Genomic DNA, 144,179 nt, shown 5'->3' with positions numbered 1-144,179 from the left:
TACTACCTGTTCTGTTGAGTGAACCCAGCTCACTGCATATATCTACTACCTGTTGTGTTGAGTGAACCCAGCTCACTGCATATACCTACTACCTGTTGTGTTTACTTAACCCACCTCATCACTGCACATAACTACCTGTTGTGTTAAGTGAGCCCAGCTCACTGCAGATACCTACTACCTGTTGTGTTGAGTGAACCCAGCTCACTGCATATACCTACTACCTGTTGTGTTGAGTGAACCCAGCTCACTGCATATACCTACTACCTGTTGTTTTTACTTAACCCACCTCATCACTGCACATAACTACCTATTGTGTTGAGTGAACCCAGCTCACTGCATATACCTACTACCTGTTGTGTTGAGTGAACCCAGCTCACTGCATATACCTACTACCTGTTGTTTTTACTTAAACCACCTCATCACTGCACATAACTACCTGTTGTGTTGAGTAAACCCAGCTCACTGCATATACCTACTACCTGTTGTGTTTACTTAACCCACCTCATCACTGCACATAACTACCTGTTGTGTTGAGTGAACCCAGCTCACTGCATATACCTACTACCTGTTGTGTTGAGTGAACCCAGCTCACTGCATATACCTACTACCTGTTGTGTTGAGTGAACCCAGCTCACTGCATATACCTACTACCTGTTGTGTTTACATAACCCACCTCATTACTGCACATAACTACCTGTTGTGTTGAGTGAACCCAGCTCACTGCATATACCTACTACCTGTTGTGTTGAGTGAACCCACCTCATCACTGCACATAACTACCTGTTGTGTTGCGTGAACCCAGCTCAATGCATATACCTACTACCTGTTTTGTTGAGTGAACCCAGCTTACTGCATATACCTACTACCTGTTGTGTTTACTTACCCACCTCATCACTGCACATAACTACCTGTTGTGTTGAGTGAACCCAGCTCACTGCATATACCTACTACCTGTTGTGTTGAGTGAACCCACCTCATCACTGCACATAACTACCTGTTGTGTTGAGTGAACCCAGCTCACTGCATATACCTACTACCTGTTGTGTTGAGTGAACCCAGCTCACTGCATATACCTACTACCTGTTGTTTTTACTTAACCCACCTCCTCACTGCACATAACTACCTGTTGTGTTGAGTAAACCCAGCTCACTGCATATACCTACTACCTGCTGTGTTAAGTGAACCCAGCTCACTGCATTTACCTACTACCTGTTGTGTTTACTTAACCCACCTCATCACTGCACATAACTACCTGTTGTGTTAAGTGAGCCCAGCTCACTGCATATACCTACTACCTGTTGTGTTGAGTGAACCCAGCTCACTGCATATACCTACTACCTGTTGTGTTGAGTGAACCCAGCTCACTGCATATACCTACTACCTGTTGTTTTTACTTATCCCACCTCATCACTGCACATAACTACCTATTGTGTTGAGTGAACCCAGCTCACTGCATATACCTACTACCTGTTGTGTTGAGTGAACCCAGCTCACTGCATATACCTACTACCTGTTGTTTTTACTTAAACCACCTCATCACTGCACATAACTACCTGTTGTGTTGAGTAAACCCAGCTCACTGCATATACCTACTACCTGTTGTGTTGAGTGAACCCACCTCATCACTGCACATAACTACCTGTTGTGTTGCGTGAACCCAGCTCAATACATATACCTACTACCTGTTGTGTTGAGTGAACCCAGCTCACTGCATATACCTACTACCTGTTGTGTTTACTTAACCCACCTCATCACTGCACATACCTACCTGTTGTGTTGAGTAAACCCAGCTCACTTCATATACGTACTACCTGTTGTGTTTACTTAACCCACCTCATCACTGCACATAACTACCTGTTGTGTTGAGTGAACCCAGCTCACTGCATATACCTACTACCTGTTGTGTTGAGTGAACCCAGCTCACTGCATATACCTACTACCTGTTGTGTTGAGTGAACCCAGCTCACTGCATATACCTACTACCTGTTGTGTTTACTTAACCCACCTCATCACTGCACATAACTACCTGTTGTGTTGAGTGAACCCAGCTCACTGCATATACCTACTACCTGTTGTGTTGAGTGAACCCAGCTCACTGCATATACCTACTACCTGTTGTGTTGAGTGAACCCAGCTCACTGCATATACCTACTACCTGTTGTTTTTACTTAACCCACCTCATCACTGTACATAACTAACTATTGTGTTGAGTAAACTCAGCTCACTGCATATACCTACTACCTGTTGTGTTGAGTGAACCCAGCTCACTGCATATACCTACTACCTGTTGTTTTTACTTAACCCACCTCATCACTGCACATAACTACCTGTTGTGTTGAGTAAACCCAGCTCACAGCAGATACCTACTACCTGCTGTGTTGAGTGAACCCAGCTCACTGCATATACCTACTACCTGTTGTGTTTACTTAACCCACCTAATCACTGCACATACCTACCTCTTGTGTTGAGTAAACCCAGCTCACTTCATATACCTACTACCTGTTGTGTTTACTTAACCCACCTCATCACTGCACATAACTACCTGTTGTGTTGAGTGAAGCCAGCTCACTGCATACACCTACTACCTGTTCTGTTGAGTGAACCCAGCTCACTGCATATACCTACTACCTGTTGTGTTGAGTTAACCCAGCTCACTGCATATACCTACTACCTGTTGTGTTTACATAACCCACCTCATCACTGCACATAACTACCTGTTGTGTTCAGTGAACCCAGCTCACTGCATATACCTACTACCTGTTGTGTTGAGTGAACCCAGCTCACTGCATATACCTACTACCTGTTGTGTTGAGTGAACCCAGCTCACTGCATATACCTACTACCTCTTGTTTTTACCTAACCCACCTCATCACTGTACATAACTAACTATTGTGTTGAGTGAACCCAGCTCACTGCATATACCTCCTACCTGTTGTTTTTATTTAACCCACCTCATCACTGTACATAACTAACTATTGTGTTGAGTGAACCCAGCTCACTGCATATACCTACTACCTGTTGTGTTGAGTGAACCCAGCTCACTGCGTATACCTACTACCTATTGTTTGTTTTTAACCCACCTCATCACTGCACATAACTACCTGTTGTGTTTGGTAAACCCAGCTCACTGCAGATACCTACTACCTGCTGTGTTGAGTGAACCCAGCTCACTGCATATACCTACTACCTGTTGTGTTTACTTAACCCACCTCATCACTGCACATACCTACCTCTTGTGTTGAGTAAACCCAGCTCACTTCATATACCTACTACCTGTTGTGTTTACTTAACCCACCTCATCACTGCACATAACTACCTGTTGTGTTGAGTGAACCCAGCTCACTGCATATACCTACTACCTGTTCTGTTGAGTGAACCCAGCTCACTGCATATACCTACTACCTGTTGTGTTGAGTGAACCCAGCTCACTGCATATACCTACTACCTGTTGTGTTTACTTAACCCACCTCATCACTGCACATAACTACCTGTTGTGTTAAGTGAGCCCAGCTCACTGCAGATACCTACTACCTGTTGTGTTGAGTGAACCCAGCTCACTGCATATACCTACTACCTGTTGTGTTGAGTGAACCCAGCTCACTGCATATACCTACTACCTGTTGTTTTTACTTAACCCACCTCATCACTGCACATAACTACCTATTGTGTTGAGTGAACCCAGCTCACTGCATATACCTACTACCTGTTGTGTTGAGTGAACCCAGCTCACTGCATATACCTACTACCTGTTGTTTTTACTTAAACCACCTCATCACTGCACATAACTACCTGTTGTGTTGAGTAAACCCAGCTCACTGCATATACCTACTACCTGTTGTGTTTACTTAACCCACCTCATCACTGCACATAACTACCTGTTGTGTTGAGTGAACCCAGCTCACTGCACATAACTACCTATTGTGTTGAGTGAACCCAGCTCACTGCATATACCTACTACCTGTTGTGTTGAGTGAACCCAGCTCACTGCATATACCTACTACCTGTTGTTTTTACTTAAACCACCTCATCACTGCACATAACTACCTGTTGTGTTGAGTAAACCCAGCTCACTGCATATACCTACTACCTGTTGTGTTTACTTAACCCACCTCATCACTGCACATAACTACCTGTTGTGTTGAGTGAACCCAGCTCACTGCATATACCTACTACCTGTTGTGTTGAGTGAACCCAGCTCACTGCATATACCTACTACCTGTTGTGTTGAGTGAACCCAGCTCACTGCATATACCTACTACCTGTTGTGTTTACATAACCCACCTCATCACTGCACATAACTACCTGTTGTGTTGAGTAAACCCAGCTCACTGCATATACCTACTACCTGTTGTGTTGAGTGAACCCACCTCATCACTGCACATAACTACCTGTTGTGTTGCGTGAACCCAGCTCAATGCATATACCTACTACCTGTTTTGTTGAGTGAACCCAGCTCACTGCATATACCTACTACCTGTTGTGTTTACTTACCCACCTCATCACTGCACATAACTACCTGTTGTGTTGAGTGAACCCAGCTCACTGCATATACCTACTACCTGTTGTGATGAGTGAACCCACCTCATCACTGCACATAACTACCTGTTGTGTTGAGTGAACCCAGCTCACTGCATATACCTACTACCTGTTGTGTTGAGTGAACCCAGCTCACTGCATATACCTACTACCTGTTGTTTTTACTTATCCCACCTCATCACTGCACATAACTACCTATTGTGTTGAGTGAACCCAGCTCACTGCATATACCTACTACCTGTTGTGTTGAGTGAACCCAGCTCACTGCATATACCTACTACCTGTTGTTTTTACTTAAACCACCTCATCACTGCACATAACTACCTGTTGTGTTGAGTAAACCCAGCTCACTGCATATACCTACTACCTGTTGTGTTGAGTGAACCCACCTCATCACTGCACATAACTACCTGTTGTGTTGCGTGAACCCAGCTCAATACATATACCTACTACCTGTTGTGTTGAGTGAACCCAGCTCACTGCATATACCTACTACCTGTTGTGTTTACTTAACCCACCTCATCACTGCACATACCTACCTGTTGTGTTGAGTAAACCCAGCTCACTTCATATACGTACTACCTGTTGTGTTTACTTAACCCACCTCATCACTGCACATAACTACCTGTTGTGTTGAGTGAACCCAGCTCACTGCATATACCTACTACCTGTTGTGTTGAGTGAACCCAGCTCACTGCATATACCTACTACCTGTTGTGTTGAGTGAACCCAGCTCACTGCATATACCTACTACCTGTTGTGTTTACTTAACCCACCTCATCACTGCACATAACTACCTGTTGTGTTGAGTGAACCCAGCTCACTGCATATACCTACTACCTGTTGTGTTGAGTGAACCCAGCTCACTGCATATACCTACTACCTGTTGTGTTGAGTGAACCCAGCTCACTGCATATACCTACTACCTGTTGTTTTTACTTAACCCACCTCATCACTGTACATAACTAACTATTGTGTTGAGTAAACTCAGCTCACTGCATATACCTACTACCTGTTGTGTTGAGTGAACCCAGCTCACTGCATATACCTACTACCTGTTGTTTTTACTTAACCCACCTCATCACTGCACATAACTACCTGTTGTGTTGAGTAAACCCAGCTCACAGCAGATACCTACTACCTGCTGTGTTGAGTGAACCCAGCTCACTGCATATACCTACTACCTGTTGTGTTTACTTAACCCACCTAATCACTGCACATACCTACCTCTTGTGTTGAGTAAACCCAGCTCACTTCATATACCTACTACCTGTTGTGTTTACTTAACCCACCTCATCACTGCACATAACTACCTGTTGTGTTGAGTGAAGCCAGCTCACTGCATACACCTACTACCTGTTCTGTTGAGTGAACCCAGCTCACTGCATATACCTACTACCTGTTGTGTTGAGTGAACCCAGCTCACTGCATATACCTACTACCTGTTGTGTTTACTAAACCTACCTCATCACTGCACATAACTACCTGTTGTGTTGAGTGAACCCAGCTCACTGCATATACCTACTACCTGTTGTGTTGAGTGAACCCAGCTCACTGCATATACCTACTACCTGTTGTTTTTACTTAACCCACCTCATCACTGCACATAACTACCTGTTGTGTTGAGTAAACCCAGCTCACTGCAGATACCTACTACCTGCTGTGTTGAGTGAACCCAGCTCACTGCATATACCTAGTACCTGTTGTGTTTACTTAACCCACCTCATCACTGCACATACCTACCTCTTGTGTTGAGTAAACCCAGCTCACTTCATATACCTACTACCTGTTGTGTTTACTTAACCCACCTCATCACTGCACATAACTACCTGTTGTGTTGAGTGAACCCAGCTCACTGCATATACCTACTACCTGTTCTGTTGAGTGAACCCAGCTCACTGCATATACCTACCTCCTGTTGTGTTGAGTGAACCCAGCTCACTGCATATACCTACTACCTGTTGTGTTTACTTAACCCACCTCATCACTGCACATAACTACCTGTTGTGTTAAGTGAGCCCAGCTAACTGCATATACCTACTACCTGTTGTGTTGAGTGAACCCAGCTCACTGCATATACCTACTACCTGTTGTGTTGAGTGAACCCAGCTCACTGCATATACCTACTACCTGTTGTTTTTACTTAACCCACCTCATCACTGCACATAACTACCTATTGTGTTGAGTGAACCCTTCTCACTGCATATACCTACTACCTGTTGTGTTGAGTGAACCCAGCTCACTGCATATACCTACTACCTGTTGTTTTTACTTAAACCACCTCTTCACTGCACATAACTACCTGTTGTGTTGAGTAAACCCAGCTCACTGCATATACTTACTACCTGTTGTGTTTACTTAACCCACCTCATCACTGCACATAACTACCTGTTGTGTTGAGTGAACCCAGCTCACTGCATATACCTACTACCTGTTGTGTTGAGTGAACCCAGCTCACTGCATATACCTACTACCTGTTGTGTTTACATAACCCACCTCATCAAGGCACATAACTACCTGTTGTGTTGAGTGAACCCAGCTCACTGCATATACCTACTACCTGTTGTGTTGAGTGAACCCACCTCATCACTGCACATAACTACCTGTTGTGTTGCGTGAACCCAGCTCAATGCATATACCTACTACCTGTTGTGTTGAGTGAACCCAGCTCACTGCATATACCTACTACCTGTTGTGTTTACTTAACCCACCTTATCACTGCACATAACTACCTGTTGTGTTGAGTGAACCCAGCTCACTGCATATACCTACTACCTGTTGTGTTGAGTGAACCCAGCTCACTGCATATACCTACTACCTGTTGTGTTTACATAACCCACCTCATCACTGCACATAACTACCTGTTGTGTTGAGTGAACCCAGCTCACTGCATATACCTACTACCTGTTGTGTTGAGTGAACCCAGCTCACTGCATATACCTACTACCTGTTGTGTTGAGTGAACCCAGCTCACTGCATATACCTACTACCTCTTGTTTTTACTTAACCCACCTCATCACTGTACATAACTAACTATTGTGTTGAGTGAACCCAGCTCACTGCATATACCTACTACCTGTTGTTTTTACTTAACCCACCTCATCACTGCACATAACTACCTGTTGTGTTGAGTAAACCCAGCTCACAGCAGATACCTACTACCTGCTGTGTTGAGTGAACCCAGCTCACTGCATATACCTACTACCTGTTGTGTTTACTTAACCCACCTAATCACTGCACATACCTACCTCTTGTGTTGAGTAAACCCAGCTCACTTCATATACCCACTACCTGTTGTGTTTACTTAACCCACCTCATCACTGCACATAACTACCTGTTGTGTTGAGTGAAGCCAGCTCACTGCATATACCTACTACCTGTTCTGTTGAGTGAACCCAGCTCACTGCATATACCTACTACCTGTTGTGTTGAGTGAACCTAGCTCACTGCATATACCTACTACCTGTTGTGTTTACTAAACCTACCTCATCACTGCACATAACTACCTGTTGTGTTGAGTGAACCCAGCTCACTGCATATACCTACTACCTGTTGTGTTGAGTGAACCCAGCTCACTGCATATACCTACTACCTGTTGTTTTTACTTAACCTACCTCATCACTGCACATAACTACCTGCTGTGTTGAGTAAACCCAGCTCACTGCAGATACCTACTACCTGCTGTGTTGAGTGAACCCAGCTCACTGCATATACCTACTACCTGTTGTGTTTACTTAACCCACCTCATCACTGCACAAACCTACCTCTTGTGTTGAGTAAACCCAGCTCACTTCATATACCTACTACCTGTTGTGTTTACTTAACCCACCTCATCACTGCACATAACTACCTGTTGTGTTGAGTGAACCCAGCTCACTGCATATACCTACTACCTGTTCTGTTGAGTGAACCCAGCTCACTGCATATACCTACTACCTGTTGTGTTGAGTGAACCCAGCTCACTGCATATACCTACTACCTGTTGTGTTTACTTAACCCACCTCATCACTGCACATAACTACCTGTTGTGTTAAGTGAGCCCAGCTAACTGCATATACCTACTACCTGTTGTGTTGAGTGAACCCAGCTCACTGCATATACCTACTACCTGTTGTGTTGAGTGAACCCAGCTCACTGCATATACCTACTGCCTGTTGTTTTTACTTAACCCACCTCATCACTGCACATAACTACCTATTGTGTTGAGTGAACCCAGCTCACTGCATATACCTACTACCTGTTGTGTTGAGTGAACCCAGCTCACTGCATATACCTACTACCTGTTGTTTTTACTTAAACCACCTCATCACTGCACATAACTACCTGTTGTGTTGAGTAAACCCAGCTCACTGCATATACTTACTACCTGTTGTGTTGAGTGAACCCAGCTCACTGCATATACCTACTACCTGTTGTGTTTACATAACCCACCTCATCAAGGCACATAACTACCTGTTGTGTTGAGTGAACCCAGCTCACTGCATATACCTACTACCTGTTGTGTTGAGTGAACCCACCTCATCACTGCACATAACTACCTGTTGTGTTGCGTGAACCCAGCTCAATGCATATACCTACTACCTGTTGTGTTGAGTGAACCCAGCTCACTGCATATACCTACTACCTGTTGTGTTTACTTAACCCACCTTATCACTGCACATAACTACCTGTTGTGTTGAGTGAACCCAGCTCACTGCATATACCTACTACCTGTTGTGTTGAGTGAACCCAGCTCACTGCATATACCTACTACCTGTTGTGTTGAGTGAACCCAGCTCACTGCATATACCTACTACCTGTTGTGTTTACATAACCCACCTCATCACTGCACATAACTACCTGTTGTGTTGAGTGAACCCAGCTCACTGCATATACCTACTACCTGTTGTGTTGAGTGAACCCAGCTCACTGCCTATACCTACTACCTGTTGTGTTGAGTGAACCCAGCTCACTGCATATACCTACTACCTCTTGTTTTTACTTAACCCACCTCATCACTGTACATAACTAACTATTGTGTTGAGTGAACCCAGCTCACTGCATATACCTCCTACCTGTTGTTTTTATTTAACCCACCTCATCACTGTACATAACTAACTATTGTGTTGAGTGAACCCAGCTCACTGCATATACCTACTACCTGTTGTGTTGAGTGAACCCAGCTCACTGTGTATACCTACTACCTATTGTTTGTTTTTAACCCACCTCATCACTGCACATAACTACCTGTTGTGTTTAGTAAACCCAGCTCACTGCAGATACCTACTACCTGCTGTGTTGAGTGAACCCAGCTCACTGCATATACCTACTACCTGTTGTGTTTACTTAACCCACCTCATCACTGCACATACCTACCTCTTGTGTTGAGTAAACCCAGCTCACTTCATATACCTACTACCTGTTGTGTTTACTTAACCCACCTCATCACTGCACATAACTACCTGTTGTGTTGAGTGAACCCAGCTCACTGCATATACCTACTACCTGTTCTGTTGAGTGAACCCAGCTCACTGCATATACCTACTACCTGTTGTGTTGAGTGAACCCAGCTCACTGCATATACCTACTACCTGTTGTGTTTACTTAACCCACCTCATCACTGCACATAACTACCTGTTGTGTTAAGTGAGCCCAGCTCACTGCAGATACCTACTACCTGTTGTGTTGAGTGAACCCAGCTCACTGCATATACCTACTACCTGTTGTGTTGAGTGAACCCAGCTCACTGCATATACCTACTACCTGTTGTTTTTACTTAACCCACCTCATCACTGCACATAACTACCTATTGTGTTGAGTGAACCCAGCTCACTGCATATACCTACTACCTGTTGTGTTGAGTGAACCCAGCTCACTGCATATACCTACTACCTGTTGTGTTGAGTGAACCCAGCTCACTGCATATACCTACTACCTCTTGTTTTTACTTAACCCACCTCATCACTGTACATAACTAACTATTGTGTTGAGTGAACCCAGCTCACTGCATATACCTACTACCTGTTGTTTTTACTTAACCCACCTCATCACTGCACATAACTACCTGTTGTGTTGAGTAAACCCAGCTCACAGCAGATACCTACTACCTGCTGTGTTGAGTGAACCCAGCTCACTGCATATACCTACTACCTGTTGTGTTTACTTAACCCACCTAATCACTGCACATACCTACCTCTTGTGTTGAGTAAACCCAGCTCACTTCATATACCCACTACCTGTTGTGTTTACTTAACCCACCTCATCACTGCACATAACTACCTGTTGTGTTGAGTGAAGCCAGCTCACTGCATATACCTACTACCTGTTCTGTTGAGTGAACCCAGCTCACTGCATATACCTACTACCTGTTGTGTTGAGTGAACCCAGCTCACTGCATATACCTACTACCTGTTGTGTTTACTAAACCTACCTCATCACTGCACATAACTACCTGTTGTGTTGAGTGAACCCAGCTCACTGCATATACCTACTACCTGTTGTGTTGAGTGAACCCAGCTCACTGCATATACCTACTACCTGTTGTTTTTACTTAACCTACCTCATCACTGCACATAACTACCTGCTGTGTTGAGTAAACCCAGCTCACTGCAGATACCTACTACCTGCTGTGTTGAGTGAACCCAGCTCACTGCATATACCTACTACCTGTTGTGTTTACTTAACCCACCTCATCACTGCACAAACCTACCGCTTGTGTTGAGTAAACCCAGCTCACTTCATATACCTACTACCTGTTGTGTTTACTTAACCCACCTCATCACTGCACATAACTACCTGTTGTGTTGAGTGAACCCAGCTCACTGCATATACCTACTACCTGTTCTGTTGAGTGAACCCAGCTCACTGCATATACCTACTACCTGTTGTGTTGAGTGAACCCAGCTCACTGCATATACCTACTACCTGTTGTGTTTACTTAACCCACCTCATCACTGCACATAACTACCTGTTGTGTTAAGTGAGCCCAGCTAACTGCATATACCTACTACCTGTTGTGTTGAGTGAACCCAGCTCACTGCATATACCTACTACCTGTTGTGTTGAGTGAACCCAGCTCACTGCATATACCTACTGCCTGTTGTTTTTACTTAACCCACCTCATCACTGCACATAACTACCTATTGTGTTGAGTGAACCCAGCTCACTGCATATACCTACTACCTGTTGTGTTGAGTGAACCCAGCTCACTGCATATACCTACTACCTGTTGTTTTTACTTAAACCACCTCATCACTGCACATAACTACCTGTTGTGTTGAGTAAACCCAGCTCACTGCATATACTTACTACCTGTTGTGTTGAGTGAACCCAGCTCACTGCATATACCTACTACCTGTTGTGTTTACATAACCCACCTCATCAAGGCACATAACTACCTGTTGTGTTGAGTGAACCCAGCTCACTGCATATACCTACTACCTGTTGTGTTGAGTGAACCCACCTCATCACTGCACATAACTACCTGTTGTGTTGCGTGAACCCAGCTCAATGCATATACCTACTACCTGTTGTGTTGAGTGAACCCAGCTCACTGCATATACCTACTACCTGTTGTGTTTACTTAACCCACCTTATCACTGCACATAACTACCTGTTGTGTTGAGTGAACCCAGCTCACTGCATATACCTACTACCTGTTGTGTTGAGTGAACCCAGCTCACTGCATATACCTACTACCTGTTGTGTTGAGTGAACCCAGCTCACTGCATATACCTACTACCTGTTGTGTTTACATAACCCACCTCATCACTGCACATAACTACCTGTTGTGTTGAGTGAACCCAGCTCACTGCATATACCTACTACCTGTTGTGTTGAGTGAACCCAGCTCACTGCCTATACCTACTACCTGTTGTGTTGAGTGAACCCAGCTCACTGCATATACCTACTACCTCTTGTTTTTACTTAACCCACCTCATCACTGTACATAACTAACTATTGTGTTGAGTGAACCCAGCTCACTGCATATACCTCCTACCTGTTGTTTTTATTTAACCCACCTCATCACTGTACATAACTAACTATTGTGTTGAGTGAACCCAGCTCACTGCATATACCTACTACCTGTTGTGTTGAGTGAACCCAGCTCACTGTGTATACCTACTACCTATTGTTTGTTTTTAACCCACCTCATCACTGCACATAACTACCTGTTGTGTTTAGTAAACCCAGCTCACTGCAGATACCTACTACCTGCTGTGTTGAGTGAACCCAGCTCACTGCATATACCTACTACCTGTTGTGTTTACTTAACCCACCTCATCACTGCACATACCTACCTCTTGTGTTGAGTAAACCCAGCTCACTTCATATACCTACTACCTGTTGTGTTTACTTAACCCACCTCATCACTGCACATAACTACCTGTTGTGTTGAGTGAACCCAGCTCACTGCATATACCTACTACCTGTTCTGTTGAGTGAACCCAGCTCACTGCATATACCTACTACCTGTTGTGTTGAGTGAACCCAGCTCACTGCATATACCTACTACCTGTTGTGTTTACTTAACCCACCTCATCACTGCACATAACTACCTGTTGTGTTAAGTGAGCCCAGCTCACTGCAGATACCTACTACCTGTTGTGTTGAGTGAACCCAGCTCACTGCATATACCTACTACCTGTTGTGTTGAGTGAACCCAGCTCACTGCATATACCTACTACCTGTTGTTTTTACTTAACCCACCTCATCACTGCACATAACTACCTATTGTGTTGAGTGAACCCAGCTCACTGCATATACCTACTACCTGTTGTGTTGAGTGAACCCAGCTCACTGCATATACCTACTACCTGTTGTTTTTACTTAAACCACCTCATCACTGCACATAACTACCTGTTGTGTTGAGTAAACCCAGCTCACTGCATATACCTACTACCTGTTGTGTTTACTTAACCCACCTCATCACTGCACATAACTACCTGTTGTGTTGAGTGAACTTAGCTCACTGCATATACCTACTACCTGTTATGTTGAGTGAACCCAGCTCACTGCATATACCTACTACCTGTTGTGTTTACATAACCCACCTCATCACTGCACATAACTACCTGTTGTGTTGATTGAACCCAGCTCACTGCATATACCTACTACCTGTTGTGTTGAGTGAACCCACCTCATCACTGCACATAACTACCTGTTGTGTTGCGTGAACCCAGCTCAATGCATATACCTACTACCTGTTTTGTTGAGTGAACCCAGCTCACTGCATATACCTACTACCTGTTGTGTTTATTTAACCCACCTCATCACTGCACATAACTACCTGTTGTGTTGAGTGAACCCAGCTCACTGCATATACCTACTACCTGTTGTGTTGAGTGAACCCAGCTCACTGCATATACCTACTACCTGTTGTTTTTACTTAACCCACCTCCTCACTGCACATAACTACCTGTTGTGTTAAGTGAGCCCAGCTAACTGCATATACCTACTACCTGTTGTGTTGAGTGAACCCAGCTCACTGCATATACCTACTACCTGTTGTGTTGAGTGAACCCAGCTCACTGCATATACCTACTGCCTGTTGTTTTTACTTAACCCACCCCATCACTGCACATAACTCCCTGTTGTGTTGAGTGAACCCAGCTCACTGCATATACCTACTACCTGTTGTGTTGAGTGAACCCAGCTCACTGCATATACCTACTACCTGTTGTTTTTACTTAAACCACCTCATCACTGCACATAACTACCTGTTGTGTTGAGTAAACCCAGCTCACTGCATATACTTACTACCTGTTGTGTTGAGTGAACCCAGCTCACTGCATATACCTACTACCTGTTGTGTTTACATAACCCACCTCATCAAGGCACATAACTACCTGTTGTGTTGAGTGAACCCACCTCATCACTGCACATAACTACCTGTTGTGTTGCGTGAACCCAGCTCAATGCATATACCTACTACCTGTTGTGTTGAGTGAACCCAGCTCACTGCATATACCTACTACCTGTTGTGTTTACTTAACCCACCTTATCACTGCACATAACTACCTGTTGTGTTGAGTGAACCCAGCTCACTGCATATACCTACTACCTGTTGTGTTGAGTGAACCCAGCTCACTGCATATACCTACTACCTGTTGTGTTGAGTGAACCCAGCTCACTGCATATGCCTACTACCTGTTGTGTTTACATAACCCACCTCATCACTGCACATAACTACCTGTTGTGTTGAGTGAACCCAGCTCACTGCATATACCTACTACCTGTTGTGTTGAGTGAACCCAGCTCACTGCCTATACCTACTACCTGTTGTGTTGAGTGAACCCAGCTCACTGCATATACCTACTACCTCTTGTTTTTACTTAACCCACCTCATCACTGTACATAACTAACTATTGTGTTGAGTGAACCCAGCTCACTGCATATACCTCCTACCTGTTGTTTTTATTTAACCCACCTCATCACTGTACATAACTAACTATTGTGTTGAGTGAACCCAGCTCACTGCATATACCTACTACCTGTTGTGTTGAGTGAACCCAGCTCACTGTGTATACCTACTACCTATTGTTTGTTTTTAACCCACCTCATCACTGCACATAACTACCTGTTGTGTTTAGTAAACCCAGCTCACTGCAGATACCTACTACCTGCTGTGTTGAGTGAACCCAGCTCACTGCATATACCTACTACCTGTTGTGTTTACTTAACCCACCTCATCACTGCACATACCTACCTCTTGTGTTGAGTAAACCCAGCTCACTTCATATACCTACTACCTGTTGTGTTTACTTAACCCACCTCATCACTGCACATAACTACCTGTTGTGTTGAGTGAACCCAGCTCACTGCATATACCTACTACCTGTTCTGTTGAGTGAACCCAGCTCACTGCATATACCTACTACCTGTTGTGTTGAGTGAACCCAGCTCACTGCATATACCTACTACCTGTTGTGTTTACTTAACCCACCTCATCACTGCACATAACTACCTGTTGTGTTAAGTGAGCCCAGCTCACTGCAGATACCTACTACCTGTTGTGTTGAGTGAACCCAGCTCACTGCATATACCTACTACCTGTTGTGTTGAGTGAACCCAGCTCACTGCATATACCTACTACCTGTTGTTTTTACTTAACCCACCTCATCACTGCACATAACTACCTATTGTGTTGAGTGAACCCAGCTCACTGCATATACCTACTACCTGTTGTGTTGAGTGAACCCAGCTCACTGCATATACCTACTACCTGTTGTTTTTACTTAAACCACCTCATCACTGCACATAACTACCTGTTGTGTTGAGTAAACCCAGCTCACTGCATATACCTACTACCTGTTGTGTTTACTTAACCCACCTCATCACTGCACATAACTACCTGTTGTGTTGAGTGAACTTAGCTCACTGCATATACCTACTACCTGTTGTGTTGAGTGAACCCAGCTCACTGCATATACCTACTACCTGTTGTGTTGAGTGAACCCAGCTCACTGCATATACCTACTACCTGTTGTGTTTACATAACCCACCTCATCACTGCACATAACTACCTGTTGTGTTGAGTGAACCCAGCTCACTGCATATACCTACTACCTGTTGTGTTGAGTGAACCCACCTCATCACTGCACATAACTACCTGTTGTGTTGCGTGAACCCAGCTCAATGCATATACCTACTACCTGTTGTGTTTACTTAACCCACCTCATCACTGCACATAACTACCTGTTGTGTTGAGTGAACCCAGCTCACTGCATATACCTACTACCTGTTGTGTTGAGTGAACCCAGCTCACTGCATATACCTACTACCTATTGTTTTTACTTAAGCCACCTCCTCACTGCACATAACTACCTGTTGTGTTGAGTAAACCCAGCTCACTGCATATACCTACTACCTGTTGTGTTGAGTGAACCCAGCTCACTGCATATACCTACTACCTGTTGTGTTGAGTGAACCCAGCTCACTGCATATACCTACTACCTGTTGTTTTTACTTAACCCACCTCCTCACTGCACATAACTACCTGTTGTGTTGAGTAAACCCAGCTCACTGCATATACCTACTACCTGCTGTGCTAAGTGAACCCAGCTCACTGCATTTACCTACTACCTGTTGTGTTTACTTAACCCACCTCATCACTGCACATAACTAGCTGTTGTGTTAAGTGAGCCCAGCTCACTGCATATACCTACTACCTGTTGTGTTGAGTAAACCCAGCTCACTGCATATACCTACTACCTGCTGTGCTAAGTGAACCCAGCTCACTGCATTTACCTACTACCTGTTGTGTTTACTTAACCCACCTCATCACTGCACATAACTAGCTGTTGTGTTAAGTGAGCCCAGCTCACTGCATATACCTACTACCTGTTGTGTTAAGTGAACCCAGCTCACTGCATTTACCTACTACCTGTTGCGTTTACTTAACCCACCTCATCACTGCACATAACTACCTGTTGTGTTAAGTGAGCCCAGCTCACTGCATATACCTACTACCTGTTGTGTTGAGTGAACCCAGCTCACTGCATATACCTACTACCTGTTGTGTTGAGTGAACCCAGCTCACTGCATATACCTACTACCTGTTGTTTTTACTTATCCCACCTCATCACTGCACATAACTACCTATTGTGTTGAGTGAACCCAGCTCACTGCATATACCTACTACCTGTTGTGTTGAGTGAACCCAGCTCACTGCATATACCTACTACCTGTTGTGTTGAGTGAACCCAGCTCACTGCATATACCTACTACCTGTTGTTTTTACTTAACCCACCTCCTCACTGCACATAACTACCTGTTGTGTTGAGTAAACCCAGCTCACTGCATATACCTACTACCTGCTGTGCTAAGTGAACCCAGCTCACTGCATTTACCTACTACCTGTTGTGTTTACTTAACCCACCTCATCACTGCACATAACTAGCTGTTGTGTTAAGTGAGCCCAGCTCACTGCATATACCTACTACCTGTTGTGTTGAGTGAACCCAGCTCACTGCATATACCTACTACCTGTTGTGTTGAGTGAACCCAGCTCACTGCATATACCTACTACCTGTTGTTTTTACTTATCCCACCTCATCACTGCACATAACTACCTATTGTGTTGAGTGAACCCAGCTCACTGCATATACCTACTACCTGTTGTGTTGAGTGAACCCAGCTCACTGCATATACCTACTACCTGTTGTGTTGAGTGAACCCAGCTCACTGCATATACCTACTACCTGTTGTTTTTACTTAACCCACCTCATCACTGTACATAACTAACTATTGTGTTGAGTAAACTCAGCTCACTGCATATACCTACTACCTGTTGTGTTGAGTGAACATGGATAGGGAACTGGCTAATGGACAGAAAACAAAGAGTTGTGGTCAATGGATCATACTCAAAATGGGAGACTGTTAGCAGTGGGGTCCCACAGGGGTCTGTTCTGGGTCCAGTGCTCTTCAATTTATTTATTAATGACCTAGTAGATGCAGTAGTGAGCAATGTTGCTATTTTTGCAGATGATACAAAATTGTGCAGAATCGTTAACTCTCAGGAAGATAGTGTCATATTGCAACAGGATCTGGATAGGATGGCTATATGGGCACATACATGGCAGATGAAATTCAATGTTGACAAATATAAGGTCATGCATTTTGGACGTACTAATGGTCTAGCACCATACAAAATAAATGGGATACAGTTGGGGACATCAAACTTGGAGAAGGACTTAGGAGTACTCATTGACAACAAGTTAAATAATCGTACTCAATGCCAAGCAGCTGCAGCTAAAGCTAACAAAATTTTGGGATGCATTAAAAGGGAAATAAAAACTCGAGATGCTAGCATAATATTGCCCCTGTTTAACTCTCTAGTAAGGCCACATCTGGAATATGGAATTCAGTTCTGGGCACCACATTACAAAAAAGATATTGCAGTTTTAGAGCAGGTGCAGAGACGAGCAACAAAATTGATGCGTGGGATGGAAGGTCTCACTTATCGAGAAAGGTTAGATAAACTGGATTTATTTAGTCTAGAGAAAAGACGCCTTAGAGGGGATCTAATTAACATGTATAAATACATCAGAGGGCAATATAATACCTTGGCGGATGAGCTTTTTGTCCCTAGGCCTTCTCAAAGGACTAGAGGACATGATCTGCGCATGGAGGAAAAATGTTTTAGCCATTTATTTAGGAAAGGGTTCTTTACAGTAAGAGTGATTAAGATGTGGAATGCATTGCCACAGGAAGTCGTTATGGCAAACTCTATACCTGCATTTAAAGGGGGCTTAGATGCTTTCCTTGCGTTGAAAGACATCCATGGCTACAATTACTAGGTAATGCCTAATGATGTTGATCCAGGGATTTTATCTGATTGCCATCTGGAGTCGGGAAGGAATTTTTCCCTTTAGGGGCTAATTGGACCATGCCTTGTAAGGGTTTTTTCGCCTTCCTCTGGATCAACAGGGATATGTGAGGGAGCAGGCTGGTGTTGTACTTTATACTGGTTGAACTCGATGGACGTATGTCTTTTTTCAACCAAAATAACTATGTAACTATGTAACTATGTAACTATGTAACCCAGCTCACTGCATATACCTACTACCTGTTGTTTTTACTTAACCCACCTCATCACTGCACATAACTACCTGTTGTGTTGAGTAAACCCAGCTCACAGCAGATACCTACTACCTGCTGTGTTGAGTGAACCCAGCTCACTGCATATACCTACTACATGTTGTGTTTACTTAACCCACCTAATCACTGCACATACCTACCTCTTGTGTTGAGTAAACCCAGCTCACTTCATATACCTACTACCTGTTGCGTTTACTTAACCCACCTCATCACTGCACATAACTACCTGTTGTGTTGAGTGAACCCAGCTCACTGCATATACCTACTACCTGTTCTGTTGAGTGAACCCAGCTCACTGCATATACCTACTACCTGTTGTGTTGAGTGAACCCAGCTCACTGCATATACCTACTACCTGTTGTGTTGAGTGAACCCAGCTCACTGCATATTCCTACTACCTGTTGTGTTTACTTAACCCACCTTATCATTACATATACCTACTACCTGTTGTGTTGAGTGAACCCAGCTCACTGCACATACCTACTATCTGTTGTGTTTACTTAACCCACCTCATCACTGCACATAACTACCTGTTGTGTTGAGTGAACCCAGCTCACTGCATATACCTACTACCTGTTGTGTTGAGTGAACCCAGCTCACTGCATATACCTACTACCTGTTGTGTTGAGTGAACCCAGCTCACTGCATATTCCTACTACCTGTTGTGTTTACTTAACCCACCTTATCACTGCATATACCTACTACCTGCTGTGTTGAGTGAACCCAGCTCACTGCATATACCAACTACCTGTTGTTTTTACTTAACCCACCTCATCACTGTACACAACTAACTATTGTGTTGAGTAAACCCAGCTCACTGCATATACCAACTACCTGTTGTGTTGAGTGAACCCAGCTCACTGCATATACCTACTACCTGTTGTGTTTACTTAACCCACCTCATCACTACACATACCTACCTGTTGTGTTGAGTAAGCCCAGCTCACTTCATATACCTACTACCTGTTGTGTTTACTTAACCCACCTCATCACTGCACATAACTACCTGTTGTGTTGAGTGAACCCAGCTCACTACATATACCTACTACCTGTTGTGTTGAGTGAACCCAGCTCACTGCATATACCTACTACCTGTTGTGTTCAGTGAACCCAGCTCACTGCATATACCTACTACCTGTTGTGTTTACTTAACCCACCTCATCACTGCACATAACTACCTGTTGTGTTAAGTGAACCCAGCTCACTGCATATACCTACTACCTGTTGTGTTGAGTGAACCCAGCTCACTGCATATACCTACTATCTGTTCTGTTGAGTGAACCCAGCTCACTGCATATACCTACTACCTGTTGTTCTTACTTAACCCACCTCATCACTGCACATAACTACCTATTGTGTTGAGTGAACCCAGCTCACTGCATATACCTACTACCTGTTGTGTTGAGTGAACCCAGCTCACTGCATATACCTACTACCTGTTGTTTTTACTTAAACCACCTCATCACTGCACATAACTACCTGTTGTGTTGAGTGAACCCAGCTCACTGCATATACCTACTACCTGTTGTGTTGAGTGAACCCAGCTCACTGCATATACCTACTACCTGTTGTGTTTACTTAACACACCTCATCACTGCACATAACTACCTGTTGTGTTGAGTGAACCCAGTTCACTGCACATACCTACTACCTGTTGTGTTGAGTGAACCCAGCTCACTGCATATACCTACTACCTGTTGTGTTGAGTGAACCTAGCTCACTGCTTATACCTACTACCTGTTGTGTTTACATAACCCACCTCATCACTGCACATAACTACCTGTTGTGTTGAGTGAACCCAGCTCACTGCATATACCTACTACCTGTTGTGTTGAGTGAACCCAGCTCACTGCATATACCTACTACCTGTTGTTTTTACTTAACCCACCTCATCACTGCACATAACTACCTGTTGTGTTGAGTGAACCCAGCTCACTGCATATACCTACTACCTGTTGTGTTGAGTGAACCCAGCTCACTGCATATACCTACTACCTGTTGTGTTGAGTGAACCCACCTCATCACTGCACATAACTACCTGTTGTGTTGAGTGAACCCAGCTCACTGCATATACCTACTACCTGTTGTGTTGAGTGAACCCAGCTCACTGCATATACCTAGTACCTGTTGTTTTTACTTAACCCACCTCCTCACTGCACATAACTACCTGTTGTGTTGAGTAAACCCAGCTCACTGCATATACCTACTACCTGTTGTGTTGAGTGAACCCAGCTCACTGCATATACCTACTACCTGTTGTGTTGAGTGAACCCAGCTCACTGCATATACCTACTACCTGTTGTGTTTACTTAACCCACCTCATCACTGCACATAACTACCTGTTGTGTTGAGTGAACCCAGCTCACTGCATATACCTACTACCTGTTTTGTTGAGTGAACCCAGCTCACTGCATATACATACTACCTGTTGTGTTGAGTGAACCCAGCTCACTGCATATACCTACTACCTGTTGTTTTTACTTAACCCACCTCATCACTGTACATAACTAACTATTGTGTTGAGTGAACCCAGCTCACTGCATATACCTACTACCTGTTGTGTTGAGTGAACCCAGCTCACTGCATATACCTACTACCTTTTTTTTTTTTTTCTTAACCCACCTTATCACTGCACATAACTACCTGTTGTGTTGAGTAAACCCAGCTCACTGCAGATACCTACTACCTGCTGTGTTGAGTGAACCCAGCTCACTGCATATACCTACTACCTGTTGTGTTTACTTAACCCACCTCATCACTGCACATACCTACCTCTTGTGTTGAGTGAACCCAGCTCACTTCATATACCTACTACCTGTTGTGTTTACTTAACCCACCTCATCACAGCACATAACTACCTGTTGTGCTGAGTGAACCCAGCTCACTGCATATACCTACTACCTGTTCTGTTGAGTGAACCCAGCTCACTGCATATACCTACTACCTGTTGTGTTGAGTGAACCCAGCTCACTGCATATACCTACTACCTGTTGTGTTTACTTAACCCACCTCATCACTGCACATAACTACCTGTTGTGTTAAGTGAGCCCAGCTCACTGCATATACCTACTACCTGTTGTGTTGAGTGAACCCAGCTCACTGCATATACCTACTACCTGTTGTGTTGAGTGAACCCAGCTCACTGCATATACCTACTACCTGTTGTTTTTACTTAACCCACCTCATCACTGCACATAACTACCTATTGTGCTGAGTGAAACCAACTCACTGCATATACCTACTACCTGTTGTGTTGAGTGAACCCAGCTCACTGCATATACCTACTACCTGTTGTGTTGAGTGAACCTAGCTCACTGCTTATACCTACTACCTGTTGTGTTTACATAACCCACCTCATCACTGCACATAACTACCTGTTGTGTTGAGTGAACCCAGCTCACTGCATATACCTACTACCTGTTGTGTTGAGTGAACCCAGCTCACTGCATATACCTACTACCTGTTGTTTTTACTTAACCCACCTCATCACTGCACATAACTACCTGTTGTGTTGAGTGAACCCAGCTCACTGCATATACCTACTACCTGTTGTGTTGAGTGAACCCAGCTCACTGCATATACCTACTACCTGTTGTGTTGAGTGAACCCACCTCATCACTGCACATAACTACCTGTTGTGTTGAGTGAACCCAGCTCACTGCATATACCTACTACCTGTTGTGTTGAGTGAACCCAGCTCACTGCATATACCTAGTACCTGTTGTTTTTACTTAACCCACCTCCTCACTGCACATAACTACCTGTTGTGTTGAGTAAACCCAGCTCACTGCATATACCTACTACCTGTTGTGTTGAGTGAACCCAGCTCACTGCATATACCTACTACCTGTTGTGTTGAGTGAACCCAGCTCACTGCATATACCTACTACCTGTTGTGTTTACTTAACCCACCTCATCACTGCACATAACTACCTGTTGTGTTGAGTGAACCCAGCTCACTGCATATACCTACTACCTGTTTTGTTGAGTGAACCCAGCTCACTGCATATACATACTACCTGTTGTGTTGAGTGAACCCAGCTCACTGCATATACCTACTACCTGTTGTTTTTACTTAACCCACCTCATCACTGTACATAACTAACTATTGTGTTGAGTGAACCCAGCTCACTGCATATACCTACTACCTGTTGTGTTGAGTAAACCCAGCTCACTGCAGATACCTACTACCTGCTGTGTTGAGTGAACCCAGCTCACTGCATATACCTACTACCTGTTGTGTTTACTTAACCCACCTCATCACTGCACATACCTACCTCTTGTGTTGAGTGAACCCAGCTCACTTCATATACCTAATACCTGTTGTGTTTACTTAACCCACCTCATCACAGCACATAACTACCTGTTGTGCTGAGTGAACCCAGCTCACTGCATATACCTACTACCTGTTCTGTTGAGTGAACCCAGCTCACTGCATATACCTACTACCTGTTGTGTTGAGTGAACCCAGCTCACTGCATATACCTACTACCTGTTGTGTTTACTTAACCCACCTCATCAGTGCACATAACTACCTGTTGTGTTAAGTGAGCCCAGCTCACTGCATATACCTACTACCTGTTGTGTTGAGTGAACCCAGCTCACTGCATATACCTACTACCTGTTGTGTTGAGTGAACCCAGCTCACTGCATATACCTACTACCTGTTGTTTTTACTTAACCCACCTCATCACTGCACATAACTACCTATTGTGCTGAGTGAAACCAACTCACTGCATATACCTACTACCTGTTGTGTTGAGTGAACCCAGCTCACTGCATATACCTACTACCTGTTGTTTTTACTTAAACCACCTCATCACTGCACATAACTACCTGTTGTGTTGAGTAAACCCAGCTCACTGCATATACCTACTACCTGTTGTGTTTACTTAACCCACCTCATCACTGCACATAACTACCTGTTGTGTTGAGTGAACCCAGCTCACTGCATATACCTACTACCTGTTGTGTTGAGTGAACCCAGCTCACTGCATATACCTACTACCTGTTGTTTTTACTTAAACCACCTCATCACTGCACATAACTACCTGTTGTGTTGAGTAAACCCTGCTCACTGCATATACCTACTACCTGTTGTGTTTACTTAACCCACCTCATCACTGCACATAACTACCTGTTGTGTTGAGTGAACCCAGCTCACTGCATATACCTACTACCTGTTGTGTTGAGTGAACCCAGCTCACTGCATATACCTACTACCTGTTGTGTTCAGTGAACCCAGCTCACTGCATATACCTACTACCTGTTGTGTTTACTTAACCCACCTCATCACTGCACATAACTACCTGTTGTGTTAAGTGAACCCAGCTCACTGCATATACCTACTACCTGTTGTGTTGAGTGAACCCAGCTCACTGCATATACCTACTACCTGTTCTGTTGAGTGAACCCAGCTCACTGCATATACCTACTACCTGTTGTTCTTACTTAACCCACCTCATCACTGCACATAACTACCTATTGTGTTGAGTGAACCCAGCTCACTGCATATACCTACTACCTGTTGTGTTGAGTGAACCCAGCTCACTGCATATACCTACTACCTGTTGTTTTTACTTAAACCACCTCATCACTGCACATAACTACCTGTTGTGTTGAGTGAACCCAGCTCACTGCATATACCTACTACCTGTTGTGTTGAGTGAACCCAGCTCACTGCATATACCTACTACCTGTTGTGTCGAGTGAACCCAGCTCACTGCATATACCTACTACCTGTTGTGTTGAGTGAACCCACCTCATCACTGCACATAACTACCTGTTGTGTTGAGTGAACCCAGCTCACTGCATATACCTACTACCTGTTGTGTTGAGTGAACCCAGCTCACTGCATATACCTAGTACCTGTTGTTTTTACTTAACCCACCTCCTCACTGCACATAACTACCTGTTGTGTTGAGTAAACCCAGCTCACTGCATATACCTACTACCTGTTGTGTTGAGTGAACCCAGCTCACTGCATATACCTACTACCTGTTGTGTTGAGTGAACCCAGCTCACTGCATATACCTACTACCTGTTGTGTTTACTTAACCCACCTCATCACTGCACATAACTACCTGTTGTGTTGAGTGAACCCAGCTCACTGCATATACCTACTACCTGTTGTGTTGAGTGAACCCAGCTCACTGCATATACATACTACCTGTTGTGTTGAGTGAACCCAGCTCACTGCATATACCTACTACCTGTTGTTTTTACTTAACCCACCTCATCACTGTACATAACTAACTATTGTGTTGAGTGAACCCAGCTCACTGCATATACCTACTACCTGTTGTGTTGAGTGAACCCAGCTCACTGCATATACCTACTACCTTTTTTTTTTTTCTTAACCAACCTTATCACTGCACATAACTACCTGTTGTGTTGAGTAAACCCAGCTCACTGCAGATACCTACTACCTGCTGTGTTGAGTGAACCCAGCTCACTGCATATACCTACTACCTGTTGTGTTTACTTAACCCACCTCATCACTGCACATACCTACCTCTTGTGTTGAGTGAACCCAGCTCACTTCATATACCTACTACCTGTTGTGTTTACTTAACCCACCTCATCACAGCACATAACTACCTGTTGTGCTGAGTGAACCCAGCTCACTGCATATACCTACTACCTGTTCTGTTGAGTGAACCCAGCTCACTGCATATACCTACTACCTGTTGTGTTGAGTGAACCCAGCTCACTGCATATACCTACTACCTGTTGTGTTTACTTAACCCACCTCATCACTGCACATAACTACCTGTTGTGTTAAGTGAGCCCAGCTCACTGCATATACCTACTACCTGTTGTGTTGAGTGAACCCAGCTCACTGCATATACCTACTACCTGTTGTGTTGAGTGAACCCAGCTCACTGCATATACCTACTACCTGTTGTTTTTACTTAACCCACCTCATCACTGCACATAACTACCTATTGTGCTGAGTGAACCCAACTCACTGCACATACCTACTACCTGTTGTGTTGAGTGAACCCAGCTCACTGCATATACCTACTACCTGTTGTTTTTACTTAAACCACCTCATCACTGCACATAACTACCTGTTGTGTTGAGTTAACCCAGCTTACTGCATATACCTACTACCTGTTGTGTTTACTTAACCCACCTCATCACTGCACATAACTACCTGTTGTGTTGAGTGAACCCAGCTCACTGCATATACCTACTACCTGTTGTGTTGAGTGAACCCAGTTCACTGCATATACCTACTACCTGTTGTTTTTACTTAACCCACCTCATCACTGCACATAACTACCTGTTGTGTTGAGTGAACCCAGCTCACTGCATATACCTACTACCTGTTGTGTTGAGTGAACCCAGCTCACTGCATATACCTACTACCTGTTGTGTTTACTTAACCCACCTCATCACTGCACATAACTACCTGTTGTGTTGAGTGAACCCAGCTCACTGCATATACCTACTACCTGTTGTGTTGAGTGAACCCACCTCATCACTGCACATAACTACCTGTTGTGTTGAGTGAACCCAGCTCACTGCATATACCTACTACCTGTTGTGTTGAGTGAACCCAGCTCACTGCATATACCTACTACCTGTTGTTTTTACTTAACCCACCTCCTCACTGATCATAACTACCTGTTGTGTTGAGTAAACCCAGCTCACTGCATATACCTACTACCTGCTGTGTTAAGTGAACCCAGCTCACTGCATATACCTACTACCTGTTGTGTTTACTTAACCCACCTCATCACTGCACATACCTACCTGTTGTGTTAAGTAAACCCAGCTCACTTCATATACGTACTACCTGTTGTGTTTACTTAACCCACCTCATCACTGCACATAACTACCTGTTGTGTTGAGTGAACCCATCTCACTGCATATACCTACTACCTGTTGTGTTAAGTGAACCCAGCTCACTGCATATACCTACTACCTGTTGTGTTGAGTGAACCCAGCTCACTGCATATACCTACTACCTGTTGTGTTGAGTGAACTCACCTCATCACTGCACATAACTACCTGTTGTGTTAAGTGAACCCAGCTCACTGCATATACCTACTACCTGTTGTGTTGAGTGAACTCAGCTCACTGCATATACCTACTACCTGTTGTGTTGAGTGATCCCAGCTCACTGCATATACCTACTACCTGTTGTTTTTACTTAACCCACCTCATCACTGCACATAACTACCTGTTGTGTTGAGTAAACCCAGCTCACTGCATATACCTACTACCTGTTGTGTTTACTTAACCCACCTCATCACTGCACATAACTTCCTGTTGTGTTGAGTGAACCCAGCTCACTGCATATACCTACTACCTGTTGTGTTGAGTGAACCCAGCTCACTGCATATACCTACTACCTGTTGTGTTTACATAACCCACCTTATCACTGCACATAACTACCTGTTGTGTTGAGTGAACCCAGCTCACTGCATATACCTACTACCTGTTGTGTTGAGTGAACCCACCTCATCACTGCACATAACTACCTGTTGTGTTGAGTGAACCCAGCTCAATGCATATACCTACTACCTGTTGTGTTGAGTGAACCCAGCTCACTGCATATACCTACTACCTGTTGTGTTTACTTAACCCACCTCATCACTGCACATAACTACCTGTTGTGTTGAGTGAACCCAGCTCACTGCATATACCTACTACCTGTTGTGTTGAGTGAACCCACCTCATCACTGCACATAACTACCTGTTGTGTTGAGTGAACCCAGCTCACTGCATATACCTACTACCTGTTGTGTTGAGTGAACCCAGCTCACTGCATATACCTACTACCTGTTGTTTTTACTTAACCCACCTCCTCACTGATCATAACTACCTGTTGTGTTGAGTAAACCCAGCTCACTGCATATACCTACTACCTGCTGTGTTAAGTGAACCCAGCTCACTGCATATACCTACTACCTGTTGTGTTTACTTAACCCACCTCATCACTGCACATACCTACCTGTTGTGTTAAGTAAACCCAGCTCACTTCATATACGTACTACCTGTTGTGTTTACTTAACCCACCTCATCACTGCACATAACTACCTGTTGTGTTGAGTGAACCCATCTCACTGCATATACCTACTACCTGTTGTGTTAAGTGAACCCAGCTCACTGCATATACCTACTACCTGTTGTGTTGAGTGAACCCAGCTCACTGCATATACCTACTACCTGTTGTGTTGAGTGAACCCACCTCATCACTGCACATAACTACCTGTTGTGTTAAGTGAACCCAGCTCACTGCATATACCTACTACCTGTTGTGTTGAGTGAACTCAGCTCACTGCATATACCTACTACCTGTTGTGTTGAGTGAACTCAGCTCACTGCATATACCTACTACCTGTTGTTTTTAGTTAACCCACCTCATCACTGTACATAACTAACTATTGTGTTGAGTAAACCCAGCTCACTGCATATACCTACTACCTGTTGTGTTGAGTGAACCCAGCTCACTGCATATACCTACTACCTGTTGTGTTTACTTAACCCACCTCATCACTGCACATCCCTACCTGTTGTGTTGAGTAAGCCCAGCTCACTTCATATACCTACTACCTGTTGTGTTTACTTAACCCACCTCATCACTGCACATAACTACCTGTTGTGTTGAGTGAACCCAGCTCACTGCATATACCTACTACCTGTTGTGTTGAGTGAACCCAGTTCACTGCATATACCTACTACCTGTTGTGTTCAGTGAACCCAGCTCACTGCATATACCTACTACCTGTTGTGTTTACTTAACCCCCCTCATCACTGCACATAACTACCTGTTGTGTTAAGTGAACCCAGCTCACTGCATATACCTACTACCTGTTGTGTTGAGTGAACCCAGCTCACTGCATATACCTACTACCTGTTCTGTTGAGTAAACCCAGCTCACTGCATATACCTACTACCTGTTGTTCTTACTCAACCCACCTCATCACTGCACATAACTACCTATTGTGTTGAGTGAACCCAGCTCACTGCATATACCTACTACCTGTTGTGTTGAGTGAACCCAGCTCACTGCATATACCTACTACCTGTTGTTTTTACTTAAACCACCTCATCACTGCACATAACTACCTGTTGTGTTGAGTGAACCAGCTCACTGCATATACCTACTACCTGTTGTGTTGAGTGAACCCAGCTCACTGCATATACCTACTACCTGTTGTGTTTACTTAACCCACCTCATCACTGCACATAACTACCTGTTGTGTTGAGTGAACCCAGCTCACTGCATATACCTACTACCTGTTGTGTTGAGTGAACCTAGCTCACTGCATATACCTACTACCTGTTGTGTTGAGTGAACCCAGCTCACTGCATATACCTACTACCTGTTGTTTTTACATAACCCACCTCATCACTGCACATAACTACCTGTTGTGTTGAGTGAACCCAGCTCACTGCATATACCTACTACCTGTTGTGTTGAGTGAACCCAGCTCACTGCATATACCTACTACCTGTTGTGTTTACTTAACCCACCTCATGACTGCACATAACTACCTGTTGTGTTGAGTGAACCCAGCTCACTGCATATACCTACTACCTGTTGTGTTGAGTGAACCCAGCTCACTGCATATACCTACTACCTGTTGTGTTGAGTGAACCCACCTCATCACTGCACATAACTACCTGTTGTGTTGAGTGAACCCAGCTCACTGCATATACCTACTACCTGTTGTGTTGAGTGAACCCAGCTCACTGCATATACCTAGTACCTGTTGTTTTTACTTAACCCACCTCCTCACTGCACATAACTACCCGTTGTGTTGAGTAAACCCAGCTCACTGCATATACCTACTACCTGTTGTGTTGAGTGAACCCAGCTCACTGCATATACCTACTACCTGTTGTGTTGAGTGAACCCAGCTCACTGCATATACCTACTACCTGTTGTGTTTACTTAACCCACCTCATCACTGCACATAACTACCTGTTGTGTTGAGTGAACCCAGCTCACTGCATATACCTACTACCTGTTGTGTTGAGTGAACCCAGCTCACTGCATATACATACTACCTGTTGTGTTGAGTGAACCCAGCTCACTGCATATACCTACTACCTGTTGTTTTTACTTAACCCACCTCATCACTGTACATAACTAACTATTGTGTTGAGTGAACCCAGCTCACTGCATACACCTACTACCTGTTGTGTTGAGTGAACCCAGCTCACTGCATATACCTACTACCTTTTTTTTTTCTTCACCCACTTTATCACTGCACATAACTACCTATTGTGTTGAGTAAACCCAGCTCACTGCAGATACCTACTACCTGCTGTGTTGAGTGAACCCAGCTCACTGCATATACCTACTACCTGTTGTGTTTACTTAACCCACCTCATCACTGCACATGCCTACCTCTTGTGTTGAGTGAACCCAGCTCACTTCATATACCTACTACCTGTTCTGTTGAGTGAACCCAGCTCACTGCATATACCTACTACCTGTTGTGTTGAGTGAACCCAGCTCACTGCATATACCTACTACCTGTTGTGTTTACTTAACCCACCTCATCACTGCACATAACTACCTGTTGTGTTAAGTGAGCCCAGCTCACTGCATATACCTACTACCTGTTGTGTTGAGTGAACCCAGCTCACTGCATATACCTACTACCTGTTGTGTTGAGTGAACCCAGCTCACTGCATATACCTACTACCTGTTGTTTTTACTTAACCCACCTCATCACTGCACATAACTACCTATTGTGTTGAGTGAACCCAACTCACTGCATATACCTACTACCTGTTGTGTTGAGTGAACCCAGCTCACTGCATATACCTACTACCTGTTGTGTTGAGTGAACCCAGCTCACTGCGTATACCTACTACCTATTGTTTGTTTTTAACCCACCTCATCACTGCACATAACTACCTGTTGTGTTTAGTAAACCCAGCTCACTGCAGATACCTACTACCTGCTGTGTTGAGTGAACCCAGCTCACTGCATATACCTACTACCTGTTGTGTTTACTTAACCCACCTCATCACTGCACATACCTACCTCTTGTGTTGAGTAAACCCAGCTCACTTCATATACCTACTACCTGTTGTGTTTACTTAACCCACCTCATCACTGCACATAACTACCTGTTGTGTTGAGTGAACCCAGCTCACTGCATATACCTACTACCTGTTCTGTTGAGTGAACCCAGCTCACTGCATATACCTACTACCTGTTGTGTTGAGTGAACCCAGCTCACTGCATATACCTACTACCTGTTATGTTTACTTAACCCACCTCATCACTGCACATAACTACCTGCTGTGTTAAGTGAGCCCAGCTCACTGCAGATACCTACTACCTGTTGTGTTGAGTGAACCCAGCTCACTGCATATACCTACTACCTGTTGTGTTGAGTGAACCCAGCTCACTGCATATACCTACTACCTGTTGTGTTGAGTGAACCCAGCTCACTGCATATACCTACTACCTGTTGTGTTTACATAACCCACCTCATCACTGCACATAACTACCTGTTGTGTTGAGTGAACCCAGCTCACTGCATATACCTACTACCTGTTGTGTTGAGTGAACCCAGCTCACTGCATATACCTACTACCTGTTGTGTTGAGTGAACCCAGCTCACTGCATATACCTACTACCGCTTGTTTTTACTTAACCCACCTCATCACTGTACATAACTAACTATTGTGTTCAGTGAACCCAGCTCACTGCATATACCTCCTACCTGTTGTTTTTATTTAACCCACCTCATCACTGTACATAACTAACTATTGTGTTGAGTGAACCCAGCTCACTGCATATACCTACTACCTGTTGTGTTGAGTGAACCCAGCTCACTGCATATACCTACTACCTGTTGTGTTGAGTGAACCCAGCTCACTGCATATACCTACTGCCTGTTGTTTTTACTTATCCCACATCATCACTGCACATAACTACCTATTGTGTTGAGTGAACCCAGCTCACTGCATATACCTACTACCTGTTGTGTTGAGTGAACCCAGCTCACTGCATATACCTACTACCTGTTGTTTTTACTTAAACCACCTCATCACTGCACATAACTACCTGTTGTGTTGAGTAAACCCAGCTCACTGCATACACCTACTACCTGTTGTGTTTACTTAACCCACCTCATCACTGCACATTACTACCTGTTGTGTTGAGTGAACCCAGCTCACTGCATATACCTACTACCTGTTGTGTTGAGTGAACCCAGCTCACTGCATATACCTACTACCTGTTGTGTTGAGTGAACCCAGCTCACTGCATATACCTACTACCTGTTGTGTTTACATAACCCACCTCATCACTGCACATAACTACCTGTTGTGTTGAGTGAACCCAGCTCACTGCATATACCTACTACCTGTTGTGTTGAGTGAACCCACCTCATCACTGCACATAACTACCTGTTATGTTGCGTGAACCCAGCTCAATACATATACCTACTACCTGTTGTGTTGAGTGAACCCAGCTCACTGCATATACCTACTACCTGTTGTGTTTACTTAACCCACCTCATCACTGCACATACCTACCTGTTGTGTTGAGTAAACCCAGCTCACTTCATATACGTACTACCTGTTGTGTTTACTTAACCCACCTCATCACTGCACATAACTACCTGTTGTGTTGAGTGAACCCAGCTCACTGCATATACCTACTACCTGTTGTGTTGAGTGAAACCAGCTCACTGCATATACCTACTACCTGTTGTGTTGAGTGAACCCAGCTCACTGCATATACCTACTACCTGTTGTGTTTACTTAACTCACCTCATCACTGCACATAACTACCTGTTGTGTTAAGTAAACCCAGCTCACTGCATATACCTACTACCTGTTGTGTTGAGTGAACTCAGCTAACTGCATATACCTACTACCTGTTGTGTTGAGTGAACCCAGCTCACTGCATATACCTACTACCTGTTGTTTTTACTTAACGCACCTCATCACTGCACATTACTACCTATTGTGTTGAGTGAACCCAGCTCACTGCATATACCTACTACCTGTTGTGTTGAGTAAACCCAGCTCACTGCATATACCTACTACCTGTTGTTTTTACTTAACCCACCTCATCACTGCACATAACTACCTGTTGTGTTGAGTGAACCCAGCACACTGCATATACCTACTACCTGTTGTGTTGAGTGAACCCAGCTCACTGCATATACCTACTACCTGTTGTGTTGAGTGAACCCAGCTCACTGCATATACCTACTACCTGTTGTGTTGAGTGAACCCAGCTCACTGCATATTCCTACTACCTGTTGTGTTTACCTAACCCACCTTATCACTGCATATACCTACTACCTGTTGTGTTGAGTGAACCCAGCTCACTGCACATACCTACTATCTGTTGTGTTTACTTAACCCACCTCATCACTGCACATAACTACCTGTTGTGTTGAGTGAACCCAGCTCACTGCATATACCTACTACCTGTTGTGTTGAGTGAACCCAGCTCACTGCATATACCTACTACCTGTTGTGTTTACTTAACCCACCTCATCACTGCACATACCTACCTGTTGTGTTGAGTGAACCCAGCTCACTTCATATGCCTACTACCTGTTGTGTGGAGTGAACCCAGCTTACTGCATATACCTACTACCTGTTGTTGTGAGTGAACCCAGCTCACTGCATATACCTACTACCTGTTGTGTTTACTTAACCCACCTCATCACTGCATATACCTACTACCTGTTGTGTTGAGTGAACCCAGCTCACTGCACATACCTACTATCTGTTGTGTTTACTTAACCCACCTCATCACTGCACATAACTACCTGTTGTGTTGAGTGAACCCAGCTCACTGCATATACCTACTACCTGTTGTGTTGAGTGATCCCAGCTCACTGCATATACCTACTACCTGTTGTGTTGAGTGAACCTAGCTCACTGCATATACCTACTACCTGTTGTTTTTACTTAACCCACTTCATCACTGCACATAACTACCTGTTGTGTTGAGTAAACCCAGCTCACTGCATATACCTACTACCTGTTGTGTTGAGTGAACCCAGCTCACTGCATATACCTACTACCTGTTGTGTTTACTTAACCCACCTCATCACTGCACATAACTACCTGTTGTGTTGAGTGAACCCAGCTCACTGCATATACCTACTACCTGTTGTGTTGAGTGAACCCAGCTCACTGCATATACCTACTACCTGTTGTGTTGAGTGAACCCAGCTCACTGCATATACCTACTACCTGTTGTTTTTACTTAACCCACCTCATCACTGCACATAACTACCTGTTGTGTTGAGTGAACCCAGCTCACTGCATATACCTACTACCTGTTGTGTTGAGTGAACCCAGCTCACTGCATATACCTACTACCTGTTGTGTTGAGTGAACCCAGCTCACTGCATATACCTACTACCTGTTGTGTTTACTTAACCCACCTCATCACTGCACATACCTACCTTTTGTGTTGAGTAAACCCAGCTCACTTCATATACCTACTACCTGTTGTGTTTACTTAACCCACCTCATCACTGCACATAACTACCTGTTGTGTTGAGTGAACCCAGCTCACTGCATATACCTACTACCTGTTGTGTTTACTTAACCCACCTCATCACTGCACATAACTACCTGTTGTGTTAAGTAAACCCAGCTCACTGCATATACCTACTACCTGTTGTGTTGAGTGAACTCAGCTCACTGCATATACCTACCACCTGTTGTGTTGAGTGAACCCAGCTCACTGCATATACCTACTACCTGTTGTTTTTACTTAACGCACCTCATCACTGCACATAACTACCTATTGTGTTGAGTGAACCCAGCTCACTGCATATACCTACTACCTGTTGTGTTGAGTGAACCCAGCTCACTGCATATACCTACTACCTGTTGTTTTTACTTAACCCACCTCATCACTGCACATAACTACCTGTTGTGTTGAGTACACCCAGCTCACTGCATATACCTACTACCTGTTGTGTTTACTTAACCCACCTCATCACTGCACATAACTACCTGTTGTGTTGAGTGAACCCAGCTCACTGCATATACCTACTACCTGTTGTGTTGAGTGAACCCAGCTGGCCAAATTTTTGGACAAGTTATTGCAACCGTTTGTTGTATTATTAGATTCATATCTCAAGGATACAACCATGTTCCTTGATAAGTTGAAGTTGTTGAATGTCGGATCTTCTGATTTTTATTTGGTAACTCTTGATGTAGAAAGCCTCTACACCTCCATCCCACACGATGGGGGTGTAGAGGCTGTGGATTGGTTCTTACTTACCCAATCGGATCTCTCTGAGGGGCAAAGAAAATTTGCTATTTCTCTACTTAAGATTATATTGGAGGAAAACTATTTTGTCTTTGAGGGCGTATACTATCAACAGTGCAGGGGGACCGCCATGGGATCAAATGTGGCCCCCTCCTACGCAAACCTTTATATGGGCCTCTTTGAGGAGGCATTTGTCTACACTCATGAATATTATCGTAGGCATGTTGTGTGCTGGTTACGATATATCGATGATATATTTTGCGTATGGAGGGGGCCCCAGGAGGCCCTGGCGGTCTTCCTTAATGATCTTCATGAGAGCTGTCCGAGTATTCGGTTGACGGCGCATGTGCACCCCGATCGTGTTGCCTTCTTGGACACTATGGTAATCCGTTCTGGAATGACATTCCAAACTGATCTATTTGTCAAACCAACTGACCGAAATTCTTTGCTGGAATTTACCAGCTTTCATCCTAAGTCTACCCGTGAACATATTCCGGGTGGCCAGTTGGGTAGAGTCAGGAGGATTGTCTCTAATCCTGCCGTCAGGGAGACCCGTATTGTGGAAATGAGGGATAAGTTTAGGCGTAGAGGTTATCCTGAATATACCTTAGATGAATTGCCTTCATGTAGGAAACGTTCTTCTGGGCCAAGACTCCCCTTTGTTTCCCGTTACAATACCTGCAGCAATCAGCTGGGGTCTATTGTGAGGAAACATTGGGGCCTCTTGAAAGAATCCTTTCCTCATATTGAGGAGTTCCGCTATCCGCCCCTTTTTTCATTTAAGCGGGCCCCTACAGTAAGAGATAAAATTAAATCTAGGCCTGTTATCCCTGCGGTGACCTCTAGAAGGGGCACTTTCCCGTGTTTAGGCTGCCATTTATGCAGCCATATTGTGAGGGGAGATACGTTCGCGCATCCATCCAGGTGTGAGAGGTTCTCTATACGGGGCCTCTACACCTGTGATTCTTCATATGTTGTATATTTGCTTAGATGCCCTTGTGGGTTGGTGTACGTGGGTGAAACCACACAACGGCTGCGCGAACGTATCTCCTCTCACAAATCTGCTATTAGAACACTTAATATGGAACAAGCTGTTTCTCAGCATTTTACTGTATGCCGCCACACGGTCTCGCAACTGAGAGTTCAAGTCATAGATGGGGTTCCCAGCGACTTTAGGGGGGATAGAGCGAAGGATCTTCTCAGGAGGGAAGCTTTCTGGATTAAACGCCTGGGAGCACTGGGTAATAGTGGACTTAACAGGGACTATGATCTCTCTTTTTGTATCTAACTCCGTTGTCTTCGATACTTGGTCTAGCTTGGTTATGGGTGGAGGTTGGGGGGTGGCATGCTTGTGATATATTGTGATCCACAATCTCTTTCTTTTTTTAGTGTAAGAGGTTGTTGGTTTATATCTATGGCTCTAATATTTGTAATGTGTGTCTCTTTTATGTGGTCGGGATGCAGATAGGATATGGGGGAACCTGTATTTTGACTTTTGATATTCACAGATAGGCCCACTTTTCATCCATTAATTTTTTATGGGTGAACATACTTTGGCTAATGTAGGTTAGCATGGTTTTTGATATCCCCTATTGTCATGCCATCATCACTTTGCATATTGTACGCTCTATATTTGTGTACATATTTATTGTGCCTTTTTGCATTTTTTCTATTTCCCACTTTTGGGATTCATGCGGACATTTTTACGCATGCGCAGACACTTGTACGCATGTAAACATGCGGATTTTTTGACGCGTATATTTACGTTTACGCATGCGTCAATGCGTACGTCATGATGTCACCATGACGTTCCAGGAAGTGTTTTGGCATGGCACACGGGGAGTGAGCTGCAGTTCCCCATCAGGTCCTCTACATTTTTGTCAGTTGGAAGGAGGAGGTAAGGGAATATTTGAATTTTTGGGTCTGACAGCGATTGGCTCTTTATCTTAGTGGGTGTAGCTTACTTGGCTTTCTTGCAGTTCCCCATCAGGTCCTCCATATACCCTGCATCCTGATTGGTTATGTCGTTTTGACAGCTAGTATATATAGGAGTAGCAATTGGATTGTATTTCAGAGAGAGCCTGATACAGCTTGAGGAAGGACTTTGTCCGAAACAGCGTCTGTCGCTGCTATGGCTATCTCTTTGTATTTCTTTTAATAAAAGAGCTATACATTACTGACGTGGTGCTGTGGACTTCTCGTGTTGGACTTTGCTGACCCTCTGAGGGCTATTGGGTCTTTCCACTCTAGCACACGTCTGTCCCCATTCGGGTGCTGGTCTATCCAGTTTCTATGAACCCAGCTCACTGCATATTCCTACTACCTGTTGTGTTTACCTAACCCACCTTATCACTGCATATACCTACTACCTGTTGTGTTGAGTGAACCCAGCTCACTGCACATACCTACTATCTGTTGTGTTTACTTAACCCACCTCATCACTGCACATAACTACCTGTTGTGTTGAGTGAACCCAGCTCACTGCATATACCTACTACCTGTTGTGTTGAGTGAACCCAGCTCACTGCATATACCTACTACCTGTTGTGTTTACTTAACCCACCTCATCACTGCACATAACTACCTGTTGTGTTGAGTGAACGCAGCTCACTGCATATACCTACTACCTGTTGTGTTGAGTGAACCCAGCTCACTGCATATACCTACTACCTGTTGTGTTGAGTGAACCCAGCTCACTGCATATACCTACTACCTGTTGTGTTTACATAACCCACCTCATCACTGCACATAACTACCTGTTGTGTTGAGTGAACCCAGCTCACTGCATATACCTACTACCTGTTGTGTTGAGTGAACCCAGCTCACTGCATATACCTACTACCTGTTGTGTTTACTTAACCCACCTCATCACTGCACATAACTACCTGTTGTGTTAAGTGAACCCAGCTCACTGCATATACCTACTACCTGTTGTGTTGAGTGAACCCAGCTCACTGCATATACCTACTACCTGTTGTGTTGAGTGAACCCACCTTATCACTGCACATAACTACCTGTTGTGTTGAGTGAACCCAGCTCACTGCATATACCTACTACCTGTTGTGTTGAGTGAACCCAGCTCACTGCATATACCTAGTACCTGTTGTTTTTACTTAACCCACCTCCTCACTGCACATAACTACCTGTTGTGTTGAGTAAACCCAGCTCACTGCATATACCTACTACCTGTTGTGTTGAGTGAACCCAGCTCACTGCATATACATACTACCTGTTGTGTTTACTTAACCCACCTCATCACTGCACATAACTACCTGTTGTGTTGAGTGAACCCAGCTCACTGCATATACATACAACCTGTTGTGTTGAGTGAACCCAGCTCACTGCATATACCTACTACCTGTTGTTTTTACTTAACCCACCTCATCACTGTACATAACTAACTATTGTGTTGAGTGAACCCAGCTCACTGCATATACCTACTACCTGTTGTGTTGAGTGAACCCAGCTCACTGCATATACCTACTACCTTTTTTTTCTTAACCCACCTTATCACTGCACATAACTACCTGTTGTGTTGAGTAAACCCAGCTCACTGCAGATACCTACTACCTGCTGTGTTGAGTGAACCCAGCTCACTGCATATACCTACTACCTGTTGTGTTTACTTAACCCACCTCATCACTGCACATACCTACCTCTTGTGTTGAGTGAACCCAGCTCACTTCATATACCTACTACCTGTTGTGTTTACTTAACCCACCTTATCACAGCACATAACTACCTGTTGTGCTGAGTGAACCCAGCTCACTGCATATACCTACTACCTGTTCTGTTGAGTGAACCCAGCTCACTGCATATACCTACTACCTGTTGTGTTTACTTAACCCACCTCATCACTGCACATAACTACCTATTGTGTTGAGTGAACCCAACTCACTGCATATACCTACTACCTGTTGTGTTGAGTGAACCAAGCTCACTGCATATACCTACTACCTGTTGTTTTTACTTAAACCACCTCATCACTGCACATAACTACCTGTTGTGTTGAGTAAACCCAGCTCACTGCATATACCTACTACCTGTTGTGTTTACTTAACCCACCTCATCACTGCACATAACTACCTGTTGTGTTGAGTGAACCCAGCTCACTGCATATACCTACTACCTGTTGTGTTGAGTGAACCCAGCTCACTGCATATACCTACTACCTGTTGTGTTTACTTAACCCACCTTATCACTGCACATAACTACCTGTTGTGTTGAGTGAACCCAGCTCACTGCATATACCTACTACCTGTTGTGTTGAGTGAACCCAGCTCACTGCATATACCTACTACCTGTTGTGTTGAGTGAACCCAGCTCACTGCATATACCTACTACCTGTTGTGTTTACATAACCCACCTCATCACTGCACATAACTACTTGTTGTGTTGAGTGAACCCAGCTCACTGCATATACCTACTACCTGTTGTGTTGAGTGAACCCAGCTCACTGCATATACCTACTACCTGTTGTGCTGAGTGAACCCAGCTCACTGCATATACCTACTACCTCTTGTTTTTACTTAACCCACCTCATCACTGTACATAACTAACTATTGTGTTGAGTGAACCCAGCTCACTGCATATACCTCCTACCTGTTGTTTTTATTTAACCCACCTCATCACTGTACATAACTAACTATTGTGTTGAGTGAACCCAGCTCACTGCATATACCTACTACCTGTTGTGTTGAGTGAACCCAGCTCACTGCGTATACCTACTACCTATTGTTTGTTTTTAACCCACCTCATCACTGCACATAACTACCTGTTGTGTTTGGTAAACCCAGCTCACTGCAGATACCTACTACCTGCTGTGTTGAGTGAACCCAGCTCACTGCATATACCTACTACCTGTTGTGTTTACTTAAACCCACCTCATCACTGCACATACCTACCTCTTGTGTTGAGTAAACCCAGCTCACTTCATATACCTACTACCTGTTGTGTTTACTTAACCCACCTCATCACTGCACATAACTACCTGTTGTGTTGAGTGAACCCAGCTCACTGCATATACCTACTACCTGTTCTGTTGAGTGAACCCAGCTCACTGCATATACCTACTACCTGTTGTGTTGAGTGAACCCAGCTCACTGCATATACCTACTACCTGTTGTGTTTACTTAACCCACCTCATCACTGCACATAACTACCTGTTGTGTTAAGTGAGCCCAGCTCACTGCAGATACCTACTACCTGTTGTGTTGAGTGAACCCAGCTCACTGCATATACCTACTACCTGTTGTGTTGAGTGAACCCAGCTCACTGCATATACCTACTACCTGTTGTTTTTACTTAACCCACCTCATCACTGCACATAACTACCTATTGTGTTGAGTGAACCCAGCTCACTGCATATACCTACTACCTGTTGTGTTGAGTGAACCCAGCTCACTGCATATACCTACTACCTGTTGTTTTTACATAAACCACCTCATCACTGCACATAACTACCTGTTGTGTTGAGTAAACCCAGCTCACTGCATATACCTACTACCTGTTGTGTTTACTTAACCCACCTCATCACTGCACATAACTACCTGTTGTGTTGAGTGAACGCAGCTCACTGCATATACCTACTACCTGTTGTGTTGAGTGAACCCAGCTCACTGCATATACCTACTACCTGTTGTGTTGAGTGAACCCAGCTCACTGCATATACCTACTACCTGTTGTGTTTACATAACCCACCTCATCACTGCACATAACTACCTGTTGTGTTGAGTGAACCCAGCTCACTGCATATACCTACTACCTGTTGTGTTGAGTGAACCCACCTCATCACTGCACATAACTACCTGTTGTGTTGCGTGAACCCAGCTCAATGCATATACCTACTACCTGTTTTGTTGAGTGAACCCAGCTCACTGCATATACCTACTACCTGTTGTGTTTACTTACCCACCTCATCACTGCACATAACTACCTGTTGTGTTGAGTGAACCCAGCTCACTGCATATACCTACTACCTGTTGTGTTGAGTGAACCCACCTCATCACTGCACATAACTACCTGTTGTGTTGAGTGAACCCAGCTCACTGCATATACCTACTACCTGTTGTGTTGAGTGAACCCAGCTCACTGCATATACCTACTACCTGTTGTTTTTACTTAACCCACCTCCTCACTGCACATAACTACCTGTTGTGTTGAGTAAACCCAGCTCACTGCATATACCTACTACCTGCTGTGTTAAGTGAACCCAGCTCACTGCATTTACCTACTACTTGTTGTGTTTACTTAACCCACCTCATCACTGCACATAACTACCTGTTGTGTTAAGTGAGCCCAGCTCACTGCATATACCTACTACCTGTTGTGTTGAGTGAACCCAGCTCACTGCATATACCTACTACCTGTTGTGTTGAGTGAACCCAGCTCACTGCATATACCTACTACCTGTTGTTTTTACTTATCCCACCTCATCACTGCACATAAGTACCTATTGTGTTGAGTGAACCCAGCTCACTGCATATACCTACTACCTGTTGTGTTGAGTGAACCCAGCTCACTGCATATACCTACTACCTGTTGTTTTTACTTAAACCACCTCATCACTGCACATAACTACCTGTTGTGTTGAGTAAACCCAGCTCACTGCATATACCTACTACCTGTTGTGTTGAGTGAACCCACCTCATCACTGCACATAACTACCTGTTGTGTTGCGTGAACCCAGCTCAATACATATACCTACTACCTGTTGTGTTGAGTGAACCCAGCTCACTGCATATACCTACTACCTGTTGTGTTTACTTAACCCACCTCATCACTGCACATACCTACCTGTTGTGTTGAGTAAACCCAGCTCACTTCATATACGTACTACCTGTTGTGTTTACTTAACCCACCTCATCACTGCACATAACTACCTGTTGTGTTGAGTGAACCCAGCTCACTGCATATACCTACTACCTGTTGTGTTGAGTGAACCCAGCTCACTGCATATACCTACTACCTGTTGTGTTGAGTGAACCCAGCTCACTGCATATACCTACTACCTGTTGTGTTTACTTAACCCACCTCATCACTGCACATAACTACCTGTTGTGTTGAGTGAACCCAGCTCACTGCATATACCTACTACCTGTTGTGTTGAGTGAACCCAGCTCGCTGCATATACCTACTACCTGTTGTGTTGAGTGAACCCAGCTCACTGCATATACCTACTACCTGTTGTTTTTACTTAACCCACCTCATCACTGTACATAACTAACTATTGTGTTGAGTAAACTCAGCTCACTGCATATACCTACTACCTGTTGTGTTGAGTGAACCCAGCTCACTGCATATACCTACTACCTGTTGTTTTTACTTAACCCACCTCATCACTGCACATAACTACCTGTTGTGTTGAGTAAACCCAGCTCACAGCAGATACCTACTACCTGCTGTGTTGAGTGAACCCAGCTCACTGCATATACCTACTACCTGTTGTGTTTACTTAACCCACCTAATCACTGCACATACCTACCTCTTGTGTTGAGTAAACCCAGCTCACTTCATATACCTACTACCTGTTGTGTTTACTTAACCCACCTCATCACTGCACATAACTACCTGTTGTGTTGAGTGAAGCCAGCTCACTGCATACACCTACTACCTGTTCTGTTGAGTGAACCCAGCTCACTGCATATACCTACTACCTGTTGTGTTGAGTGAACCCAGCTCACTGCATATACCTACTACCTGTTGTGTTTACTAAACCTACCTCATCACTGCACATAACTACCTGTTGTGTTGAGTGAACCCAGCTCACTGCATATACCTACTACCTGTTGTGTTGAGTGAACCCAGCTCACTGCATATACCTACTACCTGTTGTTTTTACTTAACCCACCTCATCACTGCACATACAGTGGAGGAAATAATTATTTGACCCCTCACTGATTTTGTAAGTTTGTCCAATGACAAAGAAATGAAAAGTCTCAGAACAGTATCATTTCAATGGTAGGTTTATTTTAACAGGGGGAGATAGCACATCAAAAGGAAAGTCGAAAAAATAACCTTAAATAAAAGATAGCAACTGATTTGCATTTCATTGAGTGAAATAAGTTTTTGAACCCTCTAACAATAAAAGACTTAATACTTAGTGGAAAAACCCTTGTTTGCGAGCACAGACGTCAAACGTTTCTTGTAATTGATGACCAAGTTTGCACACATTTTAGGAGGAATGTTGGTCCACTCCTCTTTGCAGATCATCTCTAAATCCCTAAGATTTCGAGGCTGTCTCTGTGCAACTCTGAGCTTGAGCTCCCTCCATAGGTTTTCTATTGGATTAAGGTCCGGAGACTGACTCCATGACCTTAATGTGCTTCTTCTTGAGCCACTCCTTTGTTGCCTTTGCTGTATGTTTTGGGTCATTGTCGTGCTGGAACACCCATCCACGACCCATTTTCAGTTTCCTGGCAGAGGGAAGGAGGTTGTCGTTCAGGATTTCACGATACATGGCTCCGTCCATTTTCCCGTTAATGTGATTAAGTTGTCCTGTGCCCTTAGCAGAAAAACACCCCCTAAGCAAAATGTTTCCACCCCCATGCTTGACGGTGGGGACGGTGTTTTGGGGGTCATAGGCAGCATTTTTCTTCCTCCAAACACAGCGAGTTGAGTTAATGCCAAAGAGCTCTGTTTTGGTCTCATCAGACCACAGCACCTTCTCCCAGTCACTCACAGAATCATTCAGGTGTTCATTGGCAAACTTCAGACGGGCCTGCACATGTGCCTTCTTGAGCAGGGGGACCTTGCGAGCCCTGCAGGATTTTAATTCATTGCGGTGTAATGTGTTTCCAATGGTTTTCTTGGTGACTGTGGTCCCTGCTAATTTGAGGTCATTCACTAACTCCTCCTGTGTAGTTCTAGGATGCTTTTTCACCTTTCTCAGAACCATTGACACCCCACGAGGTGAGATCTTGCGTGGAGCCCCAGAGCGAGGTCGATTGATGGTCATTTTGTGCTCCTTCCATTTTCGAACAATCGCACCAACAGTTGTCACCTTCTCTCCCAGCTTCTTGCTAATGGTTTTGTAGCCCATTCCAGCCTTGTGCAGGTCTACAATTTTGTCTCTGACATCCTTGGACAGCTCTTGGGTCTTTCCCATGTTGGAGAGTTTGCAGTCTGCTTGATTGATTGATTCTGTGGACAGGTGTCTTTTATACAGGTGACTAGTTAAGACAGGTGTCCTTAATGAGGGTGACTAATTGAGTAGAAGTGTCTAACCACTCTGTGGGAGCCAGAACTCTTAATGGTTGGTAGGGGTTCAAAAACTTATTTCCCTCAATGAGATGCAAATCAGTTGCTATCTTTTATTTAAGGTTATTTTTTCCGATTTTCCTTTTGATGTGCTATCTGCCACTGTTAAAATAAACCTACCATTGAAATGATACTGTTCTGAGACTTTTCATTTCTTTGTCATTGGACAAACTTACAAAATAAGTGAGGGGTCAAATAATTATTTCCTCCACTGTAACTACCTGTTGTGTTGAGTAAACCCAGCTCACTGCAGATACCTACTACCTGCTGTGTTGAGTGAACCCAGCTCACTGCATATACCTAGTACCTGTTGTGTTTACTTAACCCACCTCATCACTGCACATACCTACCTCTTGTGTTGAGTAAACCCAGCTCACTTCATATACCTACTACCTGTTGTGTTTACTTAACCCACCTCATCACTGCACATAACTACCTGTTGTGTTGAGTGAACCCAGCTCACTGCATATACCTACTACCTGTTCTGTTGAGTGAACCCAGCTCACTGCATATACCTACCTCCTGTTGTGTTGAGTGAACCCAGCTCACTGCATATACCTACTACCTGTTGTGTTGAGTGAACCCAGCTCACTGCATATACCTACTACCTGTTGTGTTGAGTGAACCCAGCTCACTGCATATACCTACTACCTGTTGTGTTTACATAACCCACCTCATCACTGCACATAACTACCTGTTGTGTTGAGTGAACCCAGCTCACTGCATATACCTACTACCTGTTGTGTTGAGTGAACCCACCTCATCACTGCACATAACTACCTGTTGTGTTGCGTGAACCCAGCTCAATGCATATACCTACTACCTGTTTTGTTGAGTGAACCCAGCTCACTGCATATACCTACTACCTGTTGTGTTTACTTACCCACCTCATCACTGCACATAACTACCTGTTGTGTTGAGTGAACCCAGCTCACTGCATATACCTACTACCTGTTGTGTTGAGTGAACCCACCTCATCACTGCACATAACTACCTGTTGTGTTGAGTGAACCCAGCTCACTTCATATACCTACTACCTGTTGTGTTGAGTGAACCCAGCTCACTGCATATACCTACTACCTGTTGTTTTTACTTAACCCACCTCCTCACTGCACATAACTACCTGTTGTGTTGAGTAAACCCAGCTCGCTGCATATACCTACTACCTGCTGTGTTAAGTGAACCCAGCTCACTGCATTTACCTACTACCTGTTGTGTTTACTTAACCCACCTCATCACTGCACATAACTACCTGTTGTGTTAAGTGAGCCCAGCTCACTGCATATACCTACTACCTGTTGTGTTGAGTGAACCCAGCTCACTGCATATACCTACTACCTGTTGTGTTGAGTGAACCCAGCTCACTGCATATACCTACTACCTGTTGTTTTTACTTATCCCACCTCATCACTGCACATAACTACCTATTGTGTTGAGTGAACCCAGCTCACTGCATATACCTACTACCTGTTGTGTTGAGTGAACCCAGCTCACTGCATATACCTACTACCTGTTGTTTTTACTTAAACCACCTCATCACTGCACATAACTACCTGTTGTGTTGAGTAAACCCAGCTCACTGCATATACCTACTACCTGTTGTGTTGAGTGAACCCACCTCATCACTGCACATAACTACCTGTTGTGTTGCGTGAACCCAGCTCAATACATATACCTACTACCTGTTGTGTTGAGTGAACCCAGCTCACTGCATATACCTACTACCTGTTGTGTTTACTTAACCCACCTCATCACTGCACATAACTACCTGTTGTGTTGAGTGAACCCAGCTCACTGCATATACCTACTACCTGTTGTGTTGAGTGAACCCAGCTCACTGCATATACCTACTACCTGTTGTGTTGAGTGAACCCAGCTCACTGCATATACCTACTACCTGTTGTGTTGAGTGAACCCAGCTCACTGCATATACCTACTACCTGTTGTGTTTACTTAACCCACCTCATCACTGCACATAACTACCTGTTGTGTTGAGTGAACCCAGCTCACTGCATATACCTACTACCTGTTGTGTTGAGTGAACCCAGCTCGCTGCATATACCTACTACCTGTTGTGTTGAGTGAACCCAGCTCACTGCATATACCTACTACCTGTTGTTTTTACTTAACCCACCTCATCACTGTACATAACTAACTATTGTGTTGAGTAAACTCAGCTCACTGCATATACCTACTACCTGTTGTGTTGAGTGAACCCAGCTCACTGCATATACCTACTACCTGTTGTGTTGAGTGAACCCAGCTCACTGCATATACCTACTACCTGTTGTGTTGAGTGAACCCAGCTCACTGCATATACCTACTACCTGTTGTGTTTACTAAACCTACCTCATCACTGCACATAACTACCTGTTGTGTTGAGTGAACCCTGGATCAACGGGGATATGTGAGGGAGCAGGCTGGAGTTGTACTTTGTACTGGTTGAACTCGATGGACGTATGTCTTTTTTCAACCAAAGTAACTATGTAACTATGTAACTATGTAACTATGAACCCAGCTCACTGCATATACCTACTACCTGTTGTGTTGAGTGAACCCAGCTCGCTGCATATACCTACTACCTGTTGTGTTGAGTGAACCCAGCTCACTGCATATACCTACTACCTGTTGTTTTTACTTAACCCACCTAATCACTGCACATACCTACCTCTTGTGTTGAGTAAACCCAGCTCACTTCATATACCTACTACCTGTTGTGTTTACTTAACCCACCTCATCACTGCACATAACTACCTGTTGTGTTGAGTGAAGCCAGCTCACTGCATACACCTACTACCTGTTCTGTTGAGTGAACCCAGCTCACTGCATATACCTACTACCTGTTGTGTTGAGTGAACCCAGCTCACTGCATATACCTACTACCTGTTGTGTTTACTAAACCTACCTCATCACTGCACATAACTACCTGTTGTGTTGAGTGAGCCCAGCTCACTGCATATACCTACTACCTGTTGTGTTGAGTGAACCCAGCTCACTGCATATACCTACTACCTGTTGTTTTTACTTAACCCACCTCATCACTGCACATAACTACCTGTTGTGTTGAGTAAACCCAGCTCACTGCAGATACCTACTACCTGCTGTGTTGAGTGAACCCAGCTCACTGCATATACCTAGTACCTGTTGTGTTTACTTAACCCACCTCATCACTGCACATACCTACCTCTTGTGTTGAGTAAACCCAGCTCACTTCATATACCTACTACCTGTTGTGTTTACTTAACCCACCTCATCACTGCACATAACTACCTGTTGTGTTGAGTGAACCCAGCTCACTGCATATACCTACTACCTGTTCTGTTGAGTGAACCCAGCTCACTGCATATACCTACCTCCTGTTGTGTTGAGTGAACCCAGCTCACTGCATATACCTACTACCTGTTGTGTTTACTTAACCCACCTCATCACTGCACATAACTACCTGTTGTGTTAAGTGAGCCCAGCTAACTGCATATACCTACTACCTGTTGTGTTGAGTGAACCCAGCTCACTGCATATACCTACTACCTGTTGTGTTGAGTGAACCCAGCTCACTGCATATACCTAGTACCTGTTGTTTTTACTTAACCCACCTCATCACTGCACATAACTACCTATTGTGTTGAGTGAACCCTTCTCACTGCATATACCTACTACCTGTTGTGTTGAGTGAACCCAGCTCACTGCATATACCTACTACCTGTTGTTTTTACTTAAACCACCTCTTCACTGCACATAACTACCTGTTGTGTTGAGTAAACCCAGCTCACTGCATATACTTACTACCTGTTGTGTTTACTTAACCCACCTCATCACTGCACATAACTACCTGTTGTGTTGAGTGAACCCAGCTCACTGCATATACCTACTACCTGTTGTGTTGTGTGAACCCAGCTCACTGCATATACCTACTACCTGTTGTGTTTACATAACCCACCTCATCAAGGCACATAACTACCTGTTGTGTTGAGTGAACCCAGCTCACTGCATATACCTACTACCTGTTGTGTTGAGTGAACCCACCTCATCACTGCACATAACTACCTGTTGTGTTGCGTGAACCCAGCTCAATGCATATACCTACTACCTGTTGTGTTGAGTGAACCCAGCTCACTGCATATACCTACTACCTGTTGTGTTTACTTAACCCACCTTATCACTGCACATAACTACCTGTTGTGTTGAGTGAACCCAGCTCACTGCATATACCTACTACCTGTTGTGTTGAGTGAACCCAGCTCACTGCATATACCTACTACCTGTTGTGTTTACATAACCCACCTCATCACTGCACATAACTACCTGTTGTGTTGAGTGAACCCAGCTCACTGCATATACCTACTACCTGTTGTGTTGAGTGAACCCAGCTCACTGCATGTACCTACTACCTGTTGTGTTGAGTGAACCCAGCTCACTGCATATACCTACTACCTGTTGTGTTTACTTAACCCACCTAATCACTGCACATACCTACCTCTTGTGTTGAGTAAACCCAGCTCACTTCATATACCCACTACCTGTTGTGTTTACTTAACCCACCTCATCACTGCACATAACTACCTGTTGTGTTGAGTGAAGCCAGCTCACTGCATATACCTACTACCTGTTCTGTTGAGTGAACCCAGCTCACTGCATATACCTACTACCTGTTGTGTTTACTAAACCTACCTCATCACTGCACATAACTACCTGTTGTGTTGAGTGAACCCAGCTCACTGCATATACCTACTACCTGTTGTGTTGAGTGAACCCAGCTCACTGCATATACCTACTACCTGTTGTTTTTACTTAACCCACCTCATCACTGCACATAACTACCTGTTGTGTTGAGTAAACCCAGCTCACTGCAGATACCTACTACCTGCTGTGTTGAGTGAACCCAGCTCACTGCATATACCTACTACCTGTTGTGTTTACTTAACCCACCTCATCACTGCACAAACCTACCTCTTGTGTTGAGTAAACCCAGCTCACTTCATATACCTACTACCTGTTGTGTTTACTTAACCCACCTCATCACTGCACATAACTACCTGTTGTGTTGAGTGAACCCAGCTCACTGCATATACCTACTACCTGTTCTGTTGAGTGAACCCAGCTCACTGCATATACCTACTACCTGTTGTGTTTACTTAACCCACCTCATCACTGCACATAACTACCTGTTGTGTTAAGTGAGCCCAGCTAACTGCATATACCTACTACCTGTTGTGTTGAGTGAACCCAGCTCACTGCATATACCTACTACCTGTTGTGTTGAGTGAACCCAGCTCACTGCATATACCTACTACCTGTTGTTTTTACTTAACCCACCTCATCACTGCACATAACTACCTATTGTGTTGAGTGAACCCAGCTCACTGCATATACCTACTACCTGTTGTGTTGAGTGAACCCAGCTCACTGCATATACCTACTACCTGTTGTTTTTACTTAAACCACCTCATCACTGCACATAACTACCTGTTGTGTTGAGTAAACCCAGCTCACTGCATATACTTACTACCTGTTGTGTTGAGTGAACCCAGCTCACTGCGTATATACCTACTACCTGTTGTGTTTACATAACCCACCTCATCAAGGCACATAACTACCTGTTGTGTTGAGTGAACCCAGCTCACTGCATATACCTACTACCTGTTGTGTTGAGTGAACCCACCTCATCACTGCACATAACTACCTGTTGTGTTGCGTGAACCCAGCTCAATGCATATACCTACTACCTGTTGTGTTGAGTGAACCCAGCTCACTGCATATACCTACTACCTGTTGTGTTTACTTAACCCACCTTATCACTGCACATAACTACCTGTTGTGTTGAGTGAACCCAGCTCACTGCATATACCTACTACCTGTTGTGTTGAGTGAACCCAGCTCACTGCATATACCTACTACCTGTTGTGTTGAGTGAACCCAGCTCACTGCATATACCTACTACCTGTTGTGTTTACATAACCCACCTCATCACTGCACATAACTACCTGTTGTGTTGAGTGAACCCAGCTCACTGCATATACCTACTACCTGTTGTGTTGAGTGAACCCAGCTCACTGCCTATACCTACTACCTGTTGTGTTGAGTGAACCCAGCTCACTGCATATACCTACTACCTCTTGTTTTTACTTAACCCACCTCATCACTGTACATAACTAACTATTGTGTTGAGTGAACCCAGCTCACTGCATATACCTCCTACCTGTTGTTTTTATTTAACCCACCTCATCACTGTACATAACTAACTATTGTGTTGAGTGAACCCAGCTCACTGCATATACCTACTACCTGTTGTGTTGAGTGAACCCAGCTCACTGCGTATACCTACTACCTATTGTTTGTTTTTAACCCACCTCATCACTGCACATAACTACCTGTTGTGTTTAGTAAACCCAGCTCACTGCAGATACCTACTACCTGCTGTGTTGAGTGAACTCAGCTCACTGCATATACCTACTACCTGTTGTGTTTACTTAACCCACCTCATCACTGCACATACCTACCTCTTGTGTTGAGTAAACCCAGCTCACTTCATATACCTACTACCTGTTGTGTTTACTTAACCCACCTCATCACTGCACATAACTACCTGTTGTGTTGAGTGAACCCAGCTCACTGCATATACCTACTACCTGTTCTGTTGAGTGAACCCAGCTCACTGCATATACCTACTACCTGTTGTGTTGAGTGAACCCAGCTCACTGCATATACCTACTACCTGTTGTGTTTACTTAACCCACCTCATCACTGCACATAACTACCTGTTGTGTTAAGTGAGCCCAGCTCACTGCAGATACCTACTACCTGTTGTGTTGAGTGAACCCAGCTCACTGCATATACCTACTACCTGTTGTGTTGAGTGAACCCAGCTCACTGCATATACCTACTACCTGTTGTTTTTACTTAACCCACCTCATCACTGCACATAACTACCTATTGTGTTGAGTGAACCCAGCTCACTGCATATACCTACTACCTGTTGTGTTGAGTGAACCCAGCTCACTGCATATACCTACTACCTGTTGTTTTTACTTAAACCACCTCATCACTGCACATAACTACCTGTTGTGTTGAGTAAACCCAGCTCACTGCATATACCTACTACCTGTTGTGTTTACTTAACCCACCTCATCACTGCACATAACTACCTGTTGTGTTGAGTGAACTTAGCTCACTGCATATACCTACTACCTGTTGTGTTGAGTGAACCCAGCTCACTGCATATACCTACTACCTGTTGTGTTGAGTGAACCCAGCTCACTGCATATACCTACTACCTGTTGTGTTGAGTGAACCCACCTCATCACTGCACATAACTACCTGTTGTGTTGCGTGAACCCAGCTCAATGCATATACCTACTACCTGTTTTGTTGAGTGAACCCAGCTCACTGCATATACCTACTACCTGTTGTGTTTACTTAACCCACCTCATCACTGCACATAACTACCTGTTGTGTTGAGTGAACCCAGCTCACTGCATATACCTACTACCTGTTGTGTTGAGTGAACCCACCTCCTCACTGCACATAACTACCTGTTGTGTTGAGTGAACCCAGCTCACTGCATATACCTACTACCTGTTGTGTTGAGTGAACCCAGCTCACTGCATATACCTACTACCTGTTGTGTTGAGTGAACCCAGCTCACTGCATATACCTACTACCTGTTGTTTTTACTTAACCCACCTCCTCACTGCACATAACTACCTGTTGTGTTGAGTAAACCCAGCTCACTGCATATACCTACTACCTGCTGTGCTAAGTGAACCCAGCTCACTGCATTTACCTACTACCTGTTGTGTTTACTTAACCCACCTTATCACTGCACATAACTAGCTGTTGTGTTAAGTGAGCCCAGCTCACTGCATATACCTACTACCTGTTGTGTTGAGTAAACCCAGCTCACTGCATATACCTACTACCTGCTGTGCTAAGTGAACCCAGCTCACTGCATTTACCTACTACCTGTTGTGTTTACTTAACCCACCTCATCACTGCACATAACTAGCTGTTGTGTTAAGTGAGCCCAGCTCACTGCATATACCTACTACCTGTTGTGTTAAGTGAACCCAGCTCACTGCATTTACCTACTACCTGTTGTGTTTACTTAACCCACCTCATCACTGCACATAACTACCTGTTGTGTTAAGTGAGCCCAGCTCACTGCATATACCTACTACCTGTTGTGTTGAGTGAACCCAGCTCACTGCATATACCTACTACCTGTTGTGTTGAGTGAACCCAGCTCACTGCATATACCTACTACCTGTTGTTTTTACTCATCCCACCTCATCACTGCACATAACTACCTATTGTGTTGAGTGAACCCAGCTCACTGCATATACCTACTACCTGTTGTGTTGAGTGAACCCAGCTCACTGCATATACCTACTACCTGTTGTGTTGAGTGAACCCAGCTCACTGCATATACCTACTACCTGTTGTTTTTACTTAACCCACCTCCTCACTGCACATAACTACCTGTTGTGTTGAGTAAACCCAGCTCACTGCATATACCTACTACCTGCTGTGCTAAGTGAACCCAGCTCACTGCATTTACCTACTACCTGTTGTGTTTACTTAACCCACCTCATCACTGCACATAACTAGCTGTTGTGTTAAGTGAGCCCAGCTCACTGCATATACCTACTACCTGTTGTGTTGAGTGAACCCAGCTCACTGCATATACCTACTACCTGTTGTGTTGAGTGAACCCAGCTCACTGCATATACCTACTACCTGTTGTTTTTACTTATCCCACCTCATCACTGCACATAACTACCTATTGTGTTGAGTGAACCCAGCTCACTGCATATACCTACTACCTGTTGTGTTGAGTGAACCCAGCTCACTGCATATACCTACTACCTGTTGTGTTGAGTGAACCCAGCTCACTGCATATACCTACTACCTGTTGTTTTTACTTAACCCACCTCATCACTGTACATAACTAACTATTGTGTTGAGTAAACTCAGCTCACTGCATATACCTACTACCTGTTGTGTTGAGTGAACCCAGCTCACTGCATATACCTACTACCTGTTGTTTTTACTTAACCCACCTCATCACTGCACATAACTACCTGTTGTGTTGAGTAAACCCAGCTCACAGCAGATACCTACTACCTGCTGTGTTGAGTGAACCCAGCTCACTGCATATACCTACTACATGTTGTGTTTACTTAACCCACCTAATCACTGCACATACCTACCTCTTGTGTTGAGTAAACCCAGCTCACTTCATATACCTACTACCTGTTGTGTTGAGTGAACCCAGCTCACTGCGTATACCTACTACCTATTGTTTGTTTTTAACCCACCTCATCACTGCACATAACTACCTGTTGTGTTTAGTAAACCCAGCTCACTGCAGATACCTACTACCTGCTGTGTTGAGTGAACTCAGCTCACTGCATATACCTACTACCTGTTGTGTTTACTTAACCCACCTCATCACTGCACATACCTACCTCTTGTGTTGAGTAAACCCAGCTCACTTCATATACCTACTACCTGTTGTGTTTACTTAACCCACCTCATCACTGCACATAACTACCTGTTGTGTTGAGTGAACCCAGCTCACTGCATATACCTACTACCTGTTCTGTTGAGTGAACCCAGCTCACTGCATATACCTACTACCTGTTGTGTTGAGTGAACCCAGCTCACTGCATATACCTACTACCTGTTGTGTTTACTTAACCCACCTCATCACTGCACATAACTACCTGTTGTGTTAAGTGAGCCCAGCTCACTGCAGATACCTACTACCTGTTGTGTTGAGTGAACCCAGCTCACTGCATATACCTACTACCTGTTGTGTTGAGTGAACCCAGCTCACTGCATATACCTACTACCTGTTGTTTTTACTTAACCCACCTCATCACTGCACATAACTACCTATTGTGTTGAGTGAACCCAGCTCACTGCATATACCTACTACCTGTTGTGTTGAGTGAACCCAGCTCACTGCATATACCTACTACCTGTTGTTTTTACTTAAACCACCTCATCACTGCACATAACTACCTGTTGTGTTGAGTAAACCCAGCTCACTGCATATACCTACTACCTGTTGTGTTTACTTAACCCACCTCATCACTGCACATAACTACCTGTTGTGTTGAGTGAACCCAGCTCACTGCATATACCTACTACCTGTTCTGTTGAGTGAACCCAGCTCACTGCATATACCTACTACCTGTTGTGTTGAGTGAACCCAGCTCACTGCATATACCTACTACCTGTTGTGTTTACATAACCCACCTCATCACTGCACATAACTACCTGTTGTGTTGAGTGAACCCATCTCACTGCATACACCTACTACCTGTTGTGTTGAGTGAACCCACCTCATCACTGCACATAACTACCTGTTGTGTTGCGTGAACCCAGCTCAATGCATATACCTACTACCTGTTTTGTTGAGTGAACCCAGCTCACTGCATATACCTACTACCTGTTGTGTTTACTTAACCCACCTCATCACTGCACATAACTACCTGTTGTGTTGAGTGAACCCAGCTCACTGCATATACCTACTACCTGTTGTGTTGAGTGAACCCACCTCCTCACTGCACATAACTACCTGTTGTGTTGAGTGAACCCAGCTCACTGCATATACCTACTACCTGTTGTGTTGAGTGAACCCAGCTCACTGCATATACCTACTACCTGTTGTGTTGAGTGAACCCAGCTCACTGCATATACCTACTACCTGTTGTTTTTACTTAACCCACCTCCTCACTGCACATAACTACCTGTTGTGTTGAGTAAACCCAGCTCACTGCATATACCTACTACCTGCTGTGCTAAGTGAACCCAGCTCACTGCATTTACCTACTACCTGTTGTGTTTACTTAACCCACCTTATCACTGCACATAACTAGCTGTTGTGTTAAGTGAGCCCAGCTCACTGCATATACCTACTACCTGTTGTGTTGAGTAAACCCAGCTCACTGCATATACCTACTACCTGCTGTGCTAAGTGAACCCAGCTCACTGCATTTACCTACTACCTGTTGTGTTTACTTAACCCACCTCATCACTGCACATAACTAGCTGTTGTGTTAAGTGAGCCCAGCTCACTGCATATACCTACTACCTGTTGTGTTAAGTGAACCCAGCTCACTGCATTTACCTACTACCTGTTGTGTTTACTTAACCCACCTCATCACTGCACATAACTACCTGTTGTGTTAAGTGAGCCCAGCTCACTGCATATACCTACTACCTGTTGTGTTGAGTGAACCCAGCTCACTGCATATACCTACTACCTGTTGTGTTGAGTGAACCCAGCTCACTGCATATACCTACTACCTGTTGTTTTTACTCATCCCACCTCATCACTGCACATAACTACCTATTGTGTTGAGTGAACCCAGCTCACTGCATATACCTACTACCTGTTGTGTTGAGTGAACCCAGCTCACTGCATATACCTACTACCTGTTGTGTTGAGTGAACCCAGCTCACTGCATATACCTACTACCTGTTGTTTTTACTTAACCCACCTCCTCACTGCACATAACTACCTGTTGTGTTGAGTAAACCCAGCTCACTGCATATACCTACTACCTGCTGTGCTAAGTGAACCCAGCTCACTGCATTTACCTACTACCTGTTGTGTTTACTTAACCCACCTTATCACTGCACATAACTAGCTGTTGTGTTAAGTGAGCCCAGCTCACTGCATATACCTACTACCTGTTGTGTTGAGTAAACCCAGCTCACTGCATATACCTACTACCTGCTGTGCTAAGTGAACCCAGCTCACTGCATTTACCTACTACCTGTTGTGTTTACTTAACCCACCTCATCACTGCACATAACTAGCTGTTGTGTTAAGTGAGCCCAGCTCACTGCATATACCTACTACCTGTTGTGTTAAGTGAACCCAGCTCACTGCATTTACCTACTACCTGTTGTGTTTACTTAACCCACCTCATCACTGCACATAACTACCTGTTGTGTTAAGTGAGCCCAGCTCACTGCATATACCTACTACCTGTTGTGTTGAGTGAACCCAGCTCACTGCATATACCTACTACCTGTTGTGTTGAGTGAACCCAGCTCACTGCATATACCTACTACCTGTTGTTTTTACTCATCCCACCTCATCACTGCACATAACTACCTATTGTGTTGAGTGAACCCAGCTCACTGCATATACCTACTACCTGTTGTGTTGAGTGAACCCAGCTCACTGCATATACCTACTACCTGTTGTGTTGAGTGAACCCAGCTCACTGCATATACCTACTACCTGTTGTTTTTACTTAACCCACCTCCTCACTGCACATAACTACCTGTTGTGTTGAGTAAACCCAGCTCACTGCATATACCTACTACCTGCTGTGCTAAGTGAACCCAGCTCACTGCATTTACCTACTACCTGTTGTGTTTACTTAACCTACCTCATCACTGCACATAACTAGCTGTTGTGTTAAGTGAGCCCAGCTCACTGCATATACCTACTACCTGTTGTGTTGAGTGAACCCAGCTCACTGCATATACCTACTACCTGTTGTGTTGAGTGAACCCAGCTCACTGCATATACCTACTACCTGTTGTTTTTACTTATCCCACCTCATCACTGCACATAACTACCTATTGTGTTGAGTGAACCCAGCTCACTGCATATACCTACTACCTGTTGTGTTGAGTGAACCCAGCTCACTGCATATACCTACTACCTGTTGTGTTGAGTGAACCCAGCTCACTGCATATACCTACTACCTGTTGTTTTTACTTAACCCACCTCATCACTGTACATAACTAACTATTGTGTTGAGTAAACTCAGCTCACTGCATATACCTACTACCTGTTGTGTTGAGTGAACCCAGCTCACTGCATATACCTACTACCTGTTGTTTTTACTTAACCCACCTCATCACTGCACATAACTACCTGTTGTGTTGAGTAAACCCAGCTCACAGCAGATACCTACTACCTGCTGTGTTGAGTGAACCCAGCTCACTGCATATACCTACTACATGTTGTGTTTACTTAACCCACCTAATCACTGCACATACCTACCTCTTGTGTTGAGTAAACCCAGCTCACTTCATATACCTACTACCTGTTGCGATTACTTAACCCACCTCATCACTGCACATAACTACCTGTTGTGTTGAGTGAAGCCAGCTCACTGCATATACCTACTACCTGTTCTGTTGAGTGAACCCAGCTCACTGCATATACCTACTACCTGTTGTGTTGAGTGAACCCAGCTCACTGCATATACCTACTACCTGTTGTGTTTACTAAACCCACCTCATCACTGCACATAACTACCTGTTGTGTTGAGTGAACCCAGCTCACTGCATATACCTACTACCTGTTGTGTTGAGTGAACCCAGCTCACTGCATATACCTACTACCTGTTGTTTTTACTTAACCCACCTCATCACTGCACATAACTACCTGTTGTGTTGAGTAAACCCAGCTCACTGCAGATACCTACTACCTGCTGTGTTGAGTGAACCCAGCTCACTGCATATACCTACTACCTGTTGTGTTTACTTAACCCACCTCATCACTGCACATACCTACCTCTTGTGTTGAGTAAACCCAGCTCACTTCATATACCTACTACCTGTTGTGTTTACTTAACCCACCTCATCACTGCACATAACTACCTGTTGTGTTGAGTGAACCCAGTTCACTGCATATACCTACTACCTGTTCTGTTGAGTGAACCCAGCTCACTGCATATACCTACTACCTGTTGTGTTGAGTGAACCCAGCTCACTGCATATACCTACTACCTGTTGTGTTTACTTAACCCACCTCATCACTGCACATAACTACCTATTGTGTTGAGTGAACCCAGCTCACTGCATATACCTACTACCTGTTGTGTTGAGTGAACCCAGCTCACTGCATATACCTACTACCTGTTGTTTTTACTTAAACCACCTCATCACTGCACATAACTACCTGTTGTGTTGAGTAAACCCAGCTCACTGCATATACTTACTACCTGTTGTGTTTACTTAACCCACCTCATCACTGCACATAACTACCTGTTGTGTTGAGTGAACCCAGCTCACTGCATATACCTACTACCTGTTGTGTTGAGTGAACCCAGCTCACTGCATATACCTACTACCTGTTGTGTTTACATAACCCACCTCATCACTGCACATAACTACCTGTTGTGTTGAGTGAACCCAGCTCACTGCATATACCTACTACCTGTTGTGTTGAGTGAACCCACCTCATCACTGCACATAACTACCTGTTGTGTTGCGTGAACCCAGCTCAATGCATATACCTACTACCTGTTGTGTTGAGTGAACCCAGCTCACTGCATATACCTACTACCTGTTGTGTTTACTTAACCCACCTCATCACTGCACATAACTACCTGTTGTGTTGAGTGAACCCAGCTCACTGCATATACCTACTACCTGTTGTGTTGAGTGAACCCACCTCATCACTGCACATAACTACCTGTTGTGTTGAGTGAACCCAGCTCACTGCATATACCTACTACCTGTTGTGTTGAGTGAACCCAGCTCACTGCATATACCTACTACCTGTTGTTTTTACTTAACCCACCTCCTCACTGATCATAACTACCTGTTGTGTTGAGTAAACCCAACTCACTGCATATACCTACTACCTGCTGTGTTAAGTGAACCCAGCTCACTGCATATACCTACTACCTGTTGTGTTTACTTAACCCACCTCATCACTGCACATACCTACCTGTTGTGTTGAGTAAACCCAGCTCACTTCATATACGTACTACCTGTTGTGTTTACTTAACCCACCTCATCACTGCACATAACTACCTGTTGTGTTGAGTGAACCCAGCTCACTGCATATACCTACTACCTGTTGTGTTGAGTGAACCCAGCTCACTGCATATACCTACTACCTGTTGTGTTGAGTGAACCCACCTCATCACTGCACATAACTACCTGTTGTGTTAAGTGAACCCAGCTCACTGCATATACCTACTACCTGTTGTGTTGAGTGAACTCAGCTCACTGCATATACCTACTACCTGTTGTGTTGAGTGATCCCAGCTCACTGCATATACCTACTACCTGTTGTTTTTACTTAACCCACCTCATCACTGCACATAACTACCTGTTGTGTTGAGTGAACCCAGCTCACTGCATATACCTACTACCTGTTGTGTTGAGTGAACAGAGCTCACTGCATATACCTACTACCTGTTGTTTTTACTTAACCCACCTCATCACTGCACATAACTACCTGTTGTGTTGAGTAAACCCAGCTCACTGCATATACCTACTACCTGTTGTGCTTACTTAACCCACCTCATCACTGCACATAACTACCTGTTGTGTTGAGTGAACCCAGCTCACTGCATATACCTACTACCTGTTGTGTTGAGTGAACCCAGCTCACTGCATATACCTACTACCTGTTGTGGTGAGTGAACCCAGCTCACTGCATATTCCTACTACCTGTTGTGTTTACTTAACCCACCTTATCATTACATATACCTACTACCTGTTGTGTTGAGTGAACCCAGCTCACTGCACATACCTACTATCTGTTGTGTTTACTTAACCCACCTCATCACTGCACATAACTACCTGTTGTGTTGAGTGAACCCAGCTCACTGCATATACCTACTAACTGTTGTGTTGAGTGAACCCAGCTCACTGCATATACCTACTACCTGTTGTGTTGAGTGAACCCAGCTCACTGCATATTCCTACTACCTGTTGTGTTTACTTAACCCACCTTATCACTGCATATACCTACTACCTGCTGTGTTGAGTGAACCCAGCTCACTGCATATACCAACTACCTGTTGTTTTTACTTAACCCACCTCATCACTGTACACAACTAACTATTGTGTTGAGTAAACCCAGCTCACTGCATATACCAACTACCTGTTGTGTTGAGTGAACCCAGCTCACTGCATATACCTACTACCTGTTGTGTTTACTTAACCCACCTCATCACTACACATACCTACCTGTTGTGTTGAGTAAGCCCAGCTCACTTCATATACCTACTACCTGTTGTGTTTACTTAACCCACCTCATCACTGCACATAACTACCTGTTGTGTTGAGTGAACCCAGCTCACTGCATATACCTACTACCTGTTGTGTTTACTTAACCCACCTCATCACTGCACATAACTACCTGTTGTGTTGAGTGAACCCAGCTCACTGCATATACCTACTACCTGTTGTGTTGAGTGAACCCAGCTCACTGCATATACCTACTACCTGTTGTGTTCAGTGAACCCAGCTCACTGCATATACCTACTACCTGTTGTGTTTACTTAACCCACCTCATCACTGCACATAACTACCTGTTGTGTTAAGTGAACCCAGCTCACTGCATATACCTACTGCCTGTTGTGTTGAGTGAACCCAGCTCACTGCATATACCTACTATCTGTTCTGTTGAGTGAACCCAGCTCACTGCATATACCTACTACCTGTTGTTCTTACTTAACCCACCTCATCACTGCACATAACTACCTATTGTGTTGAGTGAACCCAGCTCACTGCATATACCTACTACCTGTTGTGTTGAGTGAACCCAGCTCACTGCATATACCTACTACCTGTTGTTTTTACTTAAACCACCTCATCACTGCACATAACTACCTGTTGTGTTGAGTGAACCCAGCTCACTGCATATACCTACTACCTGTTGTGTTGAGTGAACCCAGCTCACTGCATATACCTACTACCTGTTGTGTTTACTTAACACACCTCATCACTGCACATAACTACCTGTTGTGTTGAGTGAACCCAGCTCACTGCATATACCTACTACCTGTTGTGTTGAGTGAACCCAGCTCACTGCATATACCTACTACCTGTTGTGTTGAGTGAACCTAGCTCACTGCTTATACCTACTACCTGTTGTGTTTACATAACCCACCTCATCACTGCACATAACTACCTGTTGTGTTGAGTGAACCCAGCTCACTGCATATACCTACTACCTGTTGTGTTGAGTGAACCCAGCTCACTGCATATACCTACTACCTGTTGTGTTTACTTAACCCACCTCATCACTGCACATAACTACCTGTTGTGTTGAGTGAACCCAGCTCACTGCATATACCTACTACCTGTTGTGTTGAGTGAACCCAGCTCACTGCATATACCTACTACCTGTTGTGTTGAGTGAACCCACCTCATCACTGCACATAACTACCTGTTGTGTTGAGTGAACCCAGCTCACTGCATATACCTACTACCTGTTGTGTTGAGTGAACCCAGCTCACTGCATATACCTAGTACCTGTTGTTTTTACTTAACCCACCTCCTCACTGCACATAACTACCTGTTGTGTTGAGTAAACCCAGCTCACTGCATATACCTACTACCTGTTGTGTTGAGTGAACCCAGCTCACTGCATATACCTACTACCTGTTGTGTTGAGTGAACCCAGCTCACTGCATATACCTACTACCTGTTGTGTTTACTTAACCCACCTCATCACTGCACATAACTACCTGTTGTGTTGAGTGAACCCAGCTCACTGCATATACCTACTACCTGTTTTGTTGAGTGAACCCAGCTCACTGCATATACATACTACCTGTTGTGTTGAGTGAACCCAGCTCACTGCATATACCTACTACCTGTTGTTTTTACTTAACCCACCTCATCACTGTACATAACTAACTATTGTGTTGAGTGAACCCAGCTCACTGCATATACCTACTACCTGTTGTGTTGAGTGAACCCAGCTCACTGCATATACCTACTACCTTTTTTTTTTTCTTAACCCACCTTATCACTGCACATAACTACCTGTTGTGTTGAGTAAACCCAGCTCACTGCAGATACCTACTACCTGCTGTGTTGAGTGAACCCAGCTCACTGCATATACCTACTACCTGTTGTGTTTACTTAACCCATCTCATCACTGCACATACCTACCTCTTGTGTTGAGTGAACCCAGCTCACTTCATATACCTACTACCTGTTGTGTTTACTTAACCCACCTCATCACAGCACATAACTACCTGTTGTGCTGAGTGAACCCAGCTCACTGCATATACCTACTACCTGTTCTGTTGAGTGAACCCAGCTCACTGCATATACCTACTACCTGTTGTGTTGAGTGAACCCAGCTCACTGCATATACCTACTACCTGTTGTGTTTACTTAACCCACCTCATCACTGCACATAACTACCTGTTGTGTTAAGTGAGCCCAGCTCACTGCATATACCTACTACCTGTTGTGTTGAGTGAACCCAGCTCACTGCATATACCTACTACCTGTTGTGTTGAGTGAACCCAGCTCACTGCATATACCTACTACCTGTTGTTTTTACTTAACCCACCTCATCACTGCACATAACTACCTATTGTGCTGAGTGAAACCAACTCACTGCATATACCTACTACCTGTTGTGTTGAGTGAACCCAGCTCACTGCATATACCTACTACCTGTTGTTTTTACTTAAACCACCTCATCACTACACATAACTACCTGTTGTGTTGAGTAAACCCAGCTCACTGCATATACCTACTACCTGTTGTGTTTACTTAACCCACCTCATCACTGCACATAACTACCTGTTGTGTTGAGTGAACCCAGCTCACTGCATATACCTACTACCTGTTGTGTTGAGTGAACCCAGCTCACTGCATATACCTACTACCTGTTGTTTTTACTTAAACCACCTCATCACTGCACATAACTACCTGTTGTGTTGAGTAAACCCTGCTCACTGCATATACCTACTACCTGTTGTGTTTACTTAACCCACCTCATCACTGCACATAACTACCTGTTGTGTTGAGTGAACCCAGCTCACTGCATATACCTACTACCTGTTGTGTTCAGTGAACCCAGCTCACTGCATATACCTACTACCTGTTGTGTTTACTTAACCCACCTCATCACTGCACATAACTACCTGTTGTGTTAAGTGAACCCAGCTCACTGCATATACCTACTACCTGTTGTGTTGAGTGAACCCAGCTCACTGCATATACCTACTACCTGTTCTGTTGAGTGAACCCAGCTCACTGCATATACCTACTACCTGTTGTTCTTACTTAACCCACCTCATCACTGCACATAACTACCTATTGTGTTGAGTGAACCCAGCTCACTGCATATACCTACTACCTGTTGTGATGAGTGAACCCAGCTCACTGCATATACCTACTACCTGTTGTTTTTACTTAAACCACCTCATCACTGCACATAACTACCTGTTGTGTTGAGTGAACCCAGCTCACTGCATATACCTACTACCTGTTGTGTTGAGTGAACCCAGCTCACTGCATATACCTATTACCTGTTGTGTTTACTTAACCCACCTCATCACTGCACATAACTACCTGTTGTGTTGAGTGAACCCAGCTCACTGCATATACCTACTACCTGTTGTGTTGAGTGAACCCAGCTCACTGCATATACCTACTACCTGTTGTGTTGAGTGAACCCACCTCATCACTGCACATAACTACCTGTTGTGTTGAGTGAACCCAGCTCACTGCATATACCTACTACCTGTTGTGTTGAGTGAACCCAGCTCACTGCATATACCTAGTACCTGTTGTTTTTACTTAACCCACCTCCTCACTGCACATAACTACCTGTTGTGTTGAGTAAACCCAGCTCACTGCATATACCTACTACCTGTTGTGTTGAGTGAACCCAGCTCACTGCATATACCTACTACCTGTTGTGTTGAGTGAACCCAGCTCACTGCATATACCTACTACCTGTTGTGTTTACTTAACCCACCTCATCACTGCACATAACTACCTGTTGTGTTGAGTGAACCCAGCTCACTGCATATACCTACTACCTTTTGTGTTGAGTGAACCCAGCTCACTGCATATACATACTACCTGTTGTGTTGAGTGAACCCAGCTCACTGCATATACCTACTACCTGTTGTTTTTACTTAACCCACCTCATCACTGTACATAACTAACTATTGTGTTGAGTGAACCCAGCTCACTGCATATACCTACTACCTGTTGTGTTGAGTGAACCCAGCTCACTGCATATACCTACTACCTTTTTTTTTTTTCTTAACCCACCTTATCACTGCACATAACTACCTGTTGTGTTGAGTAAACCCAGCTCACTGCAGATACCTACTACCTGCTGTGTTGAGTGAACCCAGCTCACTGCATATACCTACTACCTGTTGTGTTTACTTAACCCACCTCATCACTGCACATACCTACCTCTTGTGTTGAGTGAACCCAGCTCACTTCATATACCTACTACCTGTTGTGTTTACTTAACCCACCTCATCACAGCACATAACTACCTGTTGTGCTGAGTGAACCCAGCTCACTGCATATACCTACTACCTGTTCTGTTGAGTGAACCCAGCTCACTGCATATACCTACTACCTGTTGTGTTGAGTGAACCCAGCTCACTGCATATACCTACTACCTGTTGTGTTTACTTAACCCACCTCATCACTGCACATAACTACCTGTTGTGTTAAGTGAGCCCAGCTCACTGCATATACCTACTACCTGTTGTGTTGAGTGAACCCAGCTCACTGCATATACCTACTACCTGTTGTGTTGAGTGAACCCAGCTCACTGCATATACCTACTACCTGTTGTTTTTACTTAACCCACCTCATCACTGCACATAACAACCTATTGTGCTGAGTGAACCCAACTCACTGCACATACCTACTACCTGTTGTGTTGAGTGAACCCAGCTCACTGCATATACCTACTACCTGTTGTTTTTACTTAAACCACCTCATCACTGCACATAACTACCTGTTGTGTTGAGTTAACCCAGCTCACTGCATATACCTACTACCTGTTGTGTTTACTTAACCCACCTCATCACTGCACATAACTACCTGTTGTGTTGAGTGAACCCAGCTCACTGCATATACCTACTACCTGTTGTGTTGAGTGAACCCAGCTCACTGCATATACCTACTACCTGTTGTTTTTACTTAACCCACCTCATCACTGCACATAACTACCTGTTGTGTTGAGTGAACCCAGCTCACTGCATATACCTACTACCTGTTGTGTTGAGTGAACCCAGCTCACTGCATATACCTACTACCTGTTGTGTTTACATAACCCACCTCATCACTGCACATAACTACCTGTTGTGTTGAGTGAACCCAGCTCACTGCATATACCTACTACCTGTTGTGTTGAGTGAACCCACCTCATCACTGCACATAACTAACTGTTGTGTTGAGTGAACCCAGCTCAATGCATATACCTACTACCTGTTGTGTTGAGTGAACCCAGCTCACTGCATATACCTACTACCTGTTGTGTTTACTTAACCCACCTCATCACTGCACATAACTACCTGTTGTGTTGAGTGAACCCAGCTCACTGCATATACCTACTACCTGTTGTGTTGAGTGAACCCACCTCATCACTGCACATAACTACCTGTTGTGTTGAGTGAACCCAGCTCACTGCATATACCTACTACCTGTTGTGTTGAGTGAACCCAGCTCACTGCATATACCTACTACCTGTTGTTTTTACTTAACCCACCTCCTCACTGATCATAACTACCTGTTGTGTTGAGTAAACCCAGCTCACTGCATATACCTACTACCTGCTGTGTTAAGTGAACCCAGCTCACTGCATATACCTACTACCTGTTGTGTTTACTTAACCCACCTCATCACTGCACATACCTACCTGTTGTGTTAAGTAAACCCAGCTCACTTCATATACGTACTACCTGTTGTGTTTACTTAACCCACCTCATCACTGCACATAACTACCTGTTGTGTTGAGTGAACCCATCTCACTGCATATACCTACTACCTGTTGTGTTAAGTGAACCCAGCTCACTGCATATACCTACTACCTGTTGTGTTGAGTGAACCCAGCTCACTGCATATACCTACTACCTGTTGTGTTGAGTGAACCCACCTCATCACTGCACATAACTACCTGTTGTGTTAAGTGAACCCAGCTCACTGCATATACCTACTACCTGTTGTGTTGAGTGAACTCAGCTCACTGCATATACCTACTACCTGTTGTGTTGAGTGATCCCAGCTCACTGCATATACCTACTACCTGTTGTTTTTACTTAACCCACCTCATCACTGCACATAACTACCTGTTGTGTTGAGTAAACCCAGCTCACTGCATATACCTACTACCTGTTGTGTTTACTTAACCCACCTCATCACTGCACATAACTACCTGTTGTGTTGAGTGAACCCAGCTCACTGCATATACCTACTACCTGTTGTGTTGAGTGAACCCAGCTCACTGCATATACCTACTACCTGTTGTTTTTACTTAACCCACCTCATCACTGCACATAACTACCTGTTGTGTTGAGTGAACCCAGCTCACTGCATATACCTACTACCTGTTGTGTTGAGTGAACCCAGCTCACTGCATATACCTACTACCTGTTGTGTTTACATAACCCACCTCATCACTGCACATAACTACCTGTTGTGTTGAGTGAACCCAGCTCACTGCATATACCTACTACCTGTTGTGTTGAGTGAACCCACCTCATCACTGCACATAACTACCTGTTTTGTTGAGTGAACCCAGCTCAATGCATATACCTACTACCTGTTGTGTTGAGTGAACCCAGCTCACTGCATATACCTACTACCTGTTGTGTTTACTTAACCCACCTCATCACTGCACATAACTACCTGTTGTGTTGAGTGAACCCAGCTCACTGCATATACCTACTACCTGTTGTGTTGAGTGAACCCACCTCATCACTGCACATAACTACCTGTTGTGTTGAGTGAACCCAGCTCACTGCATATACCTACTACCTGTTGTGTTGAGTGAACCCAGCTCACTGCATATACCTACTACCTGTTGTTTTTACTTAACCCACCTCCTCACTGATCATAACTACCTGTTGTGTTGAGTAAACCCAGCTCACTGCATATACCTACTACCTGCTGTGTTAAGTGAACCCAGCTCACTGCATATACCTACTACCTGTTGTGTTTACTTAACCCACCTCATCACTGCACATACCTACCTGTTGTGTTAAGTAAACCCAGCTCACTTCATATACGTACTACCTGTTGTGTTTACTTAACCCACCTCATCACTGCACATAACTACCTGTTGTGTTGAGTGAACCCATCTCACTGCATATACCTACTACCTGTTGTGTTAAGTGAACCCAGCTCACTGCATATACCTACTACCTGTTGTGTTGAGTGAACCCATCTCACTGCATATACCTACTACCTGTTGTGTTGAGTGAACCCAGCTCACTGCATATACCTACTACCTGTTGTGTTGAGTGAACCCACCTCATCACTGCACATAACTACCTGTTGTGTTAAGTGAACCCAGCTCACTGCATATACCTACTACCTGTTGTGTTGAGTGAACTCAGCTCACTGCATATACCTACTACCTGTTGTGTTGAGTGATCCCAGCTCACTGCATATACCTACTACCTGTTGTTTTTAGTTAACCCACCTCATCACTGTACATAACTAACTATTGTGTTGAGTAAACCCAGCTCACTGCATATACCTACTACCTGTTGTGTTGAGTGAACCCAGCTCACTGCATATACCTACTACCTGTTGTGTTTACTTAACCCACCTCATCACTGCACATCCCTACCTGTTGTGTTGAGTAAGCCCAGCTCACTTCATATACCTACTACCTGTTGTGTTTACTTAACCCACCTCATCACTGCACATAACTACCTGTTGTGTTGAGTGAACCCAGCTCACTGCATATACCTACTACCTGTTGTGTTGAGTGAACCCAGTTCACTGCATATACCTACTACCTGTTGTGTTCAGTGAACCCAGCTCACTGCATATACCTACTACCTGTTGTGTTTACTTAACCCACCTCATCACTGCACATAACTACCTGTTGTGTTAAGTGAACCCAGCTCACTGCATATACCTACTACCTGTTGTGTTGAGTGAACCCAGCTCACTGCATATACCTACTACCTGTTCTGTTGAGTAAACCCAGCTCACTGCATATACCTACTACCTGTTGTTCTTACTCAACCCACCTCATCACTGCACATAACTACCTATTGTGTTGAGTGAACCCAGCTCACTGCATATACCTACTACCTGTTGTGTTGAGTGAACCCAGCTCACTGCATATACCTACTACCTGTTGTTTTTACTTAAACCACCTCATCACTGCACATAACTACCTGTTGTGTTGAGTGAACCAGCTCACTGCATATACCTACTACCTGTTGTGTTGAGTGAACCCAGCTCACTGCATATACCTACTACCTGTTGTGTTGAGTGAACCTAGCTCACTGCATATACCTACTACCTGTTGTGTTGAGTGAACCCAGCTCACTGCATATACCTACTACCTGTTGTTTTTACATAACCCACCTCATCACTGCACATAACTACCTGTTGTGTTGAGTGAACCCAGCTCACTGCATATACCTACTACCTGTTGTGTTGAGTGAACCCAGCTCACTGCATATACCTACTACCTGTTGTGTTTACTTTACCCACCTCATGACTGCACATAACTACCTGTTGTGTTGAGTGAACCCAGCTCACTGCATATACCTACTACCTGTTGTGTTGAGTGAACCCAGCTCACTGCATATACCTACTACCTGTTGTGTTGAGTGAACCCACCTCATCACTGCACATAACTACCTGTTGTGTTGAGTGAACCCAGCTCACTGCATATACCTACTACCTGTTGTGTTGAGTGAACCCAGCTCACTGCATATACCTAGTACCTGTTGTTTTTACTTAACCCACCTCCTCACTGCACATAACTACCTGTTGTGTTGAGTAAACCCAGCTCACTGCATATACCTACTACCTGTTGTGTTGAGTGAACCCAGCTCACTGCATATACCTACTACCTGTTGTGTTGAGTGAACCCAGCTCACTGCATATACCTACTACCTGTTGTGTTTACTTAACCCACCTCATCACTGCACATAACTACCTGTTGTGTTGAGTGAACCCAGCTCACTGCATATACCTACTACCTGTTGTGTTGAGTGAACCCAGCTCACTGCATATACATACTACCTGTTGTGTTGAGTGAACCCAGCTCACTGCATATACCTACTACCTGTTGTTTTTACTTAACCCACCTCATCACTGTACATAACTAACTATTGTGTTGAGTGAACCCAGCTCACTGCATACACCTACTACCTGTTGTGTTGAGTGAACCCAGCTCACTGCATATACCTACTACCTTTTGTTTTCTTCACCCACCTTATCACTGCACATAACTACCTGTTGTGTTGAGTAAACCCAGCTCACTGCAGATACCTACTACCTGTTGTGTTGAGTGAACCAGCTCACTGCATATACCTACTACCTGTTGTGTTGAGTGAACCCAGCTCACTGCATATACCTACTACCTGTTGTGTTGAGTGAACCTAGCTCACTGCATATACCTACTACCTGTTGTGTTGAGTGAACCCAGCTCACTGCATATACCTACTACCTGTTGTTTTTACATAACCCACCTCATCACTGCACATAACTACCTGTTGTGTTGAGTGAACCCAGCTCACTGCATATACCTACTACCTGTTGTGTTGAGTGAACCCAGCTCACTGCATATACCTACTACCTGTTGTGTTTACTTTACCCACCTCATGACTGCACATAACTACCTGTTGTGTTGAGTGAACCCAGCTCACTGCATATACCTACTACCTGTTGTGTTGAGTGAACCCAGCTCACTGCATATACCTACTACCTGTTGTGTTGAGTGAACCCACCTCATCACTGCACATAACTACCTGTTGTGTTGAGTGAACCCAGCTCACTGCATATACCTACTACCTGTTGTGTTGAGTGAACCCAGCTCACTGCATATACCTAGTACCTGTTGTTTTTACTTAACCCACCTCCTCACTGCACATAACTACCTGTTGTGTTGAGTAAACCCAGCTCACTGCATATACCTACTACCTGTTGTGTTGAGTGAACCCAGCTCACTGCATATACCTACTACCTGTTGTGTTGAGTGAACCCAGCTCACTGCATATACCTACTACCTGTTGTGTTTACTTAACCCACCTCATCACTGCACATAACTACCTGTTGTGTTGAGTGAACCCAGCTCACTGCATATACCTACTACCTGTTGTGTTGAGTGAACCCAGCTCACTGCATATACATACTACCTGTTGTGTTGAGTGAACCCAGCTCACTGCATATACCTACTACCTGTTGTTTTTACTTAACCCACCTCATCACTGTACATAACTAACTATTGTGTTGAGTGAACCCAGCTCACTGCATACACCTACTACCTGTTGTGTTGAGTGAACCCAGCTCACTGCATATACCTACTACCTTTTTTTTTCTTCACCCACCTTATCACTGCACATAACTACCTGTTGTGTTGAGTAAACCCAGCTCACTGCAGATACCTACTACCTGCTGTGTTGAGTGAACCCAGCTCACTGCATATACCTACTACCTGTTGTGTTTACTTAACCCACCTCATCACTGCACATACCTACCTCTTGTGTTGAGTGAACCCAGCTCACTTCATATAGCTACTACCTGTTGTGTTTACTTAACCCACCTCATCACAGCACATAACTACCTGTTGTGCTGAGTGAACCCAGCTCACTGCATATACCTACTACCTGTTCTGTTGAGTGAACCCAGCTCACTGCATATACCTACTACCTGTTGTGTTGAGTGAACCCAGCTCACTGCATATACCTACTACCTGTTGTGTTTACTTAACCCACCTCATCACTGCACATAACTACCTGTTGTGTTAAGTGAGCCCAGCTCACTGCATATACCTACTACCTGTTGTGTTGAGTGAACCCAGCTCACTGCATATACCTACTACCTGTTGTGTTGAGTGAACCCAGCTCACTGCATATACCTACTACCTGTTGTTTTTACTTAACCCACCTCATCACTGCACATAACTACCTATTGTGTTGAGTGAACCCAACTCACTGCATATACCTACTACCTGTTGTGTTGAGTGAACCCAGCTCACTGCATATACCTACTACCTGTTGTGTTGAGTGAACCCAGCTCACTGCGTATACCTACTACCTATTGTTTGTTTTTAACCCACCTCATCACTGCACATAACTACCTGTTGTGTTTAGTAAACCCAGCTCACTGCAGATACCTACTACCTGCTGTGTTGAGTGAACCCAGCTCACTGCATATACCTACTACCTGTTGTGTTTACTTAACCCACCTCATCACTGCACATACCTACCTCTTGTGTTGAGTAAACCCAGCTCACTTCATATACCTACTACCTGTTGTGTTTACTTAACCCACCTCATCACTGCACATAACTACCTGTTGTGTTGAGTGAACCCAGCTCACTGCATATACCTACTACCTGTTCTGTTGAGTGAACCCAGCTCACTGCATATACCTACTACCTGTTGTGTTGAGTGAACCCAGCTCACTGCATATACCTACTACCTGTTATGTTTACTTAACCCACCTCATCACTGCACATAACTACCTGCTGTGTTAAGTGAGCCCAGCTCACTGCAGATACCTACTACCTGTTGTGTTGAGTGAACCCAGCTCACTGCATATACCTACTACCTGTTGTGTTGAGTGAACCCAGCTCACTGCATATACCTACTACCTGTTGTGTTGAGTGAACCCAGCTCACTGCATATACCTACTACCTGTTGTGTTTACATAACCCACCTCATCACTGCACATAACTACCTGTTGTGTTGAGTGAACCCAGCTCACTGCATACACCTACTACCTGTTGTGTTGAGTGAACCCAGCTCACTGCATATACCTACTACCTGTTGTGTTGAGTGAACCCAGCTCACTGCATATACCTACTACCTCTTGTTTTTACTTAACCCACCTCATCACTGTACATAACTAACTATTGTGTTGAGTGAACCCAGCTCACTGCATATACCTCCTACCTGTTGTTTTTATTTAACCCACCTCATCACTGTACATAACTAACTATTGTGTTGAGTGAACCCAGCTCACTGCATATACCTACTACCTGTTGTGTTGAGTGAACCCAGCTCACTGCGTATACCTACTACCTATTGTTTGTTTTTAACCCACCTCATCACTGCACATAACTACCTGTTGTGTTTAGTAAACCCAGCTCACTGCAGATACCTACTACCTGCTGTGTTGAGTGAACCCAGCTCACTGCATATACCTACTACCTGTTGTGTTTACTTAACCCACCTCATCACTGCACATACCTACCTCTTGTGTTGAGTAAACCCAGCTCACTTCATATACCTACTACCTGTTGTGTTTACTTAACCCACCTCATCACTGCACATAACTACCTGTTGTGTTGAGTGAACCCAGCTCACTGCATATACCTACTACCTGTTCTGTTGAGTGAACCCAGCTCACTGCATATACCTACTACCTGTTGTGTTGAGTGAACCCAGCTCACTGCATATACCTACTACCTGTTATGTTTACTTAACCCACCTCATCACTGCACATAACTACCTGCTGTGTTAAGTGAGCCCAGCTCACTGCAGATACCTACTACCTGTTGTGTTGAGTGAACCCAGCTCACTGCATATACCTACTACCTGTTGTGTTGAGTGACCCCAGCTCACTGCATATACCTACTACCTGTTGTTTTTACTTAACCCACCTCATCACTGCACATAACTACCTATTGTGTTGAGTGAACCCAGCTCACTGCATATACCTACTACCTGTTGTGTTGAGTGAACCCAGCTCACTGCATATACCTACTACCTGTTGTGTTGAGTGAACCCAGCTCACTGCATATACCTACTACCTGTTGTGTTGAGTGAACCCAGCTCACTGCATATACCTACTACCTGTTGTGTTTACATAACCCACCTCATCACTGCACATAACTACCTGTTGTGTTGAGTGAACCCAGCTCACTGCATATACCTACTACCTGTTGTGTTGAGTGAACCCACCTCATCACTGCACATAACTACCTGTTGTGTTGCGTGAACCCAGCTCAATGCATATACCTACTACCTGTTTTGTTGAGTGAACCCAGCTCACTGCATATACATACTACCTGTTGTGTTTACTTAACCCACCTCATCACTGCACATAACTACCTGTTGTGTTGAGTGAACCCAGCTCACTGCATATACCTACTACCTGTTGTGTTGAGTGAACCCACCTCATCACTGCACATAACTACCTGTTGTGTTGAGTGAACCCAGCTCACTGCATATACCTACTACCTGTTGTGTTGAGTGAACCCAGCTCACTGCATATACCTACTACCTGTTGTTTTTACTTAACCCACCTCCTCACTGCACATAACTACCTGTTGTGTTGAGTAAACCCAGCTCACTGCATATACCTACTACCTCCTGTGTTAAGTGAACCCAGTTAACTGCATTTACCTACTACCTGTTGTGTTTACTTAACCCACCTCATCACTGCACATAACTACCTGTTGTGTTAAGTGAGCCCAGCTCACTGCATATACCTACTACCTGTTGTGTTGAGTGAACCCAGCTCACTGCATATACCTACTACCTGTTGTGTTGAGTGAACCCAGCTCACTGCATATACCTACTACCTGTTGTTTTTACTTATCCCACCTCATCACTGCACATAACTACCTATTGTGTTGAGTGAACCCAGCTCACTGCATATACCTACTACCTGTTGTGTTGAGTGAACCCAGCTCACTGCATATACCTACTACCTGTTGTTTTTACTTAAACCACCTCATCACTGCACATAACTACCTGTTGTGTTGAGTAAACCCAGCTCATTGCATACACCTACTACCTGTTGTGTTTACTTAACCCACCTCATCACTGCACATTACTACCTGTTGTGTTGAGTGAACCCAGCTCACTGCATATACCTACTACCTGTTGTGTTGAGTGAACCCAGCTCACTGCATATACCTACTACCTGTTGTGTTGAGTGAACCCAGCTCACTGCATATACCTACTACCTGTTGTGTTTACATAACCCACCTCATCACTGCACATAACTACCTGTTGTGTTGAGTGAACCCAGCTCACTGCATATACCTACTACCTGTTGTGTTGAGTGAACCCACCTCATCACTGCACATAACTACCTGTTGTGTTGCGTGAACCCAGCTCAATACATATACCTACTACCTGTTGTGTTGAGTGAACCCAGCTCACTGCATATACCTACTACCTGTTGTGTTTACTTAACCCACCTCATCACTGCACATACCTACCTGTTGTGTTGAGTAAACCCAGCTCACTTCATATACGTACTACCTGTTGTGTTTACTTAACCCACCTCATCACTGCACATAACTACCTGTTGTGTTGAGTGAACCCAGCTCACTGCATATACCTACTACCTGTTGTGTTGAGTGAAACCAGCTCACTGCATATACCTACTACCTGTTGTGTTGAGTGAACCCAGCTCACTGCATATACCTACTACCTGTTGTGTTTACTTAACTCACCTCATCACTGCACATAACTACCTGTTGTGTTAAGTAAACCCAGCTCACTGCATATACCTACTACCTGTTGTGTTGAGTGAACTCAGCTCACTGCATATACCTACTACCTGTTGTGTTGAGTGAACCCAGCTCACTGCATATACCTACTACCTGTTGTTTTTACTTAACGCACCTCATCACTGCACATAACTACCTATTGTGTTGAGTGAACCCAGCTCACTGCATATACCTACTACCTGTTGTGTTGAGTGAACCCAGCTCACTGCATATACCTACTACCTGTTGTTTTTACTTAACCCACCTCATCACTGCACATAACTACCTGTTGTGTTGAGTACACCCAGCTCACTGCATATACCTACTACCTGTTGTGTTTACTTAACCCACCTCATCACTGCACATAACTACCTGTTGTGTTGAGTGAACCCAGCACACTGCATATACCTACTACCTGTTGTGTTGAGTGAACCCAGCTCACTGCATATACCTACTACCTGTTGTGTTGAGTGAACCCAGCTCACTGCATATACCTACTACCTGTTGTGTTGAGTGAACCCAGCTCACTGCATATTCCTACTACCTGTTGTGTTTACCTAACCCACCTTATCACTGCATATACCTACTACCTGTTGTGTTGAGTGAACCCAGCTCACTGCACATACCTACTATCTGTTGTGTTTACTTAACCCACCTCATCACTGCACATAACTACCTGTTGTGTTGAGTGAACCCAGCTCACTTCATATGCCTACTACCTGTTGTGTTGAGTGAACCCAGCTCACTGCATATACCTACTACCTGTTGTTGTGAGTGAACCCAGCCCACTGCATATACCTACTACCTGTTGTGTTTACTTAACCCACCTCATCACTGCATATACCTACTACCTGTTGTGTTGAGTGAACCCAGCTCACTGCACATACCTACTATCTGTTGTGTTTACTTAACCCACCTCATCACTGCACATAACTACCTGTTGTGTTGAGTGAACCCAGCTCACTGCATATACCTACTACCTGTTGTGTTGAGTGAACCCAGCTCACTGCATATACCTACTACCTGTTGTGTTGAGTGAACCTAGCTCACTGCATATACCTACTACCTGTTGTTTTTACTTAACCCACCTCATCACTGCACATAACTACCTGTTGTGTTGAGTAAACCCAGCTCACTGCATATACCTACTACCTGTTGTGTTGAGTGAACCCAGCTCACTGCATATACCTACTACCTGTTGTGTTTACTTAACCAACCTCATCACTGCACATAACTACCTGTTGTGTTGAGTGAACCCAGCTCACTGCATATACCTACTACCTGTTGTGTTGAGTGAACCCAGCTCACTGCATATACCTACTACCTGTTGTGTTGAGTGAACCCAGCTCACTGCATATACCTACTACCTGTTGTTTTTACTTAACCCACCTCATCACTGCACATAACTACCTGTTGTGTTGCGTGAACCCAGCTCAATGCATATACCTACTACCTGTTGTGTTGAGTAAACCCAGCTCACTGCATATACCTACTACCTGTTGTGTTGAGTGAACCCAGCTCACTGCATATACCTACTACCTGTTGTGTTGAGTGAACCCAGCTCACTGCATATACCTACTACCTGTTGTTTTTACTTAACCCACCTCATCACTGCACATAACTACCTGTTGTGTTGAGTGAACCCAGCTCACTGCATATACCTACTACCTGTTGTGTTGAGTGAACCCAGCTCACTGCATATACCTACTACCTGTTGTGTTGAGTGAACCCAGCTCACTGCATATACCTACTACCTGTTGTTTTTACTTAACCCACCTCATCACTGCACATAACTACCTGTTGTGTTGAGTGAACCCAGCTCACTGCATATACCTACTACCTGTTGTGTTGAGTGAACCCAGCTCACTGCATATACCTACTACCTGTTGTGTTTACTTAACCAACCTCATCACTGCACATAACTACCTGTTGTGTTGAGTGAACCCAGCTCACTGCATATACCTACTACCTGTTGTGTTGAGTGAACCCAGCTCACTGCATATACCTACTACCTGTTGTGTTGAGTGAACCCAGCTCACTGCATATACCTACTACCTGTTGTTTTTACTTAACCCACCTCATCACTGCACATAACTACCTGTTGTGTTGCGTGAACCCAGCTTAATGCATATACCTACTACCTGTTGTGTTGAGTAAACCCAGCTCACTGCATATACCTACTACCTGTTGTGTTGCGTGAACCCAGCTCACTGCATATACCTACTACCTGTTGTGTTGAGTGAACCCAGCTCACTGCATATACCTACTACCTGTTGTTTTTACTTAACCCACCTCATCACTGCACATAACTACCTGTTGTGTTGAGTGAACCCAGCTCACTGCATATACCTACTACCTGTTGTGTTGAGTGAACCCAGCTCACTGCATATACCTACTACCTGTTGTGTTGAGTGAACCCAGCTCACTGCATATACCTACTACCTGTTGTGTTTACTTAACCCACCTCATCACTGCACATAACTACCTGTTGTGTTGAGTGAACCCAGCTCACTGCATATACCTACTACCTGTTGTGTTGAGTGAACCCAGCTCACTGCATATAACTACTACCTGTTGTGTTGAGTGAACCCAGCTCACTGCATATACCTACTACCTGTTGTTTTTACCTAACTCACCTCATCACTGCACATAACTACCTGTTGTGTTGAGTGAACCCAGCTCACTGCATATACCTACTACCTGTTGTGTTGAGTGAACCCAGCTCACTGCATATACCTACTACCTGTTGTTTTTACTTAACCCACCTCATCACTGAACATAACTACCTGTTGTGTTGAGTAAACCCAGCTCACTGCATATACCTACTACCTGTTGTTTTTACTTAACCCACCTCATCACTGCACATAACTACCTGTTGTGTTGAGTAAACCCAGCTCACTGCATATACCTACTACCTGTTGTGTTTACTTAACCAACCTCATCACTGCACATAACTACCTGTTGTGTTGAGTGAACCCAGCTCACTGCATATACCTACTACCTGTTGTGTTGAGTGAACCCAGCTCACTGCATATACCTACTACCTGTTTTGTTGACTTAACCCACCTCGTCATCACTGCATATACCTAGCTTTGTGTTGAGTGAACCCAGCTCACTGCATCCTACTACCTGTTGTGTTGAGTGAACCCAGCTCACTGCATCCTACTTCCTGTTGTGTTGAGTGAACCCACCTCACTGCATCCTAGTACCTTTACTGTTCAGTGAACTCAGCTCACTGCATCCTAGTACCTTTACTGTTCAGTGAACCCAGCTCACTGCATCCTACTACCTGTTGTGTTGAGTCAACCCACCTCACTGCATCCTAGTACCTTTACTGTTCAGTGAACCCAGCTCACTGCATCCTACTACCTGCTGTGTTAAGTGAACCCACCTCACTGCATCCAAGTACCTTTACTGTTCAGTGAACCCAGCTCACTGCACATACCTAGCATCCCCCCGAGATGGACATACCAGGTAGAGGAAGAGGTAGAGGCAGACCCAGAGGAAGGCCACCAGGCACCGGCAGGTCTGTGCGAGGTGGTGTTGCTTTGGTTTTGTGCGGACCTGGCCCAAAATACAGTGCTCAGAAGAAGGCATGTGCCATCACTTCCCAAAATCGTGAGGAGGTGATTGAGTATTTAACACAGAACACCTCATCTCCCGCAGCCACCAGCGCTACAACAAGCACCACATCCGCTGCATTTGACACTTTGCAGGAGTTATTTGGTGGTGGTAGTGGTGGTGAAATCACCGATTCACAGCCACTACTGCAACAACAAGAAGAAGGCGCAGGTACACCACCTCCTACGTCTGAGTTAGGTGGCGATAGTATGGACGTAACGTGTGAGGAGGGGGCTGATGAAACACCTGAAGTTGGTGCAGTTGAGGAGGTGTCTGAGGAAAGTGCAGCTGGCCAGGAGGATTATGATGATGATTATACGGATACCACATATGTTCCTGGTAGAGGAGATGACCACGGGGACAGTTCAGAGGTGGAGTCAGAGAGGACTAGGAGGAGACGACTCCATGATAGAAGCAGAGGGAGCCCGTCCTCAGAAACAGCTGGGGGCAGTGTCCGGCGCCATGTATCGCCAGCTATGGCCAGACAGCCAACATGCCCTTCAATGTCAGCTGCTGATGCCACCGTAGCGCCATCAGCCCAGTAGGGCTCAGCGGTTTGGAAATTTTTTCACGTGTGTGTCTCAGATCGGAGCAAAGCCATCTGTTGTCTCTGCCAGCAAAAATTGAGCCGTGGAAAGGCCAACTCTCACGTAGGGACAAGTGCCTTACGAAGGCACCTGGAGAGAAGGCACAAACAGCTATGGCAAGAACACCTGAGGAAAAGCAGCACCCCTCAAAAGACAAGCCACTCTCCTTCTCCTCTTCCTCCTTCAGGTGCATCGTCTTCATCCACTTTCTCCCTTGCACCTTCACAGCCACCCTCCTCCACACCGCCTCTTCCCTTGAGCGGTTCCTTCTCCTCTGCCCACAGCAGTACCCAGCTGTCCGTGAAGGAAGTATTTGAGCGTAAGAAGCAAATGTCTGCCAGTCACCCTCTTGCCCGGCGTCTGACAGCTGACGTGGCGGAACTATTAGCTCGCCAGCTATTACCATACAAGCTGGTGGAGTCGGAGGCTTTCCGTAAGTTTGTGGCCATTGGTACACTGCAGTGGAAGATACCAGGCCGCAATTATTTTTCACAAAAGGTCATACCCAAACTGTACCGTGCAGTTGAGAGGCAAGTGGTGTCATCTCTGGCACACAGCGTTGGGTCAAGGGTCCACCTGACCACGGATGCCTGGTCTGCCAAGCACGGGCAGGGCCACTACATTACATACACAGCCCATTGGGTCAACCTGGTGACCAGTGGTGCTCACCGCCAGGTCGTGATCACGCTTACGCGTGGATTCACGACCATTTTGACGCATTCCGCCTCGGACACGCTAAGCCGTGAATAGATTTTCAACCACGAAAATCTACTTCGGCTTCGCGTGAATGCGGACAGAAATCCGCATTCACGCTCGTGAAACCCGGTGCTGAAGTCATGGTTTGCGGAAATGCGTCAAACTATGCGGAAGTGACACATTGCAGGCCAATCAGAGTGCCACAGCCAGGCCCTAGCAACCAATCACAGGAGGGGAGCTATGCCCTCCCCTCCTGAATATAAAGCGGCGGCCATGATGGAAAAGCTCTGTCCTTGCTAGACTGTGGTGCTGAGAGGATTATCTCCAGGCCATTGTTGTTTGAGCAAGTGCATTTATTGTGTTAAAAACAAAGCGTTTTTTTTGCTAACACTGCTCTTATACTGTACACAGTTAGCTAGTCAGTGAGTGATTGCTGTAGTTAGTTGTAGTCAGTGTAGTGTAGTGGGAGTGTGGGAGTCTAGTGATTATTTAACTGTGTGTAGTGCTGTGCAGGCAGGTTCAGTGCTGCAGTGTAGTGGGAGTGGGGATTATCTGTGTAGAGTGCAGGCAGGCAGGTTAGTGCAGCTGCAGTGTTCACTTGTATATTCCAGTGACAGTTATACACTTGTACTATTTGCAGGCAGCCAGTCACACCGCCGGCGCCGCCACTCTCTGCCAGCGCTGTTCATTCATTCTGTCAGTGACCTTGTGCCGTGCCCAGTGCCCACTGCTCGCTCGCTCGCTCGCTGGCATATGAGCATCTCATTACACAGTGTGACATCCTTGTGTGCCCACTGCATCCTTCAGTGACCTAGTTGTATATCCAGTGCCCACTGCTGTGCATACTGCATCCTTCAGTGACCTTGTACTGTGGCCACTGCATCCTTCAGTGACCTAGTTGTATATCCAGTGGCCACTGCTGTGCCCACTGCATCCTTCAGTGACCTTGTACTGTGCCCACTGCATCCTTCAGTGACCTTGTACTGTGCCCACTGCATCCTTCAGTGACCTAGTTGTATATCCAGTGCCCACTGCTGTGCCCAGTGCATCCTTCAGTGACCTTGTACTGTGGCCACTGCATCCTTCAGTGACCTAGTTGTATATCCAGTGGCCACTGCTGTGCCCACTGCATCCTTCAGTGACCTTGTACTGTGCCCACTGCATCCTTCAGTGACCATGTACTGTGCCCACTGCATCCTTCAGTGACCTAGTTGTATATCCAGTGCCCACTGCTGTGCCCACTGCATCCTTCAATGACCTTGTACTGTGGCCACTGCATCCTTCAGTGACCTAGTTGTATATCCAGTGCCCACTACTGTGCCCACTGCATCCTTCAGTGACCTTGTACTGTGGCCACTGCATCCTTCAGTGACCTAGTTGTATATCCAGTGGCCACTGCTGTGCCCACTGCATCCTTCAGTGACCTTGTACTGTGCCCACTGCATCCTTCAGTGACCTTGTACTGTGCCCACTGCATCCTTCAGTGACCTAGTTGTATATCCAGTGCCCACTGCTGTGCCCACTGCATCCTTCAGTGACCTTGTACTGTGGCCACTGCATCCTTCAGTGACCTAGTTGTATATCCAGTGCCCACTGCTGTGCCCACTGCATCCTTCAGTGACCTTGTACTGTGCCCACTGCATCCAGTGATTCATTACTAGCAACATGTCTGGCAGGGTTTCGCGGGGTGAGAGGAAAGGGAGTTCAATTGCCTCAGCCACTTCTGGGACTGCTCCACGTCCAGGGAGAGGACGCCCAGCTGTACGTGGTCGTGATGCAGCAGAAAGGGGGGCAGCAAAGCCTGGGCCGAGTCAGCGGACGCCATTGTCCAAATATTTTAAAGTTTCTGGTCCCCGTGTGGTGGTTGAGCAAATGGAACCTGACGTACTCATGGACATCATGACTTCCTCCCAGACCTCTACTGTGAGCACCACTCCAAGCAGTAGCAGCAGCAGCCAACATCCCACGCTTGTTGTGACATCCACCCCAGCACCCACTGGTCAGCAGCCCTCCCAGGATGACAGCGTTCTGTCCCTCAGTCCGGCATCTGGGAACCTGCTGATGCAAGAAGCTCAGGACTTACTGGGGACTGATGTGGCAGAGATTGAGATCGGGCCACAATTACAAGCGTTGTTGAGTTCTGGTGATGAAGAAGAGGGGTCTGTGTCTGGGGATGTAGGGACAGAAGAGGAGGCGGGGGAGTCAGAGGAAGAGCTGGATTATGATGATGCTGCTGATGATGACGACGTTGTGGACCCTAACTATGTGCAGCCTGCTGAGTCCGTGGAAGAATGGTCAGAGGCAGAGCAGGATGACGAGTCACCTCGGCCTAGGCAAGGATATCGCCATATGTCAGGCAGGGGCAGGGGCATCGGCAGCAGTGGGCGTGGAGGAAGTAGACAGGACACTGCTTCAGCCGGCACCACCACCATGCAACCCCCGGCAACTACTACCACACATTGCTCCTCTGCACCCTCTGCTAGTGGGGGCCGCAGTAAATTAAAGTCACCAGTGTGGGATTGCTTTGAGGAATGTACTGATGACAAAAGGTATGCGGTGTGCAGGTTATGCAGCAAAAGATTGAGCCGTGGGAAAAGTCTGAGCAAGATGGGTACCTCATCCCTCCAGGGCCATCTGAGAAGCCGCCACTGCCGCGAGTATGCGGACTTTAAGAGGAAGCAGGCACTGCTGGCAGGGGTTCCTGAGAGCAGAAGGCCCACCAGCGCAGCAGCATCCTCCCTCCCTCAGAGTCGTGAATCCCCCACAGCAGCAGCAGTAGTAGCACGCAAGCGCTCTTCCACCTCGGCTGCTCAGGACACAGACATGGAGGCTGGCAGCCAGTGTTCGTCTCTCTCCTCTGTCTCCCCTGCATCCCAGCGTCGTCAGACCCTGCTGAGCGACACCTCGGCTGCTCAGGACACAGACATGGAGGCTGGCAGCCAGTGTTCGTCTCTCTCCTCTGTCTCCCCTGCATCCCAGCGTCGTCAGACCCTGCTGAGCGACACCTTTCAGGGTCTGACCAAGCCTCGGCCTCCAAGCCACAGACGGATCCGCAAACTAAATGGCTTGCTGGCCCGGGCCATGGCATCACAGCTGCTTCCCTACTCCCTGGTGCAGGAGGGGAGCGCCATGCGGACGCTGCTCCAATTTGGCATCCCCGAGTGGCAAGTCCCCAGTCGCCACTATTTCAGCAGTCCACAAGTTTGCGGTGGAAAACGTGGCCCGTTCCCTGGACTACTCTGTGGGCAAGCGGGTCCACGTGACCATGGACTCGTGGAGTAGCAGATTTGGGACAGGTCGCTACCTGTCCTTTACGGCCCACTGGGTGACACTGATGGAAGGGAGGGAGGACAAGAGCGCATCAGCCCAGCTAGTGGTGCCACCACGCGGGATCAGGGGGGATGCAGAAGGGTCCTGTCACGACACTCCCTCAGCACCCGGAAAGCAAGCCCGCCTCGGCAGCAGCAGCGCCAAGCCTCGGCACTGCCAAGCCCTTTTAAAATTGGTGACCCTGGGGAAGGAGAGGCTTACGGCCACCAACATCCTGGCCGCCCTCAGGAAGCAGGAGCGGAGGTGGCTGACCTCCAGAGGCCTGGAAGTGGGGTATGTGGCAGCCGATAACGGGGCCAACCTGGTGGCAGCAGTGCAGCAGGGAAACCTCCAGCACATCCCCTGCTTGGCCCACATGCTCAATCTTGTGGTGCAGCGCTTCTTGCGCACCTACTAGGGGATGAGCGAGCTGCTGCAGGATGCCCGGGCGGTGGTACGCTTTTTCCGCCTGTCAGCCACTGCCTCTGCACTCTTGTCCACCTTACAGCAGCAGTATGGAAGGCCACAACACCGGCTGATCATCGACATGCCAGTTCGCTGGAATTCGACTCTGGCCATGTTGGAGCGGCTATGTCAGCACAGGCTGGCTCTTAGGGCCTACATGCTAGACCCAAGTGTCCCCAGCAACCAGCAAGTCCCCATGATTACTGCCACTCAGTGGATACTGTTGCAGCAAGTATGCCTGGTGCTGAGTCCCTTCCTGGAGGCAACCAAGATGGTCAGTGAGGAGCGGGCCTCTGTGTGCCAGTGGGTGCCCTTGGTTTGTCTACTGGAGCAGGCAATGGACAATTTAATTAAGCGTGGGGATGAAGCCCTGAGGCAGTTGGAAGAACAGGAGCAGATGGCAGCACAGTCCAGCTCAGAGGAGGGCTCACAGCAGGTAGTGGAAGAGTTGGAGGTCCCTAACCTGAATGAGGAGGAGGAGGAGGAGCAGAGTGCAGCAGGCGTTGTACGTGGATGGCGGTTTGAGGAGGACAACGACATGGCACAGGAAGAGGACAGGCATGCGTTATGGGACAATGGCCAGGACGAGGAAGATCTTGCTGGCAGGGCCCACTTGTTTCCCATGGCTGTGCACATGTTGCGCTGCCTTCGCAGGGACCCCCGGGTGATCCAGATGCGTTCAAGGGAGGACATCTGGATTACCTTGATGCTTGATCCCCGTCTGAAGGGGAAGCTGGGAGACTTAATGACGCCATCCACCACCGAGCAACGCACAAGGGAGTTGAAGGAGGCCCTTGTGCGCAGACTACTGGAAGCATTCCCCCAGCCTTCCACCCCCACTGTAACTGCTCTGCCAAGCCAGCAAGAGGTGCCTGCCATTGCCACTTGCAGCACAACAACAACCACCAGCAGCAGCAGCAGCAACTGGCGCCCCGGAGACCTGAATAGCCTAAGCAAGAGCCAGTATGTTGCCGTGGTCCTTCTGTGCTGCTGAACTGACCGCCCGCATAGTCCTTCTCCTGACTCAGTCGCTACCACCACTGCACTCTGCGTTCACACTGCCCGTGTCCACTGACAACTCTGCTGTGATGTCATTGCTAATTGCTGCAAAAAAAACAAAAAAAAAATTACAAAAACCTCTCTGGAGCCTTTTTGCCGTCAGCCACTCATCCTCCTCCAGTGGTACCTTCGCCGCCAAGTGCCATTGGAACTCGCCTTCACCTCTTTGACTGCTTAACGTGTATATCCCTTTTTAAAACCACTTATTACCAATTAATAGCCCCATTTAAAGTGTTGATTTCACTTTAAAGTCCATTTTCTCTAGAAAAAAAAAATTTTAGGGAATTTTTTATGTTGAAGTTATGTTGCCCCTTATCACCTCGATAATCCATGCTATTTGGGGGACTGTAGCATGTATGGGGGCTTTGTTATTAACGTTAAAAGAAAATCCGCCTCCGGGCGTGAATCCACGCGTGATTACGCCATTCACGGGAAAAAATCCGCGTGGTTGCGTGGACGCGACCGCAAATCCGGATGCGGCGGGGCCGAATGCGGATTTTTTTTTTCAACCACGCGGATTTCCGAATTCGTAGATAAGGCACATCCGAGCATCACTGCTGGTGACCGATGGCAGCAAGCAGGGAGTACAGTGCAGTGGAAGCCGTTGCTCAGGCTCCACACCGGATTCCATCCCTCATTCCCCGGCCATTACCCGGGGTCACTCACAAATGGCAGACTTGCCCGCCTCCATATGATTCTCGTGAAAGGAATGTGGTGTCATCTTTGCCCGCCATAACGGATTCCCGTTAAAGGATTTAAAGTTGATTCATGACAATTAGGGCCGCAAAAGGTCCTCCTGAGTCCTGTATTGTTATTTTTGGTCACTACCTCAGGCCGGGCGTGCATGCCTGCCTGCCTGCTGCCCTCCTTGCCTGGATGTGCAGTGGTAGCCGTTGCTCAGGCTCCACACCGGATTCAAACCCCTCATTCCTCGGCCATTACCCGGGGTCACTCACAAATGGCATACTTGCCCGCCTCCATATGATTCTCGTGAAAGGAATGTGGTGTCATCTTTGCCCGCCATAACGGATTCCCGTTAAAGGATTTAAAGTTGATTCATGACAATTAGGGCCGCAAAAGGTCCTCCTGAGTCTTGTATTGTTATTTTTGGTCACTACCTCAGGCCGGGCGTGCATGCCTGCCTGCCTGCTGCCCTCCTTGCCTGGATGTGCAGTGGTAGCCGTTGCTCAGGCTCCACACCGGATTGAAACCCCTCATTCTCGGCCATTACCCGGGGTCACTCACAAATGGCAGACTTGCCCGCCTCCATATAATTCTCGTGAAAGGAATGTGGTGTCATCTTTGCCCGCCATAACGGATTCCCGTTAAAAGATTTAAAGTTGATTCATGACAATTAGGGCCGCAAAAGGTCCTCCTGAGTCCTGTATTGTTATTTTTGGTCACTACCTCAGGGCGGGCGTGCATGCCTGCCTGCCTACTGCCTTCCTTGCCTGGATGTGCAGTGGTAGCCGTTGCTCAGGCATACCTCCCAACTTTTTTGAGATGAGAAACCGGGACACTTAAGCCACGCCCCCGACCACACCCCCAACCACACCCCCTGACACACCCCTAGTCCAAAAATGTATATATATATAGATATATATATATATATATAGGGGGGAGAAGGGTGAGGGTGCCCATGGGTGTGGAGGTAAACCGTAAAAAAAAGGATCGAGGCGCCAGCCGCGGCTGTGGTGTGCGGGATGCGGGTCAAGCTTGTCCCCCCTCCCTCCGAATGTGCCCCCCTGTATGGCGAGATACGAGCGCAGCAGAGCGGCAGTCTTACCATTCCTCTTCGCATATGGGCATCTCGTCTTCTCCGCTTCCTGTGACGTCACAGGAAGTAGTTGGAAGCAAGAGAGATGCCAGTACACGAGGAAGATGGTAAGACTGCCGCTCTGCTGCGCTCATATCTCTTCATACAGGGGGACACTGGGGGGCACATTCGGAGGGAGGGGGGACAAGCTTGACCCGCATCCCGCACACCACAGCCGCGGCTGGCGCCTCGATCCTTCTTTTTCCTCCGCTGCCTCCTCTGCTGCTAGCCGGGACAAAGGGGGGCTATCCCGGGACAGCGGGACCCCTCCCCCAACCCGTGACGGTCCCGGCGAAATCGGGACGGTTGGAGCCCCTGCCTCAGGCTCCACACCGGATTCAAACCCCTCATTCCCCGGCCATTAAAGAATTTAAAGTACATTCATTTCAAATACACAGCAGGGCCTCGAAAGTCCTCCTCCTGTATTGTTATTTTTGGTCACTACCTCGGGGCGGGCGGGCGTGCATGCCTGCCTGCTGCCCTCCTTGGATGTGTAGTGGTAGCCATTGCTCAGGCTCCACACCGGATTCAAACCCCTCATTCCCCGGCCATTACCCGGGGTCACAATGGCAGACTTGCCCGCCTCCACAGGATTCTCATTGTAGCGGTACTGAACAAGTACACAGCAAGTAGAAAATGTAATTTAAAAACAAAACGTAAGCTTTTTAACAATGCCATGGAAAGTTGAGAAGGAAGTCACACATTACCTAACATCACTGAGTGAGGAAGAGCAATCTCGCCATGTTGCGCAGTAGTCCAGCATGGCCGTCACTACACAAACAGCTGTTTGCGGTGCGTTACACAGTGAGTTTGGTGTGTCAGTGTGAAGCAGAACTCTAATTACACTCCCTGATTGATGTATACACATGCAAGATGTTTTAAAGCACGTTAGGCCTGCAATTTAGCATTCAATGTGATTTCTGCCCTTAAACGCTGCTTTGCGTCACATCCAGATTTTTCCCTGGGACTTTTGGCATGTATCCCACTCCGCCATGCCCCTCTCCAGGTGTTAGACCCCTTGAAACATCTTTTCCATCACTTTTGTGGCCAGCATAATTTTTTCTATTTTTCAAAGTTCGCCTCCCCATTGAAGTCTATTGCAGTTCGCGAACTTTTCCGTGAACCGAACCTTCCGCGGAAGTTCGCGAACCCGGTTCGCAAACCGAAAATCGGCGGTTCGCAACATCTCTAACGGTGGCATAGTGGTGGGCAGCACGGTGGCGTAGTGGTTAGCGCTCTTGCCTTACAGCCCTTGGTCTCTGGTTTGAATCCCAGCCAGGTAAACATCTGCCAGGAGTTTGTATGTTTTCCCTGTGTCTGTGTGGGTTTCCTTCGGACACTCTGGTTTCCTCACAAAAACATACAAATAAGTTAAATGGCTTGCCCCTAGACATACACTACATTAGACATATGACTATAGTAGGGACTAGATTGTGAGCTCCTCTGAGGGACAGTTAGTGACTAGACTATATACCTTGTACTGTGTTGGGGAAGTTGTTGGTGCTATACAAATACTAAATAATAATAATTCTGTAAAGTTCCAAAGTGACAGAATATCTGTTCTAAGTTTGACATGGAAATATTCCTCCCAAGATTTCCAACATAGACTTTTGTATGCCTCACAGCCAGGTCTTCTAGCAGTACCCTTAGTGCCATATCCAACTGGGGTACCACAGAAGTCTAAAGAAGCTGGTTAAACAGCAGCTACAAGGAAAGGGGATGGACTAGATGGAAACACATGGCTGACTGAGCATGGCTTTGTAGTTGCCTTATTGGCATTTCTGTGGGAACAGACAGATCATTGCGCGTGATGCTACGTCGCAATGTGCCTACATCATTGTCAAGGAGAACATTAGCTGGCAACCGATCCATGACACCTACTAGCTGCACACTGGGGCCTTGTCCCCAGTCCAAAGTAACTTGTGCCACAGGTATTTCTTTCCCAACACCCCCTGCAAGGATGACCTTTGCAGACTTTCCTGGAAGTATGCATCCAGCTGATATCACACGAGGTTCCACTAGTGTGAGGAATGCCCCTGAATCTAGGAAGTCTTCTACAGCTTTCCCGTTAACCTTAACTGGAACTATATGGTCCCATCTCTGCGAAGGGTCACTCCAGTTGGTCAGTAGTACTACAAATTCCTCTTCTGTATCCAGACTCGGCTTTACACTGCTGGGATCTGGGGCAAGGGCAGCAACCTTTCCATGATGTGCAACTCGTGATGAAGTGTTGGAACTGCTTGCTTGACCCCCTTGAGGACATGCAGATGCAGGTGTGCAAGGGATCCACAGCAGTAACAAGACTTTAGGCGTGGTTTGATGTCAGGAATAGTATTTTTATGATTTTGCTCCATTACAGAGTTTGTAGAGCTTAGCCTGGTTATCTTGTGGGATGGACGCATCGCAGGAGTCCGAACTGATGGGCAGATTTGAGACTGGATTTCAGCAAAGTCATGTGCCGTCTGTGAGAAAACGCGGAAAAGCCGCCGCGTGTGCTCAGAACAAGGCGGCTGATTCCACTTCTAACGCGGCGGTTTGCACGCGTAGGCCTACATCTGCTAGTATGGCTGAACGCGGAGAAACCGCTGCATGCCCTGATAGCGGTGTGGCTGGTTCCGCGTCCAGCGCGGCGGGTGGTACACAACACATGTCTGGTGTGGCTGGGACTGATAGTCCACACAGGTTCAGAAGGACGCGCGCGCGTGCTGAGAGGCAGAACTTTTATGACAGCCAGAAGGGAGTCCGCTGACCAAGCCAGTCAGCTGACGATTCTACCAGTTCCCATTGGTCCAGCACTTAGGGGAGGCGCTGGAGAGCGCTGTGCTATATATACTGGGTGCTGGTCATTCACAGGTTGTCTGCCGTTGCGATCACTACGTGGAAGCAGTCAGACCTTTTTGTCAGAATCTGTGTTACCATTCTGTTATACTTCAGACTAGTTCCAGGGTGTTGATGATCACGGACCTCACACCCAAGATTAGGGACTTGTGTTACCATTCTGTTATACTTCAGACTAGTTCCAGGGTGTTGATGATCACGGACCTCACACCCAAGATTAGGGACTTGTGTTACCATTCTGTTATACTTCAGACTAGTTCCAGGGTGTTGATGATCACGGACCTCACACCCAAGATTAGGGACTTGTGTTACCATTCTGTTATACTTTAGACTAGTTCCAGGGTGTTGATGATCACGGATCTCACACCCAAGATTAGGGACTTGTGTTACCATTCTGTTATACTTCAGACTAGTTCCAGGGTGTTGATGATCACGGACCTCACACCCAAGACTAGGGACTTGTATTACCATTCTGTTATATGTCAGACTAGTTCCAGGGTGTTGATGATCACGGAGCTCACACACCCAAGACTAGGCATTGTTATTATCTGTTATGACTTTCTGCTTTCCTGACCTCTCTTCTGATCACTGATTCGGTACTTCGCTATATCTGATACTCTGTTGCCAAACCCTGCGTGCCTTAGGATTACCAAATCAGCCTCCTGTCTTTGTACTTTATCTGTCCGTGTGTTGCCGACCTGGCTTGCCTGACCTCGAGAGCTATCTCCCCTGTTTAGAGATAGTTCACAGATCAGTCAGTGACAACTTCCAATTGGTGTCACTCTCGCTCTGGTCCTTCCTACTCCCAGCCTGACTCCTCCCTTCGGGAGATTCTCAGGCTACTGTTAGGTTCTTGTTCTCTAGTGCAGTATTTCTTACTGCCTTTGTACCTGTTCTCCAGGTATTGTCCTCAAAGTATTACTGTTGCACCAAACACTCATATCACTCAGGTGTCCAGAGGTTAGCAATATATCTGATTATCGGTGATACTGCAGATCATCAATAATCAGGTGTATATCTGTATTTTTGGTGATACTGCAGATCAGATCAGGGCACACTTACCACTTCGGTGGAGAACATCAATCAAGTGCTGGGCAGCCACCAGACGTTAATGGACGCTTTGTCTGGACCTATACAAACCCTCCAGATGGCTGTGAATGAAGTGCGATCTTCTCCTAGCACAGCAATACGTATGTTTGTACCTGAAAAATTTTCTGGTCACAGATCTGACTTCCGAAATTTTAGAAGTAGAGTGTTATCATACTTTGAGTTAAGACCTAATTCTTCAGGAACTATGGCCCAAAGGGTTACCTTTATTAAAACTCTGTTATCAGGCGATTCTCAGACCTGGGCATATAGCCTTCCCATTGGTCACCAGGTCCTAACCTCTGTAGAGAATTTTTTTAAAGCTATGGCTATAATTTACGATGACCCGGACATTGCCTCGACTTCTGAGCGGAAGCTCAAACTTTTACGTCAAGGCAAGAGTCCGGTTGAAGATTATGCTGCTGAATTTAGGAGATGGTCAGTATTGGCCAGGTGGGACACATTTGCCCTTTTAGATTGTTTTTTATCAGGGTTGTCAGACGAGGTCTCCAATCTTATGTTAAGTCAGCCTGAACCTAAGTCCATCGATGAGGCCATTTCATCGGCCATCAGGATAGATCGCCGGCTGCGCTATCAGAGACAGACCCGGGGTAAAAACCATGTGAGAATGGTGTCCCACGCTGCACCCCCAGTGACTCCACCTCCACCCGCTTCACCTCCACCGGAGCCAATGCAGATTGGTCGGTCAAAGTTGTCTCAAGTGGAGCGGAAACGCAGAATATCAGAGCAGCTCTGTCTTTATTGTGCAGAGAGGGGGTCATAGAGTGCAGAATTGTCCTAAGAAGTCGGGAAATGCTACTGCCTAGGTGTAGTCGGGGGTAATACCCTAGGCGTGCAATTTTTACCCCTAGATGATAAACGTTTGCTTCTTCCTTGTACTATTTCATGGGAAGATAGGTCTGAAGTCACTGAAGCCTTCATTGACTCGGGCTCAGCGGCTAATTTTATGGATTACGAATTTGCAAAGGAGTTGGGTATTTCGGTCACCCCGGTAAAACCACCGATTCAGGTCACTGCAGTAGATGATTCCCCTCTGCAGGGTAACAGTCCTCTGTCACAGACTTCAGAAGTGGGAGTCACTATCGAGGTGTTGCATAGAGAAAATTTGCATTTTTTTGTGTTACGAATGACAACCTCCATGATCATTCTTGGCATGCCTTGGTTTACAACTTCACTCACCTTAGATTAATTGGGCCACTGGTCAGCTAACGAGCTGGTCTTCCCATTGTTTTCATCATTGTTTAGCGAAGGTAACCTTGGGCGTGACCAAGATTCACGTGGAAGGATTGCCAGATCAGTATTCTGAGTTTGCAGACATGTTTTGTCCTAAGTCAGCCGATAAACTTCCTCCACACCGTCCTTTCGATTGTTCTATTGATCTCCGGTCTGGTTGTATGCCCCCTAGAGGTCATCTCTACAAGTTATCTGGGCCTGTAAAGTTGGCCATGCAGGAATATATCTGTGAAAACTTAGCTAAAGGGTTCATTCGCCCTTCCCGGTCGCCTGCTGGAGCAGGTTTCTTTTTTGTAAAGAAAAAAGATGGAGGCCTTCGGCCATGGATTGATTATCGAGGCCTGAATAAAATCACAGTAAAAAATCACTATCCATTGCCTTTGATAGACGATTTGTTTACTCAGGTCACTCACCAATGCTAAGATTTTCTCAAAGTTGGATTTGCGGGGTGCATACAACCTGGTACGGATCAGAGAGGGCGATGAATGGAAGACGGCCTTTAACACACCCGATGGGCATTACGAGTACCTGGTGATGCCCTTCGGGTTGTGTAACGCCCCGGCCGTCTTTCAGGAGCTCATTAATGAGGTGTTCAGAGAGGTGTTAGGCAAATTTGTCCTGGTATATTTGGATGATATACTAATCTTCTCAGCCAACCTCTCAGAGCATAGGGATCACGTCAGGTTTGTGTTGCGCAAGCTAAGACAAAACATGTTATATGCCAAGTTGGAGAAATGCATTTTTGAGGTAACATCTGTTGCCTTTCTGGGGTACATAATTTCAACCTCGGGCCTTTCTATGGACCCTGCCAAAGTCTCTGCTGTTCTGGAGTGGCCTCAGCCGGTGGGACTGAAGGCTCTCCAGAGATTCTTAGGGTTCGCTAACTACTATAGGAGGTTCATAAAGGGGTACTCCACAGTCATCGCACCCCTCACCAGCCTCACAAAGAAAGGGGCAGGTACTAACCACTGGTCCCCCGAAGCTCTTGCTGCTTTCTCCACCCTGAAGGAATTGTTTTGTTCTGCACAACATTTTCAGACACGTCGACATCTCCTATCCCTTTATTGTGGAGGTTGATACCTCCGAGGTTAGAGTAGGGGCTGTGCTGTCTCAGCGTTCTGGGTTGCAGGGAAGGTTACACCCGTGTGCCTATTTCTCCCGTAGATTTTCACCCGCAGAGAAAAACTACGATATAGGCAACAGGGAGCTCCTGGCCATTAAATTGGCCTTTGAAGAATGGCGTCATTGGCTAGAAGGAGCAGAACATGTGATTACAGTTTACACTGATCACAAAAATTTGGAATACATCGAGGGGGCTAAGAGATTGAGTCCCCGACAGGCTCGGTGGTCACTGTTTTTCTCGAGATTCAGATTTATAATTACGTATACCCCGGGTTGTAAAAACATTAAAACAGATGCTTTATCCAGATGTTTAGAGCCAGAGACAGCACAGCCCTCAGACCCAGAGACTATTCTCCCACAGAAAGTGGTGTTGGCAGCCACAGAGACCTGGAGGAACTGGACTGAAACTTTAAGTCCCTTCCAGCAGGATGTCCCTGAAGGAAAGCCTGAAGGGGTCATGTTTGTACCGTTGCCATTTCGCCTCCAGATATTGCAGATGTTCCACTCCCACAAAAATGCTGGACATCCTGGTACCACCAGAACACAGGACCTTGTTGCTAGGTGTGCATGGTGGCCTTCATTGGCAACTGACTGCAAGGAGTATGTGAGAGAATGTGCAGTGTGTGCAAGAAGTAAACCCTCCCGTCAGGCACCTGTGGGTACATTGCAGCCTTTGCCCACCCCAAGTGAACCATGGACCCATTTGTCCATGGATTTTGTGGGTGAACTCCCGAAGTCTGAGGGCATGTCGATCATTTGGGTGGTAGTCGACAGATTCAGCAAAATGGCCCATTTTGTGCCCCTGAAAGGACTCCCCTCGGCCCAGGAGTTGGCCGATCTCTTCATCCTGCATATCTTCCGGCTACATGGCATTCCGGAAAATATAGTGTCAGATCGGGGAGTCCAATTAGTTTCTAAATTTTGGAGGGCATTCTGTCATCAGTTGGGCATGGAACTTTCGTTTTCGTCGGGCTACCACCCACAGACCAATGGTCAGGCCGAGAGAATTAATCAATCTCTGGAACAGTTTCTAAGGTTTTATGTTGCGGATGCACAGACTGATTGGGTCAAGTTCTTGCTGTTTGCAGAATTTGCACACAATAATTTGAAAAGCTCTTCTTCTGGATTCTCTCCATTCCAGGTGGTAACAGGAAGGTTGCCTAGGTTCTCCCCATTGCCAGTAGCTTCTACTCCATTTCCAGCTCTGGAGGCTTGGCAAAAGTCATTTAAAAACATTTGGGGAATTGTGAAAAAGAATCTAGAGAAGGCTTTTCAGAGTCAGAAAGGACAAGCTGACAAGAAACGTTCCATAGAGTGGAAGTTCCGGCCAGGGGACTTGGTCTGGGTGTCCACTCGCCATTTGGCTTTAAAACAGCCTTCACCCAAGCTAGGACCCAGATTTGTGGGTCCTTTCCCAGTAACCAGGAAAATCAACAATGTTACTTATGCCATTGATCTTCCTGCCAACATGCGTGGTGTGAGATCGTTCCATGTATCCCTGCTTAAGCCAGCAGTGCATGTAGATTCCACTCCTCCTCCCCCTGTGATGGTGGATGACCAACCTGAGTATGATGAAGTGTAAAAATTTTAGACTCACGTATTGTACAGAACTCAGTACAGTATTTGGTCCACTGGAAGGGTTATGGCATTGAGGAAAGAACATGGGTACCTGATTGCCGCATGCATGCGGATGAATTAAAGAGGGAGTTCCACGCCCTACATCCTGAGAAACCGGGTAGGAGCTGTCCGGAGTCCACTCCTCAGGGGGGAGGGAGGGTACTGTGAGAAAATGCGGAAAAGACGCCGCGTGTGCTCAGAACAAGGCGGCTGATTCCGCGTCTAACGCGGCGGTTTGCACGCGTAGGCCTACATCTGCTAGTATGACTGAACGCGGAGAAACCGCCGCATGCCCTGATAGCGGTGTGGCTGGTTCCGCATCCAGGGTGTCTGGTGTGGCTGGGACTGATAGTCCACACAGGTTCAGAAGGACACGCGCGCGCGCGCTGAGAGGCAGAATTTTTATGACAGCCAGAAGGGATTCTACCAGTTCCCATTGGTCCAGCACTTAGGGGAGGCGCTGGAGAGCGCTGTGCTATATATACTGGGTGCTGGTCATTCACAGGTTGTCTGTTGTTGCGATCACTACGTGAAAGCACTCAGACCTTTTTGTCAGAATCTGTGTTACCATTCTGTTATACTTCAGACTAGTTCCAGGGTGTTGATGATCACGGACCTCACACCCAAGATTAGGGACTTGTGTTACCATTCTGTTATACTTCAGACTAGTTCCAGGGTGTTGATGATCACGGACCTCACATCCAAGATTAGGGACTTGTGTTACCATTCTGTTATACTTCAGACTAGTTCCAGGGTGTTGATGATCACGGACCTCACACCCAAGATTAGGGAGTTGTGTTACCATTCTGTTATACTTCAGACTAGTTTCCAGGGTGTTGATGATCACGGACCTCACACCCAAGACTAGGGACTTGTATTACCATTCTGTTATATGTCAGACTAGTTCCAGGGTGTTGATGATCACGGAGCTCACACCCAAGACTAGGCATTGTTATTATCTGTTATGACTTTCTGCTTTCCTGACCTCTCTTCTGATCACTGATTCGGTACTTCGCTATATCTGATACTCTGTTGCCAAACCATGCGTGCCTTAGGATTACCGAATCAGCCTCCTGTCTTTGTATTTTATCTGTCCGTGTGTTGCCGACCTGGCTTGCCTGACCTCGAGAGCTATCTCCCCTGTTTAGAGATAGTTCACAGATCAGTCAGTGACATCCTCCAATTGGTGTCACTCTCGCTCTGGTCCTTCCTACTCCCAGCCTGACTCCTCCCTTCGGGAGATTCTCAGGTTACTGTTAGGTTCTTGTTCTCTAGTGCAATATTCCTTACTGCCTTTGTGCCTGTTCTCCAGGTATTGTCCTCAAAGTATTACTGTTGCACCAAACACTCATATCTGATTATCGGTGATAGTGCAGATCATCAATAATCAGGTGTATATCTGTATTTTTGATGATACTGCAGATCACCAATAATCAGATCCTCTCTGTGTTACACTGATCGTTACACCGTCCTTGTTGCTTCTCTCAAAGATTGCGGGTTATTTTCTAAGACCTACTGCCTTACTTCACGGTCACAAACATTTAAAAACTGTTCCTTTAGACACAGTTCCTTCAGGTCTTCTAAGGACTGCACTCCGCTTTCTTGTATCCACTGGTTAAACATGTGGGAAAGCTTCTGACCAAATTCTATATGGGAATTTTGACCTGTTTCCATCCTTTAGTTAAAGTGCGGAAGGATTTACGGTAGGCCTCTGGTGTCTTTGCATAGCGAGCAGTGCTGCTCGGATACTATCTTTCACTATCTGGAACTAATTCGGATCCGGATACCCAGATATCCAATCCGGGTCGGATATTTGGATCAAAAATTTTCTAAACCGAATCCAAGTCGGATATCCGACCCCGGATTCGGATATCTGGATGGAAAAACCGGAAGTGTCCTTTAAATTGCTTTAAAAAGCGTTTTTAGGGTCAATGAGGCATGTGTTATCATTATTTTGCAAATGGGAATACTAATTGATGATCTGGGGACTTAAAATCCCCCCCCCCCCAAAAAAAAAATGGCTGTCAATTAACATCAGGCCTAGGTTCCAGACAGCGGTCGTGCAGCCCGCATTGTGTCCAAAGTCCAAAATGCAAAGTGCCATGTGCCAAGTGCAAAGTGCCACATGCAAACACGTGCAAAGTGCAAAGTGCCATGTGCAAAGTGCCACGTGCAAAGTCCCAAGTGAAAAGTGCCACGTGCAAACACGTGCAAAGTGTCAAGTGCAAGGTGCAAAGTGCCAAGTGCCACGTGCAAACATGTGCAAAGTGCCACGTGCAATGTGCCACGTGCAAAGTGCAAAGTGGCAAGTGCCAAGTGCAAAGTTCAAAGTGCCAAGTGCAAAGTGCCACGTGCAAACATGCACATAGTGCAAAGTGCCACGCGCAAAGTGCCAAGTGCAAAGTGCCACATGCAAAGTGCCACATGCAAAGTGCCACGTGCAAACACGTACAAAGTGCAAAGTGCCACATGCAAAGTGCCAAGTGCCACGTGCAAAGTGCCACTTTGCACGCGGAACTTTGCACATGGCACTTTGCACGTGTTTGCACGTGGCACTTTGCACTTGGCACTTTGCACGTGGCACTTTGCACGTGTTTGCACGTGTCGGCAACAGCTGGCCTGGTGCGTGCACAGCACACACACACACACACAGACACATAACAGCTGCAGCAGCACTGCAGCACACACTCTAAATGTCACACTATGACATCCATCAAGCTAATGAACGATTTAACTATAGTGTAGTGATAGTGAAGGGGTTAATCACTGAACAGCTTATCACTGTGTACAGCCCTTGGCCCAGCAGCACTGCAGCAGTCTCTAACTACACTATGAGACATCAATCGAGCTAATTAACGATTTAACTATAGAGTAGTGATAGTAGAGAAGGGGTTAATCAATGAACAGGTTTAGGTTTATAACTGTGTACAGCCCTTTGGGAACCAGCACTGGAACAAGTCTCTCAGGAAGCATTCAGCAAGCCAGGACGATCTGTCTCATCATGACAGCCCTCCTCATTATACGGGGGCTGGCCAGTGTTCCTTTCTGTGATTGGGTGCCAGGGCTTAGTCTGGGAGGCCTCTGATTGGCTCAATGAGGTCAGGTGGTGCCAGCCAGGGTTCCCCTCTGTGATTGGTTGCTGGTGCTTCTGCTGGGAGCCCTCTGGTTGGCTCCAGGACGTCATCACCTTAGTTACAGTAATTTTGGATCCGTACACCCGCAATATCTGTGGATATCCGCGGTATGCGCCCAACTATCCGCAGATAGCTATCTGGATTTTGCCCAGCTATCCGGAATCAGGATCCGGTCCGATAGGGCTAAAAAGTTTGGATATCCGGGTCTACCGGGATATCCGGAATCCTGATGAGCAGCACTGATAGCGAGCGAGAAAGGTGCGTTTCATCTCAGGATAATTGCTCCTCTGGGATAGAGGCAGTGCACGGAATGTTTCACTAGCCCGGCCAGTTAGTTTCCCAAGTGATATGCAGTGCCGTTCCAATGTGGGCACTGCATGAGTCTCACACCATAGTTCAAATGTTTGCAGTTAGGAATCAATGTCCTCCTTAGTTTCATCATAAGTAGGGAACAGAGGATTATAATGTAACAGATTAAATGCAGGCTCTGACACTGAAGTCGGATTAGCTGTACCCGACTGACTTAGTGCCATATCACCAATCAGTCTCAGTAGTGTCTGCCACATGTCAGGCATATCAATATTAGAGGTATTCACTTGATCCCTCCATTGGGACTAAGGATTAGGGCTTCCTGCTTGCTGTTCACCTCTGTCTTCTATCCAGTTAGAAGAGCTGTCACATCTGCAAAACTATTGTTCTGTGCTGAATTCCTCAATAGTTTTACCAGTCCCTTCTTCTTCTTTTCTGCAGGGTTCAGTCCAAGATTACATCATAATTTTCTTGGTGTTCCCAGCCGCAGTTCATGCAAAGCCTCCTCCATGCTGGCACTATACCAGTGACACTGCCACCAAATGTGATGATATAGTTCTGTGACACTGGTTAGACAGGCAACCACAAGGGATTAATTAAATAATTTTATTCCAGTTCTTCCAGAACATATCAACAGTCCAGGTAGCATAGCCATAAGCAGATCATCCACAGCTACAAACAGCTACAAGGAATGCAAATCCACTTGTGTCCCCAATAGAAAAGTCCATCCACAGCAAGGGGACACAGGTTCAAATGTTCACATCTTCTCCTCCCAAGCTCAACTGACCCTGTCCTCTCTCTATTTGCCCTATGAATGTAGCCTGATAGATAAACCTCTGCAGACTTCTAGCAGTAGGAGAAGAGAGGCGCAAGCAGGATAAAAGTGGATAAAACCTTTAAAATTTGCTTGGAGGAAGTGGTGGACTTCTCCATAAAGCAGACACGAAAGACTGTCGAATAGTAGCAATCACATTTATTATATAGTACCCCAAAAGCGCAGTGCAACGTGTTTCACAGGCCAAGCCCGCTTCATCAGGCAATAAACGTGGGGACTGTAACGAACGGTGAAGCACAGAGAGGATCTGATTACCGGTGATCTGCAGTATCACTGGGAATACAGATGTATACCTGATTATAAGTGATCTGCAGTATCACCGATAATCCGATATACCAGCTAACCTCTGTTCACCTGAGTAGAGTGTAGTGTTAGGTGTAACAGTAACACTTAGAGGACTGGGCCTCAGTGCAGTGAGCAGTACTGCACGGCTTCCTTCCAGAGACCTGAACTCTCCAAGGCGGGAGGAGTCAAGCTGAGAGTAGGAAGGTTATTCTGAAAGTGACACTCAGGAGGAAGTGTCACTAACAGGATGGGGAACCGCCTCCAATAGTAAGGTCGGTTCTCGAGGTCGGACAAGCCAGGTCGTAACACACGGACAGATAAAGTACAGATTCAGAAGGCAGAGGCGGAGTCTAGGTACAGGCAGGGTTCGGCAACAGGGTATCAGAAATATCGAGGTACAAAATCAGGAGACAGAAGCAGAGTCTAAGGACGAGCCGGGGTTCGGCAACAGGGTATCAGAAATATCGAGGTACAAGATCAGAGTTCAGGAGGATAGTCAGGCAGGCAAAGGGTCAAAACAGATAATCACAATCAAACTAGTACTTTAGCTATCAACAGAATATAGCTAAGTGTAGGATTACAGCTCCAGCTGGTCCTGGCACACTTAAGGATCTGACTACAGGTCTGAGTGCTCCCACGTATGTGTTCGCAACGCCAGACAACCAGCAACTGAACATCCTGCAGTATATATACATAGGCCCCCCTCCAGCACCTCCCCAAGTGCTGGACCAATGAGGAGTGGAGCCAGAGTCAGCTGACCAGCCTGGTCAGCTGACTCACTTCTGACCATCATATATGCTCTGCCTCAGTGCGCGCGCGCGCGTCACTCTAACTGCTGGTGGACTATGAGTCCCAGCCACACCAGCACTCTCCCTGGCGTCCGCCGCGGGAGCCGCCGTACTGCACGCGGCGGCCTTTCCGCGTTCACGCTGCTCACGCGGCGTGCGGCGGCTCCTCCATGCGGCGGCACCATGCTGGACTCCGGACAACTCCTACCAGGTTTCTCGGGATGTAAGGCGTGAAACACCTTCCTTAATTCGTCTGCATGCATGCGGTTCTCAGGAACCCATTGTCTCTCCTCAATGCCATACCTTTTCCAATGCACCAGATATTGTACTGAGTTCTGTACCATGCGTGAATCTAAGATTTTCTCTACCTCGAATTCAGGTCGTTCATCTATTATCACAGGAGGAGGAGGAGTAGGACCCACATGGACTGCCGGTTTAAGCAGAGATACGTGAAAGGACCTAACCCCACGCATGCTGGCGGGAAGATTAATGGAATAAGTAACGTTGTTGATCTTTTTCGCTACCGGGAACGGACCGACAAACCTGGGGCCCAACTTGTCTGAAGGTTGTTTTACTGTCAAGTGACGTGTGGATACCCAAACCAAGTCTCCTGGCTGGAACTTCCACTCCAAAGAGCGTCTCTTGTCAGCTTGACCCTTCTGACTTCGGAACGCTTTTTCCAAACCATCTCTCACCATCCACCAAATGTCTTTAAAGGACCTTTGCCAGGCCTCCAGAGCTGGAAACGGAGTGGCGGCTACTGGCAATGGTGAGAATTTGGGCATTCTTCCAGACACTATTTGGAATGGAGAAAACCCAGTGGACGAACTCTTTAGATTATTTTGTGCAAATTCTGCGAAAGGCAAAAACTTGACCCAGTTATCTTGTGCTTCTGCAACGTAGCACCTCAAAAATTGCTCCAAAGACTGACTAATCCTTTCCGTTTGACCATTGGTCTGTGGGTGGTAGCCTGATGAAAACGACAGCTTCATGCCCATTTGGTGACAGAATGCCCTCCAGAATCTAGAAACGAATTGGACTCCCCGATCCGACACTATGTTTTCCGGACTGCCGTGCAGCCGGAACACATGTGTGATAAACAAGTCGGCCAATTCCTGGGCCGAGGGGAGTCCTTTCAAGGGCACAAAATGGGCCATTTTACTGAAGCGGTCGACTACCACCCAAATGACCGACATGCCCTCTGACTTGGGAAGCTCACCCACAAAATCCATGGACAAATGAGTCCATGGCTCACTCGGGGTGGGTAAAGGCTGCAAGGTACCGACAGGTGCCAGCCGGGAGGGTTTACTTTTTGCGCACACTGCACACTCCCTAACGAATTCCTTGCAGTCTGTTGCTAAAGAAGGCCACCAAGCACATCTGGACACAAGATCTTGTGTTCTGGCGGCTCCGGGATGTCCAGCATTTTTATGTGCATGGAACATTTCTAGGATCTGGAGACGGAAGGGCAAGGGAATGAACATAACCCCTTCAGGCTTCCCTTCCGGGACGTCCTGCTGGAAGGGGCTCAACGTCTCCTTCCAGTCTTCCCAAGTATCAGTTGCAGCCAGCACCAATTTCTGCGGAACAATAGTCTCAGGGACGGAGGGCTGTGCTGTCTCTGGCTCAAAGCACCTGGATAAAGCGTCTGCCTTAATGTTTTTGCTGCCTGGAGTGTAAGTAATTATGAATCTGAACCTTGTAAAGAATAAAGACCATCGGGCCTGACGGGGACTTAATCTCTTAGCTCCCTCGATGTATTCTAAATTCTTGTGGTCCGTAAAAACCGTAATTGTGTGCTCTGCTCCTTCCAGCCAGTGACGCCACTCTTCAAAGGCCAATTTAATGGCCAGGAGCTCTCTGTTGCCTATATCGTAATTTCTCTCTGCCGGAGAGAACCTACGAGAAAAGTACGCACAGGGGTGTAATCTTCCCTGTAACCCTGATCGCTGAGACAGCATAGCCCCTACCCCGACCTCCGAGGCATCGACCTCAACAATGAATGGATAAGTGGTGTCAACATGTCTCAGGATCGGTGCAGAACAAAACAATTCCTTCAACCTAGAGAATGCATTTTGAGCCTCAGGAGACCAGTGGGTAGTATCTACCCCCTTTTTTGTGAGACTGGTAAGGGGTGCAATGATCGTGGAGTACCCTTTTATAAACCTTCTATAGTAATTCGCAAACCCCAGGAATCTCTGGAGGGCTTTCAGGCCCATAGGCTGCAGCCATTCTAGGACAGCTGTGACTAGCAGGATCCATTGACAAACCTGAGGTAGAAATCACATACCCCAGAAACGTGACGGATGTCACTTCAAAAATGCATTTTTCTAACTTGGCATACAGCATATTTTGCCTCAGTTTGTTCAACACAAATTTGACATGGACCCTGTGCTCAGAGAGGTTGTCGGAGTAGATTAGTATATCATCAAGGTATACAAGCACAAATCTACCCAACACCTCCCTGAATACCTCGTTGATTAATTCCTGGAAGACGGCTGGCGCATTGCACAACCCGAAGGGCATCACTAAGTACTCGTAATGCCCGTCGGGTGTGTTGAAGGCCGTCTTCCATTCATCGCCCTTTCTAATGCGGATCAGGTTGTATGCACCCCTCAGATCTAATTTCGAGAAGATCTTAGCGTCTGTGACCTGCGTAAATAAATCGTCTATCAGTGGTAACGGATAACGATTCTTCACCGTGATTTTATTTAGGCCACGGTAATCGATGCAAGGTCGAAGACCTCCGTCTTTTTTCTTAACAAAAAAGAAACCGGCCCCCGCAGGCGACCGGGAAGGGCGAATGAACCCCTTGGCTAGATTGTCACGGATGTATTCCTGCATAGCCACTTTCTCCGGTCCCGACAAACTATACAGGTGACCCCTAGGGGGCATACAACCGGCACGGAGATCGATGGGGCAGTCGAAAGGGCGATGAGGAGGTAACCTATCAGCAGCCTTGGGACAGAATACATCCGAGAATTCGGAGTATTGCTTGGGAACACTCTCCACATGAACCTTGGTCTGACCTAATGTTACTTTCCCTAGACACTGTTGGGAACAGAAGTCTGACCAACTAGTTAATTGTCCTGTAGCCCAATCAACCTGTGGCGAATGAAGCTGCAGCCAGGGCATACCTAGGACTATTGTGGAGGTGGTCATATGTAACACAAAAAAACTTAAATTCTCCCTGTGCAGTACCTAGTGTTGAGCGAACACCTAGATGTTCAGGTTCGGGCCGAACAGGCCGAACATGGCCGCGATGTTCGGGTGTTCGAGCCGAACTCCGAACATAATGGAAGTCAAGGGGGACCCAAACTTTCGTGCTTTGTAAAGCCTCCTTACATGCTACATACCCCAAATTTACAGGGTATGTGCACCTTGGGAGTGGGTACAAGAGGAAAAAAAATTAGCAAAAAGAGCTTATAGTTTTTGAGAAAATTGATTTTAAAGTTTCAAAGGGAAAACTGTCTTTTAAATGCGGGAAATGTCTGTTTCCTTTGCACAGGTAACATGCTTTTTGTCGGCATGCAGTCATAAATGTAATACAGATGAGAGGTTCCAGGAAAAGGGACCGGTAACGCTAACCCAGCAGCAGCACACGTGATGGAACAGGAGGAGGGCGGCGCAGGAGGAGAAGGCCACGCTTTAGGACACAACAACCCAGGCCTTGCATGAGGACAAGAAGCGTGCGGATAGCAATTGGCTTTTTGTCGGCATGCAGTCATAAATGTAATACAGATGAGAGGTTCCAGGAAAAGGGACCGGTAACGCTAACCCAGCAGCAGCACACGTGATGGAACAGGAGGAGGGAGGCGCAGGAGGAGAAGGCCACGCTTTGAGACACAACAACTCAGGCCTTGCATGAGGACAAGAAGCGTGCGGATAGCAATTGGCTTTTTGTCGGCATGCAGTCATAAATGTAATACAGATGAGAGGTTCCAGGAAAAGGGACCGGTAATGCTAACCCAGCAGCAGCACACGTGATGGAACAGGAGGAGGGCGGCGCAGGAGGAGAAGGCCACGCTTTGAGACACAACAACCCAGGTCTTGCATGAGGACAAGAAGCGTGCGGATAGCAATTGGCTTTTTGTCGGCATGCAGTCATAAATGTAATACAGATGAGAGGTTCCAGGAAAAGGGACCGGTAATGCTAACCCAGCAGCAGCACACTTGATGGAACAGGAGGAGGGCGGCGCAGGAGGAGAAGGCCACGCTTTGAGACACAACAACCCAGGCCTGGCATGAGGACAAGAAGCGTGCGGATAGCAATTGGCTTTTTGTCGGCATGCAGTCATAAATGTAATACAGATGAGAGGTTCCAGGAAAAGGGACCGGTAATGCTAACCCAGCAGCAGCACACGTGATGGAACAGGAGGAGGGCGGCGCAGGAGGAGAAGGCCACGCTTTGAGACATAACAACCCAGGCCTTGCATGAGGACAAGAAGCGTGCGGATAGCAATTGGCTTTTTGTCGGCATGCAGTCATAAATGTAATACAGATGAGAGGTTCCAGAAAAAGGGACTGGTAACGCTAACCCAGCAGCAGCACACATGATGGAACAGGAGGAGGGCGGCGCAGGAGGAGAAGGCCACGCTTTGAGACACAACAACCCAGGCCTTGCATGAGGACAAGAAGCGTGCGGATAGCAATTGGCTTTTTGTCGGCATGCAGTCATAAATGTAATACAGATGAGAGGTTCCAGGAAAAGGGACCGGTAACGCTAACCCAGCAGCAGCACACGTGATGGAACAGGAGGAGGGCGGCGCAGGAGGAGAAGGCCACGCTTTGAGACACAACAACCCAGGCCTTGCATGAGGACAAGAAGCGTGCGGATAGCAATTGGCTTTTTGTTGGCATGCAGTCATAAATGTAATACAGATGAGAGGTTCCAGGAAAAGGGACCGGTAACGCTAACCCATCACAGATGTTCATTGTTCATGTTACTTGGTTGGGGTCCGGGAGTGTTGCGTAGTCGTTTCCAATCCAGGATTGATTCATTTTAATTTGAGTCAGACGGTCTGTGACGATGCCTCCGGCAGCACTGAAACAGCGTTCCGACATAACGCTGGCTGCCGGGCAAGCCAGCACCTCTATTGCGTACATTGCCAGTTCGTGCCAGGTGTCTAGCTTCGATACCCAATAGTTGAAGGGTGCAGATGGATTGTTCAACACAGCTACGCCATCTGACATGTAGTCCTTGACCATCTTCTCCAGGCGATCGGTGTTGGAGGTGGATCTGCACACTTGTTGTTCTGTGGGCTGCTGCATGGGTGTCAGAAAATTTTCCCCCTCCAAGGACACTGCCGATACCATTCCCTTTTGGGCACTAGCTGCGGCTTGTGTTGTTTGGTGCCCTCCTGGTCGTCCTGGGTTTGCGGAAGTCAGTCTGTCGGCGTACAACTGGCTAGAGGAGGGGGAGGATGTCAATCTCCTCTCTAAAGTCTCCACAAGGGCCTGCTGGTATTCTTCCATTTTGACCTGTCTAACTCTTTCTTCAAGCAGTTTTGGAACATTGTGTTTGTACCGTGGATCCAGAAGGGTATAAACCCAGTAATTGGTGTTGTCCAGAATGCGCACAATGCGTGGGTTGCGTTCAATGCAGTCTAGCATGAATTGAGCCATGTGTGCCAGAGTCCTGCCAGAATCCTCATCATCCTCTTGTGAGCGTTGTGATAGTTGTTGTGATGCATCATAGTCGTCACCTTCTTCCTGGTCTGCTTCTGCTGACCATTCGCGCTGAATTGTGGAAGTCCAACGTGCACCGCTCTGGCCCTCGTCAGTGGTGGCATGAAATTCCTGCTCCAACTCCAGCTGTTCCTCCTCCTCTTCTTCGTCATAGCTGCTGGGGCCAGCGTTTCCTGAGGCAGATGGCCTGATGTTGGTATCATCACGCTGATCGTTTTCTCCTTCAGATTCCCCCAGTTGCATCATGACAGCTGTTTCCTTGATTTTCAACATTGACTTCTTCAGTAAACACAGCAGTGGTATGGTAATGCTGACTGAAGAGTTGTCACTGCTCACAAGCAACGTGGATTGCTCAAAATTTTGGAGGACTTGGCAGAGGTCCAACATGTTGGCCCAATCGGATCCACAGAAGCTTGGCAGCTGTTCGGATGCGCCTCGGTACTGCGCCGTCATGTACTGGACCACTGCACTCTTCTGCTCGCAAAAGCAAGCTAGCATGTGCAGCGTAGAATTCCAGCGCGTAGGGACATTGAAGCGCTCCTGCATCTTGGCGAGTGCCCCCGAAGCAGTACTGGAATTTCTACAATGTTTGGCCACTCGTCGCACCTTCAACAGAAGATCGGCCACGCCTGGGTATGTCCTCAGGAACCGCTGAACTACTAGGTTCATCACGTGCGCCAGGCAAGGGATGTGTGTCAGCTTAGCCAACCTTAAAGCGCGAATGAGATTACTCCCATTATCACACACAACCATGCCCGGTTTCAGGTCCAGCGGTGCCAGCCACAAATCCGTCTGTTCCTTTATTCCCCTCCAAATTTCCTCCCCTGTGTGCTGCTTATCCCCAAGGCAGATCAGCTTCAGCAACGCTTGCTGACACATGCCAACAGCTGTGCTGCACTGCTTCCACGATCCTACTGCTGCTGGGTTAGCGTTTCCGGATGAGGTACAGCTTTGAGATGCGTTGGAGGAGAAGGAGTCAGAGAGGTAGGTGCTGCTGTTGTTATCCAGTGGGAGGGACGACGGTGCAGCTGTTTGCGGCGTGGGCAACACCCGCACCGCAGCAGGTGAGAAATCGCTGCCAGGCTCCACAAGGTTCACCCAGTGCGCGGTAAGGGAGATGTATCGACCCTGGCCGAACGCACTCGTCCAGGTGTCAGTGGTGAGGTGAACCTTGCAGGCAACGGCATTCTTCAAGCTTCGGGTTATTTTGCTGACCACGTGCTCATGCAACTCAGGCACTGCAGAGTGCGCAAAGTGGTAGCGGCTGGGAACCATGAAACGTGGGATGGCCACTGACATCATGCCCTTGAAGCTGTTTGTCTCCACCACTCGATATGGCAGCATTTCGCAGGCCAGAAGCTTGGCTATGCTGGCTGTTAGTGCCACGGCCCGGGGGTCATTTGCTGACAATTTCCTCTTGCGCTCAAGCATCTCCGAGACAGACAACTGAACCGTAGGGCTGCACACTGAACGGCTGTTGGTTGTTGTGTTTGATGAAGACTGGGAGACCTCAAGAGCACTATTCCGGAAAGTGACAGTGTCAGCGTCGTCTGATGTTTGTGAATGTTGTTGTGAACCACGCAATGGCTGGGCTACTGCTGCTGCTGAGGAGGGTCTGGTGGTGAGTCTGGTGACCCCAAGGGAGGCAGTGTTGCTGGTACCCTGTCCTGGCGCCCACAGAGTGGGATGTTTGGATACCATGTGGAGGGGCATGCTGGTGGTGGAGAGGTTGTTAATATGTTTCCCCCTGCTCAGGCGGGTCTTGCACACCTTGCAAATCACCATGGTACCATCCTCACTGCAGTCTTCAAAGAAAGGCCAGACTTTGGAGCACCTGCCTTGCTGGCGATTTCTGTTTGCGCCTCTTTTGCGTTTCACTTGAACTTCTATGCTTGTGGTGCCTGAAATTTCGCGCCGCCTACCTTGTGGCACAAGGCGAACTCGTGCAGCAGTGGGTTCTTCAACAGACTCATCTGTGCTGCTACGACGGCGATGTTCTCCTTCACATACAAAATCTGGGTCTGTGTCCACATTGTCCATACCCTCCTCCTCTTCCATCTCCTCAAACTCGTCATATGTGATTGTGGGCCGCCGCCGTGGAGTAGAGCTCCCCAGAACAACCTCTGCGCAGCTCACTCCAACGTCGTCTTCCAGATCTTCTCGGCCGACCTCCTGCAATTGAAACCCCTCCTGCCCAACTTGCTCTGGGATTTGGGTTTCAAAGCCCTCGGACTCGCCTTGCATTTCAGTGCGCGGTGCATTTCCCACAGTAAATGGCAGGGATGGTCGGAACGCCAAATTCCGATTCCGCGGTAATTCCGCATTCCGTCATGTACCGATTATCGATTCCGCTTTCCGCTACCAATTTCCGCATTCCAAGGCGGAATTTCCGCCGGAAATCGCGGAAATTCCGCCCGACTTTAACATCAATTTTCTCAAAAACTATAAGGTCTTTTTAAAAACTTTTTTTGCATCTTGCTCAGAAGGTTCTGTTTAATAAACCCTGAAAATTTGGTGTTTCTAGGACTTACGGGGGCTTTGCTATTAACTGCTAAAGTCGGCGGATTTTTACTGTAATGTAAAATGCAGAAAATAGGCAGATGCAGATTTTCTGCATTTTACATTACAGTAAAAAAACGCCGACTTTAGTGGTTAATAGAAAAGCCCCCTTAAGTCCTAGAAACACCAAATTTTCAGCGTTTATTAAACCAAATCTTGTGAACAAGATGCAAAAAAAAGTTTTCTTAACCACTTGAGGACCTAGGGCTTTCTACCCCTTAAGGACCGGCCACTTTTTTTCCATTCAGACCACTGCAGCTTTCACGGTTTATTGCTCGCTCATACAACCTACCACCTAAATGAATTTTGGCTCCTTTTCTTGTCACTAATAAAGCTTTCTTTTGGTGCTATTTGATTGCTCCTGCGATTTTTACTTTTTATTATATTCAGCAAAAAAGACATGAATTTTGGCAAAAAAATGATTTTTTTAACTTTCTGTGCTGACAGTTTTCAAATAAAGTAAAATTTCTGTATACATGCAGCGCGAAAAATGTGGACAAACATGTTTTTGATTAAAAAAAACCCATTCAGTGTATATTTATTGGTTTGGGTAAAAGTTATAGCGTTTACAAACTATGGTGCAAAAAGTGAATTTTCCCATTTTCAAGCATCTCTGACTTTTCTGACCCTCTGTCATGTTTCATGAGGGGCTAGAATTCCAGGATAGTATAAATACCCCCCAAATGACCCCATTTTGGAAAGAAGACATCCCAAAGTATTCACTGAGAGGCATAGTGAGTTCATAGAAGATATTATTTTTTGTCACAAGTAAGCGGAAAATGACACTTTGTGAAAAAAAAAAAAAAAAAAAGTTTCCATTTCTTCTAACTTGCGACAAAAAAAAATGAAATCTGCCACGGACTCACCATGCCCCTCTCTGAATACCTTGAAGTGTCTACTTTCCAAAATGGGGTCATTTGTGGGGTGTGTTTACTGTCCTGACATTTTGGGGGTGCTAAATTGTAAGCACCCTTGTAAAGCCTAAAGGTGCTCATTGGACTTTGGACCCCTTAGCGCAGTTAGGCTGCAAAAAAGTGCCACACATGTGGTATTGCCGTACTCAGGAGAAGTAGTATAATGTGTTTTGGGGTGTATTTTTACACATACCCATGCTGGGTGGGAGAAATATCTCTGTAAATGGACAATTGTGTGTAAAAAAATCAAAAGATTGTCATTTACAGAGGTATTTCTCCCACCCAGCATGGGTATGTGTAAAAATACACCCCAAAACACATTATACTACTTCTCCCGAGTACGGCGATACCACATGTGTGGCACTTTTTTGCACCCTAACTGCACTAAGGGGCCCAAAGTCCAATGAGTACCTTTAGGATTTCACAGGTCATTTTTGTTTCAAGACTACTCCTCACGGTTTAGGGCCCCTAAAATGCCAGGGCAGTATAGGAACCCCACTAATGACCCCATTTTAGAAAGAAGACACCCCAAGGTATTCCGTTAGGAGTATGGTGAGTTCATAGAAGTTTTTATTTTTTTGTCACAAGTTAGCGGAAATTGATTTTAATAGTTTTTTTTCACAAAGTGTCATTTTCCGCTAACTTGTGACAAAAAATAAAATCTTCTATGAACTCACCATACTCCGTACGGAATACCTTTGGGTGTCTTCTTTCTAGAATGGGGTCATTTGTGGGGTTCCTATACTGCCCTGGCATTTTAGGGGCCCTAAACCGTGAGGAGTAGTCTTGAAACCAAATGTCGCAAAATGACCTGTGAAATCCTAAAGGTACTCATTGGACTTTGGGCCCCTTAGCGTACTTAGGGTGTAAAAAAGTGCCACACATGTGGTACCGCCGTACTCAGGAGAAGTAGTATAATGCGTTTTGGGGTGTATTTTTACACATACCCATGCTAAGTGGGAGAAATATCTCTGTAAATGACAATTGTTTGATTTTTTTACACACAATTGTCCATTTACATAGAAATTTCTCCCATCCAGCATGGGTATGTGTAAAAATACACCCCAAAACACATTATACTACTTTTCCTGAGTACGGCGGTACCACATGTGTGACAATTTTTTGCAGCCTAGGTGCGCTAAGGGGCCCAACGTCCTATTCACAGGTCATTTTGAAGCATTTGTTTTCTAGACTACTCCTCGCGGTTTAGGGCCCCTAAAATGCCAGGGCAGTATAGGAACCCCACAAGTGACCCCATTTTAGAAAGAAGACACCCCAAGGTATTCCGTTAGGTGTATGGCGAGTTCATAGAAGATTTTATTTTTTGTCACAAGTTAGTGAAAAATGACACTTTGTGAAAAAAAACCAATAAAAATTAATTTCCGCTAACTTTTGACAAAAAATAAAATCTTCTATAAACTCGTCATACACCTAACAGAATACCTTCGGGTGTCTTTTTTTCTAAAATGGGGTCACTTGTGGGGTTCCTATACCGCCCTGGCATTTTACAGGCCCAAAACCGTGAGTAGTCTGGAAACCAAATGTCTCAAAATGACTGTTCAGGGGTATAAGCATCTGCAAATTTTGATGACAGGTGGTCTATGAGGGGGCGAATTTTGTGGAACCGGTCATAAGCAGGGGGGCCTTTTAGATGACAGGTTGTATTGGGCCTGATCTGATGGATAGGAGTGCTAGGGGGGTGACAGGAGGTGATTGATGGGTGTCTCAGGGGGTGGTTAGAGGGGAAAATAGATGCAATCAATGCACTGGGGAGGTGATCGGAAGGGGGTCTGAGGGGGATCTGAGGGATTGGCCGAGTGATCAGGAGCCCACACGGGGCAAATTGGGGCCTGATCTGATGGGTAGGTGTGCTAGGGGGTGACAGGAGGTGATTGATGGGTGTCTCAAGGTGTGATTAGAGGGGGGAAAAGATGCAAGCAATGCACTGGCGAGGTGATCAGGGCTGGGGTCTGAGGGCATTCTGAGGGTGTGGGCGGGTGATTGAGTGCCCTAGGGGCAGATAGGGGTCTAATCTGATAGGTAGCAGTGACAGGGGGTGATTGATGGGTAATTAGTGGGTGTTTAGGGTAGAGAATAGATGGAAACACTGCGCTTGGGTGGTGATCTGATGTCGGATCTGCGGGCGATCTATTGGTGTGGGTGGGTGATCAGTTTGCCCGCAAGGGGCAGGTTAGGGGCTGATTGATGGGTGGCAGTGACAGCGGGTGATTGATGGGTGGCAGTGACAGGGGGTGTTTGATGGGTGGCAGTGACAGGGGGTGATTGATGGGTGATTGATAGGTGATTGACAGGTAATCAGTGGGTTATTACAGGGGAGAACAGATGTAAATATTGCACTGGCGAATTGATAAGGGGGGGTCTGAGGGCAATCTGAGCGTGTAGACGGGCGATTGGGTGCCCGCAAGGGGCAGATTAGGGTCTGATCTGATGGGTAACAGTGACAGGTGGTGATAGGTGGTGATAGGGGGTGATTGATGGGTAATTAGTGGGTGTTTAGAGGAGAGAATAGATGTAAACGCTGCGCTTGGGTGGTGATCTGATGTCGGATCTGCGGGCGATCTATTGGTGTGGGTGGGTGATCAGATTGCCCGCAAGGGGCAGGTTAGGGGCTGATTGTTGGGTGGCAGTGACAGGGGGTGATTGATGGGTGATAGGTGATTGGCAGGTGATTGACAGGTGATCAGTGGGTTATTACAGGGAAGGACAGATGTAATTAATGCACTGGCGAATTGATAAGGGGGGGGTCTGAGGGCAATCTGAGCGTGTGGGCGGGTGATTGGGTGCCCGCAAGGGGCAGATTAGGGTCTGATCTGATAGGTAACAGTGACAGGTGGTGATAGGGGGTGATTGATGGGTGATTGATGGGTAATTAGTGGGTGTTTAGAGAAGATAACAGATGTAAACAATACATTTGGGAGGTAATCTGACGGCGGGTTTGCGGGCGATCTAATGGTGTGGGTGGGTGATCAGATTGCCCGCAAGGGGCAGGTTAGGGGCTGATTGATGGGTGGCAGTGACAGGGGGTGACAGGGGGTGATTGATGGGTGATAGGTGATTGGCAGGTGATTGACAGGTGATCAGTGGGTTATTACAGGGAAGAACAGATGTAATTAATGCACTGGTGAATTGATAAGGGGGGGTCAGAGGGCAATCTGAGCGTGTGGGCGGGTGATTGGGTGCCCGCAAGGGGCAGATTAGGGTCTGATCTGATAGGTAAAAGTGACAGGTGGTGATAGGGGGTGATTGATGGGTGATTGATGGGTAATTAGTGGGTGTTTAGAGGAGAGAATAGATGTAAACAATGGATTTGGGAGGTGATCTGATGTCGGATCTGCGGGCGATCTATTGGTGTGGGGGGTGATCAGATTGCCCGCAAGGGGCAGGTTAGGGGCTGGCTGATGGGTGGCAGTGACAGGGGGTGATTGACGGGTGATTGATGGGTGATTGACAGGCGATTGACAGGTGATTGACAGGTGATCAGGGGGATAGATGCATACAGTAAACAGGGGGGGTGGTCTGGGGGGGGGGGGGTCTGGGGAGAATCTGAGGGGTGGGGGGTGATCAGGAGGGGGCAGGGAGCAGGGTGGGGGATAAAAAAAAAATAGCGTTGACAGATAGTGACAGGGAGTGATTGATGGGTGATTAGGGGGGTGATTGGGTGCAAACAGGGGTCTGGGGGGTGGGCAGGGGGGGGTCTGATGGGTGCTGTGGGCGATCTGGGGCAGGGGGGGGGGGGAAATCAGTGTGCTTGGTGCAGACTAGGGTGGCTGCAGCCTGCCCTGGTGGTCCCTCGGACATTGGGACCACCAGGGCAGGAGACAGCCTGTATAATACACTTTGTAAACATTACAAAGTGTATTATACACTTTGTATGCGGCGATCGCGGGGTTAACATCCCGCCGGCGCTTCCGTATAGCCGGCGGGATGTTGCGGCGGGTGAGCGGCGCCAGGCGGAGGCGGAGGATCGCGTCACTGATGACGCGATCGCTCCGCCCATGCCCCTACAAGGACCGCCGCCAATTGTCAATACGGCGGTCCTTGCGGGGTGCACTTCCCGGCCGCCAATTGTACATACGGCGGTCGGGAAGTGGTTAAAGACCTTATAGTTTTTGAGAAAATCGATGTTAAAGTCGGGTGGATTTTCCGCGACTTCCGGCGGAAATTTCCGTGATTTCCGGCGGAAATCCGCCTACGGCACTTGCATTACCGATTTCCGCATTCCGATACGGAAATGCAATTTCCGATCGGAATTTCGGAAATTGCATTTCCGCGGCGGAATCCGAATGAGCATCCCTAGTAAATGGTTGTGAATCCGGGCACAACATTTCTGGCTGTTCCATTGACCTTTGAAAGGTGTAAGTTTGTTGGGCTGGGAATAGCTCCTGCGAATACCCCATTGTGTCCTGAGGAAATTCTTCGGACTGGTTATTTGGCAGTTGTGTGCGTGGTGTCGCTGCCTGTTGTGTCAGCTTTGTGCACACTGGCTCCTTGTAACTGGCTGAGGACTAGGACCTCGTGCGTGATGTGCTGGTGCTGCTTAACCCACTGCTGGACGCTTGAGAGGTCATCCAATTAATTATCTGGTCCTGTTCTTTTGGATTTGTGAGGGTTGATTTCCTGGACAACATGGGTGGTATTGAGTGGGTTTTCTTCGGTGCTTCACTGTGGCCTGTACGTGAACCGTCAGGGGAAACACCTCTTCTCTTGCCCCTCCCTCTTTCACAGGATTTCTTCTTCATTTCACTTATCCTTAAAGTACACGCTGACTGGCAGCAGTACAGTGGCAGTACAGAAATGCTATACAGTGGTGGGTGAGCGGTGTACTACTGTTCCCAGCAGCGACACAGAGCACAATGCTATATAGTGGTGGGTGAGCGGTGTACTACTGTTCCCAGCAGCGACACAGAGCACAATGCTATACAGTGGTGGGTGAGCGGTGTACTACTGTTCCCAGCAGAGACACAGAGTGGCAGTAAACACAATGCTATACAGTGGCGGGTGAGCGGTGTACTACTATTCCCAGCAGCGACACAGAGCACAATGCTATACAGTGGCGGGTAAGCGGTGTACTACTGTTCCCGGCAGAGACACAGAGTGGCAGTAAACACAATGCTATATAGTGTGGGTGAGCGGTGTACTACTGTTCCCATCAGCGACACAGAGCACAATGCTATACAGTAGTGGGTGAGCGGTGTACTACTGTTCCCAGCAGCGACACAGAGCACAATGCTATACAGTGGTGGGTGAGCGGTGTACTACTATTTCCAGCAGCGACACAGAGCACAATGCTATACAGTGGAGAGTGAGCGGTGTACTACTGTTCCCAGCAGAGACACAGAGTGGCAGTAAACACAATGCTATACAGTGGTGGGTGAGCGGTGTACACAGAGTGGCAGTAAACACAATGCTATATAGTGTGGGTGAGCGGTGTACTACTGTTCCCAGCAGCGACACAGAGCACAATGCTATACAGTGGTGGGTGAGCAGTGTACTACTGTTCCCAGCAGCGACACAGAGCACAATGCTATACAGTGGTGGGTGAGTGGTGTACTACTATTCCCAGCAGCGACACAGAGCACAATGCTATACAGTGGTGGGTGAGCGGTGTACACAGAGTGGCAGTAAACACAATGCTATATAGTGTGGGTGAGCGGTGTACTACTGTTCCCAGCAGCGACACAGAGCACAATGCTATACAGTGGTGGGTGAGCGGTGTACTACTGTTCCCAGCAGCGACACAGAGCACAATGCTATACAGTGGTGGGTGAGCGGTGTACTACTATTCCCAGCAGTGACACAGAGCACAATGCTATACAGTGGTGGGTGGGTGAGCAGTGTACTACTGTTCCCAGCAGCGACACAGAGCACAATGCTATACAGTGGTGGGTGAGCGGTGTACTACTGTTCCCAGCAGAGACACAGAGTGGCAGTAAACACAATGCTATACAGTGGTGGGTGAGCGGTGTACTACTATTCCCAGCAGCGACACAGAGCACAATGCTATACAGTGGTGGGTGAGCGGTGTACTACTATTCCCAGCAGCGACACAGAGCACAATGCTATACAGTGGCGGGTGAGCGGTGTACTACTGTTCCCAGCAGCGACACAGAGCACAATGCTATACAGTGGTGGGTGAGCGGTGTACTACTGTTCCCAGCAGAGACACAGAGTGGCAGTAAACACAATGCTATACAGTGGTGGGTGAGCGGTGTACTACTATTCCCAGCAGCGACACAGAGCACAATGCTATACAGTGGTGGGTGAGCGTGTACTACTATTCCCAGCAGCGACACAGAGCACAATGCTATACAGTGGCGGGTGAGCGGTGTACTACTGTTCCCAGCAGAGACACAGAGTGGCAGTAAACACAATGCTATACAGTGGTGGGTGAGCGGTGTACACAGAGTGGCAGTAAACACAATGCTATATAGTGTGGGTGAGCGGTGTACTACTGTTCCCAGCAGCGACACAGAGCACAATGCTATACAGTGGTGGGTGAGCGGTGTACTACTGTTCCCAGCAGCGACACAGAGCACAATGCTATACAGTGGTGGGTGAGCGGTGTACTACTATTCCCAGCAGCGACACAGAGCACAATGCTATACAGTGGTGGGTGAGTGGTGTACTACTGTTCCCAGCAGAGACACAGAGTGGCAGTAAACACAATGCTATACAGTGGTGGGTGAGCGGTGTACACAGAGTGGCAGTAAACACAATGCTATATAGTGTGGGTGAGCGGTGTACTACTGTTCCCAGCAGCGACACAGAGCACAATGCTATACAGTGGTGGGTGAGCGGTGTACTACTGTTCCTAGCAGCGACACAGAGCACAATGCTATACAGTGGTGGGTGAGCGGTGTACTACTATTCCCAGCAGCGACACAGAGCACAATGCTATACAGTGGTGGGTGGGTGAGCGGTGTACTACTGTTCCCAGCAGCGACACAGAGCACAATGCTATACAGTGGTGGGTGAGCGGTGTACCACTGTTCCCAGCAGAGACACAGAGTGGCAGTAAACACAATGCTATACAGTGGTGGGTGAGCGGTGTACTACTATTCCCAGCAGCGACACAGAGCACAATGCTATACAGGGTGAGCGGTGTACTACTGTTCCCAGCAGAGACACAGAGTGGCAGTAAACACAATGCTATACAGTGGTGGGTGAGTGGTGTACACAGAGTGGCAGTAAACACAATGCTATATAGTGTGGGTGAGCGGTGTACTACTGTTCCCAGCAGCGACACAATGACTGGGGGGACCCTGGCTAGCCTGGCTGGAGAGAGAACTACCCTGCCTGCCTACCCAAAGCTAAACCCACAGACAAATGGCGGAGAAATGACGTGGATCGGGTATTTATTTACCCGAACCACGTGACCCGTTCGGCCAATCAGAGCGTGTTTGGGTCCGAACCACGTGACCCGTTCGGCCAATCACAGTGCTAGCCGAACGTTCGGGGAACGTTCGGCCATGCGCTCTTAGTTCGGTCATATGGCCGAACAGTTTGGCCGAACACCATCAGGTGTTCGGCCGAACTCGAACATCACCCGAACAGAGTGATGTTCTGCAGAACCTGAACAGTGGCGAACACTGTTCGCCCAACACTAGCAGTACCCCAGTAATGACTTCCACCTCTGGTGTCTGAGACAGCGGACGGTCCCTTTGTAGCGGGGAGTCGTCCACGGCACTAACCTGGATAGGTAGTTTTACTGGAGTGAGGGGAATGCCCAACTTCTCTGCAAACTCGGTACTCATAAAATTAGCCGCGGAGCCTGAATCAACAAAGGCCTCCGTGGCTACCGATTTGTCCCCCCATGTAATCGTACAGGGGAGGAGCAAACGTTTTTCTTTTAGGGGTGTGAGTTGAGCGCCTAGGGTGTCACCCCTTACAACTCCTAGGCAGTAGCGTTTCCCGTCTTATTCTTATTCGGCTTAACGGGACAGTCTCGTACCCTATGCCCCCCTTCACCACAGTACAAACATAACTGTTCAGACATTCTCCGTCTTCTCTCCACTTGGGTTAACTTAGACCGACCGATCTGCATCGGCTCAGGTGGAGGTAAGACTGGAGACGATGAGACAGAGGGAGATGGAGTTACTAGGGGTGCAGCAGGAGGCGCTGTGTAAGAAGTCAACCTGACACGATGACTGCCCCTAGTCTGTCTCTGATGGCGTAGCCTACGGTCGATTCGAATGGCCGATGCTATGGCCTCATCGACTGTCTTGGGCTCGGGTAAACTTAACATCAGGTCGGAGACCTCATCCGACAACCCAGACAGGAAGTAATCCAGCAGGGCATAGGTGTCAAACCTGGCTGTAACTGACCACCTACGAAATTCGGCCACATACTCTTCAACTGGACCCTTGCCTTGCCGTAAAAGCTTGAGCTTCCGCTCAGAGGTTACAGCAAGGTCTGGGTCGTCGTAAATTACTGCCATGGCTTTAAAAAATTCCTCTACTGAGGTCAGAGCTGTGTCTCTGGGGGGCAGGTTATATGCCCAGGTCTGAGAGTCACCGGCCAGTAAAATTTTGATGAACGTGACTCTCTGGGCCTCAGTACCAGAGGATCGGGGTCTTAATTCAAAATATGATAACACTCTACTCCTAAAATTGCGGAAGTCAGATCTGTGGCCAGAGAACCGTTCTGGATCGGGCATGCGTATGTCTGCGCTAAGAGGGGATCGCACCTCATCCACTGACGTCTGGAGGCTTTGGACGGACCCTGTCAAAGCCTCAATCAATGCTTTGTGTTCACCCAGCACTCGATTGACATTATCCACCGAAGTGGCAAGTTCACCCAGAGGACCAGTGCGTGCGTCCATTTTGTTTTTTGGTCTGGCGTTCTGTAACGAACGGTGAAGCACAGAGAGGATCTGATTACCGGTGATCTTCAGTATCACTGGGAATACAGATGTATACCTGATTATAAGTGATCTGCAGTATCACCGATAATCCGATATACCAGCTAACCTCTGTTCACCTGAGTAGAGTGTAGTGTTAGGTGTAACAGTAACACTTAGAAGACTGGGCCTCAGTGCAGTGAGGAGTACTGCACGGCTTCCTTCCGGAGACCTGAACTCTCCAAGGCGGGAGGAGTCAGGCTGAGAGTAGGAAGGTTATTGTGAAAGTGACACTCAGGAGGAAGTGTCACTAACAGGACGGGGAACCGCCTCCAATAGTAAGGTCAGTTCTCGAGGTCGGACAAGCCAGGTCGTAACACACGGACAGATAAAGTACAGATTCAGAAGGCAGAGGCGGAGTCTAGGTTCAGGCAGGGTTCGGCAACAGGGTATCAGAAATATCGAGGTACAAGATCAGGAGACAGAAGCAGAGTCTAAGGACGAGCCGGGGTTCGGCAACAGGGTATCAGAAATATCGAGGTACAAGATCAGAGTTCAGGAGGATAGTCAGGCAGGCAAAGGGTCAAAACAGATAATCACAATCAAACTAATACTTTAGCTATCAACAGAATCTAGCTAAGTGTAGGATTACAGCTCCAGCTGGTCCCGGCACACTTAAGGATCTGACTACAGGTCTGAGTGCTCCCACGTATGTGTTCGCAACGCCAGACAACCAGCAACTGAACATCCTGCAGTATATATACACAGGCCCCCCTCCAGCACCTCCCCAAGTGCTGGACCAATGAGGAGTGGAGCCAGCTGACTCACTTCTGACCGTTATATATGCTCTGCCTCAGTGCACGCGCGCGTCACTCTAACTGCTGGTGGACTATGAGTCCCAGCCACACCAGGACTCTCCCTGGCATCCGCCGCGGGAGCCGCCGTACTGCACGCGGCAGCCTTTCCGCGTTCACCGCTGCTCACACGGCGTGCGGCGGCTCCTCCATGCGGCGGCGCCATGCTGGATGCGGAAGCAGCCGCCCCGCTCTGAGAGCGAGCGGCTGCGCTTCCGCGTTTTGTTACAGGGACAAAACAGAATTTTTGCAATAGCAGGTGTAGTCCCTGAGGCACTACACCTGCTATTGCCGAAATTCTGTTTTGTCTCAACGTGTATTGCCTGATGAAGCGGGCTTGGCCTGCGAAATGCGTTGGACTGCAGGGATGCTCGGATACCACTTTTCACTATCTGGAACTAATTCGGATCCGGATATTCAGATATCTAATCCGGGTCGGATATCCGAATTTGACATTTTTACACCCGAACTGAATTCGGGTATCCAACCCCAGTATTCGGCCGAATTCGGATATCCAAATTGAAAACCGGAAATGGTCTTTTCAAGGCTTCTTATCCGTTTTAGAAGCTAAAAACATACCACCACCCTCCCTCAATCTCTGGTCTTGCAAGGATTTGTACCATGTCAAAAGCAAGCTCACATACTTTGGCAAGGAACCGAACTCAGGTCAACTGCGTGGAGGCCAGCTATGCTCACCACTATACCACCGACCACACACACAGCAAAGGACAGCACTTTGAAGTCTGGAAGATTCCAGAGCAAGGGTGGGAAGGATGAAAAGTTAGGTGGCCATGCAACCATTCCTGCTAACCTAAAGCTTACTTATAGACAGTCATATGAGACACATGCCAGGTGCAGGGCTGTGTGGTGAGTCAACACATTGGCTTAAGACTTTACCAAATCCAATGCTCCAATATGGGAAAGCTTTGCTGTTTTTTTTTTTTTTTTTTTTTTTTTTTAAGTGTGGTGTCACAGTTCACTCATCTCTTCAACCACAAGAAAAGCCTAGTAGTCTTAGCTACCGTAATATCTATGTTACGGCAGGGCCCTTATAACACTTTCTCTTACAGGGCCATGGAAACCGTTTTGCCCATGCGATAAAGCGAGGTGCAAAAATGAAATCATACTTAGCAGAGGATGGTTTTGATCCACAACCTCTGGGTTATGGCCCAGCACACTCCTGCTGCATCACTCTGCAGTCTGCTTACATTTATATACAACCTTCAAGTTTAAGAAAGGTACATTAGTTCCCTTCACAAAACCATCCCTGGGTGGGCTTGAACCACCAACCTTTTGGTTAACAGCCAAATACGCTAACTAATTGAGCCACAGAGACTAGGTGTTGCTGCTAAATGATTTTATGGGGATGTATGTGTGTCTTTTGGAGGGAGGAAGTAAGTCTGCTCCAAGAAGTTTAACACCACTTTTTCCTACAACCAAGCATTCCCTGTGTGGCAGCAGAGTGGTGCAGTGGTAGTGTGCATAACCCAGAGGTCAATGGATTGAAGCCATCCTCTGCTAGGTATGATTTCATTTTTGCACCTTCCCACCCTTGCCCTGGAATCTTCCAGACTTCAAAGTGCTGTGCTTTGCTGTGTGTGTGGTTGTTGGTATAGTGGTGAGCATAGCTGCCCTCCAAGCAGTTCACCTGGGTTTGATTCCCAGCCAAGGTATGTGAGCTTGCTTTTGATATACTACAAATCTCTGCAAGACCAGAGAGAGAGAGGGGTGGGTGGTGGTCCTTTTTGCTATTGAACCTGTAATCCGGGTTCGGATATCTGGGAGAAATCCGCGGATATCCGGGTCGGTAGTGAAACTATCTTCAGATAGCTATCCGGATTTCTGCCCAACTATCTGGAATCCGGATCCGGCTGGATAGGGTAAAAATGGTCGGATATCCGGGTTACCCGAAATCCAGATGAGTATCCCTGTTGCACTGCACTTTTGGGGTACTATATAATAAATGTGATTGCTACTATTCAGACAGTCTTTCGTGTCTGCTTTATAGTCCACCAATTCCTCCAAGCAAATTTTAAAGGTTTTATCCATTTTTATCCTGCTGGTGCCTCTCTTCTCCTACTGCTATACCGTGTCCACCCCTGGTGAAGGGGTGATAAACCCCTTTTCTGATCTGCAGAGAGCGACTTCTTATCCCTGAGTGATCTGGTCTAATCTCCTCACCTGCCTATACAGTGTGGGAACCCACGCTTGTGAGTATACTCTTCTCACTGATTATCCTTACCTTATTTTTGCATAACATACTACACTATATTGGGCTCTCTGTTTCTTTAAATTTTATCTTTGCAGACTGCTGTCTCTCAGGCATTGTACTACACAGAAGGAGAATCAGAAGACAATGCACCAGAGATAATCACCAATCTCTACCAGTCCTGGTCAGCACTAATGTATTCTATGGTACACAGACTATTCAAAACAGCAAAATTACAATAAACAGCAAAATTACAAGACAAATAAAACCATCCTTAGTAGTCATCACAACCAGGGGTGGTCGGATACCCCTTTTCAAAATCCGAATTGATCCAGATCCGGATACCCAGATATCCAAATCCGGATCGGATATTCTGGATCCGAACATTCAGAAATCCGTGTTCATGCGGATATCCGAACGCATTATCCGGGCTATCGAGGCAGATTCGGATATCCGGATAGAAAAACCGGAATAGCCCTTTAAATTGCTTTAAAAACATTTTTTAGGGTAAATGAGGCATGTAGCATCATTATTTTTTAAAGAGGAACACTAATTGATGATGTGGGGACTTAAAATCCCCCCCACCCCCACCTCAAAAAATGGCTGTCAATTAACATCAGGAGTCTAGGTTCCAGGATTCAGGAACCGGCTGTACTGCCGCAGTTGGGGCCTCCCCACAAAATTACACAGCAATTGTGTTTAGATAGTTCACTATGGCACTTGGTGGTACCATGACTCAGTAAAAAAATTAGGAGAGGTTCCAGGAAGCGGTCGTAGCGCTGCAGTTGGGGCCTCCCCACAACTGGGACAGCACAGACACCTTCAAAAAAATTACACAGCAATTGTGTTTAGATAGTTCCCCATGGCACTTGGTGGTTAGAGATGTCACGAACCTTCGATTTTCGGTTCGCGAACCCGATTCGTGAACCTTCGCGGAAGGTTTGGTTCGCGAAAAAGTTCGCGAACCGCAATAGACTTCAATGGGGATGCAAACTTTGAAAAATAGAAAAAATTATGCTGGCCACAAAAGTGATGGAAAAGATGTTTCAAGGGGTCTAACACCTGGAGGGGGGCATGGCGGAGTGGAATACATGCCCAAAGTCCCGGGGAAAAATCTGGATTTGACGCAATGCAGCATTTTAAGGGCAGAATTTACATTGAATGCTAAATTGCAGGCCTAACGTGCTTTCAAACATCTTGCATGGGGGTATACATCAATCAGGGAGTGTAATTAGAGTTCTGCTTCACACTGACACACCAAACTCACTGTGTAACGCACCGCAAACAGCTGTTTGCGTAGTGACGACCGTGCTGGACTGGTGCGCACCGTGGCCAGAGTGTAGGCCGTGGCGTTTTTCAAGCCCATATGGTCGCCGGGCTGTGGTAGCTCAATGATAGAACAACAGTGACTGTCCAGCTGATCAAATTTGGTCTGACCACAATGAAGCAACGACCTTATTATCTTTTGTGTGCCACCCCCACCTGAGACACTCAAATAGCCGGCGATCATTGCTTCATTGTGATACGCAAGCCCCTTCACCGCGGCAAGGTAATGATCACGAAGGGGGATGGGCACATGTACATGCCTTTTGTTTTTTTGTTGCAGCCGCCCGCAGTGCAGCCAGAAAAATTAGGCAGGCATGTACACGCACCAGAAAAATTAGTGTAGCGACGGCTGCTAGCAGCGGCCTTAAAAATTCAGGAATCCTGGACCCTGTTGGTGGTGGCGGAGAAGGCAAGCGGCCTGCAGGCAGAGATGCTGTGTGTGGGGACTGACTTAGTCTTCGGTCGTGCAGTAGCCCTCCGTGATCCATTCCTCATTCATTTTGATAAAGGTCAGGTACTGAACACTGTCGTGACTTAGGCGACTTCTCTTCTCAGTAACTATGCCTCCAGCTGCACTGAAGGTCCTTTCTGACAGGACGCTTGCGGCAGGGCAAGAGAGAAGTTGTATGGCAAATTGGGACAGCTCTGGCCACAGGTCAAGCCTGTGCAACCAGTAGTCCAAGGGTTCATCGTCGCTTTTCCCAGTGTCTACATTCACACTCAAGGCCAGGTAGTCGGCTACCTGCCGGTCCAGGCGTTGGTGGAGGGTGGATCCGGAAGGACTATGGCGAGGAGTTGGACTAAAGAACGTCCGCATGTCCGACATCACCCTGAGATCGCTGGAGCGTCCTGTGCTTGCCTGCGTGGACTTGGGAGGAGGAGGGTTACTGCCAGTGGTACCTTGATTGCGTTGTGCAGCCACATCACTTTTAAATGCATTGTAATCATCGACAGCTTGTTCTGCAAGTGCTGCATCCTTTCCGCCTTGTGTTGAGTTGTTAACAGGTCCGCCACTTTGTGCCTGTACCGAGGGTCTAGTAGCGTGGCCACCCAGTACAGGTCATTCGCCTTGAGTTTTTTGATACGGGGGTCCCTCAACAGGCTGGACAACATGAAAGAGGACATCTGCACAAAGCTGGATGCAGACGTACTCTCCATCTCCTCTTGCTCTTCCTCGGTGACGGGATGCAACTCCTCTTCCTCCCTCCAGCCACGAACACTACCACGGGAACGTGGAGCAGCAGAAGCCCCCTGTGATGGCTGCCGCGGTTGTTCTTCTTCTGCCGCCTCTTCCTTCTCCACAGAAACACCTTCCTCATCATCACCATCATCAGAGTCTGACTCCTCTCCTTCCCCACACGACTCCTCTTCTTCCTCCTCCTCCTCCCCCCTCTGTGCTGCCACAGGTGTTGTGGAAACATCGGGTTCGGGTGTAAATGGCTCCCACGACTCCTGCTGCTGTAACTCTTCTCGTTCACGCTCCTCCACAGCTGTATCCACCACTCTACGCACGGCACGCTCCAGGAAGTAGGCGTAGGGGATCAAGTCGCTGATGGTGCCCTCATCGCGACTCACCAGTTTGGTCACCTCCTCAAAGGGCTCAATGACCCTGCATGCATTTCGCATCAGTGTCCAGTTGTTGGGCCACAACATCCCCATCCTCCCAGATTGTGTCCTTGTACTGTAATGATACAGGTACTGGGTGACGGCTTTCTCCTGGTCTAGCAGGCGAGAGGACATCAGCAGGGTGGAATTCCAGCGAGTCGGGCTATCGCAAATCAGGCGTCTCACCGGCAAGTTGTTTCTACTCTGAATGTCCGCAAAGCGTGCCATGGCCTTGTAAGAGCGCCTGAAATGCCCACACAACTTCCTGGCCTGCTTCAGGGCATCCTCTAAGCCTGGGTACTTGGACACAAATCTTTGCACGACCAGATTCAGCACATATGCCATGCAGGGTACGTGTGTCAGCTTTCCCAAATCCAACACAGCAATGACATTGCTGCCGTTGTCACACACCACGTTGCCGATCTCAAGCTTGTGCGGGGTCAGCCATTGCTCCACCTGTTTGTTAAGAGCAGCCAGGAGAGCTGCTCCAGTGTGACTCTCCGCTTTCAGGCAAGACATGTCTAACACTGCATGACACCGTCGTACCTGGCATGCAGCATAGGCCCTGGGGTGCTGGAGCTGTGTAGCTGGAGAGGAGATCACGGCACCAGCCAAAGAGGAGGAGGAGGATGACGACAGCGAAGCGGTGGTAGCAGGTGGAGAGGAGGTGGCTGGAGGCCTGCCTGCAAGCCGTGGAGGTGTGACAAGTCGGTCCGCTGCGCAGCCATGTACTCCCTGCTTGCTGCCATCGGTCACCAGGTTGACCCAATGGGCTGTGTATGTAATGTAGTGGCCCTGCCCGTGCTTGGCAGACCAGGCATCCGTGGTCAGGTGGACCCTTGACCCAACGCTGTGTGCCAGAGATGACACCACTTGCCTCTCAACTGCACGGTACAGTTTGGGTATGGCCTTTTGTGAAAAATAATTGCGGCCTGGTATCTTCCACTGCGGTGTACCAATGGCCACAAACTTACGGAAAGCCTCCGACTCCACCAGCTTGTATGGTAATAGCTGGCGAGCTAATAGTTCCGCCACGCCAGCTGTCAGACGCCGGGCAAGAGGGTGACTGGCAGACATTTGCTTCTTACGCTCAAATACTTCCTTCACGGACAGCTGGGTACTGCTGTGGGCAGAGGAGAAGGAACCACTCAAGGGAAGAGGCGGTGTGGAGGAGGGTGGCTGTGAAGGTGCAAGGGAGAAAGTGGATGAAGACGATACACCTGAAGGAGAAAGAGGAGAAGGAGGGTGGCTTGTCTTTTGAGGGGTGCTGCTTTTCCTCAAGTGTTCTTGCCATAGCTGTTTGTGCCTTCTCTCCAGGTGCCTTCGTAAGGCACTTGTCCCTATGTGAGGGTTGGCCTTTCCACGGCTCAATTTTTGCTGGCAGAGACAACAGATGGCTTTGCTCCGATCTGAGACACACACGTGAAAAAAATTCTAAACCGCTGAGCCCCCCTGGGGTGATGGCGCTACGGTGGCATCAGCAGCTGACGTTGAAGGGCATGTTGGCTGGCTGGCCATAGCTGGCGATACATGGCGCCGGACACTGCCCCCAGCTGTTTCTGAGGACGAGCTCCCTCTGCTTCTATCATGGAGTCGTCTCCTCCTACTCCTCTCTGACTCCTCCTCTGAACTGTCCCCCTGATCATCTCCTCTACCGGGAACATATGTGGTATCCGTATAATCGTCATCATAATCTTGGCCAGCTGCACTTTCCTCAGACACCTCCTCAACTGCACCAACTTCAGGTGGTTCATCCTCCATACTATCGCCACCTAACTCAGACGTATGAGGTGGTGTACCTGCGCCTTCTTGTTGTTTTTGCAGTAGTGGCTGGGAATCAGTGATTTCACCACCACCACCAAATAACTCCTGCGAAGTGTCAAATGCAGCGGATGTGGTGCTTGTTGTAGCGCTGGTGGCTGCGGGAGATGAGGTGTTCTGTGTTAAATACTCAAGCACCTCCTCACGATTTTGGGAAGTGATGGCACGTGTCTTCTTCTGAGCACTGTATTTTGGGCCAGGTCCGCACGAAAGGTACTTAAGATGCAGTGAGGTGGGTTCTCACTCAACACAACAGGTAGTTAGATGCAGTGAGGTGGCCAGGTGGGTTCACTCAACACAACAGGTAGTTAGATGCAGTGAGCTGGGTTCACTCAACACAAAGCTAGGTATATGCAGTGATGAGGTGGGTTAAGTAAACACAACAGGTACTGGGGTATATGCAGTACTGGGTAGTACAATGTGCAGCTCCCTGTCACACACACAGGTAGTCACTGAATGTGCTGGGCTGCTGGCAGTGGCACACACACTATCAAATAGCAAGGCTGTGCATGCAACAAAAGTGTCAGTTTGACTCACAGAAAAAAAAAATATGTACAGGATGAGCTCTGAAAAGAGCTGTTGCTGTTGATGGGTGCTTTAAAAGCAATAATAATCAGTCAGGAGCAAGCAAAGCAGCCTAGAACCTAACTAATCTGTCCCTAGGAGAACAAGTCTGCAGCAGCTGTCCCTTTCCTCTCTCTAGCAGGCACACGAGTGAGTGTAATGGCCGCCGGACCCTGTCTTATATAAGGGGGGGTGGGGCTCCAGGGCTTAGTGTAGCCTGAATGGTTACAATGTGCCTGCTGACTGTGATGCAGAGGGTCAAAGTTGACCCTCATAGTGCATTATGGGGCGAATCGAACTTCCGCAAAAGTTCGCCTGGTGCAGGCGAACGCGAACCCCGTAAGTTCGCCTGGAACCATTCGCCGGCGAACCGTTCGCTACATCTCTACTGGTGGTACCACGGCTCAGTAAAACATTAGGAGAGGTTCCAGGAAGTGGTCATACTGCGGCAGTTGGGGCCTCCCCACAACTGAAACAGCACAGACACCTCCAAAAAAATTACACAGCAATTGTGTTTAGATAGTTCACCATGGCACTTGGTGGTACCACGGCTCAGTAAAAAAATTAGGAGAGGTTCCAAGAAGCGGTCGTACTGCAGCAGTTGGGGCCTCCCCACAACTGAGACAGCAGACACCTCCAAAAAAATTACACAGCAATTGTGTTTAGATAGTTCACCATGGCACTTGGTGGTACCACGGCTCAGTAAAACATTAGGAGAGGTTCCAGGAAGCGGTCATACTGCCGCAGTTGGGGCCTCCCCACAACTGAAACAGCACAGACACCTCCAAAAAAATTACACAGCAATTGTGTTTAGATAGTTCACCATGGCACTTGGTGGTACCACGGCTCAGTAAAAACATTTTTAACCAGGCTTATGGAGCCTGGAGGATGACATAGCACCACAATATTGCCCCCGTTATCCGCCTTTTTTATTTTTCCAAATTATATCGGTTCGTGCTTTTGAGAGAGGTAAGATTCTCCAATTGTATTTTTTTTTCTTGTAGTTAATTGAACTAGTATATATCCAGGGTGCCTCCACATGCGTGTATTAGATAATCTCATACTCCTGCAGCGATTACAGTTTTTACAAGGACATTTGTAACGATTGTATGTATAGCTCAGAACTTCACTGACGTCAGTACTTTATTCAGAGTGAGATTACACGTGTATTGGTGCACAGTAGTATTCCAGAATACTGACAAATGATAGCCCCAATTGACGGGGGCTATCACTAGCTGAGAGCGTAGTCGTACAGGCAAGGTCGGTAACAGGTCGGTCAGCAGCAGTACAGAATCGTTAGGCAATCTCATAGTCAAATAACAGGCCGAGGTTGGCAACAGGTCAGATAGGCAAGGTACAGAATCAGAAGGCAAAAATCAGAGTCAAAGGTTCAGGCAGAAAATCGGCAACAGATCAGATAGGCAAGGTACAGAATCAGAAGGCAGAAGAATAGTCAAATTTCAGGCAAGGGTCAAAACACAATAAGATATACAATGATATTGAATACTACTGATTACAGCTATCAAAGGTCTGAGCCAGAGCCGGATCTTCAACCAGGCAAACTAATCAAATGCTTATGGGCCCCAGGAGGTCAAAAGGGCCCCATAAAGATGTCTTGCCTCTGTTCATGTACTCCTTTAGTAACTTTTTCAGTCTTTAAAAACAAGATCTCTGCAGCAATTCTCTACTACAAAGATAAGAGGCAGGCACACACAGAGTTACCCCCCTCCCCTCGCCTTAGCTCAGAGCTGTCAGACACGGGCTGGGTGCTGGAATGTGATCTCTTCATACAGAAGCCGCTTGCTAGAGAAACTTGATGTGGCAAAAACATCTGTAGATGTTTTTCAAAGTAGCATCATAATTTGCTCAAAAGCCCATGACTTATGTTCGTAATGTTTACATTTAGTTCTGGTCTTTGCTGAACTTATTAGCCTTAATTTTATCTCCCACATAAGAGGCACATAAAGATTTATTGTCTGTCTCTGTTCTGTTTATTGTCTCTGTTCAACTCTTTCAGTCTTTAGATCGCTGCAGCAAGGCTCCACTACAGAGATAAAAGTTCTGCTGGTGATGTTTACAGTTGGTTCCTGTCATTGATGAACTTGACCTTAATTTTTGACACCCTAGTTGGCCAAAAAATATCTAAAGCTGGCTATGCACACATCCATTTTGAACACTGACTGAATCTTCCAGTAATCTTTTGCTCATACATATCCAATCAATTAGCTTTTAAACGATATTGTGCTGTTTATCAATCTCTGTGGTATGGGGGCAGGACAGGAGTGGTGGGGGATTGATGGTCTATAACTTTGCTCTCCATTGAGCAGTAAAGCACTTGCAGTTTGATTGAAGCTTGATACAATTCTGCTGAAGCCTATCAGAATTACACTTGCTGTGATAGAGGTTGATCACTAAACAATTGAATGGAATAATGATCAATTGGCTAGACATATTGAGGCATTATTGACCTGTGTATGACTAGTGAGAATGAGGGACCAAAACTGACTAATTTGGTCTTGCAGTGAATAAACTCCAATATTGCTTTACGAGATCCTCACAACTCGAATGTCTGGTACACACCATGCAATTTCCCGTCAGATAGATAGGTTAAATGGATTATTTCTGACAGATCCGATCGTGATCCAATTCTGATTTCCGATCATTTTTCTGATCGATTTTGTATAGAAGTGTTTGGAAAATGATAAGAAAAATGATTGGAAATTCATTCTGACTTTTCAGAAATAATTGATTCAACTCATCTATCTAATGGGAAATTGAATGTTGTGTACAAGACATTACAGTCACATTTGCCACATGGCAGGCTTAGGCAACAATAAAGAAGTACAAGGGGCCATCACATTTTCGGTGTAAACAATCATGAAGTTGATCTTAAAGAGAACCAGAGATCAATGAAAACAAGATTTTATACATACCTGGGGCTTCCTCCAGCCCCATCAGCATGGATCGCTCCCACACCGCTGTCCTCTGCTGCCTCTATCCCCTGGTACCAGGTCCCGTCTCTTCAGCCAGTCAGGGCCAGTTGATGCGCACACGTGGCACTCCCTCCTTACTGCGCAGGCACATGCGTAAGACAGGCGCCGGCGAGATGGAGGGAGCCCCTGTGCATGCATACAACCGGCCGCGTCCTGCAGAAGTGATGGGACCCGGTACCGGCGGTGATAGAGGCAGCGGAGGACAGCGGCGTGGGAGTGATCTATGCTGATGAGGCTGGAGGAAGCCCCAGGTATGTATTTAATTTTTCAAGTTGCTTCATCTCTGGTTCCCTTTAAATCTGCCTTGCTGTATTCACTTTTGTTGCCAGTGGCTTAGACATTCAGGGACAACTGTAGTGAGAAGTATGTGGAGGCTGCCATATTTATTTTCTTTTAAACAATACCAGTTTCCTGGCAGCCCTGCTGATCTATTTGGCTGCAGTAGTGTTTGCATCGCACTAGAAACAAGCATGCAGCTAATGCCAGGTCTGACAATAATGTCACCTGATCTGCTGCATGCTTGTTCAGGGAGTATGGCTAAATATATTCGAAGCAGAGGATCAACAGGATAGCCAGGAAACTGGTATTGCTTAAAAGTAAATAAATATAGTAGCCTTCACATACCTCTCGCTACAGTTGTCCTTTAATGGCTGTGTGTTGATGTTATTGCACAGCAAATAACCTTACACTGTTAGAAAAGCTGTACACTGACTGCTCTACAGAGTATCACAGCGTCATATCTTCAGTGCCTTCTGTTCCATGAAAAGATGAAATAGAATATTTACAAAAAAGTGAGCGGTGCACTCACTACTGTGAGATGCTGTATGCTGGGGAGACATCCTTTCAACAGTGTGTGTGTGTGTGTGTGGGGGGGGGGGGGCTACATTTATTATTTTGCTTGGGGCCCTGCATGGTCTTAATCCGGCTCTGTTCTGAGCGCTAACATGAAATATTCGCAACAGCAGACGAACAGCAAATGACAGGCTGCTCCTAAAAATACTGTGGAGCACCCCACAGCACCGTCCCGGAAGCCCAGCCAATCAGGAAGCAGGCTGTTGTCAGCTGACCGACCAGGTCAGCTGACACGCTTCCTCAAACAATAAGTGCGGCGGCGGTCCGCGCGCATGCGAGCCCGATGCTCGCCCATCTCACCATCTAGACCGGACCTCCCAGATGCCGCTGGGAGATCCGGAGATGCCACGGCGGGAGACGCCGTGATTCCTGATACGGAAGCGGCGCCCGCCGCTATCCGCATCATCCTGCGGCATGACATTACCCCACACGAGGCATGGACTACGGACATGCCTTGAATGGTTTTTCAGGGTGTAAAACATGAAACTCCCGTTTCAACTCATCTGCATGCAGACGGTGATCAGGTACCTAAGACCTTTCCTCAGGACCGTAACCCCTCCAATGAACCAAATATTGCACAGAGTTTCACACTTTGCGAGAGTCCAAGATCTCCTCAATCTCATATTTGGGTTCTCCGTCTATCACCACTGGGGGTATCCACATAAGCAGTAGGTTTTAATAAAGATACATGGAAGGATCTCACACCTCTCATAGTAGACAGAAGGGCCACCCTATATGGGACTTCGTTAATCCTTTCAGAAACAGGGTATGGACCAATGTATCTTGTGCCTAGCTTCACCGAGAGTTGTCTGAAAGCGATATGGCGGGTGGAGACCCACACCATATCTCCAGGCAAAAAATTCCACTCAGGAGAATGCTTTTTGTCGGCTTGTCTCTTTTGGCTCTGAAAGGCTTTCTTCAGATTGGTTTTTACCAGGGCCCAATTTCTTTTTAAAGATTCCTGCCATCCCTCCAATGCTGGAAAGGGGGAAGCATTTACTGCTAAAGGAGAGAATTTGGGCGACCTTCCAGTGACTATCTGAAAAGGCGAAAAACCTGAAGAAGCATTTTTAAAGAGTAACTGTCAGGCTGCAGAAGCTAATTTAAACCTCTATTCTCCTGTGTTAAACAGTTTAGAAGGAAGCTCAAAAGCCATTAGTGAAGATAAACATTTCAGTTACCTTTGATGTGTGCTTATCTTAGTCTGTTATAGACCCATAAAGACGCAAGCCGCAGCTAAACTGCAAAGCATTCTGGGGCCCTCCCCTCGGCTGCTAATGAGACGGTACAGGAGCTTCTAATCAGTCCATCGCGAAACACTGATAAATCTCGGGGCAGAGTTTCACTGCAGGAGTCAGCTATTGTTCCTAGCCACATGGCTCATTAATATTCACTGCACACCGTGTTGTTCAAGAACCAGCTTATCTGTGATCAGAAGCAGGCAGGACATGACGACACATTTGGCTTCACAAACATGGAGCCTGCCATGAGCTGTCAGGAGCATCTATCTCTGCATATACTATATACAAATTCTGTGAAATCCAAACGTGGACAGTGAAATGCATATGTAATGTAAGTACAGCCAATCTTTAGCTACTGATATATGTGTTTATTTTCTCTGAGACCCTATACCTAACAGCTCCTCTTTAAGGTTATTGTGAGCAAATTCTGCAAACGGAAGGAATTTTGCCCACTCATGTTGGGCATCTGCCACATAGCACCGGAGGAATTGCTCAAGGGACTGATTCACCCTCTCAGTTTGCCCATTAGTCTGTGGATGATATCCCGAAGAGAAGGACAGGGTTAATCCCATGTTTCGACAGAAGGCTCGACAGAACCTAGAGACAAATTGGACTCCCCTGTCTGACACCACATTTTCCGGAATGCCATGCAAACGGAAGGTATGCGTGACAAACAGATCTGCCAATTCCTGAGCGGACGGGAGTCTCTTCAATGGTACAAAATGAGCCATTTTGCTAAAGCGGTCAACTACCACCCATATGACAGTCTTCTCCTCTGAGACAGGAAGCTCATCCACAAAATCCATGGATATATGAGTCCATGGTTCTGTGGGTGCTGGTAAAGACTGCAGTGTCCCCGCAAGAGCCTGTCTGGATGGCTTGCTGCGAACACAGACTGTGCAGGAGATCACAAATTCTCTGCAATCGCTTTTTAAAGATGGCCACCAAACACTACGGGACAGTAGTTCCTCTGTTCTGGTGATACCAGGATGCCCTGCATTCTTATGAGTATGAAACATATGCAGAATTTGGAGACTCAAGTGCAATGGGACAAACAATACCCCATCTGGCTTTCCCTCTGGAGCGTCAATCTGATAAGGCTACAGAGTGAGTGTCAGATCTTCCAAAGATTCTGCAGCTGCCAGAACCACACAGTCAGGTAAAATGTTCTCGGGGAGTGAAGGCTGTATCGACTCGGGTTCGAAACACCGGGACAAGGCATCGGCCTTGATGTTTTGGTTACCAAGCTTATAGGTAATTATAAATTTAAATTGGGAGAAAAAGAGGGGCCATTGGGCCTGCCTAGGGTTGAGTCCTTTGGCCCCCTCAAGATACTCCAAATTCTTATGATCTGTGTACACAGTGACCATATGTTGCGCTCCCTCCAGCCAATGGCGCCACTCCTCAAATGCCAATTTGATGGCCAACAATTCTCTATTCCAGATATCATAATTCCTCTCAGCCTGAGAGAATTTGCGAGAAAAGAAGGCGCATGGATGCAAACGCCCCTGATGTCCCGAATGCTGGGACAGAACAGTCCCCACTCCCACCTCTAATGCATCTACCTCTGCAATGAAGGGACGTGTCACATCCACATGGTGAAGGATGGGGGCGGAGCAAAAAAGCTTTTTTAACTGTGCAAATGCCAAGCAGGCTTCCTATGACCAATTGCAAGTATTAGCACCTTTCTTTGTCAGATTGGCAAGGGGGGCAACCACCGAGGAAAACCCCTTTATAAATTTCCTATAGTAAATGGCAAAACCCAGGAATCTTTGAAGTGCCTTCAAACCAGAGGGCTGAGGCCTCTCCAACACGGCCGACACCTTTTTTGGATCCATGGATAGACCATTGACAGAGATAATGTACCCCAAGAAGGGGATCTCAGACACTTCAAAAGAACATTTTTCACGTTTCGCATACAAACTATTTTGCCTCAATTTATTCAAAACAAATCTGACATGACCCCTGAGTTCTTGGAGAGTTTTGGAGAAAATCAAGATTTCGTCCAGATACACAACTACAAAGCGACCCAAAACCTCCCAGAAAACCTCATTAACCAGTTCTTGGAAAACGTCCGGGGAGTTGCATAACCCAAAGGGCATGACCAGGTATTCATAATGGCCATCAGATGTATTGAAGGCCGTTTTCCACTCATCCCCTGGTCTAATGCGTATCAAATTGTACGCCCCTCTCAGGTCCAATTTAGAGAAAACTTGGGCCCCAGACACTTGAGGGAATAAATCATCAATCAATGGCAGAGGGTATCTACTGGGAATAGTGATTTTATTCAAGGCCTTATAATCAATACATGAGCGAAGCCCGCCGTCTTTTTTCTTTACAAAAAAGAATCCTGCCCCTGCTGGTGACTTAGAAGGATGAATGAAACCTTTCTCAAGGTTTTCCTTGATATAGTCCTTCATGGCAGTCTGTTCAGGACCTGAGAGGGCGTACAGATGACCTCGGGGGGGGGGGCATAGTACCAGGCCTTAAATCAATCGGGCAATCATAGTCTCTATGAGGTGGGAGTTTATCCGCTGAGCGAGGACAAAAAACATCAGAGTACATAGCATATTGAGGAGGAACCCCCTCAATCTGAATTTCAGTAGAACACAAAGTGACCTTTTTCATACAGTGGACCTGACAATCAGAGGACCAGGCTAATAATTGACCAGTGTTCCAGTCAATCAACGGTGAATGTCTACGCAACCAAGGCAAGCCAAGAATAATCGTGGAAGCAGACATTTTCAGTACATAAAACTGAATTTCCTCGTGATGCAAAGTTCCCACACTAAACTTCAGAGGTGGAGTTTGCGAGAGAGGCTGCTTGTTTTGCAAGGGACAATCATCCACTGCTGTAACAAAAATATGCCTATCCATGGCAAGAATGGGTATCTTCCATTTTTCAGCAAAACTTAAATCAATAAAATTGGCTGCTGCGCCAGAATCAATGAATACCTGGGTATCAATAATTTGATTCTCCCAAAAAATGGACCCAGGTAACAACAATTTGCTATTTTTAGGAGGTAAATCAAGTTCGCATAGGGTATTACCCCCGACTACACCTAGGCGGAGGAGTATTCCGCCTTCCTGAGGCATTTCTGTACAAGATGACCCTTCTCCCCACAATACAAGCAGAGACCCTCCTTCCTTCTTCTAGTTTTTTCGGTATCTGATAATTTAAAATGGCCCAATTGCATCGGCTCGTCTATGGTAGCTGTAGTTGAGGGAGATGACAGATCCCTTATCGGACGTGACCTTGACCTGCCTTGCTTATGAAAGCGAACTCTACAGTCTACCTTGACTGCCAATGCAATGGCCTCATCCAAGGACTTGGGTTCGGGGTGACTGATCATAACATCAGCAACAGAATCTGACAACAACCCAGTAAGAAAACAGTCCAAGAGAGCAAAATGTTCCCATCTGGAGGAGACTGCCCATTTACGAAATTCAGAGGCATAGTCTTCCACTTATCCTGCCTGAGACTTTTTAACTTTCTTACTGCTGTGGCAGCCACATCGGGGTCATCGTAAATGACTGCCATAGCTTTAAAAAATGTGTGCACAGATGTCAGGGCCTCATACCCGACAGGGAGACTGTACGCCCAGGTTTGGAGTCCCCGTGTAACAGGGTCTTAATTAGGGTCACTCTTTGAGTTTCTGTACCAGATGAGACATGCACCTGCTTCTAAAGTTCTTAAAATCTGATTTGGCACCCGAAAATTTCTCTGGGAGTGCCATTTTAGGCCTTATGACCTGAACGGGAGGTAACAGTACTACAGGTGGTTGCAAAGCACGCACAGCTTCAGACAGTTGATTGATTTGTGTCTGCTGCGAATTGACCAGGTAGTCAATTCATTAACTGCCGTATTTAAGGCCTGAACCTGCTGGGTTAAACCATCCATGATATTTTTGGGTCTGTTGTTACGTAACGATTGTATGCATAGCTCAGAACTTCACTGGCATCAGTACTTTATTCAGAGTGAGATTACACGTGTATTGGTGCACGGTAGTATTCCAGAATACTGATAAATGATAGCCCCAATTGACGGGGGCTATCTCTAGCTGAGAGCGTAGTCATACAGGCAAGGTCTGTAACGGGTCGGTCAGCAGCAGTACAGAATCGTTATGCAATCTCGTAGTCAAATAACAGGCCGAGGTCAGCAACAGGTCAGATAGGCAAGGTACAGAATCAGAAGGCAAAAATCAGAGTCAAAGGTTCAGGCAGAAAATCGGCAACAGATCAGATAGGCAAGGTACAGAATCAGAAGGCAGAAGAATAGTCAAATTTCAGGCACGGGTCAAAACACAATAAGATATACAATGATATTGAATACTACTGATTACAGCTATCAAAGATCTGAGTGCTAACACGAAGTATTCGCAACAACAGATGAATAGCAAATGACAGGCTGCTCCTAAAATACTGTGGAGCACCCCACAGCTCCACCCAGAAGCCCAGCCAATCAGAAAGCAGGCTGTTGTCAGCTGACCAACCAGGTCAGCTGACACGCTTCCTCAAACAATAAGTGCGGCGGCGGTCCGCGTGCACGCAAGCACGATGCTCGCCCACCTCACCATTCCGACCGGATCTCTCAGATGCCGCTGGGAGATCCGGAGACGTCACAGCGGGAGACACCATGATGCCTGATGCGGAAGCGGCGGCTGCACTGCTATCCGCATCATCCTGCGTCATGACAACATTTTAGGTGTTTTTATAAACACTCTAAAGAGAGCGTCCAGACCTGGAATACCAAGCATAGATGGTTATCTCCCGCAGGCTCTGATGGTGGGTTCAAGTATTTGAAACCCACCTCTGTGAGTATAACTGTTAATTTACATTATACCAGCCAGTATCTGCGAAACCACCAAGAATCAACATCCTACTACTATTGACATACAATAACTCTTTTACTCTATGGTACAGGAGAATTAATGTGTTCTATATTTCCTTTATTGTTTTCAGTTCATTTTTTTTTTTTTTTTTACTTTTTCCTTATATGACTAAATCTCCTTTTATTTCAACCTGTTTAATGGTCAAGGTTAGATATGCTGTACTTCTTGTAGCACTATAAACTTACATTTTGAGATATGTTGTATAGACTGGAAAATCTGCTGATAATACCATATATTTTCTACTTCTTGATATATGTTATGTTTACTTTTTTATTGTAAAATGGTGGCCAGTAATTTATTGTACTGTATTAACTATCCAACTTACCAACTTTTCAGATGAATACTTTTATTTCATTGCAGCTACCTCATCACTTAACACACAACTTCAGCAGCTTCAGCATTTTCAGCAGCTTCATCCGCATCACCATCAACAAGGACAACATCAGTATCAGCAACAGCAAAATACAACTCAGCAATGGCCTACCCAGCCACTTCTCCAAAATCAGTCCAAGCCACAACAGAATCAGCAGCAGCAGCAAAACCAAATACAGGCCAAGAGCCAGAACCAATTTTTATCATGCCAGCGATCCTGCAGTTCCCCACAGAAACCTAGTCAGTCACCAGGACATGGCCTTCCATCACCAATAACACCACCAAATCCACTGCAGGTACTTTTCTTCATTATAAAGTCAAAACACTCAAATAATGCAGTTTGTAAATTGCTTCTTTGATTCATATCAGAATCACAATCCATTTTTTTTTAAGTTTGCACTTACACGGATTTTTTCTTGGCAGTTGCTTAACAAACGCAAACACACACAAAAAAAATACAAGGACAGACAGTATGTATATTACAAGTCAAGGACAGTATGCGAGTATAGTGGCTGTAAGCAAGGTGAGAATTGTTCATTTTCAGTTCTGTGCTGATTACTTTCAAGTCCTAGCAGCTCTAGCGTGGTTCAGCAGCATTAAGTATGGCTACCGCCTGAGGAAAAAAGCTGTTCCTGTGTCTAGAGGCTTTAGTTGCGTTTGACTGGAATCTTACTCCTGAAGACAGGAGCTGGAAGATGGAGTGACCTGGGTGAGAGGGGTCGGAGGCAATTTTGGTTGCTCTCTTTCTGCACCTGCTAGCGTATACAATATGCAGCTGTCACACACACACACACAGGTGCAGTGAACTGGTATGCAGTGACTGGTTTATAAAACTTCGTGCTGTTACACAGGTGCAGTGAACAGGTATGGATGGACTGGAATCAATACAATGTGCAGCAGTGAATAGGTATGCACGGACTGGTATATAAAACAGCATGCGGTCACACAGGTGCAGTGAAAGGTATGGCCAAACTGGTATCAATACAATGTGCAGCTGTCACACACACAGGTGCAGTGAACAGGAATGCACGGACTGGTATATAAAACTGCGTGCTGTTAAACAGGTGCAGTGAACAGGTATGGAGGGACTGGTATCAATACAATGTGCAGCTGCCACACACACAGGTGCAGTGAACAGGTATGCAGTGACTGGTATATAAAACTGCGTGCTGTCACACAGGTGCAGTAAACAGGTATGCACGGACTGGTATCAATACAATGTGCAGCTGTCACACACACAGGTGCAGTGAACTGGTATGCAGTGACTGGTATATAAAACTGCGTGCTGTTACACAGGTGCAGTGAACAGATATGGATGGACTGGTATCAATAAAATGTGCAGTTGTCACACACACAGGTGCAGTGAACAGGTATGCACGGACTGGTATATAAAACAGCATGCGGTCAAACAGGTGCAGTGAAAGGTATGCAAGGACTGGTATCAATACAATGTGCAGCTGTCACACACACACAGGTGCAGTGAACAGGTATGCAGTGACTGGTATATAAAACTGTGTGCTGTCACACAGGTGCAGTAAACAGGTATTTATGGACTGGTATCAATACAATGTGCAGCTGTCACACACACACAGGTACAGTGAACAGGTATGCAGTGACTGGTACATAAAACTGTGTGCTGTCACGCAGGTGCAGTGAACAGGTATGCATGGACTGGTATTACAAATGTGCAGCTGTCACACACACAGGTGCAGTGAAAAGGTAGGCACTGAATGTGCTGGGCCTTTCACAGTATAGCAATTAGCAAGGGCCAGCTGTGACATGCAGGGCTGTATATGCAAGTGTCAGTGGGCCACACACACACACACACACACACACACACAAAAAAAAAATACATCACAAGAACATTAGCTCCAAAAGAGCTGTTTTGGGGTGCTTTTTAGCAACAAGTATCAGCAAGGAGCAAGCTAACAAGCCTAACAAGAGCCTAACTAAGTTTTACCTAATCTCTGCAGCAACCTCTCTGCCTTCTCTCACTATTACTGCAGCACACACAGTGAGAACATGGCCGACGCTGCTGCCTTATATAAAAGGGGGGCTCCAGGAGGGAGGGCAGCTTGATTGGCTGCCATGTGTCTGCTGACTGTGATGTAGAGGGTCAAAGTTTAACCCAATGATGTAGTATAGGGGGCGGGTCGAACTTGCATAAAGTTCGCGTTCGATCCGGAATGCGAACAAGCGATGTTCGCGCGAATAAGTTTGCATGCGAACCATTCAGGCCATCTCTATTCTGCAGATAGATCTCACGTTTGTTGGTGCAGTCACCAAATAAACAAACCCAACTCTTCTTTCATCAAAGTCCAAAAATACTTTTATTCCTCCAACGGGTTTCCAAAATGTAAAATAAACATAGAAAAAGCATAGCATAATAGCCTAAAACTAATGAGCTCCTGCACAAGCTGATAGCGTATCACATTTAATTTTTTAGCGCTGTCCACTTTGGCGAGGGTGTCTGGGGCTAAGGCGCCATCCCACTACAGCTGCTGCCAGGGTAAAGACATGTGCTTTTAACTTAGGTCAGTTTAGTGTTAGGACATCTGCTCTGGAGATTTACCTCAACGTTGGTGCAGATGTCCAGTATATTATATTTTTGCATGCAAAACTATGATGGAAGCTAAAATTTCTCCATAGACCAGTATTGCATTGTTTGGATGCGGGCGTACATTTTAGTCCAGAGGGGGCGGTGTGCGCCACAGCAATTAACCATTCAATTGTACAGTATTGGGTCAGGGATGCGCAGCCTTCTGCCTATATTTTGTTTTCACAGTTCTGTAACTACCAGGCTAGCAGCACCCATTGTGCTATCCTGTTTTGCATGGTAAGTATTTAGTTTTGCATATGTTTTGCATCTGTCTGATTGCTGAGTGTGCATTTGAGCTATTTAAGCGGTGCATATGAGGTGATGAGTCATTCAGTTGCAGCCCATGTTGGTGAGCGCTTGCTTTGTTTTCTGCTGGCCATCCCACTACAGCTACTGTCCTCCTCTCACTTCAAATGAGTACATGTCATTAAGCTTCCCCCTACGCAATTCGTCATCATGCCAGACTCATCAGGTGCATGTCACGTGGCACCATGGTGTGATTTTGTCATGAACACAAACCTCACTGGGAGAGTGGATTTATATTATACAGTAATTTGTTAAAAACAGTACTACCCTATGCAGAAGTTTTGTGTTCCTAAACAGATTGGATGTTGTCTGGTTAAGAAAGAAAAAGGATTCATCTGTGCAATGCGAAAGATCCACCTGAAAGCTGAGGTGCATGGATGCTCATCCGGATTTCGGATATCCAAAATTTTTTACACTATCCGGCCGGATCCAGATTCCGGATACTTGAGAAGAAATCCGGATAGCTATCTGCGGATAGTTTTACATCTGACCCAGATATCCATGGATTTCTCATGGATATCCGAATCCGGATTACAATTTTGGTAGCAAGAAAAACCTCCTCCTTCTCCCTCTCTTATTTGGGTTAGAATTTGTAGGATGTCAAAAGCCAGCCCACATACATTGGCCAGGAATCAAACCCAGGTCAACTGCTCAGAAGGCAGCTGTGCTCACCATTATACCACCAAAGCCTGGCTAGCATGAAGGCTAGCATGAAGGCTAGCATGAAGGCTAGCATGAAGCCTAGCATGAAGCCTAGCATGAAGCCGGCCTAGCATGTACTATTGTGATATACCCCCTAAAAAATTACTTCAGAAAGATCATGTGCCCCACTGGATAATGCTGGTCTAACACACACTGCAAAGGACAGCAAATTGAAGTGTGGAAGATTCCAGGGCAAGGGTGGGAAGGAGGAAAAGCTAGGTGGCCAGGCAACCATTCCTGCTAACCTAAAGCTTACTTGTGTCTTACAACACATTGGCGTAAGACTTTACCAAATCCAATGCTCCAATATGGGGAAGCTTCTCTGTTTGCTGTTTTTTTTTTTTTTTTTAAGTGTGGTGTCACAGTTCACTCATCTCTTCAACGACAAGAAAGGCCCAGGAGTAGTCTTAGCTACCGTAATATCTATGTTACGACAGGGCCCTTATTATACTTTCTCTTACAGGGCTATGGAAACCATTTTGCCCATGTGATAAAGCGAGGTGCAAAAATGAAATCATAACTAGCACAGGAAGGTAAAAAATTAGCATATTGTGATAAAGTTCATTATTTTCTGTAATGTACTGATAAACATTAGACTTTCATATATTTTAGATTCAAATACACACAACTGAAGTAGTTCAAGCCCTTTATTGTTTTAATATTGATGATTTGGGCATACAGCTCATGAAAACCCAAAATTTCTATCTCAGAAAATTAGCATATTTCATCCGACCAATAAAAGAAAAGTGTTTTTAAAACAAAAAAAGTCAACCTTCAAATAATTATGTTCAGTTATGTAATCAATACTTGGTCAGGAATCCTTTTACAGAAATTACTGCTTCAATGCGGCGTGGCATGGAGGCAATCAGCCTGTGGCACTGCTCAGGTGTTATGGAGACCCAGGACGCTTCGATAGCGGCCTTAAGCTCATCCAGAGTGTTGGGTCTTGCGTCTCTCAACTTTCTCTTCACAATATCCCAAAGATTCTGTATGGGGTTCAGGTCAGGAGAGTTGGCAGGCCAATTGAGCACAGTAATACCATGGTCAGTAAACCATTTACCAGTGGTTTTGGCACTGTGAGCAGGTGCCAGGTGGTGCTGAAAAATGAAATCTTCATCTCCATAAAACTTTTCAGCAGATGGAAGCATGAAGTGCTCCAAAATCTCCTGATAACTAGCTGCATTGACCCTGCCCTTGATAAAACACAGTGGACCAACACCAGCAGCTGACATGGCACCCCAGACCATCACTGACTGTGGGTACTTGACACTGGACTTCAGGCATTTTGGCATTTCCCTCTCCCCAGTCTTCCTCCAGACTCTGGCACCTTGATTTCCGAATGACATGTAAAGGTTGCTTTCATCCGAAAAAAGTACTTTGGACCACTGAGCAACAGTCCAGTGCTGCTTCTCTGTAGCCCAGGTCAGGCGCGTCTGCCTCGGTTTCTTGTTCAAAAGTGGGTTCATGCTTCCATCTGCTGAAAAGCTTTATGGAGATGAAGATTTCATTTTTCAGCATGGCCTAGCACCTGCTCACAGTGCCAAAACCACTGGTAAATGGTTTACTGACCATGGTATTATTGTGCTCAATTGACCTGCCAACTCTCCTGACCTGAACCCCATAGAGAATCTGTGGGATATTGTGAAGAGAAAGTTGAGAGACGCAAGACCCAACACTCTGGAAAGTCTAATGTTTATCAGTACATTACAGAAAATAATTAACTTTATCACAATATGCTAATTTTTTTAGAAGATCCTGTACACCCACATACACTTTATAGATAGTTATGTATACTTTTTATTACATTTTAACTCATTCCACTCCTACCCTATAGTTACCCAAATTAAACACTTATAAAAAAAAAAAAAAAAAAAGAAAGAAATTTTTTTTTTTTTAATGTGTATGTCAAGAAGGAATATAACTGTTAATTTTGCAAATAAAGGATTTTAAGTAGACATGTAGAAATAAAAATCACTAAACTGAAAAATGCACCTTTATTTCCAGATAAAATATTAGAGTCATACTGTAATGATCCGCTCAGCTGTCTGCACAGACAGACAGCTGTTTGACCATTCCTTAAGTCTGAGGGCTGCAGGTCTCTGAAAAAGAGACCTGTCTTTAACTTTGCAAGTTTCAGACTTGCTCTGCTGCTGAGTGTAACGATCGGTGAGCACAGAGAGTATCTGATCAGTGGTGCTCAGCAGAGCTCGAATATTCGAGTAGCTCGAATATTCAAGCTCTTTTTCAGCTATTCGAGCTCGGTATTCAAGCTCCGAATAGCTGGAGCTATTCGAATGGGCTATCCGAGTACACTCGAATAGCCCATTCACTATTCGAGCTATTCGAGCAACCCGGCGCTATTCGAGCTCGGTACCGAGCTCGAATAGCGTCATAGCCCAGATTGATGTCCTTAGAGCCAATCAGAGGGCTCCCAGGCCCTCTGACGGCAGCCAATCACAGAGGGGGACCCTGGCCAGCCCCTACCCTATAAATAGCGGCCGCCATGTTACGTTTCTCCGTGCTTGCCTGAGACTTGTACAGAGAGAGAGTTGCTCCTTTGTGCTTTGGCTTAGCAAGAGCTCTATTGTGGTCATTTACCTAGCGTTTTTGCTCACATACACCTCCTATACACACCTATATTGTTGTTAGTTAGTTAGACATTGTATTTTAGTTAGTAGCTTGTGTGTTACATTAGAGACAGGCAGCTGCTGCAAGCTTACAGGTTTAGGCCTCAGGGGGGCCTTGCCTCTGTGGGCAGCTGTCCTCTGTTTATTTCTCTCATCTATACCAGTATTTCTGCTGTCCTTTACTAATAGTATTGTAGTTATACTGTACTAGGAGTAGGACACTCACTGACTGTCACTGTTTATAGGCTACTAGCTAGCTCCTGCGTGTGTGCACTCACTCACTGTCTGTGTGTACACACACTCTATTTCCTTCTGATTACTGATAGATTATTGTTAGTTGTACTTACTTACTACTTACTCTTACTGTACCCGTAGGGACTCTCACTGTCACTGTTCATATAGGCTACTAGCTCCTGCGTGTGCGCACTGCACTCACTGTCTGAGTGTACACACACAACACACACTCTATTTCCTTCTGATCGCTGATTGATTATCGTAATTAGTTAGTTCTACTTACTGTTACTACTTATTCTTACTGTACTAGGAGTCTAGGACACTCAGTCACTGTGTTCATAGGCTACTAGCTCCTGCGTGCGTGCACTCACTGTCTAAGTGTACACACACAACACACACTCTATTTCCTTCTGATCGCTGATTGATTATTGTAATTAGTTAGTTCTACTTACTGTTACTAATTACTCTTGCTGTACTAGGAGTCTAGGACACTCAGTCACTGTTCATAGGCTACTAGCTCCTGCGTGCGTGCACTCACTGTCTGAGTGTACACACACAACACACACTCTATTTCCTTCTGATCGCTGATTGATTATCGTAATTAGTTAGTTGTACTTACTGTTACTACTTACTCTTACTGTACTAGGAGTCTAGGACACTCAGTCACTGTCCATAGGCTACTAGCTCCTGCGTGCGTGCACTCACTGTCTGAGTGTACACACACCACCCACACTCTATTTCCTTCTGATCGCTGATTGATTATTGTAATTAGTTAGTTTTACTTACTGTTACTACTTACTCTTACTGTACTAGGAGTCTAGGACACTCAGTCACTGTCCATAGGCTACTAGCTCCTGCGTGCGTGCACTCACTGTCTGAGTGTACACACACCCACACTCCATTTCCTTCTGATCGCTGATTGATTATTGTAATTAGTTAGTTCTACTTACTGTTACTACTTACTCTTACTGTACTAGGAGTCTAGGACACTCAGTCACTGTGTTCATAGGCTACTAGCTCCTGCGTGCGTGCACTCACTGTCTGAGTGTACACACACCCACACTCCATTTCCTTCTGATCGCTGATTGATTATTGTAATTAGTTAGTT

Source organism: Hyperolius riggenbachi, chromosome 5 (genome assembly GCF_040937935.1).
Source record: "Hyperolius riggenbachi isolate aHypRig1 chromosome 5, aHypRig1.pri, whole genome shotgun sequence".
NCBI lineage: Eukaryota > Metazoa > Chordata > Amphibia > Anura > Hyperoliidae > Hyperolius > Hyperolius riggenbachi.
This window is presented reverse-complemented; position numbering follows the sequence as displayed.